This window comes from Triturus cristatus, chromosome 1_1 (assembly GCF_964204655.1).
Source record: "Triturus cristatus chromosome 1_1, aTriCri1.1, whole genome shotgun sequence".
NCBI lineage: Eukaryota > Metazoa > Chordata > Amphibia > Caudata > Salamandridae > Triturus > Triturus cristatus.
In genome coordinates this window covers 1141225511-1141368819 of record NC_140579.1, presented here as the reverse complement: position 1 = coordinate 1141368819, position 143309 = coordinate 1141225511, and positions in this window count along the sequence as shown.

Sequence of the window (143309 nt, the reverse complement as noted above, 5' to 3'; positions counted from 1 at the left end):
AAAACTCCTTTGTATCTTCATTCATATGAGGCCAGTGAAAGTGAGGGACAAGTCTGTCCCAGGTCTTATTCTGGCCTAGGTGTCCTGCTAAGGGAATATCATGGGCCAAGGTAAGAAGGAAGCCCCTAAATTGCAGAGGTATAACCAACCTCCTGGTTGCACCAGGCTTGGGGTCTCTAGCCTCTGAATAAAGGAGCCCTTCATCCCAATACACTTTATGGGTACCTTGAGCATTCCCAGCAGCCTCAGCAGCAGCCAGCTGTCTGAGGGGTTCAAGAGAGGGACAGGATAACTGAGCCTGCCTCAAGTCAGCCCTGGAAGGTCCCCCTGTCCCCAGAAACTCAACCTGATCAGGTTCAAGCTCTTCAGGGACAGTCCCTTCAGGGTCCTCTAGATCAGCTTCCTGGGAAGGCTGATCATCACTCTGAGGCAGGGGGGAAGGCACAGCCTTGACCCTCCTGTTCTTCTTCTTGGTAGGTGCTTGGTCCATTGTTCCAGGATCCAAGACCTGAGGTTCAGTGAGGCACTTTTTGGCCTGTGACCTGGTCACAGCAAGGACATGTGATGATATACCTAACATCTCTGCATGAGTCCTGTACTCCACTTCTGACCGTAGAGAAATGTGAGAAGTTGGCCTGGTATATGATGCTCACTAGTTAAAGTGATCACCTTGTACCATGCCAAGCAACCCTTATGGTGTGGTTGTAAGTCAACCTTTTCGGACTAGCTGCCCTAGTGGTAGCGTAGGCTAAGCAGTCTTTGAGGCTAAACTCGTGAAGCGTGTTAAGCCAGCTGTTTTAAAAAATGTAACCCCCTTTTATACCAATGAAAGGACACCACACAGATATATATTCAAAATATATATGTATTTATTTCTCAAAGTAACCCCTAGTCTCTTTATGAGCACAGGAGCACAAATCGTCAAACAAGATTATCACAGAATACACAGAAGTTGCACGTTATATGGATAGGCCCTGGTGGCCACTCAAACCATATACTAAAATAGTGGTATAAGTACCACGAACAGAAAAGGGAAAAGGCCTAGGGCCTCTAGAATCGCTGGGCCTACAAGGAGCCAACGTCAGTTAGTGACCAGGAGGTCCACGGGTGGCGTGTGCAGAGCCAATAGTAACACGCGTGCTCCCATAGGTTTCAATGGGTGCGTAAAAAGTACAAAGTTACTGCAAAAAGGATCTTCCGGATGGACTAGGAACTCAAGATTTGGAACACAGGCACTAGAGATGTATTACTACACATGGGCACCGGAGTACCAGCTTTACCTCACCCACAGGAAGCGGGTGCATAGGCCTCGAAGTGCGTCGGGTTTCTTCTATCTGTTCCGTGGAGCTTGAAGACAAAGATGCTGCAGGCGGTCGGTCCGGGAGAGATGCAGTGGATCCAAGAGTGGATCGGAGATGTTGAAGACCTGTAAGCAGAGGGGACAGTGTTCACAGTCACTAGCCAGTGACCAGCGTGGCACCAGGTGGGTACCAGGCGATGTCGGGTGCAAACAGGTGATGAGGGGTAGCTTGTCTCCGCAGCCACGTGGTCCCTGAAGGTCGACGACGTCCAGGAGTCGGCTCACGAGCTGTCCCACGCAGGTTCTCGCTGTCGGCGGTGTCGGCGACTTGATCGAAGCAAACAAGCCTTGGCAAAACCAATTGTAGGAGGATTCGGAAATCAGCTGTTGGTTCTGACCAGCAAGGTCAGAGGGATTGCTCCTTTGGAGGGGAGCAAGGGCCAGTCTGGAGCAACCAGACCAGTAGTGTATTGCGTAGAGTTCGTCGCCAAGATGGCCACTAGCCAGCGGGCCAGCAACCGGTTAGGCGCGTCGAGTGGCAAAATGCAGAAGGGCCCCACGCAGATCGTGGAGATGCTGGAGGGCTCACCTTTGGTGCAAATGCTGCTCGGGGGTTGGGCTTCTCAGATCCCAAAGCACAACTTGGAGGGAGCCTCGGTTGTTGCACTTGTCAGCTTGTCGTAGTCGTTCCAAGATGGCTGGCTCCACGTGTCTCGGTGCCTCCACGGGTCTCCTCTTTTCAGGGACTGTGGATCGGGCGGTGAGAGGTCTGGAGGTCCAGGTCTTGTCAGTCTCTGGGCTCGGGCTCCGGCGGGAGGCGGCGGCAAAGCAGACGGTGATTCGCTGGATGGTGCTTGCGTTAGCAAGGTGGTCACTCCCTGACCACAGGGGAGATTTTCTTCAGTCTTCTGTGCAGCAGAATGTCGAAGTTCCCGTCTTCTTCTTAGTTTCAAGTTGATTCCAGGATGTCTGAAGTCTTAGGACACAGCTCCTACCTTTAAGCGGATTCTAGGGGCCGGACTACCTGCTAGGTCCCTCCCTATGGGTGGGACCAGGAAGGGGGGTGGTTACACCCCCAATCCTTTGTCCAGCTCGCCCCAGGCCCGGGACTGGTGTGCCCCAGGACCGGTTTGAACTGGCATATGCACCGAGGCTCCTTGTGAGCCACAGGCATGTCTGGTTTCTTTCAAGCCCTACCTGACCAATACACAAAATCCTGTCTGGGGTGGTGCACGCACCTCCCCTGGCAGGAAACCCTTTGTCCACACCTCCCAAGCTGGAAGGACTCCCAGCAGCAGGAGGGCAGACTTGTGTCTGTGGTGGCAGCATCCATTTTGTGGAGCTGAGGCTATGTCTGATTTTACCCGGGTTTCAGGTACTGTACATGTCGTGTCCCTCTAGAAGGGTGGAATGCTAACCCCGTCGCCAGAATTGGTGAGGGGTTAGTATTCCAATTCGTATGACACCTTACTCGACATGTTTTGATAAAGCCAAACCAAAGATAGCATTTAACCGCGAGGTTCATAATGCACTTAAGAGTATATGGTATGACGATATCTGGAAACAGTAGAAGGAAGTTGTTCCGACCACTGCAGACAGGCTCAGCTCATGCCAGAGCACCATCTCACCTGGAACCAAGCACTCTGCCTTCAGGATTGTTAAGGCCTGCCATAGGAGTGACTTATAGGTTACCAGGTGTCCCATTTAAGGTTAGGTATAGGTATACTACACCTAAGTAAGAGGTGATTACACCAACTTACCCCAGCTGAGTGATCAGCCAGTTGTGTCAGATTGTTAGGCCAAGCCTGGGGTGGCATAATACATGCTGCAGCCCCTGGCAGGCCTTGGGTACACCAATGCCCTGGGTACCTAGTGTACACTGGTACAGGGGCTGACAGGGTGATCCACTTCCAATTGGTTATGCACCTAGGGTGCATAGTTGTAATTTAGTAGAGAGAACAGCAGGCTGGGGGTCTGATTGGCAGGCCCACAGCCTCAATATGTCAAAAAACCAGTGAAGCAAAAAGCAAACATTTGGGGTGACCATAGGATAGCAGACCCTACTCTCCTACAGTCAGTGTCAGTCAGTCAGTATCAGTCAGTGTCAGTCAGTGTCAGTCAGTGTTAGTCAGTGTCAGTCAGTCAGTCAGTCAGTGTCAGTCAGTGTCAGTCAGTGTCAGTCAGTGTCAGTCAGTGTCAGTCAATGTCAGTCAGTCAGTGTCACTCAGTCTCAGACAGTGTCAGTCAGTCAGTGTCAGTCAGTTTCAGTCAGTGTCAGTCAGTCTCAGACAGTGTCAGTCAGTCAGTGTCAGTCAGTGTCAGTCAGTCAGTCAGTCAGTGTCAGTCAGTGTCAGTCAGTCAGTGTCAGTCAGTGTCAGTCAGTGTCAGTCAGTGTCAGTCAGTGTCAGTCAGTGTCAGTCAGTCAGTGTCAGTCAGTCAGTCAGTCAGTGTCAGTCAGTCAGTGTCAGTCAATGTCAGTCCGTGTCAGTCAGTGTCAGTCAGTCAGTGGCAGTCAGTATCAGTCAGTGTCAGTCAGTCAGTGTCAGTCAATGTCAGTCAATGTCAGTCAGTGTGAGCCAGTCAGTGTCTGTCAGAGTCAATCAGTGTCAGTAAGTCAGTGTCAGTCAGAGTCAGTCAGTGTCAGTCAGTGTCGGTGTGAGAAGTTGGCCTGGTATATGCTGTTCACTAGTTCTAGTGACCACCTTGTACCATGCCAAGCAACCCTTATGGTGTGGTTGTAAGTCAACCTTTTTGGACTAGCTGCCCTAGTGGTAGCGTAGGCTAAGCAGTCTTTGAGGCTAAACTCGTGAAGCGTGTTAAGCCAGCTGTTTTACCAAATGCAACCCCCTTTTATACCAATGAAAGGACACCACACAGATATATATTCAAAATATATATGTATTTATTTATCAAAGTAACCCCTAGTCTCTTTATGAGCACAGGAGCACAAATCGTCAAACAAGATTATCACAGAATACACAGAAGTTGCACTTTATATGGATAGGCCCTGGTGGCCACTCAAACCATATACTAAAATAGTGGTATAAGTACCACGAACAGAAAAGGGAAAAGGCCTAGGGCCTCTAGAATCGCTGGGCCTACAAGGAGCTAACGTCAGTTAGTGACCAGGAGGTCCACGGGTGGCGTGTGCAGAGCAAATAGTCACACGCGTGCTCCCATAGGTTTCAATGGGTGCGTAAAAAGTACAAAGTTACTGCAAAGGAGATCTTCCGGGTTGACTAGGAACTTAAGATTTGGAACACAGGCACTAGAGATGTATTACTACACATGGGCACCGGAGTACCAGCTTTACCTCACCCACAGGAAGCGGGTGCATAGGCCTCAAAGTGCGTCGGGTTTCTTCTATCTGTTCCGTGGAGCTTGAAGACAAAGATGCTGCAGGCGGTCGGTCCGGGAGAGATGCAGTGGATCCAAGAGTGGATCGGAGATGTTGAAGACCTGTAAGCAGAGGGGACAGTGTTCACAGTCACTAGCCAGTGACCAGCGTGGCACCAGGTGGGTACCAGGCGATGTCGGGTGCAAACAGGTGATGAGGGGTAGATTGTCTCCGCAGCCACGTGGTCCCTGAAGGTCGACGACGTCCAGGAGTCGGCTCACGAGCTGTCCCACGCAGGCTCTCGCTGTCGGCGGTGTCGGCGACTTGATCGAAGCAAACAAGCCTTGGCAAAAGCAATTGCAGGAGGATTCGGAAATCAGCTGTTGGTTCTGACCAGCAAGGTCAGAGGGATTGCTCCTTTGGAGGGGAGCAAGGGCCAGTCTGGAGCAACCAGACCAGCGGTGTTTGTCGTAGATTTCGTCGCCAAGATGGCCACTAGCCAGCGGGCCAGCAACCGGTTAGGCGCATCGAGTGGCAAAAGGCAGAAGGGCCCCACGCAGATCGTGGAGATGCTGGAGGGCTCACCTTTGGTGCAGATGCTGCTCGAGGGTTGGGCTTCTCAGGACCCAAAGCACAACTTGGAGGGAGCCTCGGTTGTTGCACTTGTCAGCTTGTCGTAGTCGTTCCAAGATGGCTGGCTCCACGTGTCTCGGTGCCTCCACGGGTCTCCTCTTTTCAGGGACTGTGGATCGGGCGGTGAGAGGTCTGGAGGTCCAGGTCTTGTCAGTCTCTGGGCTCGGGCTCCGGCGGGAGGCGGCGGCAAAGCAGACGGTGATTCGCTGGATGGTGCTTGCGTTAGCAAGGTGGTCACTCCCTGACCACAGGGGAGATTTTCTTCAGTCTTCTGTGCAGCAGAATGTCGAAGTTCCCGTCTTCTTCTTAGTTTCAAGTTGATTCCAGGATGTCTAAAGTCTTAGGACACAGCTCCTACCTTTATTCGGATTCTAGGGGCCGGACTACCTGCTAGGTCCCTCCCTATGGGTGGGACCAGGAAGGGGGGTGGTTACACCCCCAATCCTTTGTCCAGCTCGCCCCAGGCCCGGGACTGGTGTGCCCCAGGACCGGTTTGAACTGGCATATGCCCCGAGGCTCCTTGTGAGCCACAGGCATGTCTGGTTTCTTTCAAGCCCTACCTGACCAATACACAAAATCCTGTCTGGGGTGGTGCATGCACCTCCCCTGGCAGGAAACCCTTTGTCCACACCTCCCAAGCTGGAAGGACTCCCAGCAGCAGGAGGGCAGACTTGTGTCTGTGGTGGCAGCATCCATTTTGTGGAGCTGAGGCTATGTCTGATTTTACCCGGGTTTCAGGTACTGTACATGTCGTGTCCCTCTAGAAGGGTGGAATGCTAACCCCGTCGCCAGAATTGGCGAGGGGTTAGTATTCCAATTCGTATGACACCTTACTCGACATGTTTTGATAAAGCCAAACCAAAGATAGCATTTAACCGCGAGGTTCATAATGCACTTAAGAGTATATGGTATGACGATATCTGGAAACAGCAGAAGGAAGTTGTTCCGACCACTGCAGACAGGCTCAGCTCATGCCAGAGCACCATCTCACATGGAACCAAGCACTCTGCCTTCAGGATTGTTAAGGCCTGCCATAGGAGTGACTTAGAGGTTACCAGGTGTCCCATTTAAGGTTAGGTATAGGTATACTACACCTAAGTAAGAGGTGATTACACCAACTTACCCCAGCTGAGTGATCAGCCAGTTGTGTCAGATTGTTAGGCCAAGCCTGGGGTGGCATAATACATGCTGCAGCCCCCGGCAGGCCTTGGGTACACCAATGCCCTGGGTACCTAGTGTACACTGGTACAGGGGCTGACAGGGTGATCCACTTCCAATTGGTTATGCACCTAGGGTGCATAGTTTTAATTTAGTAGAGAGAACAGCAGGCTGGGGGTCTGATTGGCAGGCCCACAGCCTCAATATGTCAAAAACCAGTGAAGCAAAAAGCAAAAATTTGGGGTGACCATAGGATAGCAGACCCTACTCTCCTACACAACCCCCCCCCAAACGCTGGGACATTAAACTAGCCTTGACCAGTCTCGTCTTCATGTCCTAAGTGGAAGTACCTGGAGAGACCATCTGCATTCCCATGGTCAGTACCTGGCCGGTGCTCCACTGTAAAGTCCATCCCCTGTAGGGAAATGGACCACCTAAGCAGTTTGGGGTTTTCACCCTTCATCTGATTTAGCCACAAGAGGGGCTTATGGTCGGTCTGAATCTTGAAGTGAGTGCCAAACAAGTATGGCCTCAGCTTCTTCAGGGCCCACACCACAGCAAAGGCCTCCCTCTCAATAGCTGACCAATTCTTCTCTCTGGGGGTCAACCTTCTGCTAATAAAAGCAATGGGTTGGTCTTGACCATCTACATTAAGTTGTGACAGCACAGCTCCCACACCCAACTCAGAAGCATCTGTTTGGACAATAAACTCTTTGGAGTAGTCAGGACTTTTCAGGATAGGTGCAGAGCACATGGCCTCCTTCAGGTCATCAAATGCCTTTTGACAGCTTACTGTCCACTGAACCTTTTTGGGCATCTTCTTGGATGTCAGGTCATTAAGAGGAGTCACAATGGACCCATAGTTCTTAACAAACTTCCTGTAATACCCAGTCAAGCCCAAGAAAGCTCGAACTTGAGTCTGGGTGGTTGGAGGGGACCAATCCTTGATGGACTGTATCTTACTCTCCAGTGGTTGAACTTGGCCCCCACCTACAAGGTGGCCCAAATACACAACCTTACTCTGCCCTATCTGGCACTTAGTGGCCTTGATAGTGAGGCCTGCCCTTTGCAGAGCCTCAAGAGCCTTCTTCAGGTGGATCAGGTGATCCTCCCAGGTGGAACTAAAGACAGCAATGTCATCAAGATATGCTGCGCAAAAGTCATCCAACCCAGTAAGGACTTGGTTCACCAGCCTTTGGAAGGTGGCAGGTGCATTCTTCAGACCAAAGGGCATCACCACAAACTGATAATGCCCACCTGGGGTTGAGAATGCTGTTTTGGCCTTAGACTCCTCAGCTAACCTGATTTGCCAATAGCCAGCTGTCAAGTCAAATGTGCTCAAAAACTTTGCAGAAGCTAGTTTGTCTATGAGCTCATCTGCCCTTGGAATAGGGTGTGCATCTGTCCTGGTGACAGCATTGAGTCCTCTGTAGTCCACACAGAACCTCATCTCTCTCTTGCCATCTTTGGTGTGAGGTTTGGGGACCAGAACCACTGGGCTAGCCCAGGGGCTCTCTGAGGGTTCAATGACACCTAATTCCAGCATTTTATGTACCTCAGCCTTTATACAGTCCCTGACGTGGTCAGGTTGTCTGTAAAGTTTGTTCTTTACAGGCAGACTGTCACCAGTGTCCACAACATGGGTACACCAGTCAGTTTGACTAGGTATCAAGGAAAACATATGTGAAAATGATTGTAGAACCTGTCTACATTCAGTCTGCTGATGGGCAGTGAGGTTGCCTCCAAGGGTCACTCCTTCAACTGAGCCATCTTCAGGGTTCTGAGACAACAGGTCTGGGAGAGGGTCACTCTCTTCCTCCTGTCCCTCATCTGTAGCCATGAGCAAGCCCATGTCTGCCCTGTCAACATATGCTTTAAGCCTGTTAACATGGAGTACCCTGTGGGGACTCCTGGGAGTTCCTAGGTCCACCAAGTAGGTGACCTCTCCCTTCTTTTCCAGGATTGTATGGGGTCCAGACCATTTGTCTTGGAGTGCTGCTGGGGCCACTGGCTCCAACACCCATACCTTCTGTCCTGGCTGATACTCAACCAAGACAGCCTTTTGGTCATGCCAAGCTTTCTGTAAGGCCTGGCTTGCCTCAAGGTTTTTAGATGCCTTCTCCATATACTCAGCCATCCTGGAGCGGAGACCAAGTACATAGTCCACTATGTCTAGCTTAGGCTTTTTGAGAGGTAACTCCCATCCTTCCTTCACCAAACACAGTGGGCCTCTCACAGGGTGCCCAAACACCAATTCAAAGGGGCTGTAGCCAACTCCTTTTTGTGGGACCTCTCTGTAAGCAAACAGAAGGCAGGGTAGAAGGATATCCCATCTTCGCCTGAGCTTTTCAGGTAATCCTTTGATCATACCCTTTAGGGTCTTGTTGAATCTCTCAACAAGCCCATTGCATTGTGGGTGATAAGGGGTGGTGAACTTGTAGTTGACACCACATTCCTTCCACATAGCTGTCAAGTATCCTGACATAAAGTTGGTACCTCTGTCAGATACTACCTCCTTAGGAAACCCCACTCTGGAGAATACTCCCAGCAGGGCCCTGGCCACAACAGGAGCTGTAGTGGTCCTAAGGGGAATTGCCTCTGGATACCTGGTGGCATGATCCACTACCACCAGTATAAATCTGTGCCCAGATGCAGTGGGAGGATCCATGGGACCCACTATGTCTATTCCCACTCTTTCAAAGGGGACCCCCACCACAGGTAGTGGTATTAGGGGGGCCTTTGTTGTGCCACCTGATTTGCCACTGGCTTGGCAGGTAACACAGGAGCGACAAAACTCCTTTGTATCTTCATTCATATGGGGCCAGTGAAAGTGAGGGACAAGCCTGTCCCAAGTCTTGTTCTGGCCTAAGTGTCCTGCTAAAGGAATATCATGGGCCAAGGTAAGAAGGAAGCCCCTAAATTGCAGAGGTATAACCAACCTCCTGGTTGCACCAGGCTTGGGGTCTCTAGCCTCTGAATAAAGGAGCCCTTCATCCCAATACACTTTATGGGTACCTTGAGCATTCCCAGCAGCCTCAGCAGCAGCCAGCTGTCTGAGGGGTTCAAGAGAGGGACAGGATAACTGAGCCTGCCTCAAGTCAGCCCTTGAAGGTCCCCCTGTCCCCAGAAACTCAACCTGATCAGGTTCAAGCTCTTCAGGGACAGTTCCTTCAGGGTCCTCTAGATCAGCTTCCTGGGAAGGCTGATCATCACTCTGAGGCAGGGGGGAAGGCACAGCCTTGACCCTCCTGTTCTTCTTCTTGGTAGGTGCTTGGTCCATTGTTCCAGGATCCAAGACCTGAGGTTCAGTGAGGCACTTTTTGGCCTGTGACCTGGTCACAGCAAGGACATGTGATGATATACCTAACATCTCTGCATGAGTCCTGTACTCCACTTCTGACCATAGAGAACTGTCTAGGTCATTGCCCAACAAACATTCTACTGGGAGGTCTGCACTAACCACAACCCTTTTGAGGCCAGTTACCCCTCCCCATGAGAAGTTAACAACTGCCACACTGTGTGAAGTAGTGGCATTGCTGGCATTGGTCACCAGGTAGTTCTCACCTGGTATGTACTGACCAGGGTCCACAAAGCCTGGTGTCACCATAGTGACACTGGCACATGTGTCCCTGTAGGCTTGAGCCACTTTGTCATTAATTAGAGGAGTCTGTCTGTACTTGCCCAGGTTACTGGGGCTCACAGTCAGGGACAAATCAATGTCCCCATCACAGATCAAGACTGCCTGTGTCAGGGTTCTGTCTAAGTCAGAATCTCCTTCAGTTCCCATAGTGATTCCCACTACACCCTTTGTCTGGGGACCAACACTGCTAACAGTAGTACTGGGAGCAGGTGCCTTAGGGGCAACAGTGTTGGGGGCTCCACCCTTTTTGCAATCACTAGTCCAGTGAGTTGTATTTTTACAATGATTGCACCAGGGTTTCTTCTGACCTTCTTTCTTCTTCTTGGACTGTTGGGACCCACCCTCCTTAGCAGTAGTTTGGGGCCCTGTTGAAGACTTCTGGTCTTTAGGTTTCTGATCTCCACCCTTTTGGTCTGTTTTCTTCTGATCACCCCCTTGGCCCTGGTTCTGGTTCTTTTGCTTAACCCTGGTTCTGACCCATTTGTCTGCCTTCTTTCCCAATTCTTGGGGAGAGGTCAGATCAGAGTCAACCAAGTGTTGATGCAGTTGCTGGTTTTGACAGTTATTTAAAATCTGTTCTCTCATCATCAAATTATACAATCCTGTAAAATCAGATACCTTACTTCCCAGCAACCAACCCTCCAAAGCCTTAGTGGCACATTCAATGTATTCAGACCAGTCCTGAGTCTGTGTCTTTTGGGTGTCTCTGAACATTAACCTGTACTGTTCAGTGGTTAAGCCTAACCCATCTACCAGAACACTCTTCAGGACTCTGTAGTTTCTGACATCCTCTTCTCTAACAGTGAGGAGTCTGTCTCTGCCTCTTCCTTCAAAGGAGAGCCAGAGGATTGCTGCCCACTGGTCTTCAGGAACCTGCTGTACTTTGCAGGCTCTCTCAAGAGCAGTTATCCATTTGTGGATGTCATCCCCACTTTTGTAGGGGGGCACAACCTTAGACAGGTTCCTATTGTCAAAGACCCTATCTTTGTCCTTAGGGACAATGCTGCCACCAGTGGGTATAGACCCACTCTCTCTAGGTTGCCTAGCCTTGTTCAGTTTTTCTTCCATCAGGGCTACTTCTAGCTCCTGCTTCCTGATCCTCAGCTGGGCTTCCTGCATTCTGGCCTCATGTTCCCTCCTCTGAGGGGTGGTCATCCTTTTCCTGGAGTGACCTTGAGAGCCTCTAGAGCCATGGGAAGCATTGGAGTCACCTGAGCGATTCCTTTGCCTTCCCAGCCCTGTGTTAAGTCCACTGGGGAGATCCAGTGGGTTGAACCCACTGTCAGTCCCCAATAGCCTTGGTTTAGCTGGGCCAAGTATAACACTTGGCACTGGGCTAGTTCTCCCTTCATCCTCACTACTGTCAGTATCCTTTTCACTCTCATCCTCTGTGGTAGGCATCCCATCTAAGGGGTGACTATTGGGAAGGGGTACTTCAGTGGCATCTTTAGAAGGGGGGCCTCCTGTTCCTGTCCCTAAGGGGGCTAACTGGGAAGATTTCTTGAGTGCTCTCTGATTCTCATCATTCTGTAAGAGCTCTCTGAGCTCAGCAGAGTTTGGGTTCTTGGGCTGTTTAAGGCCTCTAAGAGTTGCCAAATGCCTGAGCTCATTCTGATTAAGGGTAGCAAAGCTGGATGGTGCCCTCTGGGGGTCACTCTCAACAGAGATGGGTACAGTGGACCCCTCTGCCCCGGCCATTGCTCTTAAGTGTGGGTGGATGTGTTGCAATCTACCTACACTTGGGTTTACCTACTAAACCTATCTAGTAGTTGTAGTCAGGGTGTGCTACTCCCTTTGCTCTACAACAACTAAGTTCAGTAGAACTTATGTATATCTAATCTTGTTTTATATGTACCTACAGGTACCTATGTGATCTTTCAATTGGTAACCAAGAGATTACAATGGTAAAACACAGCAAGCTCAAATCCAACCGCTGCTCACCAATGTGAGAAGTTGGCCTGGTATATGCTGTTCACTAGTTCTAGTGACCACCTTGTACCATGCCAAGCAACCCTTATGGTGTGGTTGTAAGTCAACCTTTTTGGACTAGCTGCCCTAGTGGTAGCGTAGGCTAAGCAGTCTTTGAGGCTAAACTCGTGAAGCGTGTTAAGCCAGCTGTTTTACCAAATGCAACCCCCTTTTATACCAATGAAAGGACACCACACAGATATATATTCAAAATATATATGTATTTATTTATCAAAGTAACCCCTAGTCTCTTTATGAGCACAGGAGCACAAATCGTCAAACAAGATTATCACAGAATACACAGAAGTTGCACTTTATATGGATAGGCCCTGGTGGCCACTCAAACCATATACTAAAATAGTGGTATAAGTACCACGAACAGAAAAGGGAAAAGGCCTAGGGCCTCTAGAATCGCTGGGCCTACAAGGAGCTAACGTCAGTTAGTGACCAGGAGGTCCACGGGTGGCGTGTGCAGAGCAAATAGTCACACGCGTGCTCCCATAGGTTTCAATGGGTGCGTAAAAAGTACAAAGTTACTGCAAAGGAGATCTTCCGGGTTGACTAGGAACTTAAGATTTGGAACACAGGCACTAGAGATGTATTACTACACATGGGCACCGGAGTGCCAGCTTTACCTCACCCACAGGAAGCGGGTGCATAGGCCTCAAAGTGCGTCGGGTTTCTTCTATCTGTTCCGTTGAGCCTGGGACAAAGATGCTGCAGGCGGTCGGTCGGGAAGAGATGCAGTGGGTCCAAGAGTGGATCGGAGATGTTGAAGACCTGTAAGCAGAGGGGACAGTGTTCACAGTCACTAGCCAGTGACCAGCGTGGCACCAGGTGGGTACCAGGCGATGTCGGGTGCAAACAGGTGATGAGGGGTAGCTTGTCTCCGCAGCCACGTGGTCCCTGAAGGTCGACGACGTCCAGGAGTCGGCTCACGAGCTGTCCCACGCAGGCTCTCGCTGTCGGCTGTGTCGGCGACTTGATCGAAGCAAACAAGCCTTGGCAAAAGCAATTGCAGGAGGATTCGGAAATCAGCTGTTGGTTCTGACCAGCAAGGTCAGAGGGATTGCTCCTTTGGAGGGGAGCAAGGGCCAGTCTGGAGCAACCAGACCAGCGGTGTTTGTCGTAGATTTCGTCGCCAAGATGGCCACTAGCCAGCGGGCCAGCAACCGGTTAGGCGCGTCGAGTGGCAAAATGCAGAAGGGCCCCACGCAGATCGTGGAGATGCTGGAGGGCTCACCTTTGGTGCAGATGCTGCTCGAGGGTTGGGCTTCTCAGGACCCAAAGCACAACTTGGAGGGAGCCTCGGTTGTTGCACTGGTCAGCTTGTCGTAGTCGTTCCAAGATGGCTGGCTCCACGTGTCTCGGTGCCTCCACGGGTCTCCTCTTTTCAGGGACTGTGGATCGGGCGGTGAGAGGTCTGGAGGTCCAGGTCTTGTCAGTCTCTGGGCTCGGGCTCCGGCGGGAGGCGGCGGCAAAGCAGACGGTGATTCGCTGGATGGTGCTTGCGTTAGCAAGGTGGTCACTCCCTGACCACAGGGGAGATTTTCTTCAGTCTTCTGTGCAGCAGAATGTCGAAGTTCCCGTCTTCTTCTTAGTTTCAAGTTGATTCCAGGATGTCTGAAGTCTTAGGACACAGCTCCTACCTTTAAGCGGATTCTAGGGGCCGGACTACCTGCTAGGTCCCTCCCTATGGGTGGGACCAGGAAGGGGGGTGGTTACACCCCCAATCCTTTGTCCAGCTCGCCCCAGGCCCGGGACTGGTGTGCCCCAGGACCGGTTTGAACTGGCATATGCACCGAGGCTCCTTGTGAGCCACAGGCATGTCTGGTTTCTTTCAAGCCCTACCTGACCAATACACAAAATCCTGTCTGGGGTGGTGCACGCACCTCCCCTGGCAGGAAACCCTTTGTCCACACCTCCCAAGCTGGAAGGACTCCCAGCAGCAGGAGGGCAGACTTGTGTCTGTGGTGGCAGCATCCATTTTGTGGAGCTGAGGCTATGTCTGATTTTACCCGGGTTTCAGGTACTGTACATGTCGTGTCCCTCTAGAAGGGTGGAATGCTAACCCCGTCGCCAGAATTGGCGAGGGGTTAGTATTCCAATTCGTATGACACCTTACTCGACATGTTTTGATAAAGCCAAACCAAAGATAGCATTTAACCGCGAGGTTCATAATGCACTTAAGAGTATATGGTATGACGATATCTGGAAACAGTAGAAGGAAGTTGTTCCGACCACTGCAGACAGGCTCAGCTCATGCCAGAGCACCATCTCACATGGAACCAAGCACTCTGCCTTCAGGATTGTTAAGGCCTGCCATAGGAGTGACTTAGAGGTTACCAGGTGTCCCATTTAAGGTTAGGTATAGGTATACTACACCTAAGTAAGAGGTGATTACACCAACTTACCCCAGCTGAGTGATCAGCCAGTTGTGTCAGATTGTTAGGCCAAGCCTGGGGTGGCATAATACATGCTGCAGCCCCTGGCAGGCCTTGGGTACACCAATGCCCTGGGTACCTAGTGTACACTGGTACAGGGGCTGACAGGGTGATCCACTTCCAATTGGTTATGCACCTAGGGTGCATAGTTTTAATTTAGTAGAGAGAACAGCAGGCTGGGGGTCTGATTGGCAGGCCCACAGCCTCAATATGTCAAAAACCAGTGAAGCAAAAAGCAAAAATTTGGGGTGACCATAGGATAGCAGACCCTACTCTCCTACAGTCGGCCAGTGTCAGTCAGTCAGTGTCAGTCAGTCAGTGTCAGTCAATCTCAGTCAGTGTCAGTGTCAGTCAGTGTCAGTCAGTGTCAGTCATTGTCGGTCAGTGTCAGTGTGTTTCAGTCAGTCAGTGTCAGTCAGTTTCAGTCAGTCAGTGTCAGTTAGTCTCAGTCAGTGTCTGTCAGTCTCAGTCAGTGTCAGTCAGTCAGTTTCTGTCAGTCAGTTTCAGTCAGTCAGTGTCAGTCAGTCTCAGACAGTGTCAGTCAGTCAGTGTCAGTCAGTCAGTGTCAGTCAGTCTCAGACAGTGTCAGTCAGTCAGTGTCAGTCAGTCAGTGTCAGTCAGTCAGTCAGTTTCAGTCGGTCAGTTTCAGTCAGTCAGTCTCAGTCAGTCAGTGCCAGTCAGTCAGTGTCAGTCAGTTTCAGTCAGTGTTAGTCAGTCAGTGTCAGTCAGTCAGTGTCAGTCAGTGTCAGTCAGTGGCAGTCAGGCAGTGTCAGTCAGTGTCAGTCAGTGTCAGTCAGTCAGTGTCAGTCAGTCAGTGTCAGTCAGTGTCAGTCAGTCAGTGTCAGTCAGTGTCAGTAAGTCAGTGTCAGTCAGTTTCAGTCAGTGTTAGTCAGTGTCAGTCAGTGTTAGTCAATGTCAGTCAGTGTTAGTCAGCTAGTGTCAGTGAGTTTCAGTCAGTCAATGTTAGTCAGGGTCAGTCAGTCAGTCAATATTAGTCAGTGTCAGTCAGTCAGTGTCAGTCAGTGTCAGTCAGTGTTAGTCAGTCAGTGTCAGTCAGTTTCAGTCAGTGTTAGTCAGTCAGTGTCAGTCAGTCAGTGTCAGTCAGTGTCAGTCAGTGGCAGTCAGGCAGTGTCAGTCAGTGTCAGTCAGTGTCAGTCAGTCAGTGTCAGTCAGTCAGTGTCAGTCAGTGTCAGTCAGTCAGTGTCAGTCAGTCAGTGTCAGTAAGTCAGTGTCAGTCAGTTTCAGTCAGTGTTAGTCAGTGTCAGTCAGTGTTAGTCAATGTCAGTCAGTGTTAGTGTGAGAAGTTGGCCTGGTATATGATGCTCACTAGTTAAAGTGATCACCTTGTACCATGCCAAGCAACCCTTATGGTGTGGTTGTAAGTCAACCTTTTCGGACTAGCTGCCCTAGTGGTAGCGTAGGCTAAGCAGTCTTTGAGGCTAAACTCGTGATGCGTGTTAAGCAAGCTGTTTTACCAATAGTAACCCCCTTTTATACCAATGAAAGGACACCACACAGATATATATTCAAAATATATATGTATTTATTTCTCAAAGTAACCCCTAGTCTCTTTATGAGCACAGGAGCACAAATCGTCAAACAAGATTATCACAGAATACACAGAAGTTGCACTTTATATGGATAGGCCCTGGTGGCCACTCGAACCATATACTAAAATAGTGGTATAAGTACCACGAACAGAAAAGGGAAAAGGCCTAGGGCCTCTAGAATCGCTGGGCCTACAAGGAGCTAACGTCAGTTAGTGACCAGGAGGTCCACGGGTGGCGTGTGCAGAGCAAATAGTCACACGCGTGCTCCCATAGGTTTCAATGGGTGCGTAAAAAGTACAAAGTTACTGCAAAAGGAATCTTCCGGATGACCTAGGAACTTAAGATTTGGAACACAGGCACTAGAGATGTAATACTACACTTGGGCACAGGTGTGCCAGCTTTACCTCACCCACAGGAAGCGGGTGCATAGGCCTCGAAGTGCGTCGGGTTTCTTCTATCTGTTCCGTGGGGCCTGTAGACAAAAGTGCTGCAGGTGGTCGGTCGGGAAGAGATGCAGTGGATCCAAGAGTGGATCGGAGATGTTGAAGATCTGTAAGCAGAGGGGACAGTGTTCACAGTCACTAGCCAGTGACCAGCGTGGCACCAGGTGGGTACCAGGCGATGTCGGGTGCAAACAGGAAGGAAGGTGTAGCTTGACTCTGCAGCCACGTGGTCCCTGAAGGTCGACGACGTCCAGGAGTCGAGTCACGAGCTGTCCCACGCAGGCTCTCGCTGTCGGCGGTGTCGGCGACTTGATCGAAGCAAACAAGCCTTGGCAAAAGCAATTGTTGTAGGCAAGGAGTTTAAGCTGATGGTTCTGACCAGCAAGGTCAGAGGAACTGCTCCTTTGGAGGGGAGCAAGGGCCAGTCTGGAGCAACCAGACCAGCGGTGTTTGTCGTAGATTTCGTCTCCAAGATGGCCACTAGCCAGCGGGCCAGCAACCGGTTAGGCGCGTCGAGTGGCAAAATGCAGAAGGGCCCCACGCAGATCGTGGAGATGCTGGAGGGCTCACCTTTGGTGCAGATGCTGCTCGAGGGTTGGGATTCTCAGGACCCAAAGCACAACTTGGAGGGAGCCTCGGTTGTTGCACTGGTCAGCTTGTCGTAGTCGTTTCAAGATGGCTGGCTCCACGTGTCTCGGTGCCTCCACGGGTCTCCTCTTTGCAGGGACTGTGGATCGGGCGGTGAGAGGTCTGGAGGTCCAGGTCTTGTCAGTCTCTGGGCTCGGGCTCCGGCGGGAGGCGGCGGCAAAGCAGACGTTGATTCGCTGGATGGTGCTTGCGTTAGCAAGGTGGTCACTCCCTGACCACAGGGGAGATTGGCTTCAGTCCTCTGTGCAGCAGAGCGTCGAAGTTCCCGTCTTCTTCTTAGTTTTAAGTTGATTCCAGGATGTCTGAAGTCTTAGGACACAGCTCCTACCTTTATTCGGATTCTAGGGGCCGGACTACCTGCTAGGTCCCTCCCTATGGGTGGGACCAGGAAGGGGGGTGGTTACACCCCCAATCCTTTGTCCAGCTCGCCCCAGGCCCGGGACTGGTGTGCCCCAGGACCGGTTTGAACTGGCATATGCACCGAGGCTCCTTGTGAGCCACAGGCATGTCTGGTTTCTTTCAAGCCCTACCTGACCAATACACAAAATCCTGTCTGGGGTGGTGCACGCACCTCCCCTGGCAGGAAACCCTTTGTCCACACCTCCCAAGCTGAAAGGACTCCCAGCAGCAGGAGGGCAGACTTGTGTCTGTGGTGGCAGCGTCCATTTTGTGGAGCTGAGGCTATGTCTGATTTTACCCGGGTTTCAGGCACTGTACATGTCGTGTCCCTCTAGAAGGGTGGAATGCTAACCCCGTCGCCAGAATTGGCGAGGGGTTAGTATTCCAATTCGTATGACACCTTACTCGACATGTTTTGATAAAGCCAAACCAAAGATAGCATTTAACCGCGAGGTTCATAATGCACTTAAGAGTATATGGTATGACGATATCTGGAAACAGTAGAAGGAAGTTGTTCCGACCACTGCAGACAGGCTCAGCTCATGCCAGAGCACCATCTCACATGGAACCAAGCACTCTGCCTTCAGGATTGTTAAGGCCTGCCATAGGAGTGACTTATAGGTTACCAGGTGTCCCATTTAAGGTTAGGTATAGGTATACTACACCTAAGTAAGAGGTGATTACACCAACTTACCCCAGCTGAGTGATCAGCCAGTTGTGTCAAATTGTTAGGCCAAGCCTGGGGTGGCATAATACATGCTGCAGCCCTTGGCAGGCCTTGGGTACACCAATGCCCTGGGTACCTAGTGTACACTGGTACAGGGGCTGACAGGGTGATCCACTTCCAATTGGTTATGCACCTAGGGTGCATAGTTTTAATTTAGTAGAGAGAACAGCAGGCTGGGGGTCTGATTGGCAGGCCCACAGCCTCAATATGTCAAAAACCAGTTAGACACTAGGCAAAAAATTTGGGGGTAACCATAGTCAGATATCCACCTTCCTACACAACCCCCCCCCAAACGAAGGGAGATAAGGCTGACCTTGACCAGGTAAGCCTATATTGCCCAAGTGGCCATATAAGGAGGAACCAGCACTGGCATGGTTACCCCCTGTCTCATGGTCCACTAGGCAATCCCTCACCCTAAGGGTATCAGAGGGTCTCCACCATAGGGAATCTCTACCTTTGGTGTGTCTTGGCAAAGTAAAAGGCTGGTGTTGAGATGGAGTACTGAAGTGAGTGTCCTCAAAGTGAGGCCTCAGCTTCCTCCAATCCCCCTCCACCATGGATGCCTTTCTTTCCTTAACTGAGTTGCACTGTGCTCTCAGGGTCAGCCTCTGGCTACCTAAAGCTGGAGGCTGGGTCCCTTTTGTGGGCTTACTGGAGGGACAGGTCAGGTCTGGGGCCCTAAGGTCCCATGTTTGCCTGTACCCAACAGAATCCCTCTGGGGGAGGTCCCTAACTACCTGTAAAGGAGATCCCTCAGGAATGTTTTTACCCATCACCTGACTAGGGCTACTAGCCAGGCAATCCTCATTCTTTTGATGGGGGGGTGCTTGTGGACAGGGGCCCTCTTGGGGTCCACTGGCCTCCCTGACCTCTGCAGCCCTGGGCTGACTGAGGCAGGGTAGAGAGAGGCAGGTTACCTGCACCAGACTGGGTCCCACCTTGGAAGGGGCCACTGACATCAGAGGCTCTGCCAGGCCAGGCCTGGCTACCTCTGGGGCAGTTCCTTCACAAGGGGTGAGGTCAGCTCCCTGAGGAGGCTGACTTTTTCCTAATGTCTGGGGAGAGGGAGACTTTTCTTCCTCCCCACTACTCTCTGTTTGTGTGGAGTGATCCATAGTTTCAGGCTTCACTACACCCATGTCAGTCTGAGTATAGGCTGAGACCATTACAGCCTTGCCAACCTTTTCAGGGGGGCACTCAGTTTGTGTTTGAGCTGTGACTGTCACAGCTCTGCCAGTCTCTACAGGGAAGTCTGTCTGTGCCTGGGCTGTGGCTACCACTGCCCTTCCAACCTTTCCAGGGAGGAAATCTATTTGGACAGGGGTTGTGAATGGCACAACCCCACTACCCTTTTGTGAAAGGCCTACCATTTTAGAATGGGTGTCTTGTTCAACTCCAGCCCAAGCTGAGAGTTCTAAGTCATTCCCCAGTAAGCAGTCTACAGGCAAGGTTGGGGACACTGCCACCCTTTTAGGGCCAGTGACACCTCCCCAGCTGAGACATACCTCTGCCATGGGATGACTGTTCTGTTTGCCATCAATGTTGGTCACCTGGTAGGAGAAACCAGGCAAAAGCTGCTCAGAGGGAACTAGCCAATGGGCCACCATTGTGATGCTAGCTCCAGTGTCTCTGTAGGCCTCAGCTTTTGTACCATTGATGTAGGGCTCCTGTCTGTACCTACCCAAAGTGTTGGGACAGGCAGTGAAGTTGGCAAACCCCATGCCACCGTCACAGACAAGAGTATCTGCTGCAGGGGAATTGGCTAAGCCAGGGTCCCCCTGTGTTCCCCAAGTAAACCCACCCAAATTTTTGGGGGCACTCCCACCACCTGGGGGATTACTGCTGACAGTAATAGGTGGTGTGACAGGAGTAATTGGAGGAACAGTTTTGTTTGTAGCCCTTGGGCAACTGCTGTCAGTTTTCCAATGCCCAGGAGTTTTACACTCATGGCAGTAGGGCTTTTTACCTGTGGTAGAGGAGGGAGCTTGGGACCCACCACCCTGCGTGGAGTTTTGGGGCCCTGAGGAAGATTTCTCTTTTGTTCTATCCCCACCCTTCTCTTGAGGTTTGGTGGTATCTTTCTTTTGGTCACCACCCTGATTCTTAGGCCTGATCCTGGTCCTGACCCATTTATCTGCCCTCTTTCCCAATTCTTGGGGAGAGGTCAAATCTGAGTCTACCAGGTGTTGATGGAGGAGCTGGTTTTGACAGTTACTTAAAATCTGTTCTCTCATCATCAAATTGTACAATCCTGTATAATCAGATACCTTACTTCCCAGCAACCAACCCTCCAAAGCCTTAGTGGCACATTCAACATATTCAGACCAGTCCTGAGTCTGTGTCTTCTGGGTGTCTCTGAACATTAACCTGTACTGTTCAGTGGTTAAGCCTAACCCATCAACTCGGACACTCTTCAGGACTCTGTAGTTTCTGACATCCTCCTCCCTAACAGTGAGGAGTCTGTCTCTGCCTCTTCCTTCAAAGGAGAGCCAGAGGATTGCTGCCCACTGGTCTTCAGGAACCTGCTGTACTTTGCAGGCTCTCTCAAGAGCAGTTATCCATTTGTGGATATCATCCCCACTTTTGTAGGGGGGCACAACCTTAGACAGGTTCCTATTATCAAAGACCCTATCTTTGTCCTTAGGGACAATGCTGCCACCAGTGGGTATAGACCCACTATCTCTAGGTTGCCTAGCCTTGTTCAGTTTTTCTTCCATCAGGGCTACTTCTAGCTCCTGCTTCCTGATCCTCAGCTGGGCTTCCTGCATTCTGGCCTCATGTTCCCTCCTCTGAGGGGTGGTCATCCTTTTCCTGGAGTGACCTTGAGAGCCTCTAGAGCCATGAGAAGCATTGGAGTCACCTGAGCGATTCCTTTGCCTCCCAAGCCCTGTGTTAAGTCCACTGGGGAGATCCAATGGGGTGAACCCATTGTCAGTCCCCAATAGCATTAGTTTAGCTGGGCCAAGTATAATACTTGGCACTGGGCTAGTTCTCCCTTCATCATCACTACTTTCTGTATCCTCACCACTTTCCTCCCCTGTAGTATGGTTCTCATCTAAGGGATGGCTATTGGAACTGGGTACCTCTGTAGTCTCTTCAGAAGGGGGGCCTCCTGTTCCTGACCCTAAGGGGGCTAACTGGGAAGCTTTCTTGAGTGCTCTCTGATTCTCATCATTCTGTAAGAGCTCTCTGAGCTCAGCAGAGTTTGGGTTCTTGGGCTGTTTAAGGCCTCTAAGAGTTGCCAAATGCCTGAGCTCATTCTGATTAAGGGTAGCAAAGCTGGATGGTGCCCTCTGGGGGTCACTCTCAACAGAGATGTGTACAGTGGACCCCTCTGCCCCGGCCATTGCTCTTAAGTGTGGGTGGATGTGTTGCAATCTACCTACACTTGTGTTTACCTACTAAACCTATCTAGTAGTTGTAGTCAGGGTGTGCTACTCCCTTTGCTCTACAACAACTAAGTTCAGTAGAACTTATGTATATCTAATCTTGTTTTATATGTACCTACAGGTACCTATGTGATCTTTCAATTGGTAACCAAGAGATTACAATGGTAAAACACAGCAAGCTCAAATCCAACCGCTGCTCACCAATGTGAGAAGTTGGCCTGGTATATGATGCTCACTTATTAAAGTGATCACCTTGTACCATGCCAAGCAACCCTTATGGTGTGGTTGTAAGTCAACCTTTTCGGACTAGCTGCCCTAGTGGTAGCGTAGGCTAAGCAGTCTTTGAGGCTAAACTCGTGATGCGTGTTAAGCAAGCTGTTTTACCAATAGTAACCCCCTTTTATACCAATGAAAGGACACCACACAGATATATATTCAAAATATATATGTATTTATTTCTCAAAGTAACCCCTAGTCTCCTTATGAGCACAGGAGCACAAATCGTCAAACAAGATTATCACAGAATACACAGAAGTTGCACTTTATATGGATAGGCCCTGGTGGCCACTCGAACCATATACTAAAATAGTGGTATAAGTACCACGAACAGAAAAGGGAAAAGGCCTAGGGCCTCTAGAATCGCTGGGCCTACAAGGAGCTAACGTCAGTTAGTGACCAGGAGGTCCACGGGTGGCGTGTGCAGAGCAAATAGTCACACGCGTGCTCCCATAGGTTTCAATGGGTGCGTAAAAAGTACAAAGTTACTGCAAAAGGAATCTTCCGGATGACCTAGGAACTTAAGATTTGGAACACAGGCACTAGAGATGTAATACTACACTTGGGCACAGGTGTGCCAGCTTTACCTCACCCACAGGAAGCGGGTGCATAGGCCTCGAAGTGCGTCGGGTTTCTTCTATCTGTTCCGTGGGGCCTGTAGACAAAAGTGCTGCAGGCGGTCAGTCGGGAAGAGATGCAGTGGATCCAAGAGTGGATCGGAGATGTTGAAGATCTGTAAGCAGAGGGGACAGTGTTCACAGTCACTAGCCAGTGACCAGCGTGGCACCAGGTGGGTACCAGGCGATGTCGGGTGCAAACAGGAAGGAAGGTGTAGCTTGACTCTGCAGCCACGTGGTCCCTGAAGGTCGACGACGTCCAGGAGTCGAGTCACGAGCTGTCCCACGCAGGCTCTCGCTGTCGGCGGTGTCGGCGACTTGATCAAAGCAAACAAGCCTTGGCAAAAGCAATTGTTGTAGGCAAGGAGTTTAAGCTGATGGTTCTGACCAGCAAGGTCAGAGGAACTGCTCCTTTGGAGGGGAGCAAGGGCCAGTCTGGAGCAACCAGACCAGCGGTGTTTGTCGTAGATTTCGTCGCCAAGATGGCCACTAGCCAGCGGGCCAGCAACCGGTTAGGCGCGTCGAGTGGCAAAATGCAGAAGGGCCCCACGCAGATCGTGGAGATGCTGGAGGGCTCACCTTTGGTGCAGATGCTGCTCGAGGGTTGGGCTTCTCAGGACCCAAAGTACAACTTGGAGGGAGCCTCGGTTGTTGCACTGGTCAGCTTGTCGTAGTCGTTTCAAGATGGCTGGCTCCACGTGTCTCGGTGCCTCCACGGGTCTCCTCTTTGCAGGGACTGTGGATCGGGCGGTGAGAGGTCTGGAGGTCCAGGTCTTGTCAGTCTCTGGGCTCGGGCTCCGGCGGGAGGCGGCGGCAAAGCAGACGTTGATTCGCTGGATGGTGCTTGCGTTAGCAAGGTGGTCACTCCCTGACCACAGGGGAGATTGGCTTCAGTCCTCTGTGCAGCAGAGCGTCGAAGTTCCCGTCTTCTTCTTAGTTTTAAGTTGATTCCAGGATGTCTGAAGTCTTAGGACACAGCTCCTACCTTTATTCGGATTCTAGGGGCCGGACTACCTGCTAGGTCCCTCCCTATGGGTGGGACCAGGAAGGGGGGTGGTTACACCCCCAATCCTTTGTCCAGCTCGCCCCAGGCCCGGGACTGGTGTGCCCCAGGACCGGTTTGAACTGGCATATGCACCGAGGCTCCTTGTGAGCCACAGGCATGTCTGGTTTCTTTCAAGCCCTACCTGACCAATACACAAAATCCTGTCTGGGGTGGTGCACGCACCTCCCCTGGCAGGAAACCCTTTGTCCACACCTCCCAAGCTGAAAGGACTCCCAGCAGCAGGAGGGCAGACTTGTGTCTGTGGTGGCAGCGTCCATTTTGTGGAGCTGAGGCTATGTCTGATTTTACCCGGGTTTCAGGCACTGTACATGTCGTGTCCCTCTAGAAGGGTGGAATGCTAACCCCGTCGCCAGAATTGGCGAGGGGTTAGTATTCCAATTCGTATGACACCTTACTCGACATGTTTTGATAAAGCCAAACCAAAGATAGCATTTAACCGCGAGGTTCATAATGCACTTAAGAGTATATGGTATGACGATATCTGGAAACAGTAGAAGGAAGTTGTTCCGACCACTGCAGACAGGCTCAGCTCATGCCAGATCACCATCTCACATGGAACCAAGCACTCTGCCTTCAGGATTGTTAAGGCCTGCCATAGGAGTGACTTATAGGTTACCAGGTGTCCCATTTAAGGTTAGGTATAGGTATACTACACCTAAGTAAGAGGTGATTACACCAACTTACCCCAGCTGAGTGATCAGCCAGTTGTGTCAAATTGTTAGGCCAAGCCTGGGGTGGCATAATACATGCTGCAGCCCTTGGCAGGCCTTGGGTACACCAATGCCATGGGTACCTAGTGTACACTGGTACAGGGGCTGACAGGGTGATCCACTTCCAATTGGTTATGCACCTAGGGTGCATAGTTTTAATTTAGTAGAGAGAACAGCAGGCTGGGGGTCTGATTGGCAGGCCCACAGCCTCAATATGTCAAAAACCAGTTAGACACTAGGCAAAAAATTTGGGGGTAACCATAGTCAGATATCCACCTTCCTACAGTTAGTCAGCCAGTGTCAGTGAGTTTCAGTCAGTCAATGTTAGTCAGGGTCAGTCAGTCAGTCAATATTAGTCAGTGTCAGTCAGTCGGTGTCGGTCAGTGTCAGTCAGTGTCAGTCAGTGTTTGTCAGTGTCGGACAGTGTCGGTCAGTGTGTTTCAGTCACTCAGTGTCAGTCAGTTTCAGTCAGTCAATGTCAGTCAGTGTCAGTCAATCAGTGTCAGTCAGTGTCAGTCAGTGTCAGTCAGTGTCAGTCTGTGTCAGTCAGTCAGTGTCAGTCAGTCAGTGTCAGTCAGTCAGTCAGTGTCAGTCAGTGAGTGTCAGTCAGTGTCAGTCAGTCAGTGTCAGTCAGTGAGTGTCTGTCAGTCAGTGAGTGTCAGTGAGTGTCAGTGAGTGTCAGTCAGTCAGTGTCAGTCAATGTCAGTTAGTCAGTGTCAGTCAGTGAGTGTCAGTCAGTGTCAGTCAGTGAGTGTCAGTCAGTGAGTGTCAGTCAGTGAGTGTCAGTCGGTGAGTGTCAGTCAGTGTCAGTCAGTCAGTGTCAGTCAGCATCAGTCAGTCAGTGTCAGTCAGTGTCAGCCAGTGTCAGTCAGTGTCAGTCAGTGTCAGTCAGTGTCAGTCAGTATCAGTCAGTCAGTGTTAGACAGTGTCAGTCAGGCAGTATCAGTCAGTGTCAGTCAGTCAGTGTCAGTCAGTGTCAGTCAGTCAGAGTCAGTCAGTCAGTGTCAGTCAGTCAATGTTAGTCAGTGTCAGTCAGTCAGTCAATGTTAGTCAGTCAGTAAGTCAGTGTCAGTCAGTCAGTTTCAGTCAGTGTCAGTCAGTTTCAGTCAGTGTTAGTCAGTGTCGGTCAGTCAGTGTCGGTCAGTCAGTGTCAGTCAGTGTTAGTCAGTCAGTGTCAGTCAGTCAGTGTCAGTCAGTGTCAGTCAGTCAGTGTCAGTCAGTCATTCAGTGTCAGTCAGTCAGTGTCAGTCAGTGTCAGTCAGTGTCAGTCAGTGTCAGTCAGTGTCAGTCAGTCAGTGTCTGTCAGTCAGTGTCAGTCAATGTCAGTCAATCAGTGTCAGTCAGTCAGTGTCAGTCAGTGTCAGTCAGTCAGTGTCAGTCAATGTCAGTCAATGTCAGTCAGTGTGAGTCAGTCAGTGTCAGTCAGTGTCAATCAGTGTCAGTAAGTCAGTGTCAGTCAGAGTCAGTCAGTGTCAGTGTCAGTCAGTGTCAGTCAATGTCAGTCAGTGGCAGTCAGTGTCAATCGGTCATTGTCAGTCGATCAGTGTCAGTCAGTGAGTGTCAGTCAGTCAGTCAGTATCAGTCAGTGAGTGTCAGTCAGTGAGTGTCAGTGAGTGTCAGTGAGTGTCAGTGAGTGTCAGTTAGTGAGTGTCAGTCAGTGAGTGTCAGTCGGTGAGTGTCAGTCAGTGTCAGTCAGTCAGTGTCAGTCAGCATCAGTCAGTCAGTGTCAGTCAGTGTCAGCCAGTGTCAGTCAGTGTCAGTCAGTGTCAGTCAGTGTCAGTCAGTATCAGTCAGTCAGTGTTAGACAGTGTCAGTCAGGCAGTATCAGTCAGTGTCAGTCAGTCAGTGTCAGTCAGTGTCAGTCAGTCAGAGTCAGTCAGTCAGTGTCAGTCAGTCAATGTTAGTCAGTGTCAGTCAGTCAGTCAATGTTAGTCAGTCAGTCAGTCAGTGTCAGTCAGTCAGTTTCAGTCAGTGTCAGTCAGTTTCAGTCAGTGTTAGTCAGTGTCGGTCAGTCAGTGTCGGTCAGTCAGTGTCAGTCAGTGTTAGTCAGTCAGTGTCAGTCAGTCAGTGTCAGTCAGTGTCAGTCAGTCAGTGTCAGTCAGTCATTCAGTGTCAGTCAGTCAGTGTCAGTCAGTGTCAGTCAGTGTCAGTCAGTGTCAGTCAGTGTCAGTCAGTCAGTGTCTGTCAGTCAGTGTCAGTCAATGTCAGTCAATCAGTGTCAGTCAGTCAGTGTCAGTCAGTGTCAGTCAGTCAGTGTCAGTCAATGTCAGTCAATGTCAGTCAGTGTGAGTCAGTCAGTGTCAGTCAGTGTCAATCAGTGTCAGTAAGTCAGTGTCAGTCAGAGTCAGTCAGTGTCAGTGTCAGTCAGTGTCAGTCAATGTCAGTCAGTGGCAGTCAGTGTCAATCGGTCATTGTCAGTCGATCAGTGTCAGTCAGTGAGTGTCAGTCAGTCAGTCAGTATCAGTCAGTGAGTGTCAGTCAGTGAGTGTCAGTGAGTGTCAGTGAGTGTCAGTGAGTGTCAGTTAGTGAGTGTCAGTCAGTGAGTGGCAGTCAGTGAGTGTCAGTCAGTGTCAGTCAGTCAGTGTCAGTCAGTCAGTGTCAATCAATGTCAGTGAGTCAGTGTCAATCAGTGTCAGTCAGTGAGTGTCAGTGAGTGTCAGTCAGTGTCAGTCAGTGTCAGTCAGTGTCATTCGGTCAGTGTCAGTCGGTCAGTGTCAGTCAGTCAGTGTCAGTCAGTCAGTGGCAGTCAGTGTCAGGCAGTCAGTGTCAGTCAGTATCAGTCGGCCAGTGTCAGTCAGTCAGTGTCAGTCAGTCAGTGTCAATCAATGTCAGTCAGTGTCAGTGTCAGTCAGTGTCAGTCAGTGTCAGTCATTGTTGGTCAGTGTCAGTGTGTTTCAGTCAGTCAGTGTCAGTCAGTTTCAGTCAGTCAGTGTCAGTCAGTCTCAGTCAGTGTCAGTCAGTCTCAGTCAGTGTCAGTCAGTCAGTTTCAGTCAGTCAGTTTCAGTCAGTCAGTGTCAGTCAGTCAGTGTCAGTCAGTGTGAGAAGTTGGCCTGGTATATGATGCTCACTAGTTAAAGTGATCACCTTGTACCATGCCAAGCAACCCTTATGGTGTGGTTGTAAGTCAACCTTTTCGGACTAGCTGCCCTAGTGGTAGCGTAGGCTAAGCAGTCTTTGAGGCTAAACTCGTGAAGCGTGTTAAGCCAGCTGTTTTACCAAATGCAACCCCCTTTTATACCAATGAAAGGACACCACACAGATATATATTCAAAATATATATGTATTTATTTCTCAAAGTAACCCCTAGTCTCTTTATGAGCACAGGAGCACAAATCGTCAAACAAGATTATCACAGAATACACAGAAGTTGCACGTTATATGGATAGGCCCTGGTGGCCACTCGAACCATATACTAAAATAGTGGTATAAGTACCACGAACAGAAAAGGGAAAAGGCCTAGGGCCTCTAGAATCGCTGGGCCTACAAGGAGCTAACGTCAGTTAGTGACCAGGAGGTCCACAGGTGGCGTGTGCAGAGCAAATAGTCACACGCGTGCTCCCATAGGTTTCAATGGGTGCGTAAAAAGTACAAAGTTACTGCAAAGAGGATCTTCCGGATGGACTAGGAACTCAAGATTTGGAACACAGGCACTAGAGATGTAATACTACACTTGGACACAGATGTGCCAGCTTTACCTCACCCACAGGAAGCGGGTGCATAGGCCTCGAAGTGCGTCGGGTTTCTTCTATCTGTTCCGTGGAGCTTGAAGACAAAGATGCTGCAGGCGGTCGGTCCGGGAGAGATGCAGTGGATCCAAGAGTGGATCAGAGATGTTGAAGACCTGTAAGCAGAGGGGACAGTGTTCACAGTCACTAGCCAGTGACCAGCGTGGCACCAGGTGGGTACCAGGCAATGTCGGGTGCAAACAGGAAGAAAGGTGTAGCTTGTCTCTGCAGCCACGTGGTCCCTGGAGGTCGACGACGTCCAGGAGTCGAGTCACGAGCTGTCCCACGCAGGCTCTCGCTGTCGGCGGTGTCGGCGACTTGATCAAAGCAAACAAGCCTTGGCAAAAGCAATTGTTGTAGGAAAAGGAAATAAGCTGATGGTTCTGACCAGCAAGGTCAGAAGGACTGCTCCTTTGGAGGGGAGCAAGGGCTAGTCTGGAGCAACCAGACCAGCGGTGTATTTCTTGAAGTTCGTCGCCAAGATGGCTACTAGCCAGCGGGCCAGCAACCGGTTAGGCGCGTCGAGTGGCAAAATGCAGAAGGGCCCCACGCAGATCGTGGAGAAGCTGGAGGGCTCACCTTTGGTGCAGATGCTGCTCGAGGGTTGGGCTTCTCAGATCCCAAAGCACAACTTGGAGGGAGCCTCGGTTGTTGCACTTGTCAGCTTGTCGTAGTCGTTCCAAGATGGCTGGCTCCACGTGTCTCGGTGCCTCCACGGGTCTCCTCTTTTCAGGGACTGTGGATCGGGCGGTGAGAGGTCTGGAGGTCCAGGTCTTGTCAGTCTCTGGGCTCGGGCTCCGGCAGGAGGCGGCGGCAAAGCAGACGTTGATTCGCTGGATGGTGCTTGCGTTAGCAAGGTGGTCACTCCCTGACCACAGGGGAGATTGGCTTCAGTCCTCTGTGCAGCAGAGCGTCGAAGTTCCCGTCTTCTTCTTAGTTTTAAGTTGATTCCAGGATGTCTGAAGTCTTAGGACACAGCTCCTACCTTTAAGCGGATTCTAGGGGCCGGACTACCTGCTAGGTCCCTCCCTATGGGTGGGACCAGGAAGGGGGGTGGTTACACCCCCAATCCTTTGTCCAGCTCGCCCCAGGCCCGGGACTGGTGTGCCCCAGGACCGGTTTGAACTGGCATATGCACCGAGGCTCCTTGTGAGCCACAGGCATGTCTGGTTTCTTTCAAGCCCTACCTGACCAATACACAAAATCCTGTCTGGGGTGGTGCACGCACCTCCCCTGGCAGGAAACCCTTTGTCCACACCTCCCAAGCTGGAAGGACTCCCAGCAGCAGGAGGGCAGACTTGTGTCTGTGGTGGCAGCATCCATTTTGTGGAGCTGAGGCTATGTCTGATTTTACCCGGTTTTCAGGCACTGTACATGTCGTGTCCCTCTAGAAGGGTGGAATGCTAACCCCGTCGCCAGAATTGGCGAGGGGTTAGTATTCCAATTCATATGACACCTTACTCGACATGTTTTGATAAAGCCAAACCAAAGATAGCATTTAACCGCGAGGTTCATAATGCACTTAAGAGTATATGGTATGACGATATCGGGAAACAGTAGAAGGAAGTTGTTCCGACCACTGCAGACAGGCTCAGCTCATGCCAGAGCACCATCTCACATGAAGCCACGCACTCTGCCTTCAGGATTGTTAAGGCCTGCCATAGGAGTGACTTATAGGTTACCAGGTGTCCCATTTAAGGTTAGGTATAGGTATACTACACCTAAGTAAGAGGTGATTACACCAACTTACCCCAGCTGAGTGATCAGCCAGTTGTGTCAAATTGTTAGGCCAAGCCTGGGGTGGCATAATACATGCTGCAGCCCCTGGCAGGCCTTGGGTACACCAATGCCCTGGGTACCTAGTGTACACTGGTACAGGGGCTGACAGGGTGATCCACTTCCAATTGGTTATGCACCTAGGGTGCATAGTTTTAATTTAGTAGAGAGAACAGCAGGCTGGGGGTCTGATTGGCAGGCCCACAGCCTCAATATGTCAAAAACCAGTGAAGCAAAAAGCAAAAATTTGGGGTGACCATAGGATAGCAGACCCTACTCTCCTACACAACCCCCCCCCAAACGCTGGGACATTAAACTAGCCTTGACCAGTCTCGTCTTCATGTCCTAAGTGGAAGTACCTGGAGAGACCATCTGCATTCCCATGGTCAGTACCTGGCCGGTGCTCCACTGTAAAGTCCATCCCCTGTAGGGAAATGGACCACCTAAGCAGTTTGGGGTTTTCACCCTTCATCTGATTTAGCCACAAGAGGGGCTTATGGTCGGTCTGAATCTTGAAGTGAGTGCCAAACAAGTATGGCCTCAGCTTCTTCAGGGCCCACACCACAGCAAAGGCCTCCCTCTCAATAGCTGACCAATTCTTCTCTCTGGGGGTCAACCTTCTGCTAATAAAAGCAATGGGTTGGTCTTGACCATCTACATTAAGTTGTGACAGCACAGCTCCCACACCCAACTCAGAAGCATCTGTTTGGACAATAAACTCTTTGGAGTAGTCAGGACTTTTCAGGATAGGTGCAGAGCACATGGCCTCCTTCAGGTCATCAAATGCCTTTTGACAGCTTACTGTCCACTGAACCTTTTTGGGCATCTTCTTGGATGTCAGATCATTAAGAGGAGTCACAATGGACCCATAGTTCTTAACAAACTTCCTGTAGTACCCTGTCAAGCCCAAGAAAGCTCGAACTTGAGTCTGGGTGGTTGGAGGGGACCAGTCCTTGATGGATTGTATCTTACTCTCCAGTGGTTGAACTTGGCCTCCACCTACAAGGTGGCCCAAATATACAACCTTACTCTGCCCTATCTGGCACTTAGTAGCCTTGATAGTGAGGCCTGCCCTTTGCAGAGCCTCAAGAGCCTTCTTCAGGTGGATCAGGTGATCCTCCCAGGTGGAGCTAAAGACAGCAATGTCATCCAGATATGCTGCGCAAAAGTCATCCAACCCAGTAAGGACTTGGTTCACCAGCCTTTGGAAGGTGGCAGGTGCATTCTTCAGACCAAAGGGCATCACCACAAACTGGTAGTGCCCACCTGGGGTTGAGAATGCTGTTTTGGCCTTAGACTCCTCAGCTAATCTGATTTGCCAATAGCCAGCTGTTAAGTCAAATGTGCTCAAAAACTTTGCAGAAGCTAGTTTGTCTATGAGCTCATCTGCCCTTGGAATAGGGTGTGCATCTGTCCTGGTGACAGCATTGAGTCCTCTGTAATCCACACAGAACCTCATCTCTCTCTTGCCATCTTTGGTGTGAGGTTTGGGGACCAGAACCACTGGGCTAGCCCAGGGGCTCTCTGAGGGTTCAATGACACCTAATTCCAGCATTTTATGTACCTCAGCCTTTATACAGTCCCTGACGTGGTCAGGTTGTCTGTAAAGCTTGTTCTTTACAGGCAGACTGTCACCAGTGTCCACCACATGGGTACACCAGTCAGTTTGACTAGGTATCAAGGAAAACATATGTGAAAATGATTGTAGAACCTGTCTACATTCAGTCTGCTGATGGGCAGTGAGGTTGCCTCCAAGGGTCACTCCTTCAACTGAGCCATCTTCAGGGTTCTGAGACAACAGGTCTGGGAGAGGGTCACTCTCTTCCTCCTGTCCCTCATCTGTAGCCATGAGCAAGCCCATGTCTGCCCTGTCAACATATGCTTTAAGCCTGTTAACATGGAGTACCCTGTGGGGACTCCTGGGAGTTCCTAGGTCGACCAAGTAGGTGACTTCTCCCTTCTTTTCCAGGATTGTATGGGGTCCAGACCATTTGTCTTGGAGTGCTGCTGGGGCCACTGGCTCCAACACCCATACCTTCTGTCCTGGCTGAAACTCAACCAAGACAGCCTTTTGGTCATGCCAAGCTTTCTGTAAGGCCTGGCTTGCCTCAAGGTTTTTGGATGCCTTCTCCATATACTCAGCCATCCTGGAGCGGAGACCAAGTACATAGTCCACTATGTCTAGCTTAGGCTTTTTGAGAGGTAACTCCCATCCTTCCTTCACCAAACACAGTGGGCCTCTCACAGGGTGCCCAAACAACAATTCAAAGGGGCTGTAGCCAACTCCTTTTTGTGGGACCTCTCTGTAAGCAAACAGAAGGCAGGGTAGAAGGATGTCCCATCTTCGCCTGAGCTTTTCAGGTAATCCTTTGATCATACCCTTTAGGGTCTTGTTGAATCTCTCAACAAGCCCATTGCATTGTGGGTGATAAGGGGTGGTGAACTTGTAGTTGACACCACATTCCTTCCACATAGCTGTCAAGTATCCTGACATAAAGTTGGTACCTCTGTCAGATACTACCTCCTTAGGAAACCCCACTCTGGAGAATACTCCCAGCAGGGCCCTGGCCACAACAGGAGCTGTAGTGGTCCTAAGGGGAATTGCCTCTGGATACCTGGTGGCATGATCCACTACCACCAGTATAAATCTGTGCCCAGATGCAGTGGGAGGATCCATGGGACCCACTATGTCTATTCCCACTCTTTCAAAGGGGACCCCCACCACAGGTAGTGGTATTAGGGGGGCCTTTGTTGTGTCACCTGATTTGCCACTGGCTTGGCAGGTAACACAGGAGCGACAAAACTCCTTTGTATCTTCATTCATGTGAGGCCAGTGAAAGTGAGGGACAAGTCTGTCCCAAGTCTTGTTCTGGCCTAAGTGTCCTGCTAAAGGAATGTCATGGGCCAAGGTAAGAAGGAAGCCCCTATATTGCAGAGGTATAACCAACCTCCTGGTTGCACCAGGCTTGGGGTCTCTAGCCTCTGAATAAAGGAGCCCTTCATCCCAATACACTTTATGGGTACCTTGAGCATTCCCAGCAGCCTCAGCAGCAGCCAGCTGTCTGAGGGGTTCAAGAGAGGGACAGGATAACTGAGCCTGCCTCAAGTCAGCCCTTGAAGGTCCCCCTGTCCCCAGAAACTCAACCTGATCAGGTTCAAGCTCTTCAGGGACAGTTCCTTCAGGGTCCTCTAGATCAGCTTCCTGGGAAGGCTGATCATCACTCTGAGGCAGGGGGGAAGGCACAGCCTTGACCCTCCTGTTCTTCTTCTTGGTAGGTGCTTGGTCCATTGTTCCAGGATCCAAGACCTGAGGTTCAGTGAGGCACTTTTTGGCCTGTGACCTGGTCACAGCAAGGACATGTGATGATATACCTAACATCTCTGCATGAGTCCTGTACTCCACTTCTGACCATAGAGAACTCTCTAGGTCATTGCCCAACAAACATTCTACTGGGAGGTCTGCACTAACCACAACCCTTTTGAGGCCAGTTACCCCTCCCCATGAGAAGTTAACAACTGCCACACTGTGTGAAGTAGTGGCATTGCTGGCATTGGTCACCAGGTAGTTCTCACCTGGTATGTACTGTCCAGGGTCCACAAAGCCTGGTGTCACCATAGTGACACTGGCACATGTGTCCCTGTAGGCTTGAGCCACTTTGTCATTAATTAAAGGAGTCTGTCTGTACTTGCCCAGGTTACTGGGGCTCACAGTCAGGGACAAATCAATGTCCCCATCACAGATCAAGACTGCCTGTGTCAGGGTTCTGTCTAAGTCAGAATCTCCTTCAGTTCCCATAGTGATTCCCACTACACCCTTTGTCTGGGGACCAACACTGCTAACAGTAGTACTGGGAGCAGGTGCCTTAGGGGCAACAGTGTTGGGGGCTCCACCCTTTTTGCAATCACTAGTCCAGTGAGTTGTATTTTTGCAATGATTGCACCAGGGTTTCTTTTGACCTTCTTTCTTCTTTTTGGACTGTTGTTGGGACCCACCCTCCTTAGCAGTAGTTTGGGGCCCTGTTGAAGACTTCTGGTCTTTAGGTTTCTGATCTCCACCCTTTTGGTCTGTTTTCTTCTGATCACCCCCTTGGCCCTGGTTCTGGTTCTTTTGCTTAACCCTGGTTCTGACCCATTTGTCTGCCTTCTTTCCCAATTCTTGGGGAGAGGTCAGATCAGAGTCAACCAAGTGTTGATGCAGTTGCTGGTTTTGACAGTTATTTAAAATCTGTTCTCTCATCATCAAATTATACAATCCTGTAAAATCAGATACCTTACTTCCCAGCAACCAACCCTCCAAAGCCTTAGTGGCACATTCAACATATTCAGACCAGTCCTGAGTCTGTGTCTTTTGGGTGTCTCTGAACATTAACCTGTACTGTTCAGTGGTTAAGCCTAACCCATCTACCAGAACACTCTTCAGGACTCTGTAGTTTCTGACATCCTCTTCTCTAACAGTGAGGAGTCTGTCTCTGCCTCTTCCTTCAAAGGAGAGCCAGAGGATTGCTGCCCACTGGTCTTCAGGAACCTGCTGTACTTTGCAGGCTCTCTCAAGAGCAGTTATCCATTTGTGGATGTCATCCCCACTTTTGTAGGGGGGCACAACCTTAGACAGGTTCCTATTATCAAAGACCCTATCTTTGTCCTTAGGGACAATGCTGCCACCAGTGGGTATAGACCCACTCTCTCTAGGTTGCCTAGCCTTGTTCAGTTTTTCTTCCATCAGGGCTACTTCTAGCTCCTGCTTCCTGATCCTCAGCTGGGCTTCCTGCATTCTGGCCTCATGTTCCCTCCTCTGAGGGGTGGTCATCCTTTTCCTGGAGTGACCTTGAGAGCCTCTAGAGCCATGAGAAGCATTGGAGTCACCTGAGCGATTCCTTTGCCTCCCAAGCCCTGTGTTAAGTCCACTGGGGAGATCCAATGGGGTAAACCCATTGTCAGTCCCCAATAGCCTTAGTTTAGCTGGGCCAAGTATAATACTTGGCACTGGGCTAGTTCTCCCTTCATCATCACTACTTTCTGTATCCTCACCACTTTCCTCCCCTGTAGTATGATTCTCATCTAAGGGATGGCTATTGGTACTGGGTACCTCTGTAGCATCTTCAGAAGGGGGGCCTCCTGTTCCTGACCCTAAGGGGGCTAACTGGGAAGCTTTCTTGAGTTCTCTCTGATTCTCATCATTCTGTAAGAGTTCTCTGAGCTCAGCAGAGGTAGGGTTCTTGGGCTGTTTAAGGCCTCTAAGAGTTGCCAAATGCCTGAGCTCATTCTGATTAAGGGTAGCAAAGCTGGATGGTGCCCTCTGGGGGTCACTCTCAACAGAGATGGGTACAGTGGACCCCTCTGCCCCGGCCATTGCTCTTAAGTGTGGGTGGATGTGTTGCAATCTACCTACACTTGGGTTTACCTACTAAACCTATCTAGTAGTTGTAGTCAGGGTGTGCTACTCCCTTTGCTCTACAACAACTAAGTTCAGTAGAACTTATGTATATCTAATCTTGTTTTATATGTACCTACAGGTACCTATGTGATCTTTCAATTGGTAACCAAGAGATTACAATGGTAAAACACAGCAAGCTCAAATCCAACCGCTGCTCACCAATGTGAGAAGTTGGCCTGGTATATGATGCTCACTAGTTAAAGTGATCACCTTGTACCATGCCAAGCAACCCTTATGGTGTGGTTGTAAGTCAACCTTTTCGGACTAGCTGCCCTAGTGGTAGCGTAGGCTAAGCAGTCTTTGAGGCTAAACTCGTGAAGCGTGTTAAGCCAGCTGTTTTACCAAATGCAACCCACTTTTATACCAATGAAAGGACACCACACAGATATATATTCAAAATATATATGTATTTATTTCTCAAAGTAACCCCTAGTCTCTTTATGAGCACAGGAGCACAAATCGTCAAACAAGATTATCACAGAATACACAGAAGTTGCACGTTATATGGATAGGCCCTGGTGGCCACTCGAACCATATACTAAAATAGTGGTATAAGTACCACGAACAGAAAAGGGAAAAGGCCTAGGGCCTCTAGAATCGCTGGGCCTACAAGGAGCTAACGTCAGTTAGTGACCAGGAGGTCCACGGGTGGCGTGTGCAGAGCAAATAGTCACACGCGTGCTCCCATAGGTTTCAATGGGTGCGTAAAAAGTACAAAGTTACTGCAAAGAGGATCTTCCGGATGGACTAGGAACTCAAGATTTGGAACACAGGCACTAGAGATGTAATACTACACTTGGACACAGATGTGCCAGCTTTACCTCACCCACAGGAAGCGGGTGCATAGGCCTCGAAGTGCGTCGGGTTTCTTCTATCTGTTCCGTGGAGCTTGAAGACAAAGATGCTGCAGGCGGTCGGTCCGGGAGAGATGCAGTGGATCCAAGAGTGGATCGGAGATGTTGAAGACCTGTAAGCAGAGGGGACAGTGTTCACAGTCACTAGCCAGTGACCAGCGTGGCACCAGGTGGGTACCAGGCAATGTCGGGTGCAAACAGGAAGAAAGGTGTAGCTTGTCTCTGCAGCCACGTGGTCCCTGGAGGTTGACGACAGGAGTCGAGTCACGAGCTGTCCCACGCAGGCTCTCGCTGTCGGCGGTGTCGGCGACTTGATCGAAGCAAACAAGCCTTGGCAAAAGCAATTGTTGTAGGAAAAGGAAATAAGCTGATGGTTCTGACCAGCAAGGTCAGAAGGACTGCTCCTTTGGAGGGGAGCAAGGGCTAGTCTGGAGCAACCAGACCAGTGGTGTATTTCTTGAAGTTCGTCGCCAAGATGGCTACTAGCCAGCGGGCCAGCAACCGGTTAGGCGCGTCGAGTGGCAAAATGCAGAAGGGCCCCACGCAGATCGTGGAGATGCTGGAGGGCTCACCTTTGGTGCAGATGCTGCTCGGGGGTGGGGCTTCTCAGATCCCAAAGCACAACTTGGAGGGAGCCTCGGTTGTTGCACTTGTCAGCTTGTCGTAGTCGTTCCAAGATGGCTGGCTCCACGTGTCTCGGTGCCTCCACGGGTCTCCTCTTTTCAGGGACTGTGGATCGGGTGGTGAGAGGTCTGGAGGTCCAGGTCTTGTCAGTCTCTGGGCTCAGGCTCCGGCGGGAGGCGGCGGCAAAGCAGACGTTGATTCGCTGGATGGTGCTTGCATTAGCAAGGTGGTCACTCCCTGACCACAGGGGAGATTGGCTTCAGTCCTCTGTGCAGCAGAGCGTCGAAGTTCCCGTCTTCTTCTTAGTTTTAAGTTGATTCCAGGATGTCTGAAGTCTTAGGACACAGCTCCTACCTTTAAGCGGATTCTAGGGGCCGGACTACCTGCTAGGTCCCTCCCTATGGGTGGGACCAGGAAGGGGGGTGGTTACACCCCCAATCCTTTGTCCAGCTCGCCCCAGGCCCGGGACTGGTGTGCCCCAGGATCGGTTTGAACTGGCATATGCACCGAGGCTCCTTGTGAGCCACAGGCATGTCTGGTTTCTTTCAAGCCCTACCTGAGCAATACACAAAATCCTGTCTGGGGTGGTGCACGCACCTCCCCTGGCAGGAAACCCTTTGTCCACACCTCCCAAGCTGGAAGGACTCCCAGCAGCAGGAGGGCAGACTTGTGTCTGTGGTGGCAGCATCCATTTTGTGGAGCTGAGGCTATGTCTGATTTTACCCGGGTTTCAGGCACTGTACATGTCGTGTCCCTCTAGAAGGGTGGAATGCTAACCCCGTCGCCAGAATTGGTGAGGGGTTAGTATTCCAATTCGTATGACACCTTACTCGACATGTTTTGATAAAGCCAAACCAAAGATAGCATTTAACCGCGAGGTTCATAATGCACTTAAGAGTATATGGTATGACGATATCGGGAAACAGTAGAAGGAAGTTGTTCCGACCACTGCAGACAGGCTCAGCTCATGCCAGAGCACCATCTCACATGGAGCCACGCACTCTGCCTTCAGGATTGTTAAGGCCTGCCATAGGAGTGACTTATAGGTTACCAGGTGTCCCATTTAAGGTTAGGTATAGGTATACTACACCTAAGTAAGAGGTGATTACACCAACTTACCCCAGCTGAGTGATCAGCCAGTTGTGTCAAATTGTTAGGCCAAGCCTGGGGTGGCATAATACATGCTGCAGCCCCTGGCAGGCCTTGGGTACACCAATGCCCTGGGTACCTAGTGTACACTGGTACAGGGGCTGACAGGGTGATCCACTTCCAATTGGTTATGCACCTAGAGTGCATAGTTTTAATTTAGTAGAGAGAACAGCAGGCTGGGGGTCTGATTGGCAGGCCCACAGCCTCAATATGTCAAAAACCAGTGAAGCAAAAAGCAAAAATTTGGGGTGACCATAGGATAGCAGACCCTACTCTCCTACAGTCAGTCTCAGACAGTGTCAGTCAGTCAGTGTCAGTCAGTGAGTCAGTCAGTTTCAGTCAGTCAGTTTCAGTCAGTCAGTCTCAGTCAGTCAGTGTCAGTCAGTTTCAGTCAGTGTTAGTCAGTCAGTGTCAGTCAGTCAGTGTCAGTCAGTGTCAGTCAGTGGCAGTCAGGCAGTATCAGTCAGTGGCAGTCAGTGTCAGTCAGTCAGTGTCAGTCAGTCAGTGTCAGTCAGTGTGAGTCAGTCAGTGTCAGTCAGTAAGTGTCAGTCAGTCAGTGTCAGTCAGTCAGTGTCAGTCAGTTTCAGTCAGTGTTAGTCAGTGTCAGTCAGTGTTAGTCAGCCAGTGTCAGTGAGTTTCAGTCAGTCAATGTTAGTCAGGGTCAGTCAGTCAGTCAATGTTAGTCAGTGTCAGTCAGTCAGTGTCAGTCAGTGTTAGTCAGTCAGTGTCAGTCAGTGTCAGTCAGTGTCAGTCAGTGTCTGTCAGTGTGGGTCAGTGTCGGTCAGTGTGTTTCAGTCACTCAGTGTCAGTCAGTTTCAGTCAGTCAATGTCAGTCAGTGTCAGTCAATCAGTGTCAGTCAGTGTCAGTCAGTGCCAGTCAGTGTCAGTCAGTGTCAGTCAGTCAGTGTCAGTCAGACAGTGTCAGTCAGTCAGTCAGTGTCAGTCAGTCAGTGTCAGTCAGTGTCAGTCAGTGTCAGTCAGTGAGTGTCAGTCAGTGAGTGTCAGTCAGTGTCAGTCAGTGTCAGTCAGTGTCAGTCAGTCAGTGTCAGTCAATGTCAGTCAGTCAGTGTCAGTCAGTCAGTGTCAGTCAATGTCAGTCAGTGTCAGTGTCAGTCAGTGTCAGTCAGTGTCAGTGTGAGAAGTTGGCCTGGTATATGATGTTCACTATGTAGGAGAGTAGGGTCTGCAATCCTATGATCACCCAGATTTTTTGCTTTTGCTTCATTGGTTTACGACTTTCCCTGGCTGTGGGCCTGCCAATCAGACCCACAGCCTAGCTGTTCTCTCTCCAGATTAACACACATGTACATTAGGTGCATCCACTAATTGGAACTGGGCCGCCTTATCAGTCCCTGTATCAGCATACCACAGGTATCAAGGGCATCGGCGTACCCAGGGCCTACCAGGGGCTGCAGCATGTATTATGCCACCCCTGGATGGCCACCCAAATCTGACACAACTGGCTGCACGACAGCTGGGGCAAGGTGGTGTAATCACCCGTTGCTGTAGGTGTAGTATTCCTATACCTAGCCCTAAAATGGACGCATGGATTCCTATCAGTCACTCCTATGGCAGGCCTTATCAATCCTGAAGGCAGAGTGCTGGGAATCATGTGAGATGGTGCTCTGGCGCGAGCTGAGCCCGTCGACGGCTTACGGAACCAAGTCCTAATAGCTGTTCCATGGTGACGCGTGCCACCTACCTTAAAATGCATTATAATCCTCGCGGTTATTTGCTAACTATGGCATCGCATCACCCACACATGTCAAGTAAGGTGTCATACCAATTGGAATACGAACCCCTCGCCAATTCTGGCGACGGGGTTGGCATCCCACCCTTCTAGAGGGACACGACATGGAAGTAACCTTGAACCCCGGTTAAAGTTGACTCAAGCCTCAGCATCACAAAATGGATGCTGCCACCAGACACAAGTCTGACCTCCTGCTGCTGGGAGACCTTCCAGCGAGGGGAGCTTGGACAAAGGGTTTCCTGTCGAGGGCGGTGTTAGCACCATCCCAGACAGGGTTTGTGTATCCCAGGTAGGCCGGGCTGAAAGGAAGGTGATTGCAAGTGGCACCCCGGTGCTCACTGTGCATAGCCCGGCTCAAACCAGTTTCGGGGGCACCCCAGCCCCTGAGCTGGGGCGAAGCCGGACAAAGGATAGGGGTGTAACCACCCCCTCCTGGTCCCACCCATAGGTAGGACCTAGTCATGGGCCAGCCCCTTTTCCTAGTATAAAGGTAGGAGCGAGTCCCCTTCCCAAATTGGATAATTCTGAATCTTGAACTACTTTCCACGAAAGGAACTCTTGACTTTTTCTGAAGACTCTCCCTTGTGGCTAAGGAGTAGCCACCCTGCACCAGCAGGCACCACCTAAGCGCTTGTGGTTTGCTGCACGTCTCTCCTACGGATCAAGACTGCCCAGCTCGACGAGACCCGGATTCCCCGCCATCTCTGACCTCTACCTACATCGTCAGCCCAGCTGAGATTCGTAGGTGTGACGAGACCTGCGGGACCGGCCATCTTCAGAACCTGCACGATGCTTATCTCGCACAACCACCGAGGGACCCTCGAGTGAGTGCACCTAGGGTTTGAGAAGCCCTAACCCTGAGTAGCTCCAGCACCGAAGCCGGCCTCCCCAGCATCCACGAGATCTGCGTGGGGGCCCTTCTGCTCCTTGCTGCTCACCGCGTTGTCCGGCCACTCGCCGTCGGCTCGTGGCCCTCTTCACGACGCACCACAACAGTTTTTCATCACTGGTCTGGTTGCTCCAGACTGGTCCTTGCTCCCCTTCAACAGAGGAGTACCTCAGACCCTCCTGGTCCACTCCAGACGCCATCTTGACTCCCCCGCATGGGCTTGCCTCTGCTAAGACCTGCTGCCCCACTCCTGGGCCCAGCATCATCGACAGCAGACACCTTCGTGGGACAGCTCGCCCTCCATCCTGGTCGCCGCCGCGCCTCCTGGTCCGAGGAACAGCCGAGTCCGACGTCGCTCACTCACCTGGTCGAGGTGACTTCATCCGGTACCTTCCGGGTGCCCACACGATCGCTGGCTAGCGGTTGAGAACTGAGTCCCCTCTGCTTTCAGGTTTCCTTCATCACCGATCCAGGCTTGGATCTCGCTGAATATCGACACTGGTCGCCTGCCAGCAACTTCTTCTTTCAGGCTCCCGAGACTACAACGAGGACTCCCGACATCTTGCTGAACCCCACGCAGCCGCAGCCTCTGGGCTAGGTAACTCGAGCATTTCGGTGCTCCATCGTAGGTTCACTCTACAAGTGTCCAGCTCCTTTTCCGTTTAGTCCAACTGATCGGATTCCTCCGGAATCAGTAACTTTAGACTCTCTAACCTCTCCCATTCCACTTGCAGTGAAAATGGTTTCGGGCCCTTCGGGCATTTGTGTAAATTGTGCAACTAGAAGTATTTTCCCAAGAGTTTTGTATTGTGCTTAGCTCCCTGACTCATAAAGAGCCAGGGTAGTCTTGTTATAAATAAATATCCTTTATTTTCATAACAACTTGTGTGGTGTCCTTTCACTTGGTGTTCAAGGGGTATATGTGATGGTAAACAGCTGGCTTAACACGCCCTCTAGAGTTTAACCTGAAGACTGCTCTTGTCCACGCTACTAGGATAGCTGGTCTACAAGGTTGACTTACAACCAATCATCAATAAGGGTCGTTTGGAATGATACACAGTGATCACTAGAATAGTGAGCACTACATATCAGGCCAACTTCTCACATTGGTGAGCAGCGGTTGGGATTTGAGCTTGCTGTTGTTTTACCACACACGTATCCTAAGAATATCAAGTTGAAAGATCACATAAGTACCCAGGTACATATAACTTAACTTAGAATACTCAGAGTTCTACTGAACCAGCTGTTATAGTGAAACAGGGACTAGCACACCCTGACTATAACTCTTAGCAAGGGATCAGTAGGGAAACACATAGTGTAGGTAGGTGCATCACTTACACCTCACTAGAAAGCATGTCGGTCCGCGGAGAGTCTGCAGAGACTCCCGTAGTGGTCATTGACCCTCCACAGGTCATGTCACGATATGCAGCCCTTAGCTTCACGGAGATGAGACAACTGTGTGCCTCCAGGAAGTTAAAACAGGGTTCTAACCCTACCGTCCCATTCCTGATAGGTCTCTTAGAGACTTATGATGCTAGAAGGGCTCTTAACGTAGGCCCCTCTAACCCAGATGGGAGCATGCCCCACTTAGAGGGAACCCTTGGTGACCCAGACCTCGGCCTCCATACAGAGGAGGAAGAAGAGGAGGAATTATCAGGAGACGAGGCAGACAAAGGTCCAGTAGTAGTCGGCAGGCTCACGAGGACCAACTTAAGCAGGCACGAGAATGGAACTGGGGGAGCCCCGGGCCCACGCTCAAGCAGGCTTAACCTTGGGAACGGACGAGCTAGGTCTCTCTCGAGAGGCTCTAACAGATCTGTTCGAACACATGTCTCTCAGGCATCTTCTCAGAGAGGAATGACGTCCCCTCAGAGAAGGGAGCACGAAGCGAAGATGAGGGAAGTCAATCTGAAGATCGAGCGGGAAGAACTTGCCCTCGCCAAAGAAAGACTGGCCTTGGCCCGAGAGCAGAAATTGAGTGGGTTAGACCCCTCTGGTGGCAGCATTCTCATTAGAGAGAAAGACAGGGGTATAGACACTAGACACCTGAGTAAAATAGTGCCCCCCTTTAAACAAGGGGACGACATCCACAAGTGGATAACTGCTTTGGAGAGGGCCTGCACTGTCCAGTGCGTCACCCCAAGTCAGTGGGCAGCTATACTGTGGCTCTCCTTTGAAGGTAAAGGATGGGACAAGCTCCTCACTACAAGAGCTGAGGATGCTAACAACTACCAAGTCCTGAAAAATACACTGATTGATGGGTTCGGCTTAACCACTGAGCAGTACAGGTTGCTGTTCAGAGACACCCAGAAAATTCAGTCTCAGGATTGGACTGACTTTGTCGATTGTGCCACTAAGGCTTTGGAAGGCTGGTTGCTGGGTAGCAAGGTTACTGATTACACAGGATTGTACAATCTTATCATGAGAGAACAGATTTTAAACAACTGTCAGAACCAATTGTTGCATCAGCACCTTGTCGACTCGGAGCTGACCTCTCCCCAAGAATTGGGAAAGAAGGCAGACAGATGGGTCAGAACAAGGGTCAAGCAGAACCAGACTCAGAACCAGGGTGGTCAGAAGAAAGCAGACCAAAAGGGTAGTAACAAGAACGAACAAAATGACCAGAAGTCTTCAACAGGTCCCCAACAAACCAAAGAGGGTGGGTGTGAGAAGTTGGCCTGGTATATGATGTTCAGCAGTTAAAGTGACCACCTTGTACCATGCCAAGCAACCCTTATGGTGTGGTTGTAAGTCAACCTTTTCGGACTAGCTGCCCTAGTGGTAGCGTAGGCTAAGCAGTCTTTGAGGCTAAACTCGTGAAGCGTGTTAAGCCAGCTGTTTTACCAAATGTAACCCCCTTTTATACCAATGAAAGGACACCACACAGATATATATTCAAAATATATATGTATTTATTTCTCAAAGTAACCCCTAGTCTCTTTATGAGCACAGGAGCACAAATCGTCAAACAAGATTACAGTAGAATACACAGAAGTTGCACTTTATATGGATAGGCCCTGATGGCCGCTCAAACCATATACTAAAATAGTGGTATAAGTACCACGAACAGAAAGCGGAAAAGGCCTAGGGCCTCTAGAATCGCTGGGCCTACAAGGAGCTAACTTCAGTTAGTGACCAGGAGGTCCACGGGTGGCGTGTGCAGAGCAAATAGTCACACGCGTGCTCCCATAGGTTTCAATGGGTGCGTAAAAAGTACAAAGTTACTGCAAAGAGGATCTTCCGGATGGACTATGACCTTAAGATTGGAAACACAGACACTAGAGATGTTACTCTACACTTGGGCACCGGAGTGCCAGCTTTACCTCACCCACAGGAAGCGGGTGCATAGGTGTCGAAGTGCGTCGGGTTTCTTCTATCGGGTCACTGGAGCCTGTGGACAAAGATGCTGCAGGCCGTCGGTCCGGGAGAGATGCGGTGGATCCAAGAGTGGATCGGAGTTGTAGAAGACCTGTAAGCAGAGGGGACAGTGTTCACAGTCACTAGCCAGTGACCAGCGTGGCACCAGGTGGGTACCAGGCAATGTCGGGTGCAAACAGGAAGAAAGGTGTAGCTTGTCTCTGCAGCCACGTGGTCCCTGGAGGTCGACGACGTCCAGGAGTCGGTTCACCAGCTGTCCAATGCAGGCTCTCGCTTTTGGTGGTGTCGGCGACTTGATCAAAGCAAACAAGCCTTGGCAAAAGCAATTGTTGTGGAGAACAAGATAAGCTGATTGTTCTGACCAGCAAGGTCAGAGGTACTGCTCCTTTGGAGGGGAGCAAGGGCCAGTCTGGAGCAAACAGACCAGTGGTGTATTTCTTGAAGTTCGTCGCCAAGATGGCCACTAGCCAGCGGGCCAGCAACCGGTTAGGCGCGTCGAGTGGCAAAATGCAGAAGGGCCCCACGCAGATCGTGGACATGCTGGAGGGCTCACCTTTGGTGCAGATGCTGTTCGAGGGTTGGGCTTCTCAGATCCCAAAGCACAACTTGGAGGGAGCCTCGGTTGTTGCACTTGCAGCTTGTCAACGTTGTTCCAAGATGGCTGGCTCCACGTGTCTCGGTGCCTCCACGGGTCTCCTGTTTTCAGGGACTGTGGATCGGGCGGTGAGAGGTCTGGAGGTCCATGTCTTGTCAGTCTCTGGGCTCGGGCTCCGGCGGGAGGCGGCAGCAAAGCAGACGTTGATTCGCTGGATGGTGCTTGTGTTAGCAAGGTGGTCACTCCCTGACCACAGGGGAGATTTCCTTCAGTCTTCTGTGCAGCAGAATGTCGAAGTTCCCGTCTTCTTCTTAGTTTCAAGTTGATTCCAGGATGTCTGAAGTCTTAGGACACAGCTCCTACCTTTAAGCGGATTCTAGGGGCCGGACTACCTGCTAGGTCCCTCCCTAAGGGTGGGACCAGGAAGGGGGGTGGTTACACCCCCAATCCTTTGTCCAGCTCGCCCCAGGCCCGGGACTGGTGTGCCCCAGGACCGGTTTGAACTGGCATATGCACCGAGGCTCCTTGTGAGCCACAGGCATGTCTGGTTTCTTTCAAGCCCTACCTGACCAATACACAAAATCCTGTCTGGGGTGGTGCATGCACCTCCCCTGGCAGTAAACCCTTTGTCCACACCTCCCAAGCTGGAAGGACTCCCAGCAGCAGGAGGGCAGACTTGTGTCTGTGGTGGCAGCATCCATTTTGTGGAGCTGAGGCTATGTCTGATTTTACCCGGGTTTCAGGTACTGTACATGTCGTGTCCCTCTAGAAGGGTGGAATGCTAACCCCGTCGCCAGAATTGGCGAGGGGTTAGTATTCCAATTCGTATGACACCTTACTCGACATGTTTTGATAAAGCCAAACCAAAGTTAGCATTTAACCGCGAGGTTCATAATGCACTTAAGAGTATATGGTATGACGATATCTGGAAACAGTAGAAGGAAGTTGTTCCGACCACTGCAGACAGGCTCAGCTCATGCCAGAGCACCATCTCACATGGAACCAAGCACTCTGCCTTCAGGATTGTTAAGGCCTGCCATAGGAGTGACTTATAGGTTAACATGTGTCCCATTTAAGGTTAGGTATAGGTATACTACACCTAAGTAAGAGGTGGTTACACCAACTTACCCCAGCTGAGTGATCAGCCAGTTGTGTCAAATTTGTTAGGCCAAGCCTGGGGTGGCATAATACATGCTTCAGCCCTTGGCAGGCTTTAGATACACCAATGCCCTGGGTACCTAGTGTACACTGGCACAGGGGCTCACAGGGTGATCCACTTCCAATTGGTTATGCACCTAGGGTGCATAGTGTAAATTTAGTAGAGAGAACAGCAGGCTGGGGGTCTGATTGGCAGGCCCACAGCCTCAATATGTCAAAAACCAGTGAAGCAAAAAGCAAAAATTTGGGGTGACCACAGGATAGCAGACCCTACTCTCCTACACAACCCCCCCCCCAAACGCAGGGACATTAAACTAGCCTTGACCAGTCTCGTCTTCATGTCCTAAGTGGAAGTACCTGGAGAGACCATCTGCATTCTCATGGTCAGTACCTGGCCGGTGCTCCACTTTAAAGTCCATCCCCTGTAGGGAAATGGACCACCTAAGCAGTTTGGGGTTTTCACCCTTCATCTGATTTAGCCACAAGAGGGGCTTATGGTCGGTCTGAATCTTGAAGTGAGTGCCAAACAAGTATGGCCTCAGCTTCTTCAGGGCCCACACCACAGCAAAGGCCTCCCTCTCAATAGCTGACCAATTCTTCTCTCTGGGGGTCAACCTTCTGCTAATAAAAGCAATGGGTTGGTCTTGACCATCTACATTAAGTTGTGACAGCACAGCTCCCACACCCAACTCAGAAGCATCTGTTTGGACAATAAACTCTTTGGAGTAGTCAGGACTTTTCAGGATAGGTGCAGAGCACATGGCTTCCTTCAGGTCATCAAATGCCTTTTGACAGCTTACTGTCCACTGAACCTTTTTGGGCATCTTCTTGGATGTCAGATCATTAAGAGGACCCATAGTTCTTAACACACTTCCTGTAGTACCCAGTCAAGCCCAAGAAAGCTCGAACTTGAGTCTGGGTGGTTGGAGGAGACCAGTCCTTGATGGATTGTATCTTACTCTCCAGTGGTTGAACTTGGCCTCCACCTACAAGGTGGCCCAAATATACAACCTTACTCTGCCCTATCTGGCACTTAGTAGCCTTGATAGTGAGGCCTGCCCTTTGCAGAGCCTCAAGAGCCTTCTTCAGGTGGATCAGGTGATCCTCCCAGGTGGAGCTAAAGACAGCAATGTCATCAAGATATGCTGCGCAAAAGTCATCCAACCCAGTAAGGACTTGGTTCACCAGCCTTTGGAAGGTGGCAGGTGCATTCTTCAGACCAAAGGGCATCACCACAAACTGGTAGTGCCCACCTGGGGTTGAGAATGCTGTTTTGGCCTTAGACTCCTCAGCTAATCTGATTTGCCAATAGCCAGCTGTCAAGTCAAATGTGCTCAAAAACTTTGCAGAAGCTAGTTTGTCTATGAGCTCATCTGCCCTTGGAATAGGGTGTGCATCTGTCCTGGTGACAGCATTGAGTCCTCTGTAATCCACACAGAACCTCATCTCTCTCTTGCCATCTTTGGTGTGAGGTTTGGGGACCAGAACCACTGGGCTAGTCCAGGGGCTCTCTGAGGGTTCAATGACACCTAATTCCAGCATTTTATGTACCTCAGCCTTTATACAGTCCCTGACGTGGTCAGGTTGTCTGTAGAGCTTGTTCTTTACAGGCAGACTGTCACCAGTGTCCACCACATGGGTACACCAGTCAGTTTGGCTAGGTATTAGGGAAAACAGATGTTGAAATGATTGTAGAACTTGTCTACATTCAGTCTGCTGATGGGCAGTGTGGTTGCCGCCAAGGGTCACTCCTTCAACTGAGCCATCTTCAGGGTTCTGAGACAACAGGTCTGGGAGAGGGTCACTCTCTTCCTCCTGTCCCTCATCTGTAGCCATGAGCAAGCCCATGTCTGCCCTGTCAACATATGCTTTTAACCTGTTAACATGGAGTACCCTGTGGGGACTCCTGGGAGTTCCTAGGTCCACCAAGTAGGTGACCTCTCCCTTCTTTTCCAGGATTGTATGGGGTCCAGACCATTTGTCTTGGAGTGCTGCTGGGGCCACTGGCTCCAACACCCATACCTTCTGTCCTGGCTGAAACTCAACCAAGATAGCCTTTTGGTCATGCCAAGCATTCTGTAAGGCCTGGCTTGCCTCAAGGTTTTTGGATGCCTTCTCCATATACTCAGCCATCCTGGAGCGGAGACCAAGTACATAGTCCACTATGTCTTGCTTAGGCTTTTTGAGAGGTAACTCCCATCCTTCCTTCACTAAACACAGTGGGCCTCTTACAGGGTGCCCAAACAACAATTCAAAGGGGCTGTAGCCAACTCCTTTTTGTTTGACCTCTCTGTAAGCAAACAGAAGGCAGGGTAGAAGGATGTCCCATCTTCGCCTAAGCTTTTCAGGTAATCCTTTGATCATACCCTTTAGGGTCTTGTTGAATCTCTCAACAAGCCCATTGCATTGTGGGTGATAAGGGGTGGTGAACTTGTAGTTGACACCACATTCCTTCCACATAGCTGTCAAGTATCCTGACATGAAGTTGGTTCCTCTGTCAGAAACCACCTCCTTAGGAAACCCCACTCTGGAGAATACTCCCAGCAGGGCCCTGGCCACAACAGGTGCTGTAGTGGTCCTAAGGGGAATTGCCTCTGGATACCTGGTGGCATGATCCACTACCACTAGTATAAATCTGTGCCCAGATGCAGTGGGAGGATCCATGGGACCCACTATATCTATTCCCACTCTTTCAAAGGGGACCCCCACCACAGGTAGTGGTATTAGGGGGGCCTTTGTTGTGCCACCTGATTTGCCACTGGCTTGGCAGGTCACACAGGAGCGACAAAACTCCTTTGTATCTTTATTCATGTGAGGCTAGTGAAAGTGAGGGACAAGCCTGTCCCAAGTCTTGTTCTGGCCTAAGTGTCCTGCTAAAGGAATATCATGGGCCAAGGTAAGAAGGAAGCCCCTAAATTGCAGAGGTATAACCAACCTCCTGGTAGCACCAGGCTTGGGGTCTCTAGCCTCTGAATAAAGGAGCCCTTCATCCCAATACACTTTATGGGTAACTTAAGCATTCCCAGCAGCCTCAGCAGCAGCCAGCTGTCTGAGGGGTTCAAGAGAGGGACAGGATAACTGAGCCTGCCTCAAGTCAGCCCTTGAAGGTCCCCCTGTCCCCAGAAACTCAACCTGATCAGGTTCAAGCTCTTCAGGGACAGTTCCTTCAGGGTCCTCTAGATCAGCTTCCTGGGAAGGCTAATCATCACTCTGAGGCAGGGGGGAAGGCACAGCCTTGACCCTCCTGTTCTTCTTCTTGGTAGGTGGTTGGTCCATTGTTCCAGGATCCAAGACCTGAGGTTCAGTGAGGCACTTTTTGGCCTGTGACCTGGTCACAGCAAGGACATGTGATGATATACCTAACATCTCTGCATGAGTCCTGTACTCCACTTCTGACCATAGAGAACTCTCTAGGTCATTGCCCAACAAACATTCTACTGGGAGGTCTGCACTAACCACAACCCTTTTGAGGCCAGTTACCCCTCCCCATGAGAGGTTAACAACTGCCACACTATGTGAAGTAGTGGCATTGCTGGCATTGGTCACCAGGTAATTCTCACCTGGTATGTACTGTCCAGGGTCCACAAAGCCTGGTGTCACCATAGTGACACTGGCACATGTGTCCCTGTAGGCTTGAGCCACTTTTTCGTTAATTAAAGGAGTCTGTCTGTACTTGCCCAGGTTACTGGGGCTCACAGTCAGGGACAAATCAATGTCCCCATCACAGATCAAGACTGCCTGTGTCAGGGTTCTGTCTAAGTCAGAATCTCCTTCAGTTCCCATAGTGATTCCCACTACACCCTTTGTCTGGGGACCAACACTGCTAACAGTAGTACTGGGAGCAGGTGCCTTAGGGGCAACAGTGTTGGGGGCTCCACCCTTCTTACAATCACTAGTCCAGTGAGTTGTATTCTTGCAATGATTGCACCAGGGTTTCTTTTGACCTTCTTTCTTCTTTCCCTTGGATTGTTGTTGGGACCCACCCTCCTTAGCAGTAGTTTGGGGCCCTGTTGAAGACTTCTGGTCTTTAGGTTTCTGATCTCCACCCTTTTGGTCTGTTTTCTTCTGATCACCCCCTTGGCCCTGGTTCTGGTTATTTTGCTTAACCCTGGTTCTGACCCATTTGTCTGCCTTCTTTCCCAATTCTTGTGGAGAGGTCAGATCAGAGTCAACCAAGTGTTGATGCAGTTGCTGGTTTTGACAGTTATTTAAAATCTGTTCTCTCATCATCAAATTGTACAATCCTGTATAATCAGATATCTTACTTCCCAGCAACCAACCCTCCAAAGCCTTAGTGGCACATTCAATGTATTCAGACCAGTCCTGAGTCTGTGTCTTCTGGGTGTCTCTGAACATTAACCTGTACTGTTCAGTGGTTAAGCCTAACCCATCAACTAGGACACTCTTCAGGGCTCTGTAATTTCTGACATCCTCCTCACTAACAGTGAGGAGTCTGTCTCTGCCTCTTCCTTCAAAGGAGAGCCAGAGGATTGCTGCCCACTGGTCTTCAGGAACCTGCTGCACTTTGCAGGCTCTCTCAAGAGCAGTCATCCATTTGTGGATGTCGTCCCCACTTTTGTAGGGGGGCGCAACCTTAGACAGGTTCCTATTATCAAAGACCCTATCTTTGTCCTTAGGGACAATGCTGCCACCAGTGGGTATAGACCACCTCTCTCTAGGTTGCCTAGCCTTACTCAGTTTCTCTTCCATCAGGGCTACCTCTAGCTCCTGCTTCCTGATCCTCAGCTGGGCTTCCTGCATTCTGGCCTCATGTTCCCTCCTCTGAGGGGTGGTCATCCTTTTCCTGGAGTGACCTTGAGAGCCTCTAGAGGCATGAGAAGCATTAGAGTCACCTGAGCGATTCCTTTGCCTCCCAAGCCCCTGGTTAAGTCCACTGGGGAGATCCAATGAGATGATCCCATTGTCAGTCCCCAATAGCCTTAGTTTAGCTGGGCCAAGTATAACACTTGGCACTGGGCTAGTTCTCCCTTCATCCTCACTACTTTCTGTATCCTCACCACTTTCCTCCTCTGTAGTATGATTCTCATCTAAGGGATGGCTATTGGAAAGGGGTACTTCAGTAGCATCTTCAGAAGGGGGGGCCTCCTGTTCCTGTCCCTAAGGGGCCTAACTGGGAAGCTTTCTTGAGCTCTCTCTGATTTTCATCATTTTGCAAGAGTTCTCTGAGCTCAGCAGAGGTAGGATTCTTGGGCTGTTTAAGGCCTCTAAGAGTTGCCAAATGCCTGAGCTCATTCTGGTTAAGGGTAGCAAAGATGGATGGTGCCCTCTGGGGGTCACTCTCAACAGAGATGGGTACAGTGGACCCCTCTGCCCCAGCCATTGCTCTTAAGTGTGGGTGGATGTGTTGCAATCTACCTACACTTGGGTTTACCTACTAAACCTATCTAGTAGTTGTAGTCAGGGTGTGCCACTCCCTTTGCTCTACAACAACTAAGTTCAGTAGAACTTATGTATATCTAATCTTGTTTTATATGTACCTACAGGTACCTATGTGATCTTTCAATTGGTAACCAACAGATTACAATGGTAAAACACAGCAAGCTCAAATCCCACCGCTGCCACCAATGTGAGAAGTTGGCCTGGTATATGATGCTCACTAGTTAATGTGATCACCTTGTACCATGCCAAGCAACCCTTATGGTGTGGTTGTAAGTCAACCTTTTCGGACTAGCTGCCCTAGTGGTAGCGTAGGCTAAGCAGTCTTTGAGGCTAAACTCGTGAAGCGTGTTAAGCAGGCTGTTTTACCAAATGTAACCCCCTTTTATACCAATGAAAGGACACCACACAGATATATATTCAAAATATATATGTATTTATTTCTCAAAGTAACCCCTAGTCTCTTTATGAGCACAGGAGCACAAATCGTCAAACAAGATTACAGTAGAATACACAGAAGTTGCACTTTATATGGATAGGCCCTGGTGGCCGCTCAAACCATATACTAAAATAGTGGTATAAGTACCACGAACAGAAAAGGGAAAAGGCCTAGGGCCTCTAGAATCGCTGGGCCTACAAGGAGCTAACTTCAGTTAGTGACCAGGAGGTCCACGGGTGGCGTGTGCAGAGCAAATAGTCACACGCGTGCTCCCATAGGTTTCAATGGGTGCGTAAAAAGTACAAAGTTACTGCAAAAAGGATCTTCCGGATGGACTAGGAACTCAAGATTGGAAACACAGGCACTAGAGATGATACTAAACACTTGGGCACCAGAGTGCCAACTTTACCTCACCCACAGGAAGCGGGTGCATAGGTGTCGAAGTGCGTCGGGTTTCTTCTATCTGTTCCGTGGAGCCTGAAGACAAAGATGCTGCAGGCGGTCGGTCCGGGAGAGATGCGGTGGATCCAAGAGTGGATCGGTGTTGTAGAAGACATGTAAGAAGAGGGGACAGTGTTCACAGTCACTAGCCAGTGACCAGCGTGGCACCAGGTGGGTACCACGCAATGTTGGGTGCAAACAGGAAGAAAGGTGTAGCTTGTCTCTGCAGCCACATGGTCCCTGGAGGTCGACGACGTCCAGGAGTCGGTTCACAAGCTGTTCCACGCAGGCTCTCGCTGTCGGCTGTGTTGGCGACTTGTTCGAAGCAAACAAGCCTTGGCAAAAGCAATTGATGTGGAGAACAAGATAAGCTGATTGTTCTGACCAGCAAGGTCAGAGGGACTGCTCCTTTGGAGGGGAGCAAGGGCCAGTCTAGAGCAACCAGACCAGTGGTTTATTTCTTGAAGTTCGTCGCCAAGATGGCCACTAGCCAGCGGGCCAGCAACTGGTTAGGCGCGTCGAGTGGCAAAATGCAGAAGGGCCCCATGCAGATCGTGGAGATGCTGGAGGGCTCAACTTTAATGCAGATGCTGCTCGAGGGTTGGGCTTCTCAGATCCCAAAGCACAACTTGGAGGGAGCCTCGGTTGTTGCGCTTGCAGCTTGTCGTGGTCGTTTCAAGATGGCTGGCTCCACGTGTCTCGGTGCCTCCACGGGTCTCCTCTTTTCAGGGACTGTGGTTCGGGCGGTGAGAGGTCTGGAGGTCCAGGTCTTGTCAGTCTCTGGGCTCGGGCTCCGGCGGGAGGCGGAGGCAAAGCAGACGTTGATTCGCTGGATGGTGCTTGCGTTAGCAAGGTGGTCACTCCCTGACCACAGGGGAGATTTCCTTCAGTCTTCTGTGCAGCAGAATGTCGAAGTTCCCGTCCTCTTCTTAGTTTCAAGTTGATTCCAGGATGTCTGAAGTCTTAGGACACAGCTCCTACCTTTAAGCGGATTCTAGGGGCCGGACTACCTGCTAGGTCCCTCCCTATGGGTGGGACCAGGAAGGGGGGTGGTTACACCCCCAATCCTTTGTCCAGCTCGCCCCAGGCCCGGAACTGGTGTGCCCCAGGACCGGTTTGAACTGGCATATGCACCGAGGCTCCTTGTGAGCCACAGGCATGTCTGGTTCCTTTCAAGCCCTACCTGACCAATACACAAAATCCTGTCTGGGGTGGTGCATGCACCTCCCCTGGCAGGAAACCCTTTGTCCACACCTCCCAAGCTGGAAGGACTCCCAGCAGCAGGAGGGCAGACTTGTGTCTGTGGTGGCAGCATCCATTTTGTGGAGCTGAGGCTATGTCTGATTTTACCCGTGTTTCAGGTACTGTACATGTCGTGTCCCTCTAGAAGGGTGGAATGCTAACCCCGTCACCAGAATTGGCGAGGGGTTAGTATTCCAATTCGTATGACACCTTACTCGACATGTTTTGATAAAGCCAAACCAAAGATAGCATTTAACCGCGAGGTTCATAATGCACTTAAGAGTATATGGTATGACGATATCTGGAAACAGTAGAAGGAAGTTGTTCCGATCACTGCAGACAGGCTCAGCTCATGCCAGAGCACCATCTCACATGGAACCAAGCACTCTGCCTTCAGGATTGTTAAGGCCTGCCATAGGAGTGACTTATAGGTTACCAGGTGTCCCATTTAAGGTTAGGTATAGGTATACTACACCTAAGTAAGAGGTGATTACACCAACTCACCCCAGCTGAGTGATCAGCCAGTTGTGTCAGATTGTTAGGCCAAGCCTGGGGTGGCATAATACATGCTTCAGCCCCTGGCAGGCCTTGGGTACACCAATGCCCTGGGTACCTAGTGTACACTGGTACAGGGGCTGACAGGGTGATTCACTTCCAATTGGTTATGCACCTAGGGTGCATAGTGTTAATTTAGTAGAGAGAACAGCAGGCTGGGGGTCTGGTTGGCAGGCCCACAGCCTCAATATGTCAAAAACCAGTGAAGCAAAAAGCAAAAATTTGGGGTGACCATAGGATAGCAGACCCTACTCTCCTACAAATTGGTTATGCACCTAGGGTGCATAGTGTAAATTTAGTAGAGAGAACAGCAGGCTGGGGGTCTGATTGGCAGGCCCACAGCCTCAATATGTCAAAAACCAGTGAAGTAAAAAGCAAAAATTTGGGGTGACCATAGGATAGCAGACCCTACTCTCCTACACAACCCCCCCCCAAATGCAGAGACATTAAACTAGCCTTGACCAGTCTCGTCTTCATGTCCTAAGTGGAAGTACCTGGAGAGACCATCTGCATTCCCATGGTCAGTACCTGGCCGGTGCTCCACTGTAAAGTCCATCCCCTGTAGGGAAATGGACAACCTAAGCAGTTTGGGGTTTTCACCCTTCATCTGATTTAGCCACAAGAGGGGCTTATGGTCGGTCTGAATCTTGAAGTGAGTGCCAAACAAGTATGGCCTCAGCTTCTTCAGGGCCCACACCACAGCAAAGGCCTCCCTCTCAATAGCTGACCAATTCTTCTCTCTGGGGGTCAACCTTCTGCTAATAAAAGCAATGGGTTGGTCTTGACCATCTACATTAAGTTGTGACAGCACAGCTCCCACACCCAACTCAGAAGCATCTGTTTGGACAATAAACTCTTTGGAGTAGTCAGGACTTTTCAGGATAGGTGCAGAGCACATGGCCTCCTTCAGGACATCAAATGCCTTTTGACAGCTTACTGTCCACTGAACCTTTTTGGGCATCTTCTTGGATGTCAGATCATTAAGAGGAGTCACAATGGACCCATAGTTCTTAACAAACTTCCTGTAGTACCCAGTCAAGCCCAAGAAAGCTCGAACTTGAGTCTGGGTGGTTGGAGGGGACCAGTCCTTGATGGATTGTATCTTACTCTCCAGTGGTTGAACTTGGCCTCCACCTACAAGGTGGCCCAAATACACAACCTTACTCTGCCCTATCTGGCACTTAGTAGCCTTGATAGTGAGGCCTGCCCTTTGCAGAGCCTCAAGAGCCTTCTTCAGGTGGATCAGGTGATCCTCCCAGGTGGAGCTAAAGACAGCAATGTCATCAAGATATGCTGCACAAAAGTCATTCAACCCAGTAAGGACTTGGTTCACCAGCCTTTGGAAGGTGGCAGGTGCATTCTTCAGACCAAAGGGCATCACAACAAATTGGTAGTGCCCACCTGGGGTTGAGAATGCTGTTTTGGCCTTAGACTCCTCAGCTAATCTGATTTGCCAATAGCCAGCTGTCAAGTCAAATGTGCTCAAAAACTTAGCAGAAGCTAGTTTGTCTATGAGCTCATCTGCCCTTGGAATAGGATGTGCATCTGTCCTAGTGACAGCATTGAGTCCTCTGTAATCCACACAGAACCTCATCTCTCTCTTGCCATCTTTGGTGTGAGGTTTGGGGACCAGAACCACTGGGCTAGCCCAGGGGCTCTCTGAGGGTTCAATGACACCCAATTCCAGCATCTTGTGTACCTCAGCCTTTATACAGTCCCTGGCGTGGTCAGGTTGTCTGTAAAGCTTGTTCTTTACAGGCAGACTGTCACCAGTGTCCACCACATGGGTACACCAGTCAGTTTGGCTAGGTATTAGGGAAAACAGATGTTGAAATGATTGTAGAACTTGTCTACATTCAGTCTGTAGTTGGGCAGTGAGGTTGCCTCCAAGGGTCACTCCTTCAACTGAGCCATCTTCAGGGTTCTGAGACAACAGGTCTGGGAGAGGATCACTCTCTTCCTCCTGTCCCTCATCTGTAGCCATGAGCAAGCCCATGTCTGCCCTGTCAACATATGCTTTTAACCTGTTAACATGGAGTACCCTGTGGGGACTCCTGGGAGTTCCTAGGTCCACCAAGTAGGTGACCTCTCCCTTCTTTTCCAGGATTGTATGGGGTCCAGACCATTTGTCTTGGAGTGCTGCTGGGGCCACTGGCTCCAACACCCATACCTTCTGTCCTGGCTGAAACTCAACCAAGACAGCCTTTTGGTCATGCCAAGCTTTCTGTAAGGCCTGGCTTGCCTCAAGGTTTTTGGATGCCTTCTCCATATACTCAGCCATCCTGGAGCGGAGACCAAGTACATAGTCCACTATGTCTTGTTTAGACTTTTTGAGAGGTAACTCCCATCCTTCCTTCACTAAACACAGTGGGCCTCTTACAGGGTGCCCAAACAACAATTCAAGGGGCTGTAACCAACTCCTTTTTGTGGGACCTCTCTGTAAGCAAACAGAAGGCAGGGTAGAAGGATGTCCCATCTTCGCCTGAGCTTTTCAGGTAATCCTTTGATCATACCCTTTAGGGTCTTGTTGAATCTCTCAACAAGCCCATTGCATTGTGGGTGATATGGGGTGGTGAACTTGTAGTTGACACCACATTCCTTCCACATAGCTGTCAAGTATCCTGACATGAAGTTGGTACCTCTGTCAGAAACTACCTCCTTAGGAAACCCCACTCTGGAGAATACTCCCAGAAGGGCCCTGGCCACAACAGGAGCTGTAGTGGTCCTAAGGGGAATTGCCTCTGGATACCCGGTGGCATGATCCACTACCACCAGTATAAATCTGTGCCCAGATGCAGTGGGAGGATCCATGGGACCCACTATATCTATTCCCACTCTTTCAAAGGGGACCCCCACCACAGGTAGTGGTATTAGGGGGGCCTTTGTTGTGCCACCTGATTTGCCACTGGCTTGGCAGGTCACACAGGAGCGACAAAACTCCTTGGTATCTTCATTCATGTGAGGCCAGTGAAAGTGAGGGACAAGCCTGTCCCAAGTCTTGTTCTTGCCTAAGTGTCCTGCTAAAGGAATATCATGGGCCAAGGTAAGAAGGAAGCCCCTAAATTGCAGAGGTATAACCAACCTCCTGGTTGCACCAGGCTTTGGGTCTCTAGCCTCTGAATAAAGGAGCCCTTCATCCCAATACACTTTATGGGTACCTTGAGCATTCCCAGCAGCCTCAGCAGCAGCCAGCTGTCTGAGGGGTTCAAGAGAGGGACAGGATAACTGAGCCTGCCTCAAGTCAGCCCTTGAAGGTCCCCCTGTCCCCAGAAACTCAACCTGATCAGGTTCAAGCTCTTCAGGGACAGTTCCTTCAGGGTTCTCTAGATCAGCTTCCTGGGAAGGTTGATCATCACTCTGAGGCAGGGGGGAAGGCACAGCCTTGACCCTCCTGTTCTTCTTCTTGGTAGGTGCTTGGTCCATTGTTCCAGGATCCAAGACCTGAGGTTCAGTAAGGCACTTTTTGGCCTGTGACCTGGTCACAGCAAGGACATGTTGTGATATACCTAACATCTCTGCATGTGTCCTGTACTCCACTTCAGACCATAGAGAACTCTCTAGGTCATTGCCCAACAAACATTCTACTGGGAGGTCTGCACTAACCACAACCCTTTTGAGGCCAGTTACCCCTCCCCATGAGAAGTTAACAACTGCCACACTATGTGAAGTAGTGGCATTGCTGGCATTGGTCACCAGGTAATTCTCACCTGGTATGTACTGTCCAGGGTCCACAAAGCCTGGTGTCACCATAGTGACACTGGCACATGTGTCCCTGTAGGCTTGAGCCACTTTTCTATTAATTAAAGGAGTCTGTTTGTACTTGCCCAGGTTACTGGGGCTCACAGTCAGGGACAAATCTATGTCCCCATCACAGATCAGGACTGCCTGTGTCAGGGTTCTGTCTAAGTCAGAATCTCCTTCAGTTCCCATAGTGATTCCCACTACACCCTTTGTCTGGGGACCAACACTGCTAACAGTAGTACTGGGAGCAGGTGCCTTAGGGGCAACAGTGTTGGGGGCTCCACCCTTCTTACAATCACTAGTCCAGTGAGTTGTATTCTTGCAATGATTGCACCAGGGTTTCTTTTGACCTTCTTTCTTCTTTCCCTTAGATTGTTGTTGGGACCCACCCTCCTTAGCAGTAGTTTGGGGCCCTGTTGAAGACTTCTGGTCTTTAGATTTCTGATCTCCACCCATTTGGTCTGTTTTCTTCTGATCACCCCCTTGGCCCTGGTTCTGGTTCTTTTGCTTAACCCTGGTTCTGACCCATTTGTCTGCCTTCTTTCCCAATTCTTGGGGAGAGGTCAGATCAGAGTCAACCAAGTGTTGATGCAGTTGCTGGTTTTGACAGTTATTTAAAATCTGTTCTCTCATCATCAAATTGTACAATCCTGTATAATCAGATACCTTACTTCCCAGCAACCAACCCTCCAAAGCCTTAGTGGCACATTCAATGTATTCAGACCAGTCCTGAGTCTGTGTTTTTTGGGTGTCTCTGAACATTAACCTGTACTGTTCAGTGGTTAAGCCTAACCCATCAACTAGGACACTCTTCAGGGCTCTGTAATTTCTGACATCCTCTTCTCTAACAGTGAGGAGTCTGTCTCTGCCTCTTCCTTCAAAGGAGAGCCAGAGGATTGCTGCCCACTGGTCTTCAGGAACCTGCTGCACTTTGCAGGCTCTCACAAGAGCAGTCATCCATTTGTGGATGTCATCCCCACTTTTGTAGGGGGGCACAACCTTAGACAGGTTCCTATTATCAAAGACCCTATCTTTGTCCTTAGGGACAATGCTGCCACCAGTGGGTATAGACCCACTCTCTCTAGGTTGCCTAGCCTTGTTCAGTTTCTCTTCCATCAGGGCTACCTCTAGCTCCTGCTTCCTGATCCTCAGCTGAGCTTCCTGCATTCTGGCCTCATGTTCCCTCCTCTGAGGGGTGGTCATCCTTCTTCTGGAGTGACCTTGAGAGCCTCTAGAGGCATGAGAAGCATTAGATTCACCTGAGTGATTCCTTTGCCTCCCAAGCCCCTGGTTAAGTCCACTAGGGAGATCCAATGGGGTGATCCCATTGTCAGTCCCCAGTAGCCTTAAGTTAGCTGGGCCACGTATAACACTTGGCACTGGGCTAGTTCTCCCTTCATCCTCACTACCTTCTGTATCCCCATCACTTTCCTCCTCTGTAGTATGATTCTCATCTAAGGGATGGCTATTGGAAAGGGGTACTTCAGTAGCATCTTCAGAAGGGGGGCCTCCTGTTCCTGTCCCTAAGGGGCCTAACTGGGAGGCTTTCCTGAGAGCTTTCTGATCTTCATCAGCCTGTAAAAGCTCTCTGAGTTCAGCAGAAGTAGGATTCTTGGGCTGTTTAAGGCCCCTGATATTTGCCAACTGCCTGAGCTCATTTTGATTTAGGGTAGCAAAGATGGATGGTGCCCTCTGGGGGTCACTCTCAACAGAGATGGGTACATTGGACCCCTCTGCCCCAGCCATTGCTCTTAAGTGTGGGTGGATGTGTTGCAATCTACCTACACTTGGGTTTACCTACTAAACCTATCTAGTAGTTGTAGTCAGGGTGTGCTACTCCCTTTGCTCCACAACACTAAGTTCAGTAGAACTTAAGTATATCTAATCTTGTTTTATATGTACCTACAGGTACCTATGTGATCTTTCAATTGGTAACCAAGAGATAACAATGGTAAAACACAGCAAGCTCAAATCCAACCGCTGCTCACCAATGTGAGAAGTTGGCCTGGTATATGATGTTCACTAGTTAAAGTGACCACCTTGTACCATGCCAATCAACCCTTATGGTGTGGTTGTAAGTCAACCTTTTCGGACTAGCTGCCCTAGTGGTAGCGTAGGCTAAGCAGTCTTTGAGGCTAAACTCGTGAAGCGTGTTAAGCCAGCTGTTTTACCAAATGTAACCCCCTTTTATACCAATGAAAGGACACCACACAGATATATATTGAAAAAATATATGTATTTATTTCTCAAAGTAACCCCTAGACTCTTTATGAGCACAGGAGCACAAATCGTTAAACAAGAATACATTAGAATACACAGAAGTTGCACTTTATATGGATAGGCCCTGGTGGCCGCTCAAACCATATACTAAAATAGTGGTATAAGTACCACGAACAGAAAAGGGAAAAGGCCTAGGGCCTCTAGAATCGCTGGGCCTACAAGGAGCTAACTTTAGTTAGTGACCAGGAGGGCCACGGGTTGCGTGTGCAGAGCAAATAGTCACACGCGGGCTCCCATAGGTTTTCAATGGGTGCGTAAAAGTTACAAAGTTACTGCAAAAAGGACCTTCCGGATGGACTATGAACTTAAGATTCGAAACACAGACACTAGAGATGATACTCTACACTTGGGCACCGGAGTGCCAGCTTTACCTCACCCACAGGAAGCGGGTGCATAGGTCTCGAAGTGCGTCGGGTTTCTTCTATCTGTTCAATGGAGCCTGTGGACAAAGATGCTGCAGGCGATCGGTCCGGAAAAGATGCGATGGATCCAAGGGTGGATCGGAGTTGTAGAAGACCTGTAAGCAGAGGGGACAATGTTCACAGTCACTAGCCAGTGACCAGCGTGGCACCAGGTGGGTACCAGGCGATGTTGGGTGCAAACAGGAAGGAAGGTGTAGCTTGTCTCTGCAGCCACGTGGTCCCTGAAGGTCGACAACGTAAAGGAGTCGGTTCTCAAACTGTCCCACGCAGGCTCTCGCTGTCGGCAGTGTCGGCTACTTGATTGAAGCAAACAAGCCTTGGCAAAAGCAATTGTTGTGGAAAACAAAATAAGCTGATGGTTCTGACCAGCAAGGTCAGAGGGACTGCTCCTTTGAAGGGGAGCAAGGGCCAGTCTGGAGCAATCAAACCAGTGGTGTAGTTCTTGAAGTTCGTCGCCAAGATGGCCACTAGCCAGCGGGCCAGCAACCGGTTAGGCGCGTCAAGTGGCAAAATGCAGAAGGGCCCCACGCAGATCGTGGAGATGCTGGAGGGCTCACCTTTGGTGCAGATGCTGCTCGAGGGTTGGGCTTCTCAGATCCCAAAGCACAACTTGGAGGGAGCCTCGGTTGTTGCGCTTGCAGCTTGTCGTGGTCGTTTCAAGATGGCTGGCTCCACGTGTCTCGGTGCGTCCACGGGTCTCTTGTTTTCAGGGACTGTGGATCGGGCGGTGAGAGGTCTGGAGGTCCAGGTCTTGTCAGTCTCTGGGCTCGGGCTCCGGCGGGAGGTGGCGGCAAAGCAGACGTTGATTCGCTGGATGGTGCTTGCGTTAGCAAGGTGGTCACTCCCTGACCACAGGGGAGATTGGCTTCAGTCCTCTGTGCGGCAGAGCATCGAAGTTCCCGTCTTCTTCTTGTTGTTAAGTTGATTCCAGGATGTCTAAAGTCTTAGGACACAGCTCCTACCTTTATTCGGATTCTAGGGGCCGGACTACCTGCTAGGTCCCTCCCTAAGGGTGGGACCAGGAAGGGGGGTGGTTACACCCCCAATCCTTTGTCCAGCTCACCCCAGGTCCAGGGCTGGTGTGCCCCAGGACGGGTTTGAACTGGCATATGCACCGAGGCTCCTTGTGAGCCTCAGGCATGTCTGGTTTCTTTCAAGCCCTACCTGACCAATACACAAAATCCTGTCTGGGGTGGTGCACGCACCTCCCCTGGCAGGAAACCCTTTGTCCACACCTCCCAAGCTGGAAGGACTCCCAGCAGCAGGAGTGCAGACTTGTGTCTGTGGTGGCAGCATCCATTTTGTGGAGCTGAGGCTATGTCTGATTTTACCCGGGTTTCAGGTACTGTACATGTCGTGTCCCTCTAGAAGGGTGGAATGATAACCCCGTCGCCAGAATTGGCGAGGGGTTAATATTCCAATTCGTATGACACCTTACTCGACATGTTTTGATAAAGCCAAACCAAAGATAGCAATTAACCGCGAGGTTCATAATGCACTTAAGAGTATATGGTATGACGATATCTGGAAACAGTAGAAGGAAGTTGTTCCGACCACTGCAGACATGCTCAGCTCATGCCAGAGCACCCTCTCACATGGAACCAAGCACTCTGCCTTCAGGATTGTTAAGGCCTGCCATAGGAGTGACTTATAGGGTAACATGTGTCCCATTTAAGGTTAGGTATAGGTATACTACACCTAAGTAAGAGGTGGTTACACCAACTTACCCCAGCTGCGTGATCAGCCAGTTGTGTCAAATTTGATAGGCCAAGCCTGGGGTGTCATAATACATGCTTCAGCCCCTGGCAGGCCTTAGATACACCAATGCCCTGGGTACCTAGTGTACACTGGTACAGGGGCTCACAGGGTGATCCACTTCCAATTGGTTATGCACCTAGGGTGCATAGTGTAAATTTAGTAGAGAGAACAGCAGGCTGGGGGTCTGATTGGCAGGCCCACAGCCTCAATATGTCAAAAACCAGTGAAGCAAAAAGCAAAAATTTGGGGTGACCATAGGATAGCAGACCCTACTCTCCTACAGTCAGTCAGTGTCAGTCATTGTCAGTCAGTGTCAGTGTGTTTCAGTCAGTCAGTGTCAGTCAGTTTCAGTCAGTCAGTGTCAGTCAGTCTCAGTCAGTGTCTGTCAGTCTCAGTCAGTGTCAGTCAGTCAGTTTCAGTCAGTCAGTTTCAGTCAGTCAGTGTCAGTCAGTCTCAGAAAGTGTCAGTCAGTCAGTGTCAGTCAGTCTCAGACAGTGTCAGTCAGTCAGTGTCAGTCAGTCAGTGTCAGTCAGTCAGTCAGTTTCAGTAAGTCAGTTTCAGTCAGTCAGTCTCAGTCAGTCAGTGTCAGTCAGTCAGTGTCAGTCAGTTTCAGTCAGTGTTAGTCAGTCAGTGTCAGTCAGTCAGTGTCAGTCAGTGTCAGTCAGTGGCAGTCAGGCAGTATCAGTCAGTGTCAGTCAGTGTCAGTCAGTGTCAGTCAGTCAGTGTCAGTCAGTGTCAGTCAGTCAGTGTCAGTCAGTAAGTGTCAGTCAGTCAGTGTCAGTCAGTAAGTGTCAGTCAGTCAGTGTCAATCAGTTTCAGTCAGTGTTAGTCAGTGTCAGTCAGTGTTAGTCAGTCAGTGTCAGTCAGTGTCACTCAATCAGTGTCAGTCAGTCAGTATCAGTCAGCCAGTATCAGTCAGTGTCAGTCAGTCAGTGTCAGTCAGTTTTAGTCAGTGTTGGTCAGTGTCAGTCAGTGTTAGTCAGTGTAAGTCAGTGTTAGTCAGCCAGTGTCAGTCAGTGTCAGTCAGTCAGTGTCAGTCAGTCAATGTTAGTCAGTGTCATTCAGTCAGTCAATGTTAGTCAGTGTCATTCAGTCAGTGTCAGTCAGTCAGTGTCAGTCCGTCAGTTTCAGTCACTGTCAGTCAGTTTCAGTCAGTGTCAGTCAGTTTCAGTCAGTGTTAGTCAGTGTCGGTCAGTCAGTGTCGGTCAGTCAGTGTCAGTCAGTCAGTGTCAGTCAGTCAGTATCAGTCAGTGTCAGTCAGTGTCAGTCAGTGTTAGTCAGTGTCAGTCAGTCAGTGTCACTCAGTCTCAGACAGTGTCAGTCAGGCAGTGTCAGTCAGTTTCAGTCAGTGTCAGTCAGTCTCAGACAGTGTCAGTCAGTCAGTGCCAGTCAGTCAGTCAGTGTCAGTCAGTGTCAGTCAGTGTCAGTCAGTGTCAGTCAATGTCAGTCAGTCAGTGTCACTCAGTCTCAGACAGTGTCAGTCAGTCAGTGTCAGTCAGTTTCAGTCAGTGTCAGTCAGTCTCAGACAGTGTCAGTCAGTCAGTGTCAGTCAGTGTCAGTCAGTGTCAGTCAGTGTCAGTCAGTCAGTGTCAGTCAGTCAATCAGTGTCAGTCAGTGACAGTCAGTGTCAGTCAGTGTCAGTCAGTCAGTGTCAGTCAGTCAGTCAGTGTCAGTCAGTCAGTGTCAGTCAATGTCAGTCCGTGTCAGTCAGTGTCAATCAGTCAGTGGCAGTCAGTATCAGTCAGTGTCAGTCAGTCAGTGTCAGTCAATGTCAGTCAATGTCAGTCAGTGTGAGCCAGTCAGTGTCCGTCAGTGTCAATCAGTGTCAGTAAGTCAGTGTCAGTCAGAGTCAGTCAGTGTCAGTTAGTGTCGGTCAGTGTCGGTCAGTGTCAGTCAGTGTCTGTCAGTGTTGATCAGTCTCGGTCAGTCTCGGTCAGTGTGTTTAAGTCACTCAGTGTCAGTCAGTTTCTGTCAGTCAATGTCAGTCAGTGTCAGTCAATGTCAGTCAGTGTCAGTCAGTGTCAATCGGTCATTGTCAGTCGGTCAGTGTCAGTCAGTCAGTGTCAGTCAGTCAGTGTCAGTCAGTCAGTGAGTGTCAGTCAGTGAGTGTCAGTCAGTGAGTGTCAGTGAGTGTCAGTCAGTGTCAGTGAGTGTAAGTCAGTGAGTGTCAGTCAGTGAGTGGCAGTCAATGAGTGTCAGTCAGTGTCAGTCAGTCAGTGTCAGTCAGTCAGTATCAATCAATGTCAGCGAGTCAGTGTCAATCAGTGTCAGTCAGTTTCTGTCAGTCAATGTCAGTCAGTGTCAGTCAATGTCAGTCAGTGTCAGTCAGTGTCAATCGGTCATTGTCAGTCGGTCAGTGTCAGTCAGTCAGTGTCAGTCAGTCAGTGTCAGTCAGTCAGTGAGTGTCAGTCAGTCAGTGTCAGTCAGTGAGTGTCAGTCAGTGTCAGTCAGTGTCAGTCAGTGGCAGTCAGTCAGTGTCAGTCAGTGTCAGTCAGTCAGTGTCAGTCAGTAAGTGTCAGTCAGTCAGTGTCAGTCAGTAAGTGTCAGTCAGTCAGTGTCAGTCAGTTTCAGTCAGTGTTAGTCAGTGTCAGTCAGTGTCAGTCAGTCAGTGTCAGTCAGTGTCACTCAATCAGTGTCAGTCAGTCAGTATCAGTCAGTCAGTATCAGTCAGTGTCAGTCAGTCAGTGTCAGTCAGTTTTAGTCAGTGTTAGTCAGTGTAAGTCAGTGTTAGTCAGCCAGTGTCAGTCAGTGTTAGTCAGTCAGTGTCAGTCAGTCAATGTTAGTCAGTGTCATTCAGTCAGTCAATGTTAGTCAGTGTCATTCAGTCAGTGTCAGTCAGTCAGTGTCAGTCCGTCAGTTTCAGTCAGTGTCAGTCAGTTTCAGTCAGTGTCAGTCAGTGTAGGAGAGTAGGGTCTGCTATCCTATGGTCACCCCAAATTTTTGCTTTTTGCTTCACTGGTTTTTGACATATTGAGGCTGTGGGCCGCCAATCAGACCCCCAGCCTGCTGTTCTCTCTACTAAATTTACACCATGCACCCTAGGTGCATAACCAATTGGAAGTGGATCACCCTGTCAGACCCTGTACCAGTGTACACTAGGTACCCAGGGCATTGGTGTACCCAAGGCCTGCCAGGGGCTGAAGCATGTATTATGCCACCCCAGGCTTGGCCTAACAATTTGACACAACTGGCTGATCACTCAGCTGGGGTAAGTTGGTGTAATCACCTCTTACTTAGGTGTAGTATACCTATACCTAACATTAAATGGGACACCTGGTAACCTATAAGTCACTCCTATGGCAGGCCTTAACAATCCTGAAGGCAGAGTGCTTGGTTCCATGTGAGATGGTGCTCTGGCATGAGCTGAGCCTGTCTGCAGTGGTCGGAACCCCTTCCTTCTACTGTTCCCAGATATCGTCATACCATATACTCTTAAGTGCATTATGAACCTCGCGGTTAAATGCTATCTTTGGTTTGGCTTTATCAAAACATGTCGAGTAAGGTGTCATACGAATTGGAATACTAACCCCTCGCCAATTCTGGCGACGGGGTTAGCATTCCACCCTTCTAGAGGGACACGACATGTACAGTACCTGAAACCCGGGTAAAATCAGACATAGCCTCAGCTCCACAAAATGGATGCTGCCACCACAGACACAAGTCTGCCCTCCTGCTGCTGGGAGTCCTTCAAGCTTGGGAGGTGTGGACAAAGGGTTTCCTGCCAGGGGAGGTGCGTGCACCACCCCAGACTGGATTTTGTGTATTGGTCAGGTAGGGCTTGAAAGAAACCAGACATGCCTGTGGCTCACAAGGAGCCTCGGTGCATATGCCAGTTCAAACCGGTCCTGGGGCACACCAGTCCCGGGCCTGGGGCGAGCTGGACAAAGGATTGGGGGTGTAACCACCCCCCTTCCTGGTCCCACCCATAGGGAGGGACCTAGCAGGTAGTCCGGCCCCTAGAATCCGCTTAAAGGTAGGAGCTGTGTCCTAAGACTTCAGACATTCTGAAATCAACTTGAAACTAAGAAGAAGACGGGAACTTCGACATTCTGCTGCACAGAAGACTGAAGGAAATCTCCCCTGTGGTCAGGGAGTGACCACCTTGCTAACGCAAGCACCATCCAGCGAGTCAACGTCTGCTTTGCCGCCGCCTCCCACCGGAGCCCGAGCCCAGAGACTGACAAGACCTGGACCTCCAGACCTCTCACCGCCCGATCCACAGTCCCTGAAAAGAGGAGACCCGTGGACGCACCAAGACACGTGGAGCCAGCCATCTTGGAACGACGATGACAAGCTGCAAGCGCAACAACCGAGGCTCCCTCCAAGTTGTGCTTTGGGATCTGAAAAGCCCAACCCTCGAGCAGCATCTGCACCAAAGGTGAGCCCTCCAGCATCTCCACGATCTGCGTGGGGCCCTTCTGCATTTTGACACTCGACGCGCCTAACCGGTTGCTGGCCCACTGGCTAGTAGCCATCTTGGCGACGATCTTCAAGAAATACACCACTGGTCTGGTTGCGCCAGACTGGCCCTTGCTCCCCTCCAAAGGAGCAGTCCCTCTGACCTTGCTGGTCAGAACAATCAGCTTATCTTGTTCTTCACAATAATTGCTTTTGCCAGGGCTTGTTTGCTTCGATCAAGTCGCCGACACCGCTGACAGCGAGAACCTGCGTGGGACAGCTCGTGAACCGACTCCTGGACGTCGTTGACCTCCAGGGACCACGTGGCTGCAGAGACAAGCTACACCTTTCTTCCTGTTTGCACCCGACATTGCCTGGTACCCACCTGGTGCCACGCTGGTCACTGGCTAGTGACTGTGAACACTGTCCCCTCTGCTTACAGGTCTTCTACAACTCCAATCCACCCTTGGATCCACCGCATCTCTCCCGGACCAACCGCCTGCAGCATCTTTGTCCACAGGCTCCATTGACCCGGTAGAAAAAACCCGACGCACTTCGACACCTATGCACCCGCTTCCTGTGGGTGAGGTAAAGCTGGCACTCCGGTGCCCAAGTGTAGAGTAACATCTCTAGTGTCTGTGTTTCCAATCTTAAGGTCATAGTCCATCCGGAAGATCCTTTTTGCAGTAACTTTGTACTTTTTACGCACTTATTGAAACCTATGGGAGCACGCGTGTGACCTATTTGCTCTGCACACGCCACCCGTGGACCTCCTGGTCACTAACTGAAGTTAGCTCCTTGTAGGCCCAGCGATTCTAGAGGCCCTAGGCCTTTTCCCTTTTCTGTTCGTGGTACTTATACCACTATTTTAGTATATGGTTTGAGCGGCCACCAGGGCCTATCCATATAAAGTGCAACTTCTGTGTATTCTACTGTAATCTTGTTTGACGATTTGTGCTCCTGTGCTCATAAAGAAACTAGGGGTTACTTTGAGAAAAAAAAACATATATATTTTGAATATATATCTGTGTGGTGTCCTTTCATTGGTATAAAAGGGGGTTGCATTTGGTAAAACAGCTGGCTTAACACGCTTCACGAGTTTAGCCTTAAAGACTGCTTAGCCTACGCTACCACTAGGGCAGCTAGTCCGAAAAGGTTGACTTACAACCACACCATAAGGGTTGCTTGGCATGGTACAAGGTGATCACTTTAACTAGTGAGCATCATATACCAGGCCAACTTCTCACATTGGTGAGCAGCGGTTGGATTTGAGCTTGCTGTGTTTTACCATTGTAATCTCTTGGTTACCAATTGAAAGATCACATAGGTACCTGTAGGTACATATAAAACAAGATTAGATATACTTAAGTTCTACTGAACTTAGTGTTGTAGAGCAAAGGGAGTAGCACACCCTGACTACAACTACTAGATAGGTTTAGTAGGTAAACCCAAGTGTAGGTAGATTGCAACACATCCACCCACAATTAAGAGCAATGGCTGGGGCAGAGGGGTCCAATGTACCTATCTCTGTTGAGAGTGACCCCCAGAGGGCACTATCCATCTTTGCTACCCTTAACCAGAATGAGCTCAGGCATTTGGCAACTCTTAGAGGCCTTAAACAGCCCAAGAACCCTACCTCTGCTGAGCTCAGAGAACTCTTGCAAAATGATAAAAATCAGAGAGAGCTCAAGAAAGCTTCCCAGTTAGGCCCCGTAGGGTCAGGAACAGGAGGCCCCCCTTCTGAAGATGCTACAGAAGTACCCCTTTCCAATAGCCATCCCTTAGATGAGAATCATACTACAGAGGAGGAAAGTGGTGAGGATACAGAAAGTAGTGAGGATGAAGGGAGAACTAGCCCAGTGCCAAGTGTTATACTTGGCCCAGCTAAACTAAGGCTATTGGGGACTGACAATGGGATCATCCCATTGGATCTCCCCAGTGGACTTAACCAAGGGCTTGGGAGGCAAAGGAATCGCTCAGGTGACTCTAATGCTTCTCATGCCTCTAGAGGCTCTCAAGGTCACTCCAGGAGAAGGATGACCACCCCTCAGAGGAGGGAACATGAGGCCAGAATGCAGGAAGCCCAGCTGAGGATAAGGAAGCAGGAGCTAGAGGTAGCCCTGATGGAAGAGAAACTGAACAAAGCTAGGCAACCTAGAGAGAGTGGGTCTATACCCACTGGTGGCAGCATTGTCCCTAAGGACAAAGATAGGGTCTTTGATAATAGGAACCTGTCTAAGGTTGTGCCCCCCTACAAAAGTGGGGACGACATCCACAAATGGATGACTGCTCTTGAGAGAGCCTGCAAAGTGCAGCAGGTTCCTGAAGACCAGTGGGCAGCAATCCTCTGGCTCTCCTTTGAAGGAAGAGGCAGAGACAGACTCCTCACTGTTAGGGAGGAGGATGTCAGAAATTACAGAGCCCTGAAGATTGTCCTAGTTGATGGGTTAGGCTTAACCACTGAACAGTACAGGTTAATGTTCAGAGACACCCAGAAGACACAGACTCAGGACTGGTCTGAATACATTGAATGTGCCACTAAGGCTTTGGAGGGTTGGTTGCTGGGAAGTAAGGTATCTGATTATACAGGATTGTACAATTTGATGATGAGAGAACAGATTTTAAATAACTGTCAAAACCAGCAACTGCATCAACACTTGGTTGACTCTGATCTGACCTCTCCCCAAGAATTGGGAAAGAAGGCAGACAAATGGGTCAGAACCAGGGTTAAGCAAAAGAACCAGAACCAGGGCCAAGGGGGTGATCAGAAGAAAACAGACCAAAAGGGTGGAGATCAGAAATCTAAAGACCAGAAGTCTTCAACAGGGCCCCAAACTACTGCTAAGGAGGGTGGGTCCCAACAACAAAATAAGGGAAAGAAGAAAGAAGGTCAAAAGAAACCCTGGTGCAATCATTGCAAGAATACAACTCACTGGACTAGTGATTGTAAGAAGGGTGGAGCCCCCAACACTGTTGCCCCTAAGGCACCTGCTCCCAGTACTACTGTTAGCAGTGTCGGTCCCCAGACAAAGGGTGTAGTGGGAATCACTATGGGAACTGAAGGAGATTCTGACTTAGACAGAACCCTGACACAGGCAGTCTTGATCTGTGATGGGGACATTGATTTGTCCCTGACTGTGAGCCCCAGTAACCTGGGCAAGTACAGACAGACTCCTTTAATTAATGAAAAAGTGGCTCAAGCCTACAGGGACACATGTGCCAGTGTCACTATGGTTACACCAGGCTTTGTGGACCCTGGACAGTACATACCAGGTGAGAATTACCTGGTGACCAATGCCAGCAATGCCACTACTTCACACAGTGTGGCAGTTGTTAACTTCTCATGGGGAGGGGTAACTGGCCTCAAAAGGGTTGTGGTTAGTGCAGACCTCCCAGTAGAATGTTTGTTGGGCAATGACCTAGAGAGTTCTCTACGGTCAGAAGTGGAGTACAGGACTCATGCAGAGATGTTAGGTATATCATCACATGTCCTTGCTGTGACCAGGTCACAGGCCAAAAAGTGCCTCACTGAACCTCAGGTCTTGGATCCTGGAACAATGGACCAAGCACCTACCAAGAAGAAGAACAGGAGGGTCAAGGCTGTGCCTTCCCCCCTGCCTCAGAGTGATGATCAACCTTCCCAGGAAGCTGATCTAGAGGACCCTGAAGGAACTGTCCCTGAAGAACTTGAACCTGATCAGGTTGAGTTTCTGGGGACAGGGGGACCTTCAAGGGCTGACTTGAGGCAGGCTCAGTTATCCTGTCCCTCTCTTGAACCCCTCAGACAGCTGGCTGCTGCTGAGGCTGCTGGGAATGCTCAAGGTACCCATAAAGTGTATTGGGATGAAGGGCTCCTTTATTCAGAGGCTAGAGACCCCAAGCCTGGTGCTACCAGGAGGTTGGTTATACCTCTGCAATTTAGGGGCTTCCTTCTTACCTTGGCCCATGATATTCCTTTAGCAGGACACTTAGGCCAGAACAAGACTTGGGACAGGCTTGTCCCTCACTTTCACTGGCCTTACATGAATGAAGATACAAAGGAGTTTTGTCGCTCCTGTGTGACCTGCCAAGCCAGTGGCAAATCAGGTGGCACAACAAAGGCCCCCCTAATACCACTACCTGTGGTGGGGGTCCCCTTTGAAAGAGTGGGAATAGATATAGTGGGTCCCATGGATCCTCCCACTGCATCTGGGCACAGATTTATACTGGTGGTAGTGGATCATGCCACCAGGTATCAAGAGGCAATTCCCCTTAGGACCACTACAGCACCTGTTGTGGCCAGGGCCCTGCTGGGAGTATTCTCCAGAGTGGGGTTTCCTAAGGAGGTAGTTTCTGACAGAGGTACCAACTTCATGTCAGGATACTTGACAGCTATGTGGAAGGAATGTGGTGTCAACTACAAGTTCACCACTCCTTATCACCCACAATGCAATGGGCTTGTTGAGAGATTCAACAAGACCCTAAAGGGTATGATCAAAGGATTACCTGAAAAGCTCAGGCGAAGATGGGACATCCTTCTACCCTGCCTTCTGTTTGCTTACAGAGAGGTACCACAAAAGGGGGTTGGCTACAGCCCCTTTGAATTGTTGTTTGGGCACCCTGTAAGAGGCCCACTGTGTTTAGTGAAGGAAGGATGGGAGTTACCTCTCAAAAAGCCTAAGCAAGACATAGTGGACTATGTACTTGGTCTCCGCTCCAGGATGGCTGAGTATATGGAGAAGGCATCCAAAAACCTTGAGGCAAGCCAGGCCTTACAGAAAGCTTGGCATGACCAAAAGGCTGTCTTGGTTGAGTTTCAGCCAGGACAGAAGGTATGGGTGTTGGAGCCAGTGGCCCCAGCAGCACTCCAAGACAAATGGTCTGGACCCCATACAATCCTGGAAAAGAAGGGAGAGGTCACCTACTTGGTGGACCTAGGAACTCCCAGGAGTCCCCACAGGGTACTCCATGTTAACAGGTTAAAAGCATATGTTGACAGGGCAGACATGGGCTTGCTCATGGCTACAGATGAGGGACAGGAGGAAGAGAGTGACCCTCTCCCAGACCTGTTGTCTCAGAACCCTGAAGATGGCTCAGTTGAAGGAGTGACCCTTGGAGGCAACCTCACTGCCCATCAGCAGACTGAATGTAGACAAGTTCTACAATCATTTCAACATCTGTTTTCCCTAATACCTAGCCAAACTGACTGGTGTACCCATGTGGTGGACACTGGTGACAGTCTGCCTGTAAAGAACAAGCTCTACAGACAACCTGACCACGTCAGGGACTGTATAAAGGCTGAGGTACATAAAATGCTGGAATTAGGTGTCATTGAACCCTCAGAGAGCCCCTGGGCTAGCCCAGTGGTTCTAGTCCCCAAACCTCACACCAAAGATGGCAAGAGAGAGATGAGGTTCTGTGTGGACTACAGGGGTCTCAATGCTGTCACCAGGACAGATGCACACCCTATTCCAAGGGCAGATGAGCTCATAGACAAACTAGTTTCTGCAAAGTTTTTGAGCACATATGACTTGACAACTGGCTATTGGCAAATCAGATTAGCTGAGGAGTCTAAGGCCAAAACAGCATTCTCAACCCCAGGTGGGCACTACCAGTTTATGGTGATGCCCTTTGGTCTGAAGAATGCACCTGCCACCTTCCAAAGGCTGTTGAACCAAGTCCTTACTGGGTTGGATGACTTTTGCGCAGCATATCTTGATGACATTGCTGTCTTTAGCTCCACCTGGGAGGAGCACCAGATCCACCTGAAGAAGGCTCTTGAGGCTCTGCAAAGGGCAGGCCTGACTATCAAGGCTACTAAGTGCCAGATAGGGCAGAGTAAGGTTGTATATTTGGGCCACCTTGTAGGTGGAGGCCAAGTTCAACCACTGGAGAGTAAGATACAATCCATCAAGGACTGGTCTCCTCCAACCACCCAGACTCAAGTTCGAGCTTTCTTGGGCTTGACTGGGTACTACAGGAAGTTTGTTAAGAACTATGGGTCCATTGTGACTCCTTGTAGGAGAGTAGGGTCTGCTATCCTATGGTCTCCCCAAATTTTTGCTTTTTGCTTCACTGGTTTTTGACATATTGAGGCTGTGGGCCTGCCAATCAGACCCCCAGCCTGCTGTTCTCTCTACTAAATTTACACTATGCACCCTAGGTGCATAACCAATTGGAAGTGGATCACCCTGTCAGCCCCTGTACCAGTGTACACTAGGTACCCAGGGCATTGGTGTACCCAAGGCCTGCCAGGGACTGAAGCATGTATTATGCCACCCCAGGCTTGGCCTAACAATCTGACACAACTGGCTGATCACTCAGCTGGGGTAAGTTGGTGTAATCACCTCTTACTTAGGTGTAGTATACCTATACCTAACCTTAAATGGGACACCTGGTAACCTATAAGTCACTCCTATGGCAGGCCTTAACAATCCTGAAGGCAGAGTGCTTGGTTCCATGTGAGATGGTGCTCTGGCATGAGCTGAGCCTGTCTGCAGTGGTCGGAACAACTTCCTTCTACTGTTTCCAGAGATCGTCATACCATATACTCTTAAGTGCATTATGAACCTCGCGGTTAAATGCTAACTTTGGTTTGGCTTTATCAAAACATGTCGAGTAAGGTGTCATACGAATTGGAATACTAACCCCTCGCCAATTCTGGCGACGGGGTTAGCATTCCACCCTTCTAGAGGGACACGACATGTACAGTACCTGAAACCCGGGTAAAATCAGACATAGCCTCAGCTCCACAAAATGGATGCTGCCACCACAGACACAAGTGTGCCCTCCTGCTGCTGGGTGTCCTTCCAGCTTGGGAGGTGTGGACATAGGGTTTCCTGCCAGGGGAGGTGCATGCACCACCCCAGACAGGATTTTGTGTATTGGTCAGGTAGGGCTTGAAAGGAACCAGACATGCCTGTGGCTCACAAGGAGCCTCGGTGCATATGCCAGTTCAAACCGGTCCTGGGGCACACCAGTCCCGGGCCTGGGGCGAGCTGGACAAAGGATTGGGGGTGTAACCACCCCCCTTCCTGGTCCCACCCTTAGGGAGGGACCTAGCAGGTAGTCCGGCCCCTAGAATCCGCTTAAAGGTAGGAGCTGTGTCCTAAGACTTCAGACATCCTGGAATCAACTTGAAACTAAGAAGAAGACGGGAACTTCGACATTCTGCTGCACAGAAGACTGAAGGAAGTCTCCCCTGTGGTCAGGGAGTGACCACCTTGCTAACGCAAGCACCATCCAGCGAATCAACGTCTGCTTTGCCGCCGCCTCCCGCCGGAGCCCGAGCCCAGAGACTGACAAGACCTGGACCTCCAGACCTCTCACCGCCCGATCCACAGTCCCTGAAAAGAGGAGACCCGTGGAGGCACCGAGACACGTGGAGCCAGCCATCTTGAAAAGACCACGACAAGCTGCAATCGCAACAACCAAGGCTCCCTCCAAGTTGTGCTTTGGGATCTGAGAAGCCCAACACCCGAGCAGCATCTGCACCAAAGGTGAGCCCTCCAGTATCTCCACGATCTGCGTGGGGCCCTTCTGCATTTTGCCACTCGACGCGCCTAACCGAATGCTGGCCCGCTGGCTAGTAGCCATCTTGGCGACGAACTTCAAGAAATACACCACTGGTCTGGTTGCTCCAGACTGGCCCTTGCTCCCCTCCAAAGGAGCAGTCCCTCTGACCTTGCTGGTCAGAACAATCAGCTTATCTTGTTCTCCACAACAATTGCTTTTGCCAAGGCTTGTTTGCTTCGATCAAGTCGCAGACACCGCCGACAGCGTGAGCCTGCATGGGACAGCTCGTGAACCGACTCCTGGACGTCGTCGACCGCCAGGGACCACGTGGCTGCAGAGACACGCTACACCTTTCTTCCTGTTTGCACCCGACATCGCCTGGTACCCACCTGGTGCCACGCTGGTCACTGGCTAGTGACTGTGAACACTGTCCCCTCTGCTTACAGGTCGAACTCTGATCCACCCTTGGATCCACCTCATCTCTCCCGGACCGACCGCCTGCAGCATCTTTGTCCACAGGCTCCATGGAACAGATAGAAGAAACCCGACGCACTTCGAGGCCTATGCACCCGCTTCCTGTGGGTGAGGTAAAGTTGGCACTCCTGTGCCCAAGTGTAGTATTACATCTCTAGTGCCTGTGTTCTAAATCTTGAGTTCCTAGTCCATCCGGAAGATCCTCTTTGCAGTAACTTTGTACTTTTTACGCACCCATTGAAACCTATGGGAGCACGCGTGTGACTTTTTGCTCTGCACACGCCACCCGTGGACCTCCTGGTCACTAACTGAAGTTAGCTCCTTTTAGGCCCAGCGATTCTAGAGGCCCTAGGCCTTTTCCCTTTTCTGTTCGTGGTACTTATACCACTATTTTAGTATATGGTTTGAGCGGCCACCAGGGCCTATCCATATAAAGTGCAACTTCTGTGTATTCTACTGTAATCTTGTTTGACGATTTGTGCTCCTGTGCTCATAAAGAGACTAGGGGTTACTTTGAGAAATAAATACATATATATATTGAATATATATCTGTGTTACCATTGTAATCTCTTGGTTACCAATTGAAAGATCACATAGGTACCTGTAGGTACATATAAAACAAGATTAGATAGACATATGTTCTACTGAACTTAGTTGTTGTAGAGCAAAGGGAGTAGCACACCCTGACTACAACTACTAGATAGGTTTAGTAGGTAAACCCAAGTGTAGGTAGATTGCAACACATCCACCCACACTTAAGAGCAATGGCTGGGGCAGAGGGGTCCAATGTACCTATCTCTGTTGAGAGTGACCCCCAGAGGGCACCATCCATCTTTGCTACCCTTAACCAGAATGGGCTCAGGCATTTGGCAACTCTTAGAGGCCTTAAACAGCCCAAGAACCCTACCTCTGCTGAGCTCAGAGAACTCTTACAGAATGATGAAAATCAGAAAGAGCTCGAGAAAGCTTCCCAGTTAGCCCCCTTACGGACAGGAACAGGAGGCCCCCCTTCTGAAGATGCTACAGAGGTACCCAGTTCCAATAGTCACCCCTTAGATGGCAATAATACCACAGAGGATGAGAGTGATAAAGGTACTGATACAGAAAGTAGTGAGGATGAAGGGAGAACTAGCCCAGTGCCAAGTGTTATACTTGGCCCAGCTAAACTAAGGCTATTGGGGACTGACAATGGGATCATCCCATTGGATCTCCCCAGTGGACTTAACCAGGGGCTTGGGAGGCAAAGGAATCGCTCAGGTGACTCTAATGCTTCTCATGCCTCTAGAGGCTCTCAAGGTCACTCCAGAAGAAGGATGACCACCCCTCAGAGGAGGGAACATGAGGCCAGAATGCAGGAAGCCCAGCCGAGGATCAGGAAGCAGGAGCTAGAAGTAGCCCTGATGGAAGAGAAACTGAGTAAGGCTAGGCAACCTAGAGAGAGTGGGTCTATATCCACTGGTGGCAGCATTGTCCCTAAGGACAAAGATAGGGTCTTTGATAATAGGAACCTGTCCAAGGTTGTGCCCCCCTACAAAAGTGGGGATGATATCCACAAATGGATAACTGCTCTTGAGAGAGCCTGCAAAGTACAGCAGGTTCCTGAAGACCAGTGGGCAGCAATCCTCTGGCTCTCCTTTGAAGGAAGAGGCAGAGACAGACTCCTCACTGTTAGGGAGGAGGATGTCAGAAACTACAGAGTCCTGAAGAGTGTTCTGGTTGATGGGTTAGGCTTAACCACTGAACAGTACAGGTTAATGTTCAGAGACACCCAAAAGACACAGACTCAGGACTGGTCTGAATATGTTGAATGTGCCACTAAGGCTTTGGAGGGTTGGTTGCTGGGAAGTAAGGTATCTGATTTTACAGGATTGTATAATTTGATGATGAAAGAACAGATTTTAAATAACTGTCAAAACCAGCAACTGCATCAACACTTGGTTGACTCAGATCTGACCTCTCCCCAAGAATTGGGAAAGAAGGCAGACAAATGGGTCAGAACCAGGGTTAAGCAAAAGAATCAGAACCAGGGCCAAGGGGGTGATCAGAAGAAAACAGACCAAAAGGGTGGAGATCAGAAATCTAAAGACCAGAAGTCTTCAACAGGGCCCCAAACTACTGCTAAGGAGGGTGGGTCCCAACAACAATCCAAGGGAAAGAAGAAAGAAGGTCAAAAGAAACCCTGGTGCAATCATTGCAAGAATACAACTCACTGGACTAGTGATTGTAAGAAGGGTGGAGCCCCCAACACTGTTGCCCCTAAGGCACCTGCTCCCAGTACTACTGTTAGCAGTGTTGGTCCCCAGACAAAGGGTGTAGTGGGAATCACTATGGGAACTGAAGGAGATTCTGACTTAGACAGAACCCTGACACAGGCAGTCTTGATCTGTGATGGGGACATTGATTTGTTCCTGACTGTGAGCCCCAGTAACCTGGGCAAGTACAGACAGACTCCTTTAATTAACGAAAAAGTGGCTCAAGCCTACAGGGACACATGTGCCAGTGTCACTATGGTGACACCAGGCTTTGTGGACCCTGGACAGTACATACCAGGTGAGAATTACCTGGTGACCAATGCCAGCAATGCCACTACTTCACATAGTGTGGCAGTTGTTAACTTCTCATGGGGAGGGGTAACTGGCCTCAAGAGGGTTGTGGTTAGTGCAGACCTCCCAGTAGAATGTTTGTTGGGCAATGACCTAGAGAGTTCTCTATGGTCAGAAGTGGAGTACAGGACTCATGCAGAGATGTTAGGTATATCATCACATGTCCTTGCTGTGACTTGGTCACAGGCCAAAAAGTGCCTCAATGAACCTCAGGTCTTGGATCCTGGAACAATGGACCAAGCACCTACCAAGAAGAAGAACAGGAGGGTCAAGGCTGTGCCTTCCCCCCTGCCTCAGAGTGATGATCAGCCTTCCCAGGAAGCTGATCTAGAGGACCCTGAAGGAACTGTCCCCGAAGAGCTTGAACCTGATCAGGTTGAGTTTCTGGGGACAGGGGGACCTTCAAGGGCTGACTTGAGGCAGGCTCAGTTATCCTGTCCCTCTCTTGAACCCCTCAGACAGCTGGCTGCTGCTGAGGCTGCTGGGAATGCTCAAGGTACCCATAAAGTGTTTTGGGATGAAGGGCTCCTTTATTCAGAGGCTAGAGACCCCAAGCCTGGTGCTACCAGGAGGTTGGTTATACCTCTGCAATTTAGGGGCTTCCTTCTTACCTTGGCCCATGATATTCCTTTAGCAGGACACTTAGGCCAGAACAAGACTTGGGACAGGCGTGTCCCTCACTTTCACTGGCCTCACATGAATGAAGATACAAAGGAGTTTTGTCGCTCCTGTGTGACCTGCCAAGCCAGTGGCAAATCAGGTGGCACAACAAAGGCCCCCCTAATACCACTACCTGTGGTGGGGGTCCCCTTTGAAAGAGTGGGAATAGATATAGTGGGTCCCATGGATCCTCCCACTGCATCTGGGCACAGATTTATACTGGTGGTAGTGGATCATGCCACCAGGTATCCAGAGGCAATTCCCCTTAGGACCACTACAGCACCTGTTGTGGGAAGGGCCCTGCTGGGAGTATTCTCCAGAGTGGGGTTTCCTAAGGAGGTAGTTTCTGACAGAGGTACCAACTTCATGTCAGGATACTTGACAGCTATGTGGAAGGAATGTGGTGTCAACTACAAGTTCACCACCCCTTATCACCCACAATGCAATGGGCTTGTTGAGAGATTCAACAAGACCCTAAAGGGTATGATCAAAGGATTACCTGAAAAGCTCAGGCGAAGATGGGACATCCTTCTACCCTGCCTTCTGCTTGCTTACAGAGAGGTCCCACAAAAAGGAGTTGGCTACAGCCCCTATGAATTGTTGTTTGGGCACCCTGTAAGAGGCCCACTGTGTTTGGTGAAGGAAGGATGGGAGTTACCTCTCAAAAAGCCTAAGCAAGACATAGTGGACTATGTACTTGGTCTCCGCTCCAGGATGGCTGAGTATATGGAGAAGGCATCCAAAAACCTTGAGGCAAGCCAGGCCTTACAGAAAGCTTGGCGTGACCAAAAGGCTGTCTTGGTTGAGTTTCAGCCAGGACAGAAGGCATGGGTGTTGGAGCCAGTGGCCCCAGCAGCACTCCAAGACAAATGGTCTGGACCCCATACAATCTTGGAAAAGAAGGGAGAGGTCACCTACTTGGTAGACCTAGGAACTCCCAGGAGTCCCCACAGGGTACACCATGTTAACAGGTTAAAAGCATATGTTGACAGGGCAGACATGGGCTTGCTCATGGCTACAGATGAGGGACAGGAGGAAGAGAGTGACCCTCTCCCAGACCTGTTGTCTCAGAACCCTGAAGATGGCTCAGTTGAAGGAGTGACCCTTGGAGGCAACCTCACTGCCCATCAGCAGACTGAATGTAGACAGGTTCTACAATCATTTTCACATATGTTTTCCTTGATACCTAGTCAAACTGACTGGTGTACCCATGTGGTGGACACTGGTGACAGTCTTCCTGTTAAGAACAAGCTTTACAGACAACCTGACCACGTCAGGGACTGTATAAAGGCTGAGGTACATAAAATGCTGGAATTAGGTGTCATTGAACCCTCAGAGAGCCCCTGGGCTAGCCCAGTGGTTCTGGTCCCCAAACCTCACACCAAAGATGGCAAGAGAGAGATGAGGTTCTGTGTGGACTACATGGGTCTCAATGCTGTCACCAGGACAGATGCACACCCTATTTCAAGGGCAGATGAGCTCATAGACAAACTAGCTTCTGCTAAGTTTTTGAGCACATTTGACTTGACATCTGGCTATTGGCAAATCAGATTAGCTGAGGAGTCTAAGGCCAAAACAGGATTCTCAACCCCAGGTGGGCACTACCAATTTGTGGTGATGCCCTTTGGTCTGAAGAATGCACCTGCCACCTTCCAAAGGCTGGTGAACCAAGTCCTTACTGGGTTGGATGACTTTTGCGCAGCATATCTTGATGACATTGCTGTCTTTAGTTCCACCTGGGAGGATCACCTGATCCACCTGAAGAAGGCTCTTGAGGCTCTGCAAAGGGCAGGCCTCACTATCAAGGCTACTAAGTGCCAGATAGGGCAGAGTAAGGTTGTGTATTTGGGCCACCTTGTAGGTGGAGGCCAAGTTCAACCACTGGAGAGTAAGATACAATCCATCAAGGACTGGTCTCCTCCAACCACCCAGACTCAAGTTCGAGCTTTCTTGGGCTTGACTGGGTACTACAGGAAGTTTGTTAAGAACTATGGGTCCATTGTGACTCCTCTTAATGATCTGACATCCAAGAAGATGCCCAAAAAGGTTCAGTGGACAGTAAGCTGTCAAAAGGCATTTGATGACCTGAAGGAGGCCATGTGCTCTGCACCTATCCTGAAAAGTCCTGACTACTCCAAAGAGTTTATTGTCCAAACAGATGCTTCTGAGTTGGGTGTGGGAGCTGTGCTGTCACAACTTAATGTAGATGGTCAAGACCAACTGTGAGAAGTTGGCCTGGTATATGATGCTCACTAGTTAAAGTGATCACCTTGTACCATGCCAAGCAACCCTTATGGTGTGGTTGTAAGTCAACCTTTTCGGACTAGCTGCTCTAGTGGTAGCGTAGGCTAAGCAGTCTCTCACCGCCCGATCCACAGTCCCTGAAAAGAGGAGACCCGTGGAGGCACCGAGACACGTGGAGCCGGCCATCTTGGAACGACTACGACAAGCTGACAAGTGCAACAACCGAGGCTTCCTCCAAGTTGTGCTTTGGGATCTGAGAAGCCCAACACCCGAGCAGCATCTGCACCAAAGGTGAGCCCTCCAGCATCTCCACGATCTGCGTGGGGCCCTTCTGCATTTTGCCACTCGACGCGCCTAACCGGATGCTGGCCCGCTGGCTAGTAGCCATCTTGGCGACGAACTTTACAAAATACACCGCTGGTCTGGTTGCTCCAGACTGGCCCTTGCTCCCCTCCAAAGGAGCAGTCCCTCTGACCTTGCTGGTCAGAACCATCAGCTTATTTCATCTCCTACAACAATTGCTTTTGCCAAGGCTTGTTTGTTTCGATCAAGTCGCCGACACCGCCGACAGCGAGAGCCTGCGTGGGACAGCTCGTGACTCGACTCCTGGACGTCGTCGACCTCCAGGGACCACGTGGCTGCAGAGACAAGCTACACATTTCTCCCTGTTTGCACCCGACATTGCCTGGTACCCACCTGGTGCCACGCCGGTCACTGGCTAGTGACTGTGAACACTGTCCCCTCTGCTTACAGGTCTTCAACATCTCCGATCCACTCTTGTATCCACTGCATCTCTCCCGGACCGACCGCCTGCAGCATCTTTGTCTTCAGGCTCCACGGAACAGATAGAAGAAACCCGACGCACTTCGAGGCCTATGCACCCGCTTCCTGTGGGTGAGGTAAAGCTGGCACACGTGTGCCCAAGTGTAGTATTACATCTCTAGTGCCTGTGTTCCAAATCTTGAGTTCCTAGTCCATCCGGAAGATCCTCTTTGCAGTAACTTTGTACTTTTTACGCTCCCATTGAAACCTATGGGAGCACGCGTGTGACTATTTGCTCTGCACACGCCACCCGTGGACCTCCTGGTCACTAACTGACGTTAGCTCCTTGTAGGCCCAGCGATTCTAGAGGCCCTAGGCCTTTTCCCTTTTCTGTTCGTGGTACTTATACCACTATTTTAGTATATGGTTTGAGTGGCCACCAGGGCCTATCCATATAAAGTGCAACTTCTGTGTATTCTACTGTAATCTTGTTTGACGATTTGTGCTCCTGTGCTCATAAAGAGACTAGGGGTTACTTTGAGAAATAAATACATATATATTTTGAATATATATCTGTGTGGTGTCCTTTCATTGGTATAAAAGGGGGTTACATTTGGTAAAACAGCTGGCTTAACACGCTTCACGAGTTTAGCCTCAAAGACTGCTTAGCCTACGCTACCACTAGGGCAGCTAGTCCGAAAAGGTTGACTTACAACCACACCATAAGGGTTGCTTGGCATGGTACAGGGTGATCACTTTAACTAGTGAGCATCATATACCAGGCCAACTTCTCACATTGGTGAGCAGCGGTTGGATTTGAGCTTGCTGTGTTTTACCATTGTAATCTCTTGGTTACCAATTGAAAGATCACATAGGTACCTGTAGGTACATATAAAACAAGATTAGATATACATAAGTTCTACTGAACTTAGTTGTTGTAGAGCGAAGGGAGTAGCACACCCTGACTACAACTACTAGATAGGTTTAGTAGGCAAACCCAAGTGTAGGTAGATTGCAACACATCCACCCACACTTAAGAGCAATGGCCGGGGCAGAGGGGTCCACTGTACCCATCTCTGTTGAGAGTGACCCCCAGAGGGCACCATCCAGCTTTGCTACCCTTAATCAGAATGAGCTCAGGCATTTGGCAACTCTTAGAGGCCTTAAACAGCCCAAGAACCCTACCTCTGCTGAGCTCAGAGAACTCTTACAGAATGATGAGAATCAGAGAGAACTCAAGAAAGCTTCCCAGTTAGCCCCCTTAGGGTCAGGAACAGGAGGCCCCCCTTCTGAAGATGCTACAGAGGTACCCAGTTCCAATAGCCATCCCTTAGATGAGAATCATACTACAGGGGAGGAAAGTGGTAAGGATACAGAAAGTAGTGATGATGAAGGGAGAACTAGCCCAGTGCCAAGTGTTATACTTGGCCCAGCTAAACTAAGGCTATTGGGGATTGACAGTGGGTTTACCCCATTGGATCTCCCCAGTGGACTTAACACAGGGCTTGGGAGGCAAAGGAATCGCTCAGGTGACTCCAATGCTTCTCATGGCTCTAGAGGCTCTCAAGGTCACTCCAGGAAAAGGATGACCACCCCTCAGAGGAGGGAACATGAGGCCAGAATGCAGGAAGCCCAGCTGAGGATCAGGAAGCAGGAGCTAGAAGTAGCCCTGATGGAAGAAAAACTGAACAAGGCTAGGCAACCTAGAGAGAGTGGGTCTATACCCACTGGTGGCAGCATTGTCCCTAAGGACAAAGATAGGGTCTTTGATAATAGGAACCTGTCTAAGGTTGTGCCCCCCTACAAAAGTGGGGATGACATCCACAAATGGATAACTGCTCTTGAGAGAGCCTGCAAAGTACAGCAGGTTCCTGAAGACCAGTGGGCAGCAATCCTCTGGCTCTCCTTTGAAGGAAGAGGCAGAGACAGACTCCTCACTGTTAGAGAAGAGGATGTCAGAAACTACAGAGTCCTGAAGAGTGTTCTGGTAGATGGGTTAGGCTTAACCACTGAACAGTACAGGTTAATGTTCAGAGACACCCAAAAGACACAGACTCAGGACTGGTCTGAATATGTTGAATGTGCCACTAAGGCTTTGGAGGGTTGGTTGCTGGGAAGTAAGGTATCTGATTTTACAGGATTGTATAATTTGATGATGAGAGAACAGATTTTAAATAACTGTCAAAACCAGCAACTGCATCAACACTTGGTTGACTCTGATCTGACCTCTCCCCAAGAATTGGGAAAGAAGGCAGACAAATGGGTCAGAACCAGGGTTAAGCAAAAGAACCAGAACCAGGGCCAAGGGGGTGATCAGAAGAAAACAGACCAAAAGGGTGGAGATCAGAAATCTAAAGACCAGAAGTCTTCAACAGGGCCCCAAACTACTGCTAAGGAGGGTGGGTCCCAACAACAGTCCAAAAAGAAGAAAGAAGGTCAAAAGAAACCCTGGTGCAATCATTGCAAAAATACAACTCACTGGACTAGTGATTGCAAAAAGGGTGGAGCCCCCAACACTGTTGCCCCTAAGGCACCTGCTCCCAGTACTACTGTTAGCAGTGTTGGTCCCCAGACAAAGGGTGTAGTGGGAATCACTATGGGAACTGAAGGAGATTCTGACTTAGACAGAACCCTGACACAGGCAGTCTTGATCTGTGATGGGGACATTGATTTGTCCCTGACTGTGAGCCCCAGTAACCTGGGCAAGTACAGACAGACTCCTTTAATTAATGACAAAGTGGCTCAAGCCTACAGGGACACATGTGCCAGTGTCACTATGGTGACACCAGGCTTTGTGGACCCTGGACAGTACATACCAGGTGAGAACTACCTGGTGACCAATGCCAGCAATGCCACTACTTCACACAGTGTGGCAGTTGTTAACTTCTCATGGGGAGGGGTAGCTGGCCTCAAAAGGGTTGTGGTTAGTGCAGACCTCCCAGTAGAATGTTTGTTGGGCAATGACCTAGAGAGTTCTCTATGGTCAGAAGTGGAGTACAGGACTCATGCAGAGATGTTAGGTATATCATCACATGTCCTTGCTGTGACCAGGTCACAGGCCAAAAAGTGCCTCACTGAACCTCAGGTCTTGGATCCTGGAACAATGGACCAAGCACCTACCAAGAAGAAGAACAGGAGGGTCAAGGCTGTGCCTTCCCCCCTGCCTCAGAGTGATGATCAGCCTTCCCAGGAAGCTGATCTAGAGGACCCTGAAGGAACTGTCCCTGAAGAGCTTGAACCTGATCAGGTTGAGTTTCTGGGGACAGGGGGACCTTCAAGGGCTGACTTGAGGCAGGCTCAGTTATCCTGTCCCTCTCTTGAACCCCTCAGACAGCTGGCTGCTGCTGAGGCTGCTGGGAATGCTCAAGGTACCCATAAAGTGTATTGGGATGAAGGGCTCCTTTATTCAGAGGCTAGAGACCCCAAGCCTGGTGCTACCAGGAGGTTGGTTATACCTCTGCAATTTAGGGGCTTCCTTCTTACCTTGGCCCATGACATTCCTTTAGCAGGACACTTAGGCCAGAACAAGACTTGGGACAGACTTGTCCCTCACTTTCACTGGCCTCATATGAATGAAGATACAAAGGAGTTTTGTCGCTCCTGTGTGACCTGCCAAGCCAGTGGCAAATCAGGTGGCACAACAAAGGCCCCCCTAATACCACTACCTGTGGTGGGGGTCCCCATTGAAAGAGTGGGAATAGACATAGTGGGTCCCATGGATCCTCCCACTGCATCTGGGCACAGATTTATACTGGTGGTAGTGGATCATGCCACCAGGTATCCAGAGGCAATTCCCCTTAGGACCACTACAGCTCCTGTTGTGGCCAGGGCCCTGCTAGGAGTATTCTCCAGAGTGGGGTTTCCTAAGGAGGTAGTATCTGACAGAGATACCAACTTTATGTCAGGATACTTGACAGCTATGTGGAAGGAATGTGGTGTCAACTACAAGTTCACCACCCCTTATCACCCACAATGCAATGGGCTTGTTGAGAGATTCAACAAGACCCTAAAGGGTATGATCAAAGGATTACCTGAAAAGCTCAGGCGAAGATGGGACATCCTTCTACCCTGCCTTCTGTTTGCTTACAGAGAGGTCCCTCAAAAAGGAGTTGGCTACAGCCCCTTTGAATTGTTGTTTGGGCACCCTGTGAGAGGCCCACTGTGTTTGGTGAAGGAAGGATGGGAGTTACCTCTCAAAAAGCCTAAGCTAGACATAGTGGACTATGTACTTGGTCTCCGCTCCAGGATGGCTGAGTATATGGAGAAGGCATCCAAAAACCTTGAGGCAAGCCAGGCCTTACAGAAAGCTTGGCATGACCAAAAGGCTGTCTTGGTTGAGTTTCAGCCAGGACAGAAGGTATGGGTGTTGGAGCCAGTGGCCCCAGCAGCACTCCAAGACAAATGGTCTGGACCCCATACAATCCTGGAAAAGAAGGGAGAAGTCACCTACTTGGTCGACCTAGGAACTCCCAGGAGTCCCCACAGGGTACTCCATGTTAACAGGCTTAAAGCATATGTTGACAGGGCAGACATGGGCTTGCTCATGGCTACAGATGAGGGACAGGAGGAAGAGAGTGACCCTCTCCCAGACCTGTTGTCTCAGAACCCTGAAGATGGCTCAGTTGAAGGAGTGACCCTTGGAGGCAACCTCACTGCCCATCAGCAGACTGAATGTAGACAGGTTCTACAATCATTTTCACATATGTTTTCCTTGATACCTAGTCAAACTGACTGGTGTACCCATGTGGTGGACACTGGTGACAGTCTGCCTGTAAAGAACAAGCTTTACAGACAACCTGACCACGTCAGGGACTGTATAAAGGCTGAGGTACATAAAATGCTGGAATTAGGTGTCATTGAACCCTCAGAGAGCCCCTGGGCTAGCCCAGTGGTTCTGGTCCCCAAACCTCACACCAAGGATGGCAAGAGAGAGATGAGGTTCTGTGTGGATTACAGAGGACTCAATGCTGTCACCAGGACAGATGCACACCCTATTCCAAGGGCAGATGAGCTCATAGACAAACTAGCTTCTGCAAAGTTTTTGAGCACATTTGACTTAACAGCTGGCTATTGGCAAATCAGATTAGCTGAGGAGTCTAAGGCCAAAACAGCATTCTCAACCCCAGGTGGGCACTACCAGTTTGTGGTGATGCCCTTTGGTCTGAAGAATGCACCTGCCACCTTCCAAAGGCTGGTGAACCAAGTCCTTACTGGGTTGGATGACTTTTGCGCAGCATATCTGGATGACATTGCTGTCTTTAGCTCCACCTGGGAGGATCACTTGATCCACCTGAAGAAGGCTCTTGAGGCTCTGCAAAGGGCAGGCCTCACTATCAAGGCTACAAAGTGCCAGATAGGGCAGAGTAAGGTTGCATATTTGGGCCACCTTGTAGGTGGAGGCCAAGTTCAACCACTGGAGAGTAAGATACAATCCATCAAGGACTGGTCCCCTCCAACCACCCAGACTCAAGTTCGAGCTTTCTTGGGCTTGACTGGGTACTACAGGAAGTTTGTTAAGAACTATGGGTCCATTGTGACTCCTCTTAATGATCTGACATCCAAGAAGATGCCCAAAAAGGTTCAGTGGACAGTAAGCTGTCAAAAGGCATTTGATGACCTGAAGGAGGCCATGTGCTCTGCACCTATCCTGAAAAGTCCTGACTACTCCAAAGAGTTTATTGTCCAAACAGATGCTTCTGAGTTGGGTGTGGGAGCTGTGCTGTCACAACTTAATGTAGATGGTCAAGACCAACCCATTGCTTTTATTAGCAGAAGGTTGACCCCCAGAGAGAAGAATTGGTCAGCTATTGAGAGGGAGGCCTTTGCTGTGGTGTGGGCCCTGAAGAAGCTGAGGCCATACTTGTTTGGCACTCACTTCAAGATTCAGACCGACCATAAGCCCCTCTTGTGGCTAAATCAGATGAAGGGTGAAAACCCCAAACTGCTTAGGTGGTCCATTTCCCTACAGGGGATGGACTTTACAGTGGAGCACCGGCCAGGTACTGACCATGGGAATGCAGATGGTCTCTCCAGGTACTTCCACTTAGGACATGAAGACGAGACTGGTCAAGGCTAGTTTAATGTCCCAGCGTTTGGGGGGGGGTTGTGTAGGAGAGTAGGGTCTGCTATCCTATGGTCACCCCAAATTTTTGCTTTTTGCTTCACTGGTTTTTGACATATTGAGGCTGTGGGCCTGCCAATCAGACCCCCAGCCTGCTGTTCTCTCTACTAAATTAAAACTATGCACCCTAGGTGCATAACCAATTGGAAGTGGATCACCCTGTCAGCCCCTGTACCAGTGTACACTAGGTACTCAGGGCATTGGTGTACCCAAGGCCTGCCAGGGGCTGAAGCATGTATTATGCCACCCCAGGCTTGGCCTAACAATTTGACACAACTGGCTGATCACTCAGCTGGGGTAAGTTGGTGTAATCACCTCTTACTTAGGTGTAGTATACCTATACCTAACCTTAAATCGGACACCTGGTAACCTATAAGTCACTCCTATGGCAGGCCTTAACAATCCTGAAGGCAGAGTGCGTGGTTCCATGTGAGATGGTGCTCTGGCATGAGCTGAGCCTGTCTGCAGTGGTCGGAACAACTTCCTTCTACTGTTTCCAGATATCGTCATACCATATACTCTTAAGTGCATTATGAACCTCGCGGTTAAATGCTATCTTTGGTTTGGCTTTATCAAAACATGTCGAGTAAGGTGTCATACAAATTGGAATACTAACCCCTCGCCAATTCTGGCGACGGGGTTAGCATTCCACCCTTCTAGAGGGACACGACATGTACAGTACCTGAAACCCGGGTAAAATCAGACATAGCCTCAGCTCCACAAAATGGATGCTGCCACCACAGACACAAGTCTGCCCTCCTGCTGCTGGGAGTCCTTCCAGCTTGGGAGGTGTGGACAAAGGGTTTCCTGCCAGGGGAGGTGCGTGCACCACCCCAGACAGGATTTTGTGTATTGGTCAGGTAGGGCTTGAAAGAAACCAGACATGCCTGTGGCTCACAAGGAGCCTCGGTGCATATGCCAGTTCAAACCGGTCCTGGGGCACACCAGTCCCGGGCCTGGGGCGAGCTGGACAAAGGATTGGGGGTGTAACCACCCCCCTTCCTGGTCCCACCCATAGGGAGGGACCTAGCAGGTAGTCCGGCCCCTAGAATCCGCTTAAAGGTAGGAGCTGTGTCCTAAGACTTCAGACATCCTGGAATCAACTTAACACTAAGAAGAAGACGGGAACTTCGACGCTCTGCTGCACAGAGGACTGAAGGCAATCTCCCCTGTGGTCAGGGAGTGACCACCTTGCTAACGCAAGCACCATCCAGCGAATCAACGTCTGCTTTGCCGCCGCCTCCCGCCGGAGCCCGAGCCCAGAGACTGACAAGACCTGGACCTCCAGACCTCTCACCGCCCGATCCACAGTCCCTGAAAAGAGGAGACCCGTGGAGGCACCGAGACACGTGGAGCCGGCCATCTTGGAACGACAAGCTGACAAGTGCAACAACCGAGGCTTCCTCCAAGTTGTGCTTTGGGATCTGAGAAGCCCAACACCCGAGCAGCATCTGCACCAAAGGTGAGCCCTCCAGCATCTCTACGATCTGCGTGGGGCCCTTCTGCATTTTGCCACTCGACGCGCCTAACCGGTTGCTGGCCCGCTGGCTAGTAGCCATCTTGGCGACGAACTTCAAGAAATACACCGCTGGTCTGGTTGCTCCAGACTGGCCCTTGCTCCCCTCCAAAGGAGCAGTCCTTCTGACCTTGCTGGTCAGAACCATCAGCTTATTTCCTTTTCCTACAACAATTTCTTTTGCCAAGGCTTGTTTGCTTCGATCAAGTCTGAAGAAAATCTCCCCTGTGGTCAGGGAGTGACCACCTTGCTAACGCAAGCACCATCCAGCGCATCAACGTCTGCTTTGCCGCCGCCTTCCGCCGGAGCCCGAGCCCAGAGACTGACAAGACCTGGACCTCCAGACCTCTCACCGCCCGATCCACAGTCCCTGAAAAGAGGAGACCCGTGGAGGCACCGAGACACGTGGAGCCAGCCATCTTGGAACGACTACGACAAGCTGACAAGTGCAACAACAGAGGCTCCCTCCAAGTTGTGCTTTGGGTCCTGAGAAGCCCAACCCTCGAGCAGCATCTGCACCAAAGGTGAGCCCTCCAGCATCTCCACGATCTGCGTGGGGCCCTTCTGCATTTTGCCACTCGACGCGCCTAACCGGTTGCTGGCCCGCTGGCTAGTGGCCATCTTGGCGACGAAATCTACGACAAACACCGCTGGTCTGGTTGCTCCAGACTGGCCCTTGCTCCCCTCCAAAGGAGCAATCCCTCTGACCTTGCTGGTCAGAACCAACAGCTGATTTCCGAATCCTCCTGCAATTGCTTTTGCCAAGGCTTGTTTGCTTCGATCAAGTCGCCGACACCGCCGACAGCGAGAGCCTGCGTGGGACAGCTCGTGAGCCGACTCCTGGACGTCGTCGACCTTCAGGGACCACGTGGCTGCGGAGACAAGCTACCCCTCATCACCTGTTTGCACCCGACATCGCCTGGTACCCACCTGGTGCCACGCTGGTCACTGGCTAGTGACTGTGAACACTGTCCCCTCTGCTTACAGGTCTTCAACATCTCCGATCCACTCTTGGATCCACTGCATCTCTCCCGGACCGACCGCCTGCAGCATCTTTGTCTTCAAGCTCCACGGAACAGATAGAAGAAACCCGACGCACTTCGAGGCCTATGCACCCGCTTCCTGTGGGTGAGGTAAAGCTGGCACACCTGTGCCCAAGTGTAGTATTACATCTCTAGTGCCTGTGTTCCAAATCTTGAGTTCCTAGTCCATCCGGAAGATCCTCTTTGCAGTAACTTTGTACTTTTTACGCACCCATTGAAACCTATGGGAGCACGCGTGTGACTATTTGCTCTGCACACGCCACCCGTGGACCTCCTGGTCACTAACTGACGTTAGCTCCTTGTAGGCCCAGCGATTCTAGAGGCCCTAGGCCTTTTCCCTTTTCTGTTCGTGGTACTTATACCACTATTTTAGTATATGGTTTGAGTGGCCACCAGGGCCTATCCATATAACGTGCAACTTCTGTGTATTCTGTGATAATCTTGTTTGACGATTTGTGCTCCTGTGCTCATAAAGAGACTAGGGGTTACTTTGAGAAATAAATACATATATATTTTGAATATATATCTGTGTGGTGTCCTTTCATTGGTATAAAAGGGGATTACATTTGGTAAAACAGCTGGCTTAACACGCTTCACGAGTTTAGCCTCAAAGACTGCTTAGCCTACGCTACCACTAGGGCAGCTAGTCCGAAAAGGTTGACTTACAACCACACCATAAGGGTTGCTTGGCATGGTACAAGGTGATCACTTTAACTAGTGAGCATCATATACCAGGCCAACTTCTCACATTGGTGAGCAGCGGTTGGATTTGAGCTTGCTGTGTTTTACCATTGTAATCTCTTGGTTACCAATTGAAAGATCACATAGGTACCTGTAGGTACATATAAAACAAGATTAGATATACATAAGTTCTACTGAACTTAGTTGTTGTAGAGCAAAGGGAGTAGCACACCCTGACTACAACTGCTAGATAGGTTTAGTAGGCAAACCCAAGTGTAGGTAGATTGCAACACATCCACCCACACTTAAGAGCAATGGCCGGGGCAGAGGGGTCCACTGTACCCATCTCTGTTGAGAGTGACCCCCAGAGGGCACCATCCAGCTTTGCTACCCTTAACCAGAATGAGCTCAGGCATTTGGCAACTCTTAGAGGCCTTAAACAGCCCAAGAACCCTACCTCTGCTGAGCTCAGAGAACTCTTACAAAATGATGAGAATCAGAGAGAACTCAGGAAAGCTTCCCAGTTAGCCCCCTTAGGGTCAGGAACAGGAGGCCCCCCTTCTGAAGATGCCACAGAGGTACCCCCTTTCAATAGTCACCCCTTAGATGGGATGCCTACCACAGAGGAAGAAAGTGATGGGGATACAGATGTGAGTGGGGATGAAGGGAGAACTAGCCCAGTGCCAAGTGTTATACTTGGCCCAGCTAAACTAAGGCTATTGGGGACTGACAGTGGGTTCACCCCATTGGATCTCCCCAGTGGACTTAACACAGGGCTTGGAAGGCAAAGGAATCGCTCAGGTGACTCCAATGCTTCCCATGGTTTTAGAGGCTCTCAAGGTCACTCCAGAAGGAGACTGACCACCCCTCAGAGGAGGGAACATGAGGCCAGAATGCAGGAAGCCCAGCTGAGGATCAGGAAGCAGGAGCTAGAAGTAGCCCTGATGGAAGAAAAACTGAGCAAGGCTAGGCAGCATAGAGCGAGTGGGTCTATACCCACTGGTGGCAGCAATGTCCCTAGGGACAAAGATAGGGTCTTTGACAATAGGAACCTGTCCAAGGTTGTGCCCCCCTACAAAAGTGGGGATGACATCCACAAATGGATGACTGCTCTTGAGAGAGCCTGCAAAGTGCAGCAGGTTCCTGAAGACCAGTGGGCAGCAATCTTATGGCTCTCCTTTGAGGGGAGAGGCAGAGATAGACTCCTCACTGTTAGAGAAGAGGATGTCAGAAATTACAGAGTCCTGAAGAGTGTCCTAGTTGATGGGTTAGGCTTAACCACTGAACAGTACAGGTTAATGTTCAGAGACACCCAGAAGACACAGACTCAGGACTGGTCTGAATATGTGGAATGTGCCACTAAGGCTTTGGAGGGTTGGTTGCTGGGAAGTAAGGTGTCTGATTATACAGGATTGTACAATTTGATGATGAGAGAGCAGATTTTAAGTAATTGTCAAAACCAGCTTCTCCATCAACACCTGGTAGACTCAGATTTGACCTCTCCCCAAGAATTGGGAAAGAGGGCAGATAAATGGGTCAGGACCAGGATCAGGCCTAAAAACCAGGGTGGTGACCAAAAGAAAGATACCACCAAGCCTCAAGAGAAGGGTGGGGATAAAGAAAAAGAGAAACCTTCCTCAGGGCCCCAAAACTCCACACAGGGTGGTGGGTCCCAAGCTCCCTCCTCTACCACAGCTAAAAAGCCCTACTGCCATGAGTGTAAAACTCCTGGGCATTGGAAAACTGACAGCGGTTGCCCAAGGGCTAAAAACAAAACTGTTCCTCCAATTACTCCTGTCACACCACCTATTACTGTCAGCAGTAATCCCCCAGGTGGTGGGAGTGCCCCCAGAAATCTGGGTGGGTTTACTTGGGGGACACAGGGGGACCCTGGCTTAGCCAATTCCCCTACAGCAACCACTCTTGTCTGTGATGGTGGCATGGGGTTTGCCAACTTCACTGCCTGTCCCAACACTTTGGGTAGGTACAGACAGGAGCCCTACATCAATGGTACAAAAGCTGAGGCCTACAGAGACACTGGGGCTAGCATCACAATGGTGGCCCATTGGCTAGTTCCCTCTGAGCAGCTTTTGCCCGGTTTCTCCTACCAGGTGACTAACATTGATGGCAAACAGAACAGTCATCCCATGGCAGAGGTATGTCTCAGCTGGGGAGGGGTCACTGGCCCTAAAAGGGTAGCAGTGTCCCCAACCTTGCCTGTAGACTGCTTACTGGGGAATGACTTAGAACTCTCAGCTTGGGCTGGAGTTGAACAAGACACCCATTCTAAAATGGTAGGCCTTTCACAAAAGGGTAGGGGGGTTGTGCCATTCACAACCCCTGTCCAAATAGATTTCCTCCCTGAAAAGGTTGGAAGGGCAGTGGTAGCCACAGCCCAGGCACAGACAGACTTCCCTGTAGGGACTGGCAGAGCTGTGACAGTCACAGCTCAAACACAAACTGAGTGCCCCCCTGAAAAGGTTGGCAAGGCTGTAATGGTCTCAGCCTATACTCAGACTGACATAGGTGTAGTGAAGCTTGAAACAATGGATCACTCCACACAAACTGAGAGTAGTGGGGAGGAAGAAAAGTCTCCCTCTCCCCAGACATTAGGAAAAGGTCAGCCTCCTCAGGGATCTGACCTCACCCCTTGTGAAGGAACTGCCCCAGAGGTAGCCAGGCCTGGCCTGGCAGAGCCTCTGATGTCAGTGGCCCCTTCCAAGGTGGGATCCAGTCTGGTGCAGGTAGCCTGCCTCTCTCTACCCTGCCTCAGTCAGCCCAGGGCTGCAGAGGTCAGGGAGGCCAGTGGACCCCCAGAGGGCCCCTGTCCACAAGAACCCCCCCATCAAAAGAATGAGGATTGCCTGGCTAGTAGCCCTAGTCAGGTGATGGGTAAAAACATTCCTGAGGGATCTCCTTTACAGGTAGTTAGGGACCTCCCCCAGGGGGATTCTGTTGGGCACAGGCAAACATGGGACCTTAGGGCCCCAAACCTGACCTGTCCCTCCAGTAAGCCCACAAAAGGGACCCAGCCTCCAGCTTTAGGTAGCCAGAGGCTGACCCTGAGAGCACAGTGCAACTCAGTTAAAGAAAGAAAGGCATCCATGGTGGAGGATGATTGGAGGAAGCTGAGGCCTCACTTTGAGGACACTCACTTCAGTACTCCATCTCAACACCAGCCTTTTACTTTGCCAAGACACACCACAGGTAGAGATTCCCTATGGTGGAGACCCTCTGATACCCTTAGGGTGAGGGATTGCTTAGTGGACCATGAGACAGGGGGTAACCATGCCAGTGCTGGTTCCTCCTTATATGGCCACTTGGGCAATATAGGCTTACCTGGTCAAGGTCAGCCTTATCTCCCTTCGTTTGGGGGGGGGTTGTGTAGGAAGGTGGATATCTGACTATGGTTACCCCCAAATTTTTGCCTAGTGTCTAGCTGGTTTTTCGACTTAGTTGGCCTGAGATCCTGCCATTCAGGCTCTCAGGCTATCTGCTCTCTCTGTAAAATGGACTCCATGAACCCTAGGTACATACCCAATTGGTTGGATCACCCTGTCAGCCCCTGTACCAGTGTACACTAGGTACCCAGGGCATTGGTGTATCCAAGGCCTGCCAGGGGCTGAAGCATGTATTATGCCACCCCAGGCTTGGCCTAACAATCTGACACAACTGGCTGATCACTCAGCTGGGGTAAGTTGGTGTAATCACCTCTTACTTAGGTGTAGTATACCTATACCTAACCTTAAATGGGACACCTGGTAACCTATAAGTCACTCCTATGGCAGGCCTTAACAATCCTGAAGGCAGAGTGCTTGGTTCCATGTGAGATGGTGCTCTGGCATGAGCTGAGCCTGTCTGCCGTGGTCGGAACAACTTCCTTCTACTGTTTCCAGATATCGTCATACCATATACTCTTAAGTGCATTATGAACCTCGCGGTTAAATGCTATCTTTGGTTTGGCTTTATCAAAACATGTCGAGTAAGGTGTCATACGAATTGGAATACTAACCCCTCGCCAATTCTGGCGACGGGGTTAGCATTCCACCCTTCTAGAGGGACACGACATGTACAGTGCCTGAAACCCGGGTAAAATCAGACATAGCCTCAGCTCCACAAAATGGATGCTGCCACCACAGACACAAGTCTGCCCTCCTGCTGCTGGGAGTCCTTCCAGCTTGGGAGGTGTGGACAAAGGGTTTCCTGCCAGGGGAGGTGCGTGCACCACCCCAGACAGGATTTTGTGTATTGGTCAGGTAGGGCTTGAAAGAAACCAGACATGCCTGTGGCTCACAAGGAGCCTCGGTGCATATGCCAGTTCAAACCGGTCCTGGGGCACACCAGTCCCGGGCCTGGGGCGAGCTGGACAAAGGATTGGGGGTGTAACCACCCCCCTTCCTGGTCCCACCCTTAGGGAGGGACCTAGCAGGTAGTCCGGCCCCTAGAATCCGCTTAAAGGTAGGAGCTGTGTCCTAAGACTTCAGACATCCTGGAATCAACTTGAAACTAAGAAGAAGACGGGAACTTCGACATTCTGCTGCACAGAAGACTGAAGAAAATCTCCCCTGTGGTCAGGGAGTGACCACCTTGCTAACGCAAGCACCATCCAGCGCATCAACGTCTGCTTTGCCGCCGCCTCCCGCCGGAGCCCGAGCCCAGAGACTGACAAGACCTGGACCTCCAGACCTCTCACCGCCCGATCCACAGTCCCTGAAAAGAGGAGACCCGTGGAGGCACCGAGACACGTGGAGCCAGCCATCTTGGAACGACTACGACAAGCTGACAAGTGCAACAACAGAGGCTCCCTCCAAGTTGTGCTTTGGGTCCTGAGAAGCCCAACCCTCGAGCAGCATCTGCACCAAAGGTGAGCCCTCCAGCATCTCCACGATCTGCGTGGGGCCCTTCTGCATTTTGCCACTCGACGCGCCTAACCGGTTGCTGGCCCGCTGGCTAGTGGCCATCTTGGCGACGAAATCTACGACAAACACCGCTGGTCTGGTTGCTCCAGACTGGCCCTTGCTCCCCTCCAAAGGAGCAATCCCTCTGACCTTGCTGGTCAGAACCAACAGCTGATTTCCGAATCCTCCTGCAATTGCTTTTGCCAAGGCTTGTTTGCTTCGATCAAGTCGCCGACACCGCCGACAGCGAGAGCCTGCGTGGGACAGCTCGTGAGCCGACTCCTGGACGTCGTCGACCTTCAGGGACCACGTGGCTGCGGAGACAAGCTACCCCTCATCACCTGTTTGCACCCGACATCGCCTGGTACCCACCTGGTGCAACGCTGGTCACTGGCTAGTGACTGTGAACACTATCCCCTCTGCTTACAGGTCTTCAACATCTCCGATCCACTCTTGGATCCACTGCATCTCTCCCGGACCGACCGCCTGCAGCATCTTTGTCTTCAAGCTCCACGGAACAGATAGAAGAAACCCGACGCACTTCGAGGCCTATGCACCCGCTTCCTGTGGGTGAGGTAAAGCTGGCATACCTGTGCCCAAGTGTAGTATTACATCTCTAGTGCCTGTGTTCCAAATCTTGAGTTCCTAGTCCATCCGGAAGATCCTCTTTGCAGTAACTTTGTACTTTTTACGCACCCATTGAAACCTATGGGAGCACGCGTGTGACTATTTGCTCTGCACACGCCACCCGTGGACCTCCTGGTCACTAACTGACGTTAGCTCCTTGTAGGCCCAGCGATTCTAGAGGCCCTAGGCCTTTTCCCTTTTCTGTTCGTGGTACTTATACCACTATTTTAGTATATGGTTTGAGTGGCCACCAGGGCCTATCCATATAACGTGCAACTTCTGTGTATTCTGTGATAATCTTGTTTGACGATTTGTGCTCCTGTGCTCATAAAGAGACTAGGGGTTACTTTGAGAAATAAATACATATATATTTTGAATATATATCTGTGTGGTGTCCTTTCATTGGTATAAAAGGGGGTTACATTTGGTAAAACAGCTGGCTTAACACGCTTCACGAGTTTAGCCTCAAAGACTGCTTAGCCTACGCTACCACTAGGGCAGCTAGTCCGAAAAGGTTGACTTACAACCACACCATAAGGGTTGCTTGGCATGGTACAAGGTGATCACTTTAACTAGTGAGCATCATATACCAGGCCAACTTCTCACACCAACCCATTGCTTTTATTAGCAGAAGGTTGACCCCCAGAGAGAAGAATTGGTCAGCTATTGAGAGGGAGGCCTTTGCTGTGGTGTGGGCCCTGAAGAAGCTGAGGCCATACTTGTTTGGCACTCACTTCAAGATTCAGACCGACCATAAGCCCCTCTTGTGGCTAAATCAGATGAAGGGTGAAAACCCCAAACTGCTTAGGTGGTCCATTTCCCTACAGGGGATGGACTTTACAGTGGAGCACCGGCCAGGTACTGACCATGGGAATGCAGATGGTCTCTCCAGGTACTTCCACTTAGGACATGAAGACGAGACTGGTCAAGGCTAGTTTAATGTCCCAGCGTTTGGGGGGGGGTTGTGTAGGAGAGTAGGGTCTGCTATCCTATGGTCACCCCAAATTTTTGCTTTTTGCTTCACTGGTTTTTGACATATTGGGGCTGTGGGCCTGCCAATCAGACCCCCAGCCTGCTGTTCTCTCTACTAAATTAAAACTATGCACCCTAGGTGCATAACCAATTGGAAGTGGATCACCCTGTCAGCCCCTGTACCAGTGTACACTAGGTACCCAGGGCATTGGTGTACCCAAGGCCTGCCAGGGGCTGAAGCATGTATTATGCCACCCCAGGCTTGGCCTAACAATTTGACACAACTGGCTGATCACTCAGCTGGGGTAAGTTGGTGTAATCACCTCTTACTTAGGTGTAGTATACCTATACCTAACCTTGAATGGGACACCTGGTAACCTATAAGTCACTCCTATGGCAGGCCTTAACAATCCTGAAGGCAGAGTGCGTGGTTCCATGTGAGATGGTGCTCTGGCATGAGCTGAGCCTGTCTGCAGTGGTCGGAACAACTTCCTTCTACTGTTTCCAGATATCGTCATACCATATACTCTTAAGTGCATTATGAACCTCGCGGTTAAATGCTATCTTTGGTTTGGCTTTATCAAAACATGTCGAGTAAGGTGTCATACGAATTGGAATACTAACCCCTCGCCAATTCTGGCGACGGGGTTAGCATTCCACCCTTCTAGAGGGACACGACATGTACAGTGCCTGAAACCCGGGTAAAATCAGACATAGCCTCAGCTCCACAAAATGGATGCTGCCACCACAGACACAAGTCTGCCCTCCTGCTGCTGGGAGTCCTTCCAGCTTGGGAGGTGTGGACAAAGGGTTTCCTGCCAGGGGAGGTGCGTGCACCACCCCAGACAGGATTTTGTGTATTGGTCAGGTAGGGCTTGAAAGAAACCAGACATGCCTGTGGCTCACAAGGAGCCTCGGTGCATATGCCAGTTCAAACCGGTCCTGGGGCACACCAGTCCCGGGCCTGGGGCGAGCTGGACAAAGGATTGGGGGTGTAACCACCCCCCTTCCTGGTCCCACCCATAGGGAGGGACCTAGCAGGTAGTCCGGCCCCTAGAATCCGCTTAAAGGTAGGAGCTGTGTCCTAAGACTTCAGACATCCTGGAATCAACTTAATACTAAGAAGAAGACGGGAACTTCGACGCTCTGCTGCACAGAGGACTGAAGCCAATCTCCCCTGTGGTCAGGGAGTGACCACCTTGCTAACGCAAGCACCATCCAGCGAATCAACATCTGCTTTGCCGCCACCTCCCGCCGGAGCCCGAGCCCAGAGACTGACAAGACCTGGACCTCCAGACCTCTCACCGCCCGATCCACAGTCCCTGAAAAGAGGAGACCCGTGGAGGCACCGAGACACGTGGAGCCGGCCATCTTGGAACGACTACGACAAGCTGACAAGTGCAACAACCGAGGCTCCCTCCAAGTTGTGCTTTGGGATCTGAGAAGCCCAACACCCGAGCAGCATCTGCACCAAAGGTGAGCCCTCCAGCATCTCCACGATCTGCGTGGGGCCCTTCTGCATTTTGCCACTCGACGCGCCTAACCGGTTGCTGGCCCGCCGGCTAGTAGCCATCTTGGCAACGAACCTCAAGAAATACACCGCTGGTCTGGTTGCTCCAGGCTGGCCCTTGCTCCCCTCCAAAGGAGCAGTCCTTCTGACCTTGCTGGTCAGAACCATCAGCTTATTTCCTTTTCCTACAACAATTGCTTTTGCCAAGGCTTGTTTGCTTCGATCAAGTCGCCGACACCGCCGACAGCGAGAGCCTTCGTGGGACAGCTCGTGACTCGACTCCTGGACGTCGTCGACCTCCAGGGACCACGTGGCTGCAGAGACAAGCTACACCTTTCTCCCTGTTTGCACCCGACATTGCCTGGTACCCACCTGGTGCCACGCCGGTCACTGGCTAGTGACTGTGAACACTGTCCCCTCTGCTTACAGGTCTTCAACATCTCCGATCCACTCTTGGATCCACTGCATCTCTCCCGGACCGACCGCCTGCAGCATCTTTGTCTTCAGGCTCCACGGAACAGATAGAAGAAACCCGACGCACTTCGAGGCCTATGCACCCGCTTCCTGTGGGTGAGGTAAAGCTGGCACACCTGTGCCCAAGTGTAGTATTACATCTCTAGTGCCTGTGTTCCAAATCTTGAGTTCCTAGTCCATCCGGAAGATCCTCTTTGCAGTAACTTTGTACTTTTTACGCACCCATTGAAACCTATGGGAGCATGCGTGTGACTAATTGCTCTGCACACGCCACCCGTGGACCTCCTGGTCACTAACTGACGTTAGCTCCTTGTAGGCCCAGCGATTCTAGAGGCCCTAGGCCTTTTCCCTTTTCTGTTCGTGGTACTTATACCACTATTTTAGTATATGGTTTGAGTGGCCACCAGGGCCTATCCATATAAAGTGCAACTTCTGTGTATTCTACTGTAATCTTGTTTGACGATTTGTGCTCCTGTGCTCATAAAGAGACTAGGGGTTACTTTGAGAAATAAATACATATATATTTTGAATATATATCTGTGTGGTGTCCTTTCATTGGTATAAAAGGGGGTTGCATTTGGTAAAACAGCTGGCTTAACACGCTTCACGAGTTTAGCCTCAAAGACTGCTTAGCCTACGCTACCACTAGGGCAGCTAGTCCGAAAAGGTTGACTTACAACCACACCATAAGGGTTGCTTGGCATGGTACAAGGTGATCACTTTAACTAGTGAGCATCATATACCAGGCCAACTTCTCACAGTCACTTTCAGTCAGTCAATGTCAGTCAGTGTCAGTCGATCAATGTCAGTCAGTGTCAGTCAGTGTCAGTCAGTGCCAGTCAGTGTCAGTCTGTGTCAGTCTGTGTCAGGCAGTCAGTGTCAGTCAGTCAGTGTCAGTCAGTCAGTCAGTGTCAGTCAGTCAGTGTCAGTCAATGTCAGTCAGTGTCAGTCAGTGTCAGTCAGTCAGTGTCAGTCAGTAAGTGTCTGTCAGTCAGTCAGTGTCAGTCAGTCAGTGTCAGTCAATGTCAGTTAGTCAGTGTCAGTCAGTGAGTGTCAGTGAGTGTCAGTCAGTGAGTGTCAGTCAGTGAGTGTCAGTCAGTGAGTGTCAGTCGGTGAGTGTCAGTCAGTGTCAGTCAGTCAGTGTCAGTCAGCGTCAGTCAGTCAGTGTCAGTCAGTGTCAGCCAGTGTCAGTCAGTGTCAGTCAGTCAGTGTCAGTCAGTCAGTCAGTGTCAGTCAGTATCAGTCAGTAAGTGTTAGACAGTGTCAGTCAGGCAGTATCAGTCAGTGTCAGTCAGTCAGTGTCAGTCAGTGTCAGTCAGTCAGAGTCAGTCAGTCAGTGTCAGTCAGTCAGTGTCAGTCAGTGTCAGTCAGTCAGTGTCAGTCAGTCAGTGTCACTGTCAGTCAGTCAGTGTCAGTCAGTGTCAGTCAGTTTCAGTCAGTCAGTGTCAGTCAGTCAGTGTCAGTCAGTCATTGTCAGACAGTGTCAGTCAGTCAGTGTCAGTGTCAGTCAATCAGTGTCAGTCAATCAGTGTCAGTCGGTCAGTATCAGTCAGTCAGTGTCAGTCAGTGTCAGTCAGACAGTGTCAGTCAGTGTCAGTCAGTGTCAGACAGTGTCAGTCAGACAGTATCAGTCAGTGTCAGTCAGTCAGTTCAGTTCAGTTCATTTATTTGTTTCGAAGGTTAAAAACCATCATGAAAATACATAATAATCATAATAATAATAATCATAATATGTAATCACAAAGAGAACATTCTGGACAACGTCACAATTGTTAAAAAGTAGACAGAGAAAAAGTTTGTCCAAAGTTTGTTAGGTAACAAAAAAAAAAAAAAAAAAAACCTGTGAGCAACAGTGATACAAGACCCCATATTATAATATTAGTATTTCCCGTACCTCCCTAACCCACCCTTCATCATTCCCTTGTGTTTCTCAATCTAAAAGCAATTTTAAGGAAACTTATAACAGCGAATAAGGTTCGTGTTTCAGCGGCTCTTTGCAAGAACAATAAGGCAGGTTTGGCATGGATAATATTTGAGACCTTTAAGACATCTACTAAAAATCTTTGGCGCGGTGTTTTATAAAAAGAACACAATAATACAAAATGAAGGGTGTCCTGCGGAGACCTATTGTCGCAGCCGCAGGCACCCTTCTGCTCAATTGTTTGAGTAAAACCTGATGGATAAGCTAAAATATGGTGCAACAAATTGAGCCTAAAACGAGTCATTAAAAACCTCTCGTGATGACTGTACAATAAAAAGAGGTATGGTTCCATGCCAACTTGATTAGAGACAAGGGAGTGGGCAACTGCTGAGGATTTAGCTAAATCCAACTCCTTCCTCCTGCCAATAAATTTGGCCAACAATGAGCTTTGAACATAGTGTCTGGAGCATATGTCCACCCTGGAGGGGTCCAGGAATAGCATTTGTTCATCAATATCCCCCAGAGTGTCTTTAACATATTTCAGCCATGGGATTTGAAGAAATTTCTCTTTCGACAAACAATCCTGGATGATCTGTATAGATAGACCTGCATTTGGATTTGTCCAAATTTTCAGCCAGGCCAGTATAGGTCTCAGTCTGATAATGTCAGCAATATATGTGATTCCCAGCTCTTCATGAGTAATTGCTGCAGTGATGCACGGTGGAAGTTTTAACAGTTTTTTTAAAAATTTGTCTTCCTCACTCTGAATTAGTTGTGCATCTCTGCAGCCCCACACTTCTGCTCCATAGATGGTCTTGGAAATACTAACTGATCTATACAAAGTCATTACCTGTTCAGGTGACCAACGACCCATTCGACGTGCAAAGCTCAGTATAGCCCCATTAGCTGACACTAGTCTCCTTGCCCTCTCCTCAATCAGCGGGACAAAGTTTAACTTATCGTCAAATAGAAGGCCCAGGTATGGGAATGTTTTAACAGTGTCCAGGACCTGATCCCCCAGTTTGAATACAAATTTCTTTAGTGGTTTCTTCCCCGCTATCATAATGAATGATTTTTTCATGTTGACGGAGAGATCCAAATTCCTCATGAAATCCGCAAAACCCTTGATTAAAAGTTGCAGACCAACAGCAGTTCGGGCTAAGAGCACCGCGTCATCGGCATACAAAAGCACTGGCAGATGACGCGTGCCCACCTTAGGACAGTCAGTTCCCAGTGCAACGAGGTCATTCTCCAGGCCATTTATGTAGAGGGAGAACAAAAATGGCGCCAGGATGCACCCCTGTCTCACCCCGCCCGAGCACGGGAAGGGATCAGTGCTCAACCCCCCCGCACTGTATCGGACCTTGGCAGTGGTGTTCCAATGTAACTCCCTTAAGATGTTAATGAGATCCGGGTCAATGCCTAGGTGAGATAGAAGTATCCAGAGTTTGGCTCTGTTGACATTGTCAAAAGCTGCTGCTAAGTCCATAAACCCCATATACATGGTGCCTTCAGATGTTTTGGTATACTTAGCAGTGATCAGGTATAGGTTAAGGCATTGGTCGGTGGTTGACCTGCCTGTTCTGAACCCATACTGGGTATCCACCAGGATGTTATTGGTGTCAGTCCAATCTAGTAATCGATTAAGGAGTGCCCTTCCTAATACCTTGGCGGAGACGTCAATGAGCGAGATTGGTCGATAACACTGCGGGCTGTCCCTACAGCCTTTTTTGTAAATAGGGACAATCACCGCAGTGGACCATGATCTCGGCAGACCCGTTTTAATTGCTGCATTCAAAACTCTTGTTACCATTGGGACCCATAGCTCAGTGTTGCTAAGAAAAAGATCCGGCGGGGTCCCGTCCGGGCCCGGGGCTTTGTTGCGTGTTAGGCCTAGAATTGCTTTGCGAACTTCATCCATAGATAGTTCAAATTTATCTGCCCTTGGTCCCCTCCATATTCCATCGCCAATGTCCATCTCCTGTTGATTATACAGGGATTTGAAGTGAGCAATCCAATGTTCTGGTAAAATGTTAGAGCTGATGACTGGAGAGTTTGAGTCGTGGAAACAAGGTCTATTTATAATTTTCCAGAACTGGGCATAGTCTTTGTTCTCACCAGCCTCCCTAAGGTCTGCCCATACTTCTTTTTGAAGGGTCCCTTTCCTGATCTTTAATTGATTTTTATAATTTGTTCTGCAGCGAGCAATTTCTACCTTGTCCCTTGGGGTTTTTTTCAGGCTCAGTTTTAGATCTCTTAGCGCTTTGGAACAGGTAGAATCAAACCATCTTGGCGAGGATGACTGCATTGCGGGCTTCTTAGTTGTTAGGAGTCTCTCGATTATTTTAGTCAAGTTCTCAAACGCCTCAACTACTCCTTTGTCCTCTGTGGTGTATTCTAAACAGGTCTCTATGTGGGCTTTCCCTTCATCCACTAATTTGGCATAAAATTCCTGGGGGTTGATCACTGACCACCTTAAGCGTCTTCCTTGGTCTACTGGTTGAATTTCAGATTGATGAATCAACCCTGGGTCTTTTTTGGTTAAATCATTCCCTTTGAGTTCCATTATAATGGGGTTATGATCACTGTGAGGGCTCCACTCTGTCCAGGTGTAGGAAGGTGGATACCTGACTATGGTTACCCCCAAATTTTTGCCTAGTGTCTAGCTGGTTTTTCGACTTAGTTGGCCTGAGATCCTGCTATTCAGGATCTCAGCCTGGCTGTTCTCTCTTTAAAATGGACTCCATGTACCCTAGGTACATACCCAATTGGTTGGATCACCCTGTCAGCCCCTGTACCAGTGTACACTAGGTACCCAGGGCATTGGTGTACCCAAGGCCTGCCAAGGGCTGAAGCATGTATTATGCCACCCCAGGCTTGGCCTAACAATCTGACACAACTGGCTGATCACTCAGCTGGGGTAAGTTGGTGTAATCACCTCTTACTTAGGTGTAGTATACCTATACCTAACCTTAAATGGGACACCTGGTAACCTATAAGTCACTCCTATGGCAGGCCTTAACAATCCTGAAGGCAGAGTGCTTGGTTCCATGTGAGATGGTGCTCTGGCATGAGCTGAGCCTGTCTGCAGTGGTCGGAACAACTTCCTTCTACTGTTTCCAGATATCGTCATACCATATACTCTTAAGTGCATTATGAACCTCGCGGTTAAATGCTATCTTTGGTTTGGCTTTATCAAAACATGTCGAGTAAGGTGTCATACGAATTGGAATACTAACCCCTCGCCAATTCTGGCGACGGGGTTAGCATTCCACCCTTCTAGAGGGACACGACATGTACAGTGCCTGAAACCCGGGTAAAATCAGACATAGCCTCAGCTCCACAAAATGGATGCTGCCACCACAGACACAAGTCTGCCCTCCTGCTGCTGGGAGTCCTTCCAGCTTGGGAGGTGTGGACAAAGGGTTTCCTGCCAGGGGAGGTGCGTGCACCACCCCAGACAGGATTTTGTGTATTGGTCAGGTAGGGCTTGAAAGAAACCAGACATGCCTGTGGCTCACAAGGAGCCTCGGTGCATATGCCAGTTCAAACCGGTCCTGGGGCACACCAGTCCCGGGCCTGGGGCGAGCTGGACAAAGGATTGGGGGTGTAACCACCCCCCTTCCTGGTCCCACCCATAGGGAGGGACCTAGCAGGTAGTCCGGCCCCTAGAATCCGCTTAAAGGTAGGAGCTGTGTCCTAAGACTTCAGACATCCTGGAATCAACTTGAAACTAAGAAGAAGACGGGAACTTCGACATTCTGCTGCACAGAAGACTGAAGAAAATCTCCCCTGTGGTCAGGGAGTGACCACCTTGCTAACGCAAGCACCATCCAGCGAATCACCGTCTGCTTTGCCGCCGCCTCCCGCCGGAGCCCGAGCCCAGAGACTGACAAGACCTGGACCTCCAGACCTCTCACCGCCCGATCCACAGTCCCTGCAAAGAGGAGACCCGTGGAGGCACCGAGACACGTGGAGCCAGCCATCTTGAAACGACTACGACAAGCTGACCAGTGCAACAACCGAGGCTCCCTCCAAGTTGTGCTTTGGGTCCTGAGAAGCCCAACCCTCGAGCAGCATCTGCACCAAAGGTGAGCCCTCCAGCATCTCCACGATCTGCGTGGGGCCCTTCTGCATTTTGCCACTCGACGCGCCTAACCGGTTGCTGGCCCGCTGGCTAGTGGCCATCTTGGCGACGAAATCTACGACAAACACCGCTGGTCTGGTTGCTCCAGACTGGCCCTTGCTCCCCTCCAAAGGAGCAATCCCTCTGACCTTGCTGGTCAGAACCAACAGCTGATTTCCGAATCCTTTTACAATTGCTTTTGCCAAGGCTTGTTTGCTTCGATCAAGTCGCCGACACCGCCGACAGTGAGAGCCTGCGTGGGACAGCTCGTGAGCCGACTCCTGGACGTCGTCGACCTTCAGGGACCACGTGGCTGCGGAGACAAGCTACCCCTCATCACCTGTTTGCACCCGACATCGCCTGGTACCCACCTGGTGCCACGCTGGTCACTGGCTAGTGACTGTGAACACTGTCCCCTCTGCTTACAGGTCTTCAACATCTCCGATCCACCCTTGGATCCACCGCATCTCTACCGGACCGACCGCCTGCAGCATCTTTGTCCCAGGCTCAACGGAACAGATAGAAGAAACCCGACGCACTTTGAGGCCTATGCACCCGCTTCCTGTGGGTGAGGTAAAGCTGGTACTCCGGTGCCCATGTGTAGTAATACATCTCTAGTGCCTGTGTTCCAAATCTTAAGTTCCTAGTCAACCCGGAAGATCTCCTTTGCAGTAACTTTGTACTTTTTACGCACCCATTGAAACCTATGGGAGCACGCGTGTGACTATTTGCTCTGCACACGCCACCCGTGGACCTCCTGGTCACTAACTGACGTTAGCTCCTTGTAGGCCCAGCGATTCTAGAGGCCCTAGGCCTTTTCCCTTTCCTGTTCGTGGTACTTATACCACTATTTTAGTATATGGTTCGAGTGGCCACCAGGGCCTATCCATATAAAGTGCAACTTCTGTGTATTCTGTGATAATCTTGTTTGACGATTTGTGCTCCTGTGCTCATAAAGAGACTAGGGGTTACTTTGAGAAATAAATACATATATATTTTGAATATATATCTGTGTGGTGTCCTTTCATTGGTATAAAAGGGGGTTACTATTGGTAAAACAGCTTGCTTAACACGCTTCACGAGTTTAGCCTCAAAGACTGCTTAGCCTACGCTACCACTAGGGCAGCTAGTCCGAAAAGGTTGACTTACAACCACACCATAAGGGTTGCTTGGCATGGTACAAGGTGATCACTTTAACTAGTGAGCATCATATACCAGGCCAACTTCTCACATTGGTGAGCAGCGGTTGGATTTGAGCTTGCTGTGTTTTACCATTGTAATCTCTTGGTTACCAATTGAAAGATCACATAGGTACCTGTAGGTACATATAAAACAAGATTAGATATACTTAAGTTCTACTGAACTTAGTTGTTGTAGAGCAAAGGGAGTAGCACACCCTGACTACAACTACTAGATAGGTTTAGTAGGTAAACCCAAGTGTAGGTAGATTGCAACACATCCACCCACACTTAAGAGCAATGGCCGGGGCAGAGGGGTCCACTGTACCCATCTCTGTTGAGAGTGACCCCCAGAGGGCACCATCCAGCTTTGCTACCCTTAATCAGAATGAGCTCAGGCATTTGGCAACTCTTAGAGGCCTTAAACAGCCCAAGAACCCAAACTCTGCTGAGCTCAGAGAGCTCTTACAGAATGATGAGAATCAGAGAGCACTCAAGAAAGCTTCCCAGTTAGCCCCCTTAGGGTCAGGAACAGGAGGCCCCCCTTCTGAAGATACTACAGAGGTACCCAGTTCCAATAGCCATCCCTTAGATGAGAACCATACTACAGGGGAGGAAAGTGGTGAGGATACAGAAAGTAGTGATGATGAAGGGAGAACTAGCCCAGTGCCAAGTATTATACTTGGCCCAGCTAAACTAAGACTATTGGGGACTGACAATGGGTTCACCCCATTGGATCTCCCCAGTGGACTTAACACAGGGCTTGGGAGGCAAAGGAATCGCTCAGGTGACTCCAATGCTTCTCATGGCTCTAGAGGCTCTCAAGGTCACTCCAGGAAAAGGATGACCACCCCTCAGAGGAGGGAACACGAGGCCAGAATGCAGGAAGCCCAGCTGAGGATCAGGAAGCAGGAGCTAGAAGTAGCCCTGATGGAAGAAAAACTGAGGAAGGCTAGGCAACCTAGAGAGAGTGGGTCTATACCCACTGGTGGCAGCATTGTCCCTAAGGACAAAGATAGGGTCTTTGATAATAGGAACCTGTCTAAGGTTGTGCCCCCCTACAAAAGTGGGGATGACATCCACAAATGGATAACTGCTCTTGAGAGAGCCTGCAAAGTACAGCAGGTTCCTGAAGACCAGTGGGCAGCAATCCTCTGGCTCTCCTTTGAAGGAAGAGGCAGAGACAGACTCCTCACTGTTAGAGAAGAGGATGTCAGAAACTACAGAGTCCTGAAGAGTGTTCTGGTTGATGGGTTAGGCTTAACCACTGAACAGTACAGGTTAATGTTCAGAGACACCCAAAAGACACAGACTCAGGACTGGTCTGAATATGTGGAATGTGCAACTAAGGCTTTGGAGGGTTGGTTGCTGGGAAGTAAGGTGTCTGATTATACAGGATTGTACAATTTGATGATGAGAGAGCAGATTTTAAGTAATTGTCAAAACCAGCTTCTCCATCAACACCTGGTAGACTCAGATTTGACCTCTCCCCAAGAATTGGGAAAGAGGGCAGATAAATGGGTCAGGACCAGGATCAGGCCTAAAAACCAGGGTGGTGACCAAAAGAAAGATACCACCAAGCCTCAAGAGAAGGGTGGGGATAAAGCAAAAGAGAAATCTTCCTCAGGGCCCCAAAACTCCACACAGGGTGGTGGGTCCCAAGCTCCCTCCTCTACCACAGCTAAAAAGCCTTACTGCCATGAGTGTAAAACTCCTGGGCATTGGAAAACTGACAGCAGTTGCCCAAGGGCTACAAACAAAACTGTTCCTCCAATTACTCCTGTCACACCACCTATTACTGTCAGCAGTAATCCCCCAGGTGGTGGGAGTGCCCCCAAAAATTTGGGTGGGTTTACTTGGGGAACACAGGGGGACCCTGTCTTAGCCAATTCCCCTGCAGCAGATACTCTTGTCTATGATGGTGGCATGGGGTTTGCCAACTTCACTGCCTGTCCCAACACTTTGGGTAGGTACAGACAGGAGCCCTACATCAATGGTACAAAAGCTGAGGCCTACAGAGACACTGGAGCTAGCATCACAATGGTGGCCCATTGGCTAGTTCCCTCTGAGCAGCTTTTGCCTGGTTTCTCCTACCAGGTGACCAACATTGATGGCAAACAGAACAGTCATCCCATGGCAGAGGTATGTCTCAGCTGGGGAGGTGTCACTGGCCCTAAAAGGGTGGCAGTGTCCCCAACCTTGCCTGTAGACTGCTTACTGGGGAATGACTTAGAACTCTCAGCTTGGGCTGGAGTTGAACAAGACACCCATTCTAAAATGGTAGGCCTTTCACAAAAGGGTAGTGGGGTTGTGCCATTCACAACCCCTGTCCAAATAGATTTCCTCCCTGGAAAGGTTGGAAGGGCAGTGGTAGCCACAGCCCAGGCACAGACAGACTTCCCTGTAGAGACTGGCAGAGCTGTGACAGTCACAGCTCAAACACAAACTGAGTGCCCCCCTGAAAAGGTTGGCAAGGCTGTAATGGTCTCAGCCTATACTCAGACTGACATAGGTGTAGTGAAGCCTGAAACTATGGATCACTCCACACAAACAGAGAGTAGTGGGGAGGAAGAAAAGTCTCCCTCTCCCCAGACATTAGGAAAAAGTCAGCCTCCTCAGGGAGCTGACCTCACCCCTTGTGAAGGAACTGCCCCAGAGGTAGCCAGGCCTGGCCTGGCAGAGCCTCTGATGTCAGTGGCCCCTTCCAAGGTGGGACCCAGTCTGGTGCAGGTAGCCTGCCTCTCTCTACCCTGCCTCAGTCAGCCCAGGGCTGCAGAGGTCAGGGAGGCCAGTGGACCCCAAGAGGGCCCCTGTCCACAAGAACCCCCCCATCAAAAGAATGAGGATTGCCTGGCTAGTAGCCCTAGTCAGGTGATGGGTAAAAACATTCCTGAGGGATCTCCTTTACAGGTAGTTAGGGACCTCCCCCAGAGGGATTCTGTTGGGTACAGGCAAACATGGGACCTTAGGGCCCCAGACCTGACCTGTCCCTCCAGTAAGCCCACAAAAGGGACCCAGCCTCCAGCTTTAGGTAGCCAGAGGCTGACCCTGAGAGCACAGTGCAACTCAGTTAAGGAAAGAAAGGCATCCATGGTGGAGGGGGATTGGAGGAAGGTGAGGCCTCACTTTGAGGACACTCACTTCAGTACTCCATCTCAACACCAGCCTTTTACTTTGCCAAGACACACCAAAGGTAGAGATTCCCTATGGTGGAGACCCTCTGATACCCTTAGGGTGAGGGATTGCTTAGTGGACCATGAGACAGGGGGTAACCATGCCAGTGCTGGTTCCTCCTTATATGGCCACTTGGGCAATATAGGCTTACCTGGTCAAGGTCAGCCTTATCTCCCTTCGTTTGGGGGGGGGTTGTGTAGGAAGGTGGATACCTGACTATGGTTACCCCCAAATTTTTGCCTAGTGTCTAGCTGGTTTTTCGACTTAGTTGGCCTGAGATCCTGCTATTCAGGATCTCAGCCTGGCTGTTCTCTCTTTAAAATGGACTCCATGTACCCTAGGTACATACCCAATTGGTTGGATCACCCTGTCAGCCCCTGTACCAGTGTACACTAGGTACCCAGGGCATTGGTGTACCCAAGGCCTGCCAAGGGCTGAAGCATGTATTATGCCACCCCAGGCTTGGCCTAACAATCTGACACAACTGGCTGATCACTCAGCTGGGGTAAGTTGGTGTAATCACCTCTTACTTAGGTGTAGTATACCTATACCTAACCTTAAATGGGACACCTGGTAACCTATAAGTCACTCCTATGGCAGGCCTTAACAATCCTGAAGGCAGAGTGCTTGGTTCCATGTGAGATGGTGCTCTGGCATGAGCTGAGCCTGTCTGCAGTGGTCGGAACAACTTCCTTCTACTGTTTCCAGATATCGTCATACCATATACTCTTAAGTGCATTATGAACCTCGCTTTTAAATGCTATCTTTGGTTTGGCTTTATCAAAACATGTCGAGTAAGGTGTCATACGAATTGGAATACTAACCCCTCGCCAATTCTGGCGACGGGGTTAGCATTCCACCCTTCTAGAGGGACACGACATGTACAGTGCCTGAAACCCGGGTAAAATCAGACATAGCCTCAGCTCCACAAAATGGATGCTGCCACCACAGACACAAGTCTGCCCTCCTGCTGCTGGGAGTCCTTCCAGCTTGGGAGGTGTGGACAAAGGGTTTCCTGCCAGGGGAGGTGCGTGCACCACCCCAGACAGGATTTTGTGTATTGGTCAGGTAGGGCTTGAAAGAAACCAGACATGCCTGTGGCTCACAAGGAGCCTCGGTGCATATGCCAGTTCAAACCGGTCCTGGGGCACACCAGTCCCGGGCCTGGGGCGAGCTGGACAAAGGATTGGGGGTGTAACCACCCCCCTTCCTGGTCCCACCCATAGGGAGGGACCTAGCAGGTAGTCCGGCCCCTAGAATCCGCTTAAAGGTAGGAGCTGTGTCCTAAGACTTCAGACATCCTGGAATCAACTTGAAACTAAGAAGAAGACGGGAACTTCGACATTCTGCTGCACAGAAGACTGAAGAAAATCTCCCCTGTGGTCAGGGAGTGACCACCTTGCTAACGCAAGCACCATCCAGCGAATCACCGTCTGCTTTGCTGCCGCCTCCCGCCGGAGCCCGAGCCCAGAGACTGACAAGACCTGGACCTCCAGACCTCTCACCGCCCGATCCACAGTCCCTGCAAAGAGGAGACCCGTGGAGGCACCGAGACACGTGGAGCCAGCCATCTTGAAACGACTACGACAAGCTGACCAGTGCAACAACCGAGGCTCCCTCCAAGTTGTGCTTTGGGTCCTGAGAAGCCCAACCCTCGAGCAGCATCTGCACCAAAGGTGAGCCCTCCAGCATCTCCACGATCTGCGTGGGGCCCTTCTGCATTTTGCCACTCGACGCGCCTAACCGGTTGCTGGCCCGCTGGCTAGTGGCCATCTTGGCGACGAAATCTACGACAAACACCGCTGGTCTGGTTGCTCCAGACTGGCCCTTGCTCCCCTCCAAAGGAGCAATCCCTCTGACCTTGCTGGTCAGAACCAACAGCTGATTTCCGAATCCTTCTACAATTGCTTTTGCCAAGGCTTGTTTGCTTCGATCAAGTCGCCGACACCGCCGACAGTGAGAGCCTGCGTGGGACAGCTCGTGAGCCGACTCCTGGACGTCGTCGACCTTCAGGGACCACATGGCTGCGGAGACAAGCTACCCCTCATCACCTGTTTGCACCCGACATCGCCTGGTACCCACCTGGTGCCACGCTGGTCACTGGCTAGTGACTGTGAACACTGTCCCCTCTGCTTACAGGTCTTCAACATCTCCGATCCACCCTTGGATCCACCGCATCTCTACCGGACCGACCGCCTGCAGCATCTTTGTCCCAGGCTCAACGGAACAGATAGAAGAAACCCGACGCACTTTGAGGCCTATGCACCCGCTTCCTGTGGGTGAGGTAAAGCTGGTACTCCGGTGCCCATGTGTAGTAATACATCTCTAGTGCCTGTGTTCCAAATCTTAAGTTCCTAGTCAACCCGGAAGATCTCCTTTGCAGTAACTTTGTACTTTTTACGCACCCATTGAAACCTATGGGAGCACGCGTGTGACTATTTGCTCTGCACACGCCACCCGTGGACCTCCTGGTCACTAACTGACGTTAGCTCCTTGTAGGCCCAGCGATTCTAGAGGCCCTAGGCCTTTTCCCTTTCCTGTTCGTGGTACTTATACCACTATTTTAGTATATGGTTCGAGTGGCCACCAGGGCCTATCCATATAAAGTGCAACTTCTGTGTATTCTGTGATAATCTTGTTTGACGATTTGTGCTCCTGTGCTCATAAAGAGACTAGGGGTTACTTTGAGAAATAAATACATATATATTTTGAATATATATCTGTGTGGTGTCCTTTCATTGGTATAAAAGGGGGTTACTATTGGTAAAACAGCTTGCTTAACACGCTTCACGAGTTTAGCCTCAAAGACTGCTTAGCCTACGCTACCACTAGGGCAGCTAGTCCGAAAAGGTTGACTTACAACCACACCATAAGGGTTGCTTGGCATGGTACAAGGTGATCACTTTAACTAGTGAGCATCATATACCAGGCCAACTTCTCACACCAGGTATTTAAGATCTGATCTCTCGCGCTAGTTGAGATCATTATATAATCTATTATAGACCCCCCCCCTCTGCCCTTAAATGTTGGTGTTAGAGATTCGCCTACATTGAGAGCAGCTAAGTCCATAACATGACTGAGGGCAAAGTCTTCTAATAACTTCATCAGAGTTGTTCCCTCTTTACAATGAGAAAAGTGGGGGCCCTTTTCTAATGGGCAAGCTGACCAGTCAGGAGTTGGAGAGAGTAATTTGGGGCATAAATGACAATTAAAATCGCCCATTAACAGAACAGTTGGTTCCGGCCCCTTCGTCCTTTGCTCTAATTCCTCATTTAATCTGCCTTCCAGCTCCGCTAATATTGGAAATTTCCCTTCCACTGGGCCGGAGTTATAAAAATTTACTAACAGTAGACTCTCCCCCTTGTGGAGAAGTCTAACTGTTTGTATGTTGTCTGAGGAACAATCTGGGTAAGACCAGGTACCTTTCAGGTCTAAGTCCACATAGACTACTAGGCCTCCTTTTGCCCTACCCGAGTTTGTTCCTTGTGCGGGTCTAAAAAAACACTTGTAGCCCTCCAATTGACATGGGCCTGAAACCTTTGCCCAAGTTTCTTGGAGTGCTATGACATGGAAGGATTTAATAAATTCTACCCATTCCTTACTTTTGAGTTTGCCTTCCAACCCTGCAATGTTCCAAGAAAGGATGGACAAACCCTCCATCTTATCCTTGCCTTTTGTTGTGGGGGTCAAAGTTAAACTGTCCTCCCCAACTATAGGTAGATCCAAATTGGATGAGTTGGTTCCCCTCTGCCTCCGTGGTAAGTCCAATCTCCCAGATTGGGTACTTTCCTCAGTCCCACCTGTGCCCCATGGGTCTAGGCCAGAGCAACCACTGGTAGCCAGGCTTACTACGCTACTGATTTCTGTGGGTGTGAGTCAATCTATGTCTTCTAATGATTGAAATGGGGCAAATCTATTTGTCCATTGTGCGCGATCTCTGGGGGGATAGGGCTGTTCAGGGCGGCTTACTAGCCTCGGTCTGTGTGGGCGCTGCGCTCTAACCCGCGTCCACCCTCCCTCATCACCCCCAAAATTATTATTATTATTCCTGGGTCTAGGATAAAAATACCCGAGTGGGAGTGCACAAATGGTACTTGTTTGATTCCTATTGGAGTTCTTCAGAATGTACTCAACCAGACTAGTGTCCGTGAAGTGTGCAACTATGCAATCACCTCTAATGTCTTTATTCCTTCCCCCAATCCAGCTTGCCCTTCTTACACTTGCTATCTCTCCTCTCTCCCCCATGTTTAAGGGTCTATGGATATTCAGCCACTTGGAAATTTTGGTGAGCAGTTGATACTGGGTTTCTCTCTCATTAGGCCTGATTTCCGGGACCCCTGCAAAAATAACTACAAAAGGACACTCCTCGGGGGGGAGATCTATGTGTGGGGCATTGTTGTTATAAAAGGGATCAGGGTCTGTAAAACGATTATTACAATCCCCTACTCTCTGGGTTCGATCGTCCTGTCTCCATTGCATTAAAGGTTGAGGGATCGGTTTCTCTCTTTGTGAATTACTTACACCTTGACTGTGTCTTCCTCTGGAGTTATCGTTAGTACCCCCTTTAGAGTTTTGGGCAATTTTGGGGGCCTCATGAACCTGGACTATTTCTTGGTGGGAGTGACTGACACAATTATTATTTTGTGCTCTCATTGAGTCTGCCTTATCATTTGTGGTTACCTCAGTTGAATGGGGAGGGGCAAGTGGAGTTTTTATAAGTGTGTGCTCTAGGACTTTAGATAATTTAGTGAGTTCGCACATTATTTTATCCACCTTACTTATAATAGGCTTTAGTTGTGTCGTGATGAAGGATTCTAGCTGAATTTTCAAATCCAAAACTACCGTGTCAATCCACCCTGGTGGCGCGAATTCTACTTGTGAGTCATTTATTGCTATTATATGCTCTTGGGTGCATGATAGAGAATTGTCTCTTGGTAGTTCTTTCCGCTGTCTCTGATGTCCCTTATTTCTCCCCAATCGCTTCCTTTTTTTCCTACTGGGCATGTCATTAAGCTCAGAGGTTTCTAAGCCTGCAGTTAGTGCACAGGGGACGTCCTCAATGTCATTGGTTGTTTGGGATGCACTGCCCCGAGTATCTGGGCTATCTACTATTAAGACATCTCTATAGGGTGTCTGAATGATGGCGTTAAGGTTAGGAGAGGAGGATAAACTCCTTTCCATGCGTTCAATTTCGCCAGTCACTTTCTTGAGCATTAGGTCGATTGCAGTTGGTTTCTTCCCATTTGCAAGGGCGCCCTCCTTCGTGGTTTCCCCCCGAGTTGGTTTAGGGGTAGGTTTTTTGTTTGATTTATTCCCAGCAGAACGAGTGTTGGGATGAGTGGGCATGATTCCCCTGATGTCAAATATATAACTGCTGTTTTTCAAAGGGATTCAGTACCCTGACCAACTTTCCTGCGCAAACAGGTAATACAATACCTGGGTATGTATTCACCGATGCAGGCGCTGGGGTCAAGGGGAGGTGCCCGTCCCGTCCCTCGTCGTCCCCGGACGGCCACAGACGGTCCCGCCCTTGTCCCGGGCTTCTCCCGGCGCGGCCCGCGCGCGGTCCCGCGACGCGGGGGAAGTGCCGGTCTTTTAAGCGCCTCCTAGCGCGGGAAACGATGTCAGCAGGTCTCCTGTCCCAAAGGATGATGGGACTTGTAGTTCGTCCCCTCTCGGCGGCCGCTGGTGGAAATGGCGGCGGCGGAGGACGAGGAACAGCAGCAGCGAGGCAGAGGGCACAAGGTGAGTAGGACTCAGGCACAAGCGCTGAAAGCACGTCTCCAAATCAGCAAGGAGAGGATCCCGCTCAGCAAGGGAAGCGCCGGTCTTTTAAGCGCCTCCTAGCGCGGGAAACGATGTCAGCAGGTCTCCTGTCCCAAAGGATGATGGGACTTGTAGTTCGTCCCCTCTCGGCGGCCGCTGGTGGAAATGGCGGCGGCGGAGGACGAGGAACAGCAGCAGCGAGGCAGAGGGCACAAGGTGAGTAGGACTCAGGCACAAGCGCTGAAAGCACGTCTCCAAATCAGCAAGGAGAGGATCCCGCTCAGCAAGGGAAGCGCCGGTCTTTTAAGCGCCTCCTAGCGCGGGAAACGATGTCAGCAGGTCTCCTGTCCCAAAGGATGATGGGACTTGTAGTTCGTCCCCTCTCGGCGGCCGCTGGTGGAAATGGCGGCGGCGGAGGACGAGGAACAGCAGCAGCGAGGCAGAGGGCACAAGGTGAGTAGGACTCAGGCACAAGCGCTGAAAGCACGTCTCCAAATCAGCAAGGAGAGGTCAGTCAGTGTCAGTCAGTCAGTGTGAGTCAGGCAGTATCAGTCAGTGTCAGTCAGTTAGTGTCAATCAGTGTCAGTCAGGCAGTATCAGTCAGTGTCAGTGTCAGCCAGTCAGTGTCAGTCAGTGTCAGTCAGTGTCAGTCAGTGTCAGTCAGGCAGTCAGTCAGTGTCAGGCAGTCAGTGTCAGGCAGTCAGTGTCAGTCAGTTTCAGTCAGTGTTAGTCAGTGTCAGTCAGTGTTAGTCAGTGTCAGTCAGTGATAGTCAGCCAGTGTCAGTCAGTGTCAGTCAGTCAGTGTCAGTCAGTCAGTGTCAGTCAGTTTCAGTCAGTGTTAGTCAGTGTCAGTCAGCGTTAGTGTAGGAGAGTAGGGTCTGCTATCCTATGGTCACCCCAAATTTTTGCTTTTTGCTTCACTGGTTTTTGACATATTGAGGCTGTGGGCCTGCCAATCAGACCCCCAGCCTGCTGTTCTCTCTACTAAATTAAAACTATGCACCCTAGGTGCATAACCAATTGGAAGTGGATCACCCTGTCAGCCCCTGTACCAGTGTACACTAGGTACCCAGGGCATTGGTGTACCCAAGGCCTGCCAAGGGCTGCAGCATGTATTATGCCACCCCAGGCTTGGCCTAACAATCTGACACAACTGGCTGATCACTCAGCTGGGGTAAGTTGGTGTAATCACCTCTTACTTAGGTGTAGTATACCTATACCTAACCTTAAATGGGACACCTGGAAACCTATAAGTCACTCCTATGGCAGGCCTTAACAATCCTGAAGGCAGAGTGCTTGGTTCCATGTGAGATGGTGCTCTGGCATGAGCTGAGCCTGTCTGCAGTGGTCGGAACAACTTCCTTCTACTGTTTCCAGATATCGTCATACCATATACTCTTAAGTGCATTATGAACCTCGCGGTTAAATGCTATCTTTGGTTTGGCTTTATCAAAACATGTCGAGTAAGGTGTCATACGAATTGGAATACTAACCCCTCGCCAATTCTGGCGACGGGGTTAGCATTCCACCCTTCTAGAGGGACACGACATGTACAGTACCTGAAACCCGGGTAAAATCAGACATAGCCTCAGCTCCACAAAATGGATGCTGCCACCACAGACACAAGTCTGCCCTCCTGCTGCTGGGAGTCCTTCCAGCTTGGGAGGTGTGGACAAAGGGTTTCCTGCCAGGGGAGGTGCGTGCACCACCCCAGACAGGATTTTGTGTATTGGTCAGGTAGGGCTTGAAAGAAACCAGACATGCCTGTGGCTCACACGGAGCCTCGGTGCATATGCCAGTTCAAACCGGTCCTGGGGCACACCAGTCCCGGGCCTGGGGCGAGCTGGACAAAGGATTGGGGGTGTAACCACCCCCCTTCCTGGTCCCACCCTTAGGGAGGGACCTAGCAGGTAGTCCGGCCCCTAGAATCCGCTTAAAGGTAGGAGCTGTGTCCTAAGACTTCAGACATCCTGGAATCAACTTGAAACTAAGAAGAAGACGGGAACTTCGACATTCTGCTGCACAGAAGACTGAAGAAAATCTCCCCTGTGGTCAGGGAGTGACCACCTTGCTAACGCAAGCACCATCCAGCGAATCACCGTCTGCTTTGCCGCCGCCTCCCGCCGGAGCCCGAGCCCAGATACTGACAAGACCTGGACCTCCAGACCTCTCACCGCCCGATCCACAGTCCCTGAAAAGAGGAGACCCGTGGAGGCACCGAGACACGTGGAGCCAGCCATCTTGGAACGACTACGACAAGCTGACAATTGCAACAACCGAGGCTCCCTCCAAGTTGTGCTTTGGGATCTGAGAAGCCCAACCCCCGAGCAGCATCTGCACCAAAGGTGAGCCCTCCAGCATCTCCACGATCTGCGTGGGGCCCTTCTGCATTTTGCCACTCGACGCGCCTAACCGGTTGCTGGCCTGCTGGCTAGTGGCCATCTTGGCGACGAACTCTACAAAATACACTGCTGGTCTGGTTGCTCCAGACTGGCCCTTGCTCCCCTCCAAAGGAGCAATCCCTCTGACCTTGCTGGTCAGAACCAACAGCTGATTTCCGAATCCTCCTACAATTGCTTTTGCCAAGGCTTGTTTGCTTCGATCAAGTCGCCGACACCGCCGACAGCGAGAGCCTGCGTGGGACAGCTCGTGAGCCGACTCCTGGACGTCGTCGACCTTCAGGGACCACGTGGCTGCGGAGACAAGCTACCCCTCATCACCTGTTTGCACCCGACATCGCCTGGTACCCACCTGGTGCCACGCTGGTCACTGGCTAGTGACTGTGAACACTGTCCCCTCTGCTTACAGGTCTTCAACATCTCCGATCCACTCTTGGATCCACTGCATCTCTCCCGGACCGACCGCCTGCAGCATCTTTGTCTTCAAGCTCCCCGGAACAGATAGAAGAAACCCGACGCACTTCGAGGCCTATGCACCCGCTTCCTGTGGGTGAGGTAAAGCTGGCACACCTGTGCCCAAGTGTAGTATTACATCTCTAGTGCCTGTGTTCCAAATCTTGAGTTCCTAGTCCATCCGGAAGATCCTCTTTGCAGTAACTTTGTACTTTTTACGCACCCATTGAAACCTATGGGAGCACGCGTGTGACTATTTGCTCTGCACACGCCACCCGTGGACCTCCTGGTCACTAACTGACGTTAGCTCCTTGTAGGCCCAGCGATTCTAGAGGCCCTAGGCCTTTTCCCTTTTCTGTTCGTGGTACTTATACCACTATTTTAGTATATGGTTTGAGTGGCCACCAGGGCCTATCCATATAACGTGCAACTTCTGTGTATTCTGTGATAATCTTGTTTGACGATTTGTGCTCCTGTGCTCATAAAGAGACTAGGGGTTACTTTGAGAAATAAATACATATATATTTTGAATATATATCTGTGTGGTGTCCTTTCATTGGTATAAAAGGGGGTTACATTTGGTAAAACAGCTGGCTTAACACGCTTCACGAGTTTAGCCTCAAAGACTGCTTAGCCTACGCTACCACTAGGGCAGCTAGTCCGAAAAGGTTGACTTACAACCACACCATAAGGGTTGCTTGGCATGGTACAAGGTGATCACTTTAACTAGTGAGCATCATATACCAGGCCAACTTCTCACATTGGTGAGCAGCGGTTGGATTTGAGCTTGCTGTGTTTTACCATTGTAATCTCTTGGTTACCAATTGAAAGATCACATAGGTACCTGTAGGTACATATAAAACAAGATTAGATATACATAAGTTCTACTGAACTTAGTTGTTGTAGAGCAAAGGGAGTAGCACACCCTGACTACAACTACTAGATAGGTTTAGTAGGTAAACACAAGTGTAGGTAGATTGCAACACATCCACCCACACTTAAGAGCAATGGCCGGGGCAGAGGGGTCCACTGTACCCATCTCTGTTGAGAGTGACCCCCAGAGGGCAACATCCAGCTTTGCTACCCTTAATCAGAATGATCTCAGGCATTTGGCAACTCTTAGAGGCCTTAAACAGCCCAAGAACCCAAACTCTGCTGAGCTCAGAGAGCTCTTACAGAATGATGAGAATCAGAGAGCACTCAAGAAAGCTTCCCAGTTAGCCCCCTTAGGGTCAGGAACAGGAGGCCCCCCTTCTGAAGATACTACAGAGGTACCCAGTTCCAATAGCCATCCCTTAGATGAGAACCATACTACAGGGGAGGAAAGTGGTGAGGATACAGAAAGTAGTGATGATGAAGGGAGAACTAGCCCAGTGCCAAGTATTATACTTGGCCCAGCTAAACTAAGGCTATTGGGGACTGACAATGGGTTCACCCCATTGGATCTCCCCAGTGGACTTAACACTGGGCTTGGGAGGCAAAGGAATCGCTCAGGTGACTCCAATGCTTCTCATGGCTCTAGAGGCTCTCAAGGTCACTCCAGGAAAAGGATGACCACCCCTCAGAGGAGGGAACATGAGGCCAGAATGCAGGAAGCCCAGCTGAGGATCAGGAAGCAGGAGCTAGAAGTAGCCCTGATGGAAGAAAAACTGAACAAGGCTAGGCAACCTAGAGAGAGTGGGTCTATACTCACTGGTGGCAGCATTGTCCCTAAGGACAAAGATAGGGTATTTGACAATAGGAACCTGTCTAAGGTTGTGCCCCCCTACAAAAGTGGGGATGACATCCACAAATGGATAACTGCTCTTGAGAGAGCCTGCAAAGTACAGCAGGTTCCTGAAGACCAGTGGGCAGCAATCCTCTGGCTCTCCTTTGAAGGAAGAGGCCGAGACAGACTCCTCACTGTTAGAGAAGAGGATGTCAGAAACTACAGAGTCCTGAAGAGTGTTCTGGTAGATGGGTTAGGCTTAACCACTGAACAGTACAGGTTAATGTTCAGAGACACCCAAAAGACACAGACTCAGGACTGGTCTGAATATGTTGAATGTGCCACTAAGGCTTTGGAGGGTTGGTTGCTGGGAAGTAAGGTATCTGATTTTACAGGATTGTATAATTTGATGATGAGAGAACAGATTTTAAATAACTGTCAAAACCAGCAACTGCATCAACACTTGGTTGACTCTGATCTGACCTCTCCCCAAGAATTGGGAAAGAAGGCAGACAAATGGGTCAGAACCAGGGTTAAGCAAAAGAACCAGAACCAGGGCCAAGGGGGTGATCAGAAGAAAACAGACCAAAAGGGTGGAGATCAGAAACCTAAAGACCAGAAGTCTTCAACAGGGCCCCAAACTACTGCTAAGGAGGGTGGGTCCCAACAGTCCAAGAAGAAGAAAGAAGGTCAGAAGAAACCCTGGTGCAATCATTGTAAAAATACAACTCACTGGAGTAGTGATTGCAAAAAGGGTGGAGCCCCCAACACTGTTGCCCCTAAGGCACCTGCTCCCAGTACTACTGTTAGCAGTGTTGGTCCCCAGACAAAGGGTGTAGTGGGAATCACTATGGGAACTGAAGGAGATTCTGACTTAGACAGAACCCTTACACAGGCAGTCTTGATCTGTGATGGGGACATTGATTTGTCCCTGACTGTGAGCCCCAGTAACCTGGGCAAGTACAGACAGACTCCTTTAATTAATGACAAAGTGGCTCAAGCCTACAGGGACACATGTGCCAGTGTCACTATGGTGACACCAGGCTTTGTGGACCCTGGACAGTACATACCAGGTGAGAACTACCTGGTGACCAATGCCAGCAATGCCACTACTTCACATAGTGTGGCAGTTGTTAACTTCTCATGGGGAGGGGTAACTGGCCTCAAAAGGGTTGTGGTTAGTGCAGACCTCCCAGTAGAATGTTTGTTGGGCAATGACCTAGAGAGTTCTCTATGGTCAGAAGTGGAGTACAGGACTCATGCAGAGATGTTAGGTATATCATCACATGTCCTTGCTGTGACCAGGTCACAGGCCAAAAAGTGCCTCACTGAACCTCAGGTCTTGGATCCTGGAACAATGGACCAAGCACCTACCAAGAAGAAGAACAGGAGGGTCAAGGCTGTGCCTTCCCCCCTGCCTCAGAGTGATGATCAGCCTTCCCAGGAAGCTGATCTAGAGGACCCTGAAGGAACTGTCCCTGAAGAGCTTGAACCTGATCAGGTTGAGTTTCTGGGGACAGGGGGACCTTCAAGGGCTGACTTGAGGCAGGCTCAGTTATCCTGTCCCTCTCTTGAACCCCTCAGACAGCTGGCTGCTGCTGAGGCTGCTGGGAATGCTCAAGGTACCCATAAAGTGTATTGGGATGAAGGGCTCCTTTATTCAGAGGCTAGAGACCCCAAGCCTGGTGCAACCAGGAGGTTGGTCATACCTCTGCAATTTAGGGGCTTCCTTCTTACCTTGGCCCATGACATTACTTTAGCAGGACACTTAGGCCAGAACAAGACCTGGGACAGGCTTGTCCCTCACTTTCACTGGCCTCATATGAATGAAGATACAAAGGAGTTTTGTCGCTCCTGTGTCACCTGCCAAGCCAGTGGCAAATCAGGTGGCACAACAAAGGCCCCCCTAATACCACTACCTGTGGTGGGGGTCCCCTTTGAAAGAGTGGGAATAGACATAGTGGGTCCCATGGATCCTCCCACTGCATCTGGGCACAGATTTATACTGGTGGTAGTGGATCATGCCACCAGGTATCCAGAGGCAATTCCCCTTAGGACCACTACAGCACCTGTTGTGGCCAGGGCCCTGCTGGGAGTATTCTCCAGAGTGGGGTTTCCTAAGGAGGTAGTATCTGACAGAGGTACCAACTTTATGTCAGGATACTTGACAGCTATGTGGAAGGAATGTGGTGTCAACTACAAGTTCACCACCCCTTATCACCCACAATGCAATGGGCTTGTTGAGAGATTCAACAAGACCCTAAAGGGTATGATCAAAGGATTACCTGAAAAGCTCAGGCGAAGATGGGACATCCTTCTACCCTGCCTTCTGTTTGCTTACAGAGAGGTCCCACAAAAAGGAGTTGGCTACAGCCCCTTTGAATTGTTTTTTGGGCACCCTGTGAGAGGCCCACTGTGTTTGGTGAAGGAAGGATGGGAGTTACCTCTCAAAAAGCCTAAGCTAGACATAGTGGACTATGTACTTGGTCTCCGCTCCAGGATGGCTGAGTATATGGAGAAGGCATCCAAAAACCTTGAGGCAAGCCAGGCCTTACAGAAAGCTTGGCATGACCAAAAGGCTGTCTTGGTTGAGTATCAGCCAGGACAGAGGGTATGGGTGTTGGAGCCAGTGGCCCCAGCAGCACTCCAAGACAAATGGTCTGGACCCCATACAATCCTGGGAAAGAAGGGGGAGGTCACCTACTTGGTGGACCTAGGAACTCCCAGGAGTCCCCACCGGGTACTCCATGTTAACAGGCTTAAAGCATATGTTGACAGGGCAGACATGGGCTTGCTCATGGCTACAGATGAGGGACAGGAGGAAGAGAGTGACCCTCTCCCAGACCTGTTGTCTCAGAACCCTGAAGATGGCTCAGTTGAAGGAGTGACCCTTGGAGGCAACCTCACTGCCCATCAGCAGACTGAATGTAGACAGGTTCTACAATCATTTTCACATATGTTTTCCTTGATACCTAGTCAAACTGACTGGTGTACCCATGTGGTGGACACTGGTGACAGTCTGCCTGTAAAGAACAAGCTTTACAGACAACCTGACCACGTCAGGGACTGTATAAAGGCTGAGGTACATAAAATGCTGGAATTAGGTGTCATTGAACCCTCAGAGAGCCCCTGGGCTAGCCCAGTGGTTCTGGTCCCCAAACCTCACACCAAAGATGGCAAGAGAGAGATGAGGTTCTGTGTGGATTACAGAGGACTCAATGCTGTCACCAGGACAGATGCACACCCTATTCCAAGGGCAGATGAGCTCATAGACAAACTAGCTTCTGCAAAGTTTTTGAGCACATTTGACTTAACAGCTGGCTATTGGCAAATCAGGTTAGCTGAGGAGTCTAAGGCCAAAACAGCATTCTCAACCCCAGGTGGGCATTATCAGTTTGTGGTGATGCCCTTTGGTCTGAAGAATGCACCTGCCACCTTCCAAAGGCTGGTGAACCAAGTCCTTACTGGGTTGGATGACTTTTGTGCAGCATATCTTGATGACATTGCTGTTTTTAGCTCCACCTGGGAGGATCACCTGATCCACCTGAAGAAGGCTCTTGAGGCCCTGCAGAGGGCAGGCCTCACTATCAAGGCTACTAAGTGCCAGATAGGGCAGAGTAAGGTTGTATATTTGGGCCACCTTGTAGGTGGAGGCCAAGTTCAACCACTGGAGAGTAAGATACAATCCATCAAGGACTGGTCCCCTCCAACCACCCAGACTCAAGTTCGAGCTTTCTTGGGCTTGACTGGGTACTACAGGAAGTTTGTTAAGAACTATGGGTCCATTGTGACTCCTCTTAATGATCTGACATCCAAGAAGATGCCCAAAAAGGTTCAGTGGACAGTAAGCTGTCAAAAGGCATTTGATGACCTGAAGAAGGCCATGTGCTCTGCACCTATCCTGAAAAGTCCTGACTACTCCAAAGAGTTTATTGTCCAAACAGATGCTTCTGAGTTGGGTGTGGGAGCTGTGCTGTCACAACTTAATGTAGACGGTCAAGACCAACCCATTGCTTTTATTAGCAGAAGGTTGACCCCCAGAGAGAAGAATTGGTCAGCTATTGAGAGGGAGGCCTTTGCTGTGGTGTGGGCCCTGAAGAAGCTGAGGCCATACTTGTTTGGCACTCACTTCAAGATTCAGACCGACCATAAGCCCCTCTTGTGGCTAAATCAGATGAAGGGTGAAAACCCCAAACTGCTTAGGTGGTCCATTTCCCTACAGGGGATGGACTTTACAGTGGAGCACCGGCCAGGTACTGACCATGGGAATGCAGATGGTCTCTCCAGGTACTTCCACTTAGGACATGAAGACGAGACTGGTCAAGGCTAGTTTAATGTCCCAGCGTTTGGGGGGGGTTGTGTAGGAGAGTAGGGTCTGCTATCCTATGGTCACCCCAAATTTTTGCTTTTTGCTTCACTGGTTTTTGACATATTGAGGCTGTGGGCCTGCCAATCAGACCCCCAGCCTGCTGTTCTCTCTACTAAATTAAAACTATGCACCCTAGGTGCATAACCAATTGGAAGTGGATCACCCTGTCAGCCCCTGTACCAGTGTACACTAGGTACCCAGGGCATTGGTGTACCCAAGGCCTGCCAAGGGCTGCAGCATGTATTATGCCACCCCAGGCTTGGCCTAACAATCTGACACAACTGGCTGATCACTCAGCTGGGGTAAGTTGGTGTAATCACCTCTTACTTAGGTGTAGTATACCTATACCTAACCTTAAATGGGACACCTGGAAACCTATAAGTCACTCCTATGGCAGGCCTTAACAATCCTGAAGGCAGAGTGCTTGGTTCCATGTGAGATGGTGCTCTGGCATGAGCTGAGCCTGTCTGCAGTGGTCGGAACAACTTCCTTCTACTGTTTCCAGATATCGTCATACCATATACTCTTAAGTGCATTATGAACCTCGCGGTTAAATGCTATCTTTGGTTTGGCTTTATCAAAACATGTCGAGTAAGGTGTCATACGAATTGGAATACTAACCCCTCGCCAATTCTGGCGACGGGGTTAGCATTCCACCCTTCTAGAGGGACACGACATGTACAGTACCTGAAACCCGGGTAAAATCAGACATAGCCTCAGCTCCACAAAATGGATGCTGCCACCACAGACACAAGTCTGCCCTCCTGCTGCTGGGAGTCCTTCCAGCTTGGGAGGTGTGGACAAAGGGTTTCCTGCCAGGGGAGGTGCGTGCACCACCCCAGACAGGATTTTGTGTATTGGTCAGGTAGGGCTTGAAAGAAACCAGACATGCCTGTGGCTCACAAGGAGCCTCGGTGCATATGCCAGTTCAAACCGGTCCTGGGGCACACCAGTCCCAGGCCTGGGGCGAGCTGGACAAAGGATTGGGGGTGTAACCACCCCCCTTCCTGGTCCCACCCTTAGGGAGGGACCTAGCAGGTAGTCCGGCCCCTAGAATCCGCTTAAAGGTAGGAGCTGTGTCCTAAGACTTCAGACATCCTGGAATCAACTTGAAACTAAGAAGAAGACGGGAACTTCGACATTCTGCTGCACAGAAGACTGAAGAAAATCTCCCCTGTGGTCAGGGAGTGACCACCTTGCTAACGCAAGCACCATCCAGCGAATCACCGTCTGCTTTGCCGCCGCCTCCCGCCGGAGCCCGAGCCCAGAGACTGACAAGACCTGGACCTCCAGACCTCTCACCGCCCGATCCACAGTCCCTGAAAAGAGGAGACCCGTGGAGGCACCGAGACACGTGGAGCCAGCCATCTTGGAACGACTACGACAAGCTGACAAGTGCAACAACCGAGGCTCCCTCCAAGTTGTGCTTTGGGATCTGAAAAGCCCAACCCCCGAGCAGCATCTGCACCAAAGGTGAGCCCTCCAGCATCTCCACGATCTGCGTGGGGCCCTTCTGCATTTTGCCACTCGACGCGCCTAACCGGTTGCTGGCCCGCTGGCTAGTGGCCATCTTGGCAACGAACTCTACAAAATACACTGCTGGTCTGGTTGCTCCAGACTGGCCCTTGCTCCCCTCCAAAGGAGCAATCCCTCTGACCTTGCTGGTCAGAACCAACAGCTGATTTCCGAATCCTCCTACAATTGCTTTTGCCAAGGCTTGTTTGCTTCGATCAAGTCGCCGACACCGCCGACAGCGAGAGCCTGCGTGGGACAGCTCGTGAGCCGACTCCTGGACGTCGTCGACCTTCAGGGACCACGTGGCTGCGGAGACAAGCTACCCCTCATCACCTGTTTGCACCCGACATCGCCTGGTACCCACCTGGTGCCACGCTGGTCACTGGCTAGTGACTGTGAACACTGTCCCCTCTGCTTACAGGTCTTCAACATCTCCGATCCACTCTTGGATCCACTGCATCTCTCCCGGACCGACCGCCTGCAGCATCTTTGTCTTCAAGCTCCCCGGAACAGATAGAAGAAACCCGACGCACTACGAGGCCTATGCACCCGCTTCCTGTGGGTGAGGTAAAGCTGGCACACCTGTGCCCAAGTGTAGTATTACATCTCTAGTGCCTGTGTTCCAAATCTTGAGTTCCTAGTCCATCCGGAAGATCCTCTTTGCAGTAACTTTGTACTTTTTACGCACCCATTGAAACCTATGGGAGCACGCGTGTGACTATTTGCTCTGCACACGCCACCCGTGGACCTCCTGGTCACTAACTGACGTTAGCTCCTTGTAGGCCCAGCGATTCTAGAGGCCCTAGGCCTTTTCCCTTTTCTGTTCGTGGTACTTATACCACTATTTTAGTATATGGTTTGAGTGGCCACCAGGGCCTATCCATATAACGTGCAACTTCTGTGTATTCTGTGATAATCTTGTTTGACGATTTGTGCTCCTGTGCTCATAAAGAGACTAGGGGTTACTTTGAGAAATAAATACATATATATTTTGAATATATATCTGTGTGGTGTCCTTTCATTGGTATAAAAGGGGGTTACATTTGGTAAAACAGCTGGCTTAACACGCTTCACGAGTTTAGCCTCAAAGACTGCTTAGCCTACGCTACCACTAGGGCAGCTAGTCCGAAAAGGTTGACTTACAACCACACCATAAGGGTTGCTTGGCATGGTACAAGGTGATCACTTTAACTAGTGAGCATCATATACCAGGCCAACTTCTCACAGTTAGTCAGTGTCAGTCAGTGTTAGTCAGCCAATGTTAGTCAGTGTCAGTCAGTCAGTCAATGTTAGTCAGTGTCAGTCAGTCAGTGTCAGTCAGTCAGTTTCAGTCAGTGTCAGTCAGTTTCAGTCAGTGTCAGTCAGTTTCAGTCAGTGTTAGTCAGTGTCAGTGAGTCAGTGTCCGTCAGTCAGTGTCAGTCAGTCAGTGTCAGTCATTTAGTGTCAGTCAGTGTCAGTCAGTTAGTGTCAGTCACTGTCAGTCAGTCAGTCAGTGTCAGTCATTCAGTGTCAGTCAGTGTCAGTCAGTGTCATTCAGTGTCAGTCAGTCAGTGTCAGTTAGTATCAGTCAGTGTCAGTCAATGTCAGTCAGTGTCAGTCAGTGTTAGTCAGTGTCAGTCAGTCAGTCAGTGTCAGTCAGTCAGTGTCAGTCAGTGTCAGTCAGTGTCAGTCAGTGTCAGTTGGTGTCAGTCAGTCAGTGTCAGTCAGTCAGTGTCAATGTCAGTCAATGTCAGTCAGTGTGAGCCAGTCAGTGTCAGTCAGTCAGTCAGTCAGTCAGTGTCAGTCAGTCAGTGTCAGTCAGTCAGTGAGTGTCAGTCAGTGAGTGTCAGTCAGTGAGTGTCAGTGAGTGTCAGTCAGTGTCAGTTAGTGAGTGTCAGTCAGTGAGTGGCAGTCAGTGAGTGTCAGTCAGTGTCAGTCAGTCATTTTCAGTCAGTCAGTGTCAATCAATGTCAGTGAGTCAGTGTCAATCAGTGTCAGTCAGTGAGTGTCAGTGAGTGTCAGTGAGTGTCAGTCAGTCAGTCAGTGTCATTCGGTCAGTGTCAGTCGGTCAGTGTCAGTCAGTCAGTGTCAGTCAGTGTCAGTCAGTCAGTGGCAGTCAGTGTCAGGCAGTCAGTGTCAGTCAGTGTCATTCGGCCAGTGTCAGTCAGTCAGTGTCAGTCAGTCAGTGTCAGTCAATGTCAGTCAGTGTCAGTGTCAGTCAGTGTCAGTCATTGTTGGTCAGTGTCAGTCAGTCAGTGTCAGTCAGTGTCAGTCAGTCAGTGTCAGTCAGTGTCAGTCAGTCAGTGTCAGTCAGTGTCAGTCAGTGGCAGTCAGGCAGTATCAGTCAGTGTCAGTCAGTGTCAGTCAGTCAGTGTCAGTCAGCCAGTGTCAGTCAGTGTCAGTCAGTCAGTGTCAGTCAGTAAGTGTCAGTCAGTCAGTGTCAGTCAGTCAGTGTCAGTCACTCAGTGTCAGTCAGTTTCAGACAGTGTTAGTCAGTGTCAGTCAGTGTTAGTCAGTGTCAGTCAGTGTTAGTCAGCCAGTGTCAGTGAGTTTCAGTCAGTCAATGTTAGTCAGGGTCAGTCAGTCAGTCAATGTGAGTCAGTGTCAGTCAGTCAGTGTCAGTCAGTGTTAGTCAGTCAGTTTCAGTCAGTGTCAGTCAGTGTCGGTCAGTGTCAGTCAGTGTCTGTCAGTGTCGGTCAGTGTCAGTCAGTGTGTTTCAGTCACTCAGTGTCAGTCAGTTTCAGTCAGTCAATGTCAGTCAGTGTCAGTCAATCAGTGTCAGTCAGTGTCAGTCAGTGTCAGTCAGTGCCAGTCAGTGTCAGTCTGTGTCAGTCTGTGTCAGGCAGTCAGTGTCAGTCAGTCAGTGTCAGTCAGTCAGTCAGTGTCAGTCAGTCAGTGTCAGTCAATGTCAGTCAGTGTCAGTCAGTGTCAGTCAGTCAGTGTCAGTCAGTAAGTGTCTGTCAGTCAGTCAGTGTCAGTCAGTCAGTGTCAGTCAATGTCAGTTAGTCAGTGTCAGTCAGTGAGTGTCAGTGAGTGTCAGTCAGTGAGTGTCAGTCAGTGAGTGTCAGTCAGTGAGTGTCAGTCGGTGAGTGTCAGTCAGTGTCAGTCAGTCAGTGTCAGTCAGCGTCAGTCAGTCAGTGTCAGTCAGTGTCAGCCAGTGTCAGTCAGTGTCAGTCAGTCAGTGTCAGTCAGTCAGTGTCAGTCAGTGTCAGTCAGTATCAGTCAGTAAGTGTTAGACAGTGTCAGTCAGGCAGTATCAGTCAGTGTCAGTCAGTCAGTGTCAGTCAGTGTCAGTCAGTCAGAGTCAGTCAGTCAGTGTCAGTCAGTCAGTGTCAGTCAGTGTCAGTCAGTATCAGTCAGTAAGTGTTAGACAGTGTCAGTCAGGCAGTATCAGTCAGTGTCAGTCAGTCAGTGTCAGTCAGTGTCAGTCAGTCAGAGTCAGTCAGTCAGTGTCAGTCAGTGTCAGTCAGTCAGTGTCAGTCAGTGTCAGTCAGTCAGTGTCAGTCAGTCAGTGTCAGTGTCAGTCAGTCAGTGTCAGTCAGTGTCAGTCAGTTTCAGTCAGTCAGTGTCAGTCAGTCAGTGTCAGTCAGTGTCAGTCAGACAGTATCAGTCAGTGTCAGTCAGTGTCAGACAGTGTCAGTCAGACAGTATCAGTCAGTGTCAATCAGTCAGTGTCAGTCAGTGTCAGTCAGTCAGTGTGAGTCAGGCAGTATCAGTCAGTGTCAGTCAATTAGTGTCAATCAGTGTCAGTCAGGCAGTATCAGTCAGTGTCAGTGTCAGCCAGTCAGTGTCAGTCAGTGTCAGTCAGTGTCAGTCAGTGTCAGTCAGGCAGTCAGTCAGTGTCAGGCAGTCAGTGTCAGGCAGTCAGTGTCAGTCAGTTTCAGTCAGTGTTAGTCAGTGTCAGTCAGTGTTAGTCAGTGTCAGTCAGTGATAGTCAGCCAGTGTCAGTCAGTGTCAGTCAGTCAGTGTCAGTCAGTTTCAGTCAGTGTTAGTCAGTGTCAGTCAGCGTTAGTCAGTGTCAGTCAGTGTTAGTCAGCCAATGTTAGTCAGTGTCAGTCAGTCAGTCAATGTTAGTCAGTGTCAGTCAGTCAGTGTCAGTCAGTCAGTTTCAGTCAGTGTCAGTCAGTTTCAGTCAGTGTCAGTCAGTTTCAGTCAGTGTTAGTCAGTGTCAGTGAGTCAGTGTCCGTCAGTCAGTGTCAGTCAGTCAGTGTCAGTCATTCAGTGTCAGTCAGTGTCAGTCAGTTAGTGTCAGTCAGTGTCTGTCGGTCAGTCAGTGTCAGTCAGTGTCAGTCAGTGTCAGTCAGTGTCAGTCAGTCAGTGTCAGTTAGTATCAGTCAGTGGCAGTCAATGTCAGTCAGTGTCAGTCAGTGTTAGTCAGTGTCAGTCAGTCAGTCAGTGTCAGTCAGTCAGTGTCAGTCAGTGTCAGTCAGTGTCAGTCAGTGTCAGTTGGTGTCAGTCAGTCAGTGTCAGTCAGTCAGTGTCAATGTCAGTCAATGTCAGTCAGTGTGAGCCAGTCAGTGTCAGTCAGTCAGTCAGTCAGTCAGTGTCAGTCCGTCAGTGTCAGTCAGTCAGTCAGTCAGTGTCAGTCAGTCAGTGTCAGTCAATGTCAGTCCGTGTCAGTCAGTGTCAGTCAGTCAGTGGCAGTCAGTATCAGTCAGTGTCAGTCAGTCAGTGTCAGTCAATGTCAGTCAATGTCAGTCAGTGTGAGCCAGTCAGTGTCCGTCAGTGTCAATCAGTGTCAGTAAGTCAGTATCAGTCAGAGTCAGTCAGTGTCAGTGTCAGTCAGTGTCGGTCAGTGTCGATCAGTGTCAGTCAGTGTCTGTCAGTGTTGGTCAGTCTCGGTCAGTCTCGGTCAGTGTGTTTCAGTCACTCAGTGTCAGTCAGTTTCTGTCAGTCAATGTCAGTCAGTGTCAGTCAATGTCAGTCAGTGTCAGTCAGTGTCAATCGGTCATTGTCAGTCGGTCAGTGTCAGTCAGTCAGTGTCAGTCAGTCAGTGAGTGTCAGTCAGTGAGTGTCAGTCAGTGAGTGTCAGTGAGTGTCAGTCAGTGTCAGTCAGTGTCAGTCAGTGTAAATCAGTGAGTGTCAGTCAGTGAGTGGCAGTCAGTGAGTGGCAGTCAGTGTCAGTCAGTCAGTGTCAGTCAGTCAGTCAGTATCAATCAATGTCATTGAGTCAGTGTCAATCAGTGTCAGTCAGTGAGTGTCAGTGAGTGTCAGTCAGTGTCAGTCAGTGTCAGTCAGTGTCATTCGGTCAGTGTCAGTCGGTCAGTGTCAGTCAGTCAGTGTCAGTCAGTGTCAGTCAGTCAGTCAGTCAGTGTCAGGCAGTCAGTGTCAGTCAGTATCAGTCGGCCAGTGTCAGTCAGTCAGTGTCAGTAGGTCAGTGTCAGTCAATCTCAGTCAGTGTCAGTGTCAGTCAGTGTCAGTCAGTGTCAGTCAGTGTCAGTCATTGTCGGTCAGTGTCAGTGTGTTTCAGTCAGTCAGTGTCAGTCAGTTTCAGTCAGTCAGTGTCAGTCAGTCTCAGTCAGTGTCTGTCAGTCTCAGTCAGTGTCAGTCAGTCAGTTTCTGTCAGTCAGTTTCAGTCAGTCAGTGTCAGTCAGTCTCAGACAGTGTCAGTCAGTCAGTGTCAGTCAGTCAGTATCAGTCAGTCTCAGACAGTGTCAGTCAGTCAGTGTCAGTCAGTCAGTGTCAGTCAGTCAGTCAGTTTCAGTCGATCAGTTTCAGTCAGTCAGTCTCAGTCAGTCAGTGCCAGTAAGTCAGTGTCAGTCAGTTTCAGTCAGTGTTAGTCAGTCAGTGTCAGTCAGTCATTGTCAGTCAGTGTCAGTCAGTGGCAGTCAGGCAGTATCAGTCAGTGTCAGTCAGTGTCAGTCAGTCAGTGTCAGTCAGTCAGTGTCAGTCAGTGTCAGTCAGTCAGTGTCAGTCAGTCAGTGTCAGTCAGTCAGTGTCAGTCAGTCAGTGTCAGTGAGTTTCAGTCAGTGTTGGTCAGTGTCAGTCAGTGTTAGTCAATGTCAGTCAGTGTTAGTCAGCCAGTGTCAGTGAGTTTCAGTCAGTCAATGTTACTCAGGGTCAGTCAGTCAGTCAATATTAGTCAGTGTCAGTCAGTCAGTGTCAGTCAGTGTCAGTCAGTGTTAGTCAGTCAGTGTCAGTCAGTGTCGGTCAGTGTCAGTCAGTGTCAGTCAGTGTCTGTCAGTGTCGGACAGTGTCGGTCAGTGTGTTTCAGTCACTCAGTGTCAGTCAGTTTCAGTCAGTTTCAGTCAGTCAGTGTCAGTCAATCAGTGTCAGTCAGTGTCAGTCCGTGTCAGTCAGTGTCAGTCTGTGTCAGTCAGTCAGTGTCAGTCAGTCAGTGTCAGTCAGTCAGTCAGTGTCAGTCAGTCAGTGTCAGTGAGTGTCAGTGAGTGTCAGTCAGTGCCAGTGAGTGTAAGTCAGTGAGTGGCAGTCAGTGAGTGGCAGTCAGTGAGTGTCAGTCAGTGTCAGTCAGTGTAGGAGAGTAGGGTCTGCTATCCTATGGTCACCCCAAATTTTTGCTTTTTGCTTCACTGGTTTTTGACATATTGAGGCTGTGGGCCTGCCAATCAGACCCCCAGCCTGCTGTTCTCTCTACTAAATTAAAACTATGCACCCTAGGTGCATAACCAATTGGAAGTGGATCACCCTGTCAGCCCCTGTACCAGTGTACACTAGGTACCCAGGGCATTGGTGTACCCAAGGCCTGCCAGGGGCTGAAGCATGTATTATGCCACCCCAGGCTTGGCCTAACAATCTGACACCACTGGCTGATCACTCAGCTGGGGTAAGTTGGTGTAATCACCTCTTACTTAGGTGTAGTATACCTATACCTAACCTTAAATGGGACACATGGTAACCTATAAGTCACTCCTATGGCAGGCCTTAACAATCCTGAAGGCAGAGTGCTTGGTTCCATGTGAGATGGTGCTCTGGCATGAGCTGAGCCTGTCTGCAGTGGTCGGAACAACTTCCTTCTACTGTTTCCAGATATCGTCATACCATATACTCTTAAGTGCATTATGAACCTCGCGGTTAAATGCTAACTTTGGTTTGGCTTTATCAAAACATGTCGAGTAAGGTGTCATACGAATTGGAATACTAACCCCTCGCCAATTCTGGCGACGGGGTTAGCATTCCACCCTTCTAGAGGGACACGACATGTACAGTACCTGAAACCCGGGTAAAATCAGACATAGCCTCAGCTCCACAAAATGGATGCTGCCACCACAGACACAAGTCTGCCCTCCTGCTGCTGGGAGTCCTTCCAGCTTGGGAGGTGTGGACAAAGGGTTTCCTGCCAGGGGAGGTGCATGCACCACCCCAGACAGGATTTTGTGTATTGGTCAGGTAGGGCTTGAAAGAAACCAGACATGCCTGTGGCTCACAAGGAGCCTCGGTGCATATGCCAGTTCAAACCGGTCCTGGGGCACACCAGTCCCGGGCCTGGGGCGAGCAGGACAAAGGATTGGGGGTGGAACCACCCCCCTTCCTGGTCCCACCCATAGGGAGGGACCTAGCAGGTAGTCCGGCACCTAGAATCCGCTTAAAGGTAGGAGCTGTGTCCTAAGACTTCAGACATCCGGGAATCAACTTGAAACTAAGAAGAAGACGGGAAATTCGACATTCTGCTGCACAGAAGACTGAAGGAAATCTCCCCTGTGGTCAGGGAGTGACCACCTTGCTAACGCAAGCACCATCCAGCGAATCAACATCTGCTTTGCCGCCGCCTCCCGCCGGAGCCCGAGCCCAGAGACTGACAAGACCTGGACCTCCAGACCTCTCACCGCCCGATCCACAGTCCCTAAAAAGAGGAGACCCGTGGAGGCACCGAGACACGTGGAGCCAGTCATCTTGAAACGACCATGACAAGCTGACAAGTGCAACAACCGAGGCTCCCTCCAAGTTATGCTTTGGAATCTAAGAAGCCCAACACCCAAGCAGCTTCTGCACCAAAGGTGAGCCCTCCAGCATCTTCACAATCTGCGTGGGGCCCTTCTGCATTTTGCCACTCGACGCGCCTAACCGGTTGCTGGCCCGCTGGCTAGTAGCCATCTTGGCGACGAACTTTCCAAAATACACTGCTGGTCTGGTTGCTCCAGACTGGCCCTTGCTCCCCTCCAAAGAAGCAGTTCTTCTGACCTTGCTGGTCAGAACCATCAGCTTATTTCCTCTCCTACAACAATTGCTTTTGCCAAGGCTTGTTTGCTTCGATCAAGTCACCGACACTGCCGACAGCGAGAAACTGCGTGGGACAGGTTGTGAACTGACTCCTAGACGTTGTCGATCTCCAGGGACCACGTGGCTGCAGAGACAAGCTACACCTTTCTTCCTGTTTGCACCCGACATTGCCTGGTACCCACCTGGTGCCACGCTGGTCACTGGCTAGTGACTGTGAACACTGTCCCCTCTGCTTACAGGTCTTCAACATCTCCAATCCACTCTTGGATCCACTGCATCTCTCCCTGACCGACCGCCTGCAGCATCCTTGTCTTCAAGCTCACGGAACAGATAGAAGAAACCCGACGCACTTCGAGGCCTATGCACACGCTTCCTGTGGGTGAGGTAAAGCTGGCACACCTGTGCCCAAGTGTAGTATTACATCTCTAGTGCCTGTGTTCCAAATCTTGAGTTCCTAGTCCATCCGGAAGATCCTCTTTGCAGTAACTTTGTACTTTTTACGCACCCATTGAAACCTATGGGAGCACGCGTGTGACTATTTGCTCTGCACACGCCACCCGTGGACCTCCTGGTCACTAACTGAAGTTAGCTCCTTGTAGGCCCAGCGATTCTAGAGGCCCTAGGCCTTTTCCCTTTTCTGTTCATGGTACTTATACCACTATTTTAGTATATGGTTCGAGTGGCCACCAGGGCCTATCCATATAAAGTGCAACTTCTGTGTATTCTACTGTAATCTTGTTTGACGATTTGTGCTCCTGTGCTCATAAAGAGACTAGGGGTTACTTTGAGAAATAAATACATATATATGTTGAATATATATCTGTGTGGTGTCCTTTCATTGGTATAAAAGGGGGTTGCATTTGGTAAAACAGCTGGCTTAACACGCTTCACGAGTTTAGCCTCAAAGACTGCTTAGCCTACGCTACCACTAGTGCAGCTAGTCCGAAAAGGTTGACTCACAACCACACCATAAGGGTTGCTTGGCATGGTACAAGGTGATCACTTTAACTAGTGAGCATCATATACCAGGCCAACTTCTCACATTGGTGAGCAGCGGTTGGATTTGAGCTTGCTGTGTTTTACCATTGTAATCTCTTGGTTATCAATTGAAAGATCACATAGGTACCTGTAGGTACATATAAAACAAGATTAGATATACATAAGTTCTACTGAACTTAGTTGTTGTAGAGCAAAGGGAGTAGCACACCCTGACTACACCTACTAGATAGGTCTAGTAGGTAAACCCAAGTGTAGGTAGATTGCAACACATCCACCCACACTTAAGAGCAATGGCTGGGGCAGAGGGGTCCACTGTACCCATCTCTGTTGAGAGTGACCCCCAGAGGGCACCATCCATCTTTGCTACCCTTAATCAGAATGAGCTCAGGCATTTGGCAACTCTTAGAGGCCTTAAACAGCCCAAGAACCCTACCTCTGCTGAGCTCAGAGAACTCTTGCAAAATGATGAGAATCAGAGAGAGCTCAAGAACGCTTCCCAGTTAGCACCCTTAGGGACAGGAACAGGAGGCCCCCCTTCTGAAGATGCTACAGAGGTACCCAGTTCCAATAGTCACCCCTTAGATGGCAATAATACCACAGAGGATGAGAGTGATAAAGGTGCTGATACAGAAAGTAGTGATGATGAAGGGAGAACTAGCCCAGTGCCAAGTGTTATACTTGGCCCAGCTAAACTAAGGCTATTGGGGACTGACAGTGGGTTTACCCCATTGGATCTCCCCAGTGGACTTAACACAGGGCTTGGGAGGCAAAGGAATCGCTCAGGTGACTCCAATGCTTCTCATGGCTCTAGAGGCTCTCAAGGTCACTCCAGGAAAAGGATGACCACCCCTCAGAGGAGGGAACATGAGGCCAGAATGCAGGAAGCCCAGCTGAGGATCAGGAAGCAGGAGCTAGAAGTAGCCCTGATGGAAGAAAAACTGAACAAGGCTAGGCAACCTAGAGAGAGTGGGTCTATACCCACTGGTGGCAGCATTGTCCCTAAGGACAAAGATAGGGTCTTTGATAATAGGAACCTGTCTAAGGTTGTGCCCCCCTACAAAAGTGGGGATGACATCCACAAATGGATAACTGCTCTTGAGAGAGCCTGCAAAGTACAGCAGGTTCCTGAAGACCAGTGGGCAGTAATCCTCTGGCTCTCCTTTGAAGGAAGAGGCAGAGACAGACTCCTCACTGTTAGAGAAGAGGATGTCAGAAATTACAGAGTCCTGAAGAGTGTTCTGGTAGATGGGTTAGGCTTAACCACTGAACAGTACAGGTTAATGTTCAGAGACACCCAAAAGACACAGACTCAGGACTGGTCTGAATATGTTGAATGTGCCACTAAGGCTTTGGATGGTTGGTTGCTGGGAAGTAAGCTATCTGATTTCACAGGATTGTATAATTTGATGATGAGAGAACAGATTTTAAATAACTGTCAAAACCAGCAACTGCATCAACACTTGGTTGACTCTGATCTGACCTCTCCCCAAGAATTGGGAAAGAAGGCAGACAAATGGGTCAGAACCAGGGTTAAGCAAAAGAACCAGAACCAGGGCCAAGGGGGTGATCAGAAGAAAACAGACCAAAAGGGTGGAGATCAGAAATCTAAAGACCAGAAGTCTTCAACAGGGCCCCAAACTACTGCTAAGGAGGGTGGGTCCCAACAACAAACTAAGGGAAAGAAGAAAGAAGGTAAAAAGAAACCCTGGTGCAATCATTGCAAGAATACAACTCACTGGACCAGTGATTGTAAGAAGGGTGGAGCCCCCAACACTGTTGCCCCTAAGGCACCTGCTCCCAGTACTACTGTTAGCAGTGTTGGTCCCCAGACAAAGGGTGTAGTGGGAATCACTATGGGAACTGAAGGAGATTCTGACTTAGACAGAACCCTGACACAGGCAGTCTTGATCTGTGATGGGGACATTGATTTGTCCCTGACTGTGAGCCCCAGTAACCTGGGCAAGTACAGACAGACTCCTTTAATAAATGAAAAAGTGGCTCAAGCCTACAGGGACACATGTGCCAGTGTCACTATGGTGACACCAGGCTTTGCGGACCCTGGACAGTACATACCAGGTGAGAATTACCTGGTGACCAATGCCAGCAATGCCACTACTTCACATAGTGTGGCAGTTGTTAACTTCTCATGGGGAGGGGTAACTGGCCTCAAAAGGGTTGTGGTTAGTGCAGACCTCCCAGTAGAATGTTTGTTGGGCAATGACCTAGAGAGTTCTCTATGGTCAGAAGTGGAGTACAGGACTCATGCAGAGATGTTAGGTATATCATCACATGTCCTTGCTGTGACCAGGTCACAGGCCAAAAAGTGCCTCACTGAACCTCAGGTCTTGGATCCTGGAACAATGGACCAAGCACCTACCAAGAAGAAGAACAGGAGGGTCAAGGCTGTGCCTTCCCCCCTGCCTCAGAGTGATGATCAGCCTTCCCAGGAAGCTGATCTAGAGGACCCTGAAGGAACTGTCCCTGAAGAGCTTGAACCTGATCAGGTTGAGTTTCTGGGGACAGGGGGACCTTCAAGGGCTGACTTGAGGCAGGCTCAGTTATCCTGTCCCTCTCTTGAACCCCTCAGACAGCTGGCTGCTGCTGAGGCTGCTGGGAATGCTCAAGGTACCCATAAAGTGTATTGGGATGAAGGGCTCCTTTATTCAGAGGCTAGAGACCCCAAGCCTGGTGCTACCAGGAGGTTGGTTATACCTCTGCAATTTAGGGGCTTCCTTCTTACCTTGGCCCATGATATTCCTTTAGCAGGACACTTAGGCCAGAATAAGACTTGGGACAGGCTTGTCCCTCACTTTCACTGGCCTCATATGAATGAAGATACAAAGGAGTTTTGTCGCTCCTGTGTGACCTGCCAAGCCAGTGGCAAATCAGGTGGCACAACAAAGGCCCCCCTAATACCACTACCTGTGGTGGGGGTCCCCTTTGAAAGAGTGGGAATAGACATAGTGGGTCCCATGGATCCTCCCACTGCATCTGGGCACAGATTTATACTGGTGGTAGTGGATCATGCCACCAGGTATCCAGAGGCAATTCCCCTTAGGACCACTACAGCACCTGTTGTGGCCAGGGCCCTGCTGGGAGTATTCTCCAGAGTGGGGTTTCCTAAGGAGGTAGTTTCTGACAGAGATACCAACTTCATGTCAGGATACTTGACAGCTATGTGGAAGGAATGTGGTGTCAACTACAAGTTCACCACCCCTTATCACCCACAATGCAATGGGCTTGTTGAGAGATTCAACAAGACCCTAAAGGGTATGATCAAAGGATTACCTGAAAAGCTCAGGCGAAGATGGGACATCCTTCTACCCTGCCTTCTGTTTGCTTACAGAGAGGTCCCACAAAAAGGAGTTGGCTACAGCCCCTTTGAATTGTTGTTTGGGCACCCTGTAAGAGGCCCACTGTGTTTAGTGAAGGAAGGATGGGAGTTACCTCTCAAAAAGCCTAAACAAGACATAGTGGACTATGTACTTGGTCTCCGCCCCAGGATGGCTGAGTATATGGAGAAGGCATCCAAAAACCTTGAGGCAAGCCAGGCCTTACAGAAAGCTTGGCATGACCAAAAGGCTGTCTTGGTTGAGTTTCAGCCAGGACAGAAGGTATGGGTGTTGGAGCCAGTGGCCCCAGCAGCACTCCAAGACAAATGGTCTGGACCCCATACAATCCTGGAAAAGAAGGGAGAGGTCACCTACTTGGTCGACCTAGGAACTCCCAGGAGTCCCCACAGGGTACTCCATGTTAACAGGCTTAAAGCATATGTTGACAGGGCAGACATGGGCTTGCTCATGGCTACAGATGAGGGACAGGAGGAAGAGAGTGACCCTCTCCCAGACCTGTTGTCTCAGAACCCTGAAGATGGCTCAGTTGAAGGAGTGACCCTTGGAGGCAACCTCACTGCCCATCAGCAGACTGAATGTAGACAGGTTCTACAATCATTTTCACATATGTTTTCCTTGATACCTAGTCAAACTGACTGGTGTACCCATGTGGTGGACACTGGTGACAGTCTGCCTGTAAAGAACAAGCTTTGCAGACAACCTGACCACGTCAGGGACTGTATAAAGGCTGAGGTACATAAAATGCTGGAATTAGGTGTCATTGAACCCTCAGAGAGCCCCTGGGCTAGCCCAGTGGTTCTGGTCCCCAAACCTCACACCAAAGATGGCAAGAGAGAGATGAGGTTCTGTGTGGACTACAGGGGTCTCAATGCTGTCACCAGGACAGATGCACACCCTATTCCAAGGGCAGATGAGCTCATAGACAAACTAGCTTCTGCAATGTTTTTGAGCACATTTGACTTAACAGCTGGCTATTGGCAAATCAGATTAGCCGAGGAGTCTAAGGCCAAAACAGCATTCTCAACCCCAGGTGGGCACTACCAGTTTGTGGTGATGCCCTTTGGTCTGAAGAATGCACCTGCCACCTTCCAAAGGCTGGTGAACCAAGTCCTTACTGGGTTGGATGACTTTTGCGCAGCATATCTTGATGACATTGCTGTCTTTAGCTCCACCTGGCAGGATCACCTGATCCACCTGAAGAAGGCTCTTGAGGCTCTGCAAAGGGCAGGCCTCACTATCAAGGCTACTAAGTGCCAGATAGGGCAGAGTAAGGTTGTATATTTGGGCCACCTTGTAGGTGGAGGCCAAGTTCAACCACTGGAGAGTAAGATACAATCCATCAAGGACTGGTCCCCTCCAACCACCCAGACTCAAGTTCGAGCTTTCTTGGGCTTGACTGGGTACTACAGGAAGTTTGTTAAGAACTATGGGTCCATTGTGACTCCTCTTAATGATCTGACATCCAAGAAGATGCCCAAAAAGGTTCAGTGGACAGTAAGCTGTCAAAAGGCATTTGATGACCTGAAGGAGGCCATGTGCTCTGCACCTATCCTGAAAAGTCCTGACTACTCCAAAGAGTTTATTGTCCAAACAGATGCTTCTGAGTTGGGTGTGGGAGCTGTGCTGTCACAACTTAATGTAGATGGTCAAGACCAACCCATTGCTTTTATTAGCAGAAGGTTGACCCCCAGAGAGAAGAATTGGTCAGCTATTGAGAGGGAGGCCTTTGCTGTGGTGTGGGCCCTGAAGAAGCTGAGGCCATACTTGTTTGGCACTCACTTCAAGATTCAGACCGACCATAAGCCCCTCTTGTGGCTAAATCAGATGAAGGGTGAAAACCCCAAACTGCTTAGGTGGTCCATTTCCCTACAGGGGATGGACTTTACAGGCACCGGCCAGGTACTGACCATGAGAATGCAGATGGTCTCTCCAGGTACTTCCACTTAGGACATGAAGACGAGACTGGTCAAGGCTGGTTTAATGTCCCAGCGTTTGGGGGGGGTTGTGTAGGAGAGTAGGGTCTGCTATCCTATGGTCACCCCAAATTTTTGCTTTTTGCTTCACTGGTTTTTGACATATTGAGGCTGTGGGCCTGCCAATCAGACCCCCAGCCTGCTGTTCTCTCTACTAAATTAAAACTATGCACCCTAGGTGCATAACCAATTGGAAGTGGATCACCCTGTCAGCCCCTGTACCAGTGTACACTAGGTACCCAGGGCATTGGTGTACCCAAGGCCTGCCAGGGGCTGAAGCATGTATTATGCCACCCCAGGCTTGGCCTAACAATCTGACACCACTGGCTGATCACTCAGCTGGGGTAAGTTGGTGTAATCACCTCTTACTTAGGTGTAGTATACCTATACCTAACCTTAAATGGGACACATGGTAACCTATAAGTCACTCCTATGGCAGGCCTTAACAATCCTGAAGGCAGAGTGCTTGGTTCCATGTGAGATGTTGCTCTGGCATGAGCTGAGCCTGTCTGCAGTGGTCGGAACAACTTCCTTCTACTGTTTCCAGATATCGTCATACCATATACTCTTAAGTGCATTATGAACCTCGCGGTTAAATGCTAACTTTGGTTTGGCTTTATCAAAACATGTCGAGTAAGGTGTCATACGAATTGGAATACTAACCCCTCGCCAATTCTGGCGACGGGGTTAGCATTCCACCCTTCTAGAGGGAAACGACATGTACAGTACCTGAAACCCGGGTAAAATCAGACACAGCCTCAGCTCCACAAAATGGATGCTGCCACCACAGACACAAGTCTGCCCTCCTGCTGCTGGGAGTCCTTCCAGCTTGGGAGGTGTGGACAAAGGGTTTCCTGCCAGGGGAGGTGCATGCACCACCCCAGACAGGATTTTGTGTATTGGTCAGGTAGGGCTTGAAAGAAACCAGACATGCCTGTGGCTCACAAGGAGCCTCGGTGCATATGCCAGTTCAAACCGGTCCTGGGGCACACCAGTCCTGGGCCTGGGGTGAGCTGGACAAAGGATTGGGGGTGTAACCACCCCCCTTCCTGGTCCCACCCATAGGGAGGGACCTAGCAGGTAGTCCGGCCCCTAGAATCCGCTTAAAGGTAGGAGCTGTGTCCTAAGACTTCAGACATCCTGGAATCAACTTGAAACTAAGAAGAAGACGGGAACTTCGACATTCTGCTGCACAGAAGACTGAAGGAAATCTCCCCTGTGGTCAGGGAGTGACCACCTTGCTAACGCAAGCACCATCCAGCGAATCAACGTCTGCTTTGCCGCCGCCTCCTGCCGGAGCCCGAGCCCAGAGACTGACAAGACCTGGACCTCCAGACCTCTCACCACCCGATCCACAGTCCCTGAAAAGAGGAGACCCGTGGAGGCACCGAGACACGTGGAGCCAGCCATCTTGAAACGACCACGACAAGCTGACAAGTGCAACAACCGAGGATCCCTCCAAGTTGTGCTTTGGGATCTGAGAAGCCCAACACCCGAGCAGCATCTGCACCAAAGGTGAGCCCTCCAGCATCTCCACGATCTGCGTGGGGCCCTTCTGCATTTTGCCACTCGACGCGCCTAACCGGTTGCTGGCCCGCTGGCTAGTAGCCATCTTGGCGACGAACTTTCCGAAATACACCACTGGTCTGGTTGCTCCAGACGGGCCCTTGCTCCCCTCCAAAGGAGCAGTTCTTCTGACCTTGCTGGTCAGAACCATCAGCTTATTTCCTCTCCTACAACAATTGCTTTTGCCAAGGCTTGTTTGTTTCGATCAAGTCGCCGACACCGTCGACAGCGAGAGCCTGCGTGGGACAGCTCGTGAACCGACTCCTGGATGTCGTCGACCTCCAGGGACCACGTGGCTGCAGAGAGAAGCTACACCTTTCTTCCTGTTTGCACCCGACATTGCCTGGTACCCACCTGGTGCCACGCTGGTCACTGGCTAGTGACTGTGAACACTGTCCCCTCTGCTTACAGGTCTTCAACATCTCCGATCCACTCTTGGATCCACTGCATCTCTCCCGGACCGACCGCCTGCAGCATCCTTGTCTTCAAGCTCCACTGAACAGATAGAAGAAACCCGACGCACTTCGAGGCCTATGCACCCGCTTCCTGTGGGTGAGGTAAAGCTGGCACACCTGTGCCCAAGTGTAGTATTACATCTCTAGTAACTGTGTTCCAAATCTTGAGTTCCTAGTCCATCCGGAAGATCCTCTTTGCAGTAACTTTGTACTTTTTACGCACCCATTGAAACCTATGGGAGCACGCGTGTGACTATTTGCTCTGCACACGCCACCCGTGGACCTCCTGGTCACTAACTGAAGTTAGCTCCTTGTAGGCCCAGCGATTCTAGAGGCCCTAGGCCTTTTCCCTTTTCTGTTCGTGGTACTTATACCACTATTTTAGTATATGGTTCGAGTGGCCACCAGGGCCTATCCATATAAAGTGCAACTTCTGTGTATTCTACTGTAATCTTGTTTGACGATTTGTGCTCCTGTGCTCATAAAGAGACTAGGGGTTACTTTGAGAAATAAATACATATATATTTTGAATATATATCTGTGTGGTGTCCTTTCATTGGTATAAAAGGGGGTTGCATTTGGTAAAACAGCTGGCTTAACACGCTTCACGAGTTTAGCCTCAAAGACTGCTTAGCCTACGCTACCACTAGGGCAGCGAGTCCGAAAAGGTTGACTTACAACCACACCATAAGGGTTGCTTGGCATGGTACAAGGTGATCACTTTAACTAGTGAGCATCATATACCAGGCCAACTTCTCACAGTCAGTCAGTGTCAGTCAATGTCAGTTAGTCAGTGTCAGTCAGTGAGTGTCAGTCAGTGTCAGTTAGTGAGTGTCAGTCAGTGAGTGTCAGTCAGTGAGTGTCAGTCGGTGAGTGTCAGTCAGTGTCAGTCAGTCAGTGTCAGTCAGCGTCAGTCAGTCAGTGTCAGTCAGTGTCAGCCAGTGTCAGTCAGTGTCAGTCAGTCAGTGTCAGTCAGTGTCACTCAGTATCAGTCAGTCAGTGTTAGACAGTGTCAGTCAGGCAGTATCAGTCAGTGTCAGTCAGTCAGTGTCAGTCAGTGTCAGTCAGTCAGAGTCAGTCAGTCAGTGTCAGTCAGTCAATGTTAGTCAGTGTCAGTCAGTCAGTCAATGTTAGTCAGTCAGTCAGTCAGTGTCAGTCAGTCAGTTTCAGTCAGTGTCAGTCAGTTTTTAGTCAGTGTCAGTCAGTTTCAGTCAGTGTTAGTCAGTGTCGGTCAGTCAGTGTCGGTCAGTCAGTGTCAGTCAGTGTCAGTCAGTCAGTGTCAGTCAGTCAGTGTCAGTGTCAGTCAGTGTCAGTCAGTCAGTGTCAGTCAGTGTTAGTCAGTGTGAGAAGTTGGCCTGATATGTAGTGCTCACTATTCTAGTGATCACTGTGTATCATTCCAAACGACCCTTATTGATGATTGGTTGTAAGTCAACCTTATAGACCAACTATCCTAGGAGCGTGGACAAGAGCAGTCTTCAGGCTAAACTCTAGAGGGCGTGTTAAGCCAGCTGTTTACCATCACATATACCCCTTGAACGCCAAGTGAAAGGACACCACACAAGTTGTTATGAAAATAAAGGATATTTATTTATAACAAGACTACCCTGGCTCTTTATGAGTCAGGGAGCTAAGCACAATACAAAACTCCTAGGAAAATACTTCTGGTTGCACAATTTACACAAATGCCCGAAGGGCACGAAACCATTTACACTGCAAGTGGAATGGGAGAGGTTAGAAAGTTTAAAGTTACTGATTCCGGAGGAATCCGATCAGTGGGACTAAACGAAAAAGGAACTGGACACTTG